Here is a 118,304-nt window from a genome sequence, read left to right as displayed (position 1 = left end):
AGTGGGACGCTTAGGGACAGCTCTTTTCTTCAGGTAACAGGTTTTCTAGAGAAAGAGCAGGTGAAAACAGAAAGCCAACTGTGACCTATCACTGGGGGCTCCTGAGAGGGGGGCTTCTATTCCCATGTTCCCCAGCGTCTCTTCCTGTCATCCTGCCCACATCCTGGGCCTGGATGGGAATCTGAGTCACCCCGGCCCCCTGGAGCCGTCCTGTGGTCCTGCTGTGGATGCTCATGTCTGGGCTGATGCCCATGGTCTCTCACCTCATAGGCACCCTTGCAACCCCCACCCAGCCCTCAGCTGCCCCTGCCCAGAGCAGGCCGGAGGGGCCAGAGAGAAGCATCGACAGCAGTTCCCTCCCGAAGCCCATGCCCCCAGGGAAGGAGGCTGACCACCATCGTCCTGAGTCCTGTGGCTGCAGCACCCCCAGAAATGTCCAATTCTTCTCAGAACAGCTGACCCAGGTTGGAATTTTAAAAACGACCAAATGAAAATCAAGTGGAGAAAAGAAGGAATAAGGAAATGAGAATATGCATGGGGTCTCACCCTAGAGCCCCTGTTGTGCATCTGGCTCCTCCCTCTCCCACCTTCCCCTCCGGGAGGGACAACCACTTCTCAAAGGCACCGAAGGTCTGTCCCCCTCCTGCTGCTTGTCTCTGGGGAGGCTAGCCTGTCTGGTCCTCAGGCGCGCAGCCCACTGCTGTGTTTTCAGGCAGTAACACAAGCCTATCTTTCCCACCTTCCTTGAGCTGGGCCCCCCATCTCCACCCACATTGGGGGTTCCCAGCAGAACACCTTCCGATGGCCCTCACAGTGCCAACCACACACCTTTCTATCTGAGAGCGTCATGGGCCCCAGCTCAATCCAAAGCCCCACTACTGGACCTCTCAGAGGCACCTTACCTGTCACCAGGGGGGAACCTCACCTGTCATCAGGGGGACCTCTCCTGTCATCACAGGTACATCATCCAGCTCCCCACCTGCCTGGCTCCACCACACACACGTGCAATTATCAGTGTGCACTGCTGGGAAACCAAGCCAGTCCACAGAAAGAATAAAACGTCTGTTTTAATTGGCCAGTAAAATACATCACAAATCATTAGTATCTTATAAACAGAACCATTAAGTTACAAATCCATGTTAAAAATTGCAGTCCGGTGCAGCCTAATAGCCGTGTGTCCCAAAGTTTATTTTTTACATCATATTCTCCGCCATTTTTGTGACAATTTATGTTACTATCTGCCATCTAGATTGAGTCTGAAGGACAGTACTTGCAAATAAGAACAGAGATGGGCACAAGGGCACATGGTCCTGTGTGTTTGAACAGTGCTTTCCAAAGCCGGTGCCTGCAGTTATGAGGACTGTCTGGGAAGAGTCAGCAAACAGCTCCCGTGGGGCGTCAGGAACCCCCCCACTCCAACAGAAAGCAGCCCTCGCTGCGCTTCTAAGGGCTTCATAGAAACACAGTGCAATACCACTCCCGGGGGCCAGGGGGCGTCTGCACAGCCGAGCGCCTTCCATTTCAAGTTCAGGATTTCTTCCCTTGCTCCGTTTTCTTTGGAGGACCTGTAACTAGCTTCCATGAGATGCAACACATTCCCTTTTTTGCCATGGCACCCTCCCCTTTAATGAGTCCAGGTTTGGATGTTCTGAGTTATTTCATATCAAAGAGCTAATTAAAAATGTTAAGAAAAACAGCCTGAAAATATCGCGCATTTCTATTTTTAAAATCTTCCCCAAACTTCCACAAGGGGTGGAAAATGTGGATTCTGCTTTTAAGCCCCACTGACTGCACAACAACACAACTTGTGCCTGAAGTGGGGCCTGGGTGGACACCCAGCTCAGCCTGTCAGCATCGAGGGGTGTCTGCAGGCTGTGGGCGCATCTCAGCAGACAGCAGGGTGAGGCTTTAACCTCCAGGAGAAAAGTCTAGAACTCCCTCCCTCCCCAGGAACTCTCTGCAGAAGAACCCTGTACCCCCCAAAATATCAAGAGCATCCTCAAATTGGGATCTCCATGCAGGTCTTCACATCCTCACCGTAAAACTGACCCTCTAGCCAGGAACACCACCAATATCAAAAGCTGAAACCAGGAAGCCACCTGCCCGTGGGCGTGGGGACAGCAGGCTCACAGGGAAAGAATAATGCTCTGAAAGCCCCGCTGTGCTGAAGCAGAGGCTCCCCGTGCAGGCGCTGCAGAGACCAGCAGAGGGAGCAGCACTCACAAGACAGAAGCACTCTCTCTGCAGTGGGCGAGGCGACGCTGGCACCTGGTCCAGAAAGGCCAGCTCAGGGCACCTGCCCACCGGCATGAATAAAGTGCATGGCAACCACAGAAATGGCCCTGGAGAGTCTCAGGAGTTCCATGAGCTTGACACTTGTCATCTATGCGAGCAGAGGAAGTGTGGGTCCCTTTGCTTCCTCGCTCTGCCTTCTTGTCTGTCTCCCTCCTTCGCAAAGACTGTGGCCTTCCTGGTGCAGCTCACAGCGCTGTGCTGGATGTCCTCCAGGCTTTAAATGGAATGGGTGGAGACCTCTGACTGCTGCCTGATGTAGCTTTGAAAACTCTTATCTCCAATGGGGTGTTCCCTGCAAAGGGGAGATGGGGGAGAGGAGAAAATGAGGAACAGCCCCTCCATTGCCAGTGCTCATCTGCGCTTCTTAAGAGTCTTTTTCTATGTATGTGATGTGATTCTTTGTAATAAATATGAAAATATAGACAAGCAAAGGAAGAAAGAATTAGCCCAAAGCTGCCTGTGGAGACACCCACTGTGACCCTGGACACAGTGAGTAGGTCATGTGCACACATGTGATCATGTGTATAGAGCATTTGCACAGACCTTGTGCATTGCACCCACACGTGTGGAAGCCCTGTGCTTGACGAGGGCACGGTGCCATCTGCTGAATGCCTGGTCCCCAGGGGTCACAGGCGCTCAGTCCTGTGAGCTGCCCGAGTGCTTACATAGCTGCTACCACAGGAAGTAGGACTGAGCTTCAGGTTTTCAACCTGATTTACCATGTTTAATCAGCAATGACATTTTTAGAAGGTCACCAAAGGCTCTCTCGACAGAGGGGTATTAAAGGGAATCTGGAATATGCTTTGACTCTTTATGGAGCCAGGACAGACTCTTCCAGGAGCAAAGACAAATCAATGTTACCTGAGAGGTTCTCGCTGGGTGCTTGGCACATGTGAGCAACCTGGTCAAAGTTTTCTCTCTCCCAGAGCCCCTTCACTTCCTTTCCCAGAGCAAACCCACACCCTACCAGGAAGGGAGGGAGGAGGAGGACTCCTTGTTATGCGGAGCTGCCCTGTCAGAGGCTGTGTGGGTGGTGGTCTCCGCCATTGTGGTCCATAGGAATACCCGTTGGACAGGGAAAGTCTGGCAGAGATGCTAACAAGGGTAGCCTCTAAGGACTGTTCTAGTACTTTGTGCAATTTAACCCAAGTTCCAGCAGTTCCTGAGGCTCTCTTACCCTCCATTCTTAGAGAGGCAGGAGGCAAGCAGCTTGGTTGAACTGCCTGTGGGCGCAAGGCCAGCAGGAGGTGGAAGGGACGTGGGCAGCCTGGCTGAGTCTGTAATCTATTTACCCCCACCCCTCCCTTACAAGACACAAATGGGGGCCAGTCCAGAGCTGGCCTCAAGAGAGAGGAAGAAAGTGCAGAACTTGCTGGGGGCAGGGATGCTGGCCCAGGAAAGCCTAATTTTGAAAGTGAATGAACTGGGGAGGCAGGAGAGCAAAGGGACAGCAGCAGAGTCAGGAAGCAGGAGGGGAAGAGGGAGGTGCTGCTCCCAGGTCACTGCCCAGAGCGCTCTGGAGAGTAAAATGAGGCCTGCTCTGAGGGACCCAGGAAGCCTGCGCAGCCCCCACACCGACACAGGTGGCTCTAGAGAAGGGCCAGCACCCTCCTCCCCAAGGCAGCTCCTTGCAGTCTCTTCCCCAGCTCCCCACACCCGTGCTGAGACTTCCCAAGCAACTGGGCACCATACTCACTGGCTCCCATACTTGGTCTTCTTGAACTTGTCCCTTTTATACTGGGCGTGCTCCTGCTCCAAGGTCCCGACCCTGGCGATGACCTGCTTCAGTGTCTTGTAGGTCTCTTGGGGGTCGTCGATGATGAACGTTGAGTATTCCTCTTGCTCAGGGCCGTCGTACACAGATCTGCTCCCACAGGCCTCTGCAGGGTTTGGGGACAGGGCGGTCAGTGCGAGGGGAAGACCCAGACAGGCAGCTTCCTGGATTCCTCAGAAGCAGCCTCCTTAGGAAAAGGCTGCCCATTCACAGGTAAATGCCCAGAAATAGAAGCCATTCCCACCAGTCTGACCACCCCTGAGCACTGGGAAAGCCAGTGGGACCAGAAAGCCAGGGCCTGGGACAGAGGTCTCTGAGGGTTCAATGCCCCAAATGCCAAGGCCCAAGGCCCCCTCTGACCAGCCCTGCTCCTGGGTGGCCTGTGCCCATCCACACACCACTGACTCCTGAAGCCAGAAACAGCAGACATCTGTCTGCTCCTGGACACTGGGCCAGGCTGGCTTGAGGGCCTGTGGGATCATACACGGTCAGCCTGGGGAGATGAGCTCCAGGACGTCACCTCTTGGCCCGTCTGTGCGAGCAGTTTCCTAAGACCTCCATCACCCCCACCTGCTCAGCAGGTAACTTTTTCATCCAGCACCTCACTCCTGCTGAAGGCCACGCTGCACGTAGCTGTTACTCATCCACAGGAAACATCCACATACCTAAACTGGAGCAGCCTCCTCTCCTGTCCCCAAACACCCGGTCCAGGCCCCTCCCATCTGTCCCCAGACACCTATGCTGGACCCTATGTTCCAGGGCCACAGAGAGACCAGGTGGGAAGACATGCGCTTTGCAGGGTGTCTGGCCTAGGTGAGCCAGCATCAGGAGGGCTCCTCGCCTCACTGTATTCTGTTCATTACCACAGAAAGCTCTGGTGTCCACTTTACTGTCTTTATGATTCTCAGGGGAAATCTCTCAATTCTAAGAAAAATCACAAGTCTGTGCAAAGAAAGACTGAAAAGATGTAAAATTTCAAAGAAAAAGGGAGTGTGACAGAAAGATAAGGGGGCCTAAACATGAAGAGGAGGGAGGAGCCCAGGAGTCCCCAGGGCACCGTGAGGGAGCTCAGTCTTTTCCCCTTTTACGTGAGGCAGAGGGTTAGGTCTCTGGAGCCAGAGTGTCTGCAAAGACACTGCCTGTAACTGCTCCACTTTGGGCAAGTTACTTAAGCTCCAGAGCCTCAGTTAACCCTTCTGGGAAGTGAGGACACTGGCCCCCCAAGTCTCCTGGCCCAGGTCTAGCAGAAGTATGAGCTGTGGTTGCTGCTGTCATAAAGATAGAGGGAGAAGACAGATGCAAAAAAACATCACAGCCACCATGGATGCATCAAGAGAGCTAAGACTTGAAGAAGCAAGTGTTTATGAAGCTTGTTAAAGAAACAGAAACAAACAGATATCTCTCATTGCCAGGACAGGTGTCTGCAGCTTTCTACAGCTTAGATGCAGAGGAGGATCCACTGAAGGCCCAGCAGGAGGGACGAACGACGGCAATGGTAATAAGGATGACACAGGCGGCCGAGACCCAGCCCCTCTCAGCGCTGGGCGCTGTGCTCATTGTTTCACGGAGTTTATTTCAGCCAATCCTCAGATTAACTCAATGGGTTGGTGGCATTGCTGCCCCATTTCACAGGAGAGGAAACGGGGCTTGCCTGGTGCATGACGTGCCAAAGCTGGCTCTGAATCGAAGCCTCTAAATCCTGGAAATATTCCATCCCAGGGCACCAAAGAGTGTGGTCTGTGAGGGTGAGAGCCGGGGAGTGACCTGGGAGAGGCCCAGGCCCTGGAGGAGATCCGAGGACTAAGGGTAGGCGAGTGGTTTTAACTGCTGAGACCCTGAAAAAAGAGGGTATCTGCATATATGCATAACCCGTGGACACAGACAATAGTGTGGTGAAGGCCTGGGGGGTGCAGGGGGGAGGAGATCAATGGGGGGGGAAAGAGGGACATCTGTAATATTTTCAACAATAAAGTTAATTTAATAAATAAATAATTTTTTTAAAAAAAGAAGTCCATAAGCCACATATCAGATGTAAAATTCTTGAATGGATCAGTAAACGGATTGTGAAATAAGTTCAGGGAGGCAAATATAAAACATCAACTAGAAGGGATCATGATAAGCACACTGCACTTTCTCTTTAAAATGGTTTATAAAACCAAGACTTAGGGAAATGCCAAGAGTATGTGCATGCTGATTTCAGCAAGGCAACTGATACCCTTTTATAAAGCAGCCCAGGAACCAGATGCAGTGCTAGATGATGGGACAGTTAACCGGGTGGTTTACACTGACCATCCACGGTCCCAAGTACAAAGTTGTCTCCCAAACAGATGCCTAACCTGTGGAAAGCTATAAAGGATACCACCACACGTAGAGCATGGAGGCTCAGAGGGGTTCACAGGCATATCGTGGAGATACTGCGTGTTCAGTTCTAGACCACTGCAATAAAGCGAATGTTGCAATAAAATGAGTCACACTAATTTTTTGGTTTCCCAGTGCATATAAAAGTTATGTTTCACTATACTGTTGTCTAATAAGCATGCAATACCATTATGTCTAGAAAAAGCAATGTACATACCTTAATTAAAATTATTTTATTACTAAAAAATGCTAACTATTATGTGTGCTTTCGGCACATGCTAATCTTTTGCTGGTGGAGGGCCTTCCCTGATGTTGATGAAACGTAGTCTCTGGGAGTTGCAATAAAGCGAAGCACAGTAAGATGAGTTCTGCCCATACTTTCCCAAGTCATCACTGCAGGAAGCTCCATGTGTCGCTAGGACCAGAGTCAGGTGTCCTCAAAGCTGCTGTGATTGATGTGACAGAGAAGGGACCCTATCCTGTCCTTACCTTGCATCTTCTCCAGTTTGCTCATGTACAAGTTGAACAGGGAGTAGATGCGTTCCGTCTCTCGGTCCCCATCGATGTCCAGCTGGATGTTTGCTGGGAGGCCACTGCCCGAACACAATGAGAAGAACAGAAAGCACAATGCTTTTAATCATGATATTGATTTTTTTAAGGATCACTAAAGACGTTGGAGTGATCCAACTTTGAACTTCTCCCCGATGGGGCTGGGGCATTTGTGTATGGTTTGTGAAATAATTCACGAGCACGGAAAAGTGACCATCCACAGTCTAGGAGGCCTGGAAGTCTCCCGGCACCCACAGACCTGCCAGGACAGCACCCACACAAGGCAGATTTATGTTGCTGTGAAAAGAAATGACCCAGAATAAAAAAAGCCCTGACAGATGCACGTGGGTCATGTGCCCTGACAGGTCAGTTGGCTGCCCCAGGTAGGGACAAGCCGGTCCCCTCTCCTTCCTTAGGCTATTGAGGGCTCCTGCTCCTGCCTGAGGTACAGCAACAGCCCCTCCCCCAGACACAGCATCTAGACTCTCTAGGGAGAGAGGATAAGGGATCGGTCACAGACTCCTGGGCGGGACCCAGCAGGGACTTATCCCCAGTCTTAGCTGCTTTGTCTATGAAGATACATTTCCTATTCCCGCCTCCAAGAGAGCTTTGGGGGGATTCGTCACATCCACAATCACAACAAACAGGAGTTGTCACTTTTCTCACAAGTCACATGGGGCCCAGGGACCGGCCAAGCTTGAGTCACCAGGCCTCCTTCCAGGATGATGGAGGTGAGCCTCTAATGACCTTCAGGAGGCCCAGCCAATGATGGGGCTGGAAAAGAAGGGCTGCCTCGGTTTCCAAAGGAGGGGAGGTGTCGATTGGAGAAATCAAAGGGGGTCGAATCAGGAAGATGGAATACTTCCACACTCTTCTTGGAAAAAACAAGACAGCAAAACCAGCCCCTAAGGGTATTCCCTCTGCATGGGGCCCCCTCTTTCATTGCCCACCCACTCCCCAAGGATGGCTCTGACCCCTAGTAGGGAAAGGAGAATCCATGAAGGCTCAGAGCTCCTGCCAGTCTACACAGTGTCTTCATGAGGATGAGCCGAGGGATGCCCTCGGGTGGAGGTTCCTGGACCATGTAGAGAACAGCCTGCGTGTGTACAGTTTGCCAGGTTGGTGGGGACTGAATTTTAGCCCCAACTTGACCCCTTGACCAAACTTCCCTGAAGGGTGCACAAACCGGATAACTGTGCTTGGCTACACTGGGCGGCTGGGAGGGTCCAGGAGGCTGGGAAGGCGCAGACCTACCCAGTGCAGGGGGAGCAGCCGGGGGCCGTGTCTGAGGAGGCCCTGCAGCACAGCCAGTGACCATTGAGGTAGGCGGAGGGGTGGTAGACAGTAAGGCGCTTCTTATTGCACTGGCTCACTTTGGTGAGGATGTCAATCCAGGCCTTGGCCTCCACACAGTTGTTGGCCTGGATGTACAGCGCTCGCTCAGGCTGGATAACCTGGAACATCTGAGGAGAGAGAATGGGCTCCAGGGACCGCCCCGCAGGAACCACAGGGGTCATTATCTTCAATGCCTACAAGCTCAGGGACTACAGTGGGTGCCAAGGGCTTTCTACTGGCACTGAACCTGAAAACAGAAGCCAAAGCCCTCCCCCTGGGGGACACAGGAGCAGCGGGAGCCATGGCAGACTAAGGAGGCCAATGTGACTCAGCTGGTGACCCATGGTCAGCCTGGCCAGGCACTTCCTTTCCTGGGGTGTCGGGGTCTCCATTCAAAAAGCAAGAGTAGCACTGCTTATCTCGCCCATGGGCCTCCTAAAGCGCATCAGTGGACTGGTTTCTTTGGATCCCTTATGTTTTAAGATGGAGTGGGCTTCCATGCAAGGTACGTCAGGGCTCACCCGGCCCACCCTCCTGCCCTCATCTCCAGATCTGCCTCCATCTGAAAGGCCTCTCCCTCCCCAACTAATCACCCTGAGGACTCTCCTTCCTTATTTCAGGCAGGTGTTACTACCTCCAGGAGGTTTCTTAGAGCCGCCACTGCCTTTCCTATTCATTACCCACTCAGCGAACATTCCTGAGTACCAGGTACTGTCCTAGGTCCTGCGGACACAGTGTGGGCATAGTTTCTTCCAGCCAGCAAGATAAAGTGAATGCCAAGCGCAGGGGGCTGAGGGTGCAGCCCAATGGGGGTCAGGTTAGTATAGAATGCTCAGAATAGACGATCCTCCAGCCCAGGTCAGAGCATGATGAAGAGTTAATTAGGCTGAGTGGGAAAAGCAGGAAGAACAGTGTCCCGGGCAGCAGCACAGCAGGTGCACAGGTCCTGGGGCAGCAGAGACAATAGGTGCAAAGGTTCTAGCACAACAGGCAGGGTTGGGTGCTCCCAGCAGGAGCAGGCCAGCTGCACACAGAAGGTGGGGTTTCCAGGGGAGGTGGGCAGACAGAGCTCTGGCAGGTTCTCACACTGGACTTGTCAGAGGGCATGAGGGGAGGCCAGGAGTCAGGATGTCAAAGAAAGATGACAGTGGCCTTTTCTAAGGGGTGGTGGTGTGCGCCAAGAGGAGAAAGGAGCAGGAGTCGATGATTCTGGGAGAGGGAGTTGTGAGTCCAAGTTGCTGAGTGAATAGTCAGGGCTCATTTGCAGAGACCCCCGTCCCAGGTGGCACAGACATGCTCGGAGATACGGGCCTCAGACTGCACGGATCTGTGTATGGCAGATCTGTGGAGGAGAGCTGCCGCTAGAAGGAGGCATTCTATCCTGACTATCCTCACAGGCTGGCACCTGAACAGGGCTCAGAACACAGCAAACCTTCAAAAACATCTCTCAAATGGGACAGGCCATGAGCTTAGTAGTTAGCTCCATGGGAAGCTGGCTCTGAGGAAGGCAACAGGAAAAAACAGGCTGATGAACAAATGATGCTAAAATTAGGGAATTATTCTAAACCTAAATTAGGGGCCTGAAGGAACAAAACAGCTCACAGCTGCTTCCAGGACATTTTCTACACTTGTGTCCTTCCGTGGATGTCTGGGAATGCCGCTGGCTGAGGGTGCAGCGTTTCCAGCCCCGCAATCTGGGTAGGGTGAGGCACAGACACGCTATAGGAAGCTGCCTGCAAAGGAGGAGGGCCTTCCAGCTCCTGGAGCAGGTGAGATGGTGTGAACATTCCTCAGGTCCAGGGAAAAACCTACATCTGCCATGGGGACTCTGCTTGCCCAATAAATGGCCTCAAATAGTTCTAGGGGGAAAGACAAGGAGCCAGAGCAGGCCCTGGATGGTGTGGCTCAGTTGGTTGGAGCGTTGTCCATACATCAAAAGGTTGTGGGTTTAATTCCTGGTCAGGGCACATACCCAGGTTGTGGGTTCAATCCCTGGTCAGGGCACTTATGGGAGACAACTGATTGATGTTTCTCTCTCACATCAATGTTTCTCTCTCTCTCTCCCTCTCCATTCTTCTCTCTCTAAAAACAATAAAAACATATCCTCTAGTGAGGATTAAAAGAAGAAAATAGGGCATGGAGAGCAGGAGCTGCTGTCTGCTGGCTGAGAGTCGAGGGTGAGGCCACTTCCTCCATCTGCCCAGCAGGCTGGGGAGCCAATCTCAGACCCAGACAGAGGTATAAGCACCTTGTAACTCTTCAGCCTTGGACCAGCCAAAACAGACTCACAGTGTCCCCCACAGGCCCAGTGTGGCCTTAGGCACCTACTGAATACTGGACCATTGAGTTGTGTCAATGAGTGGGAGGCAGGCAGACACAGGAGAGGGAAGAGACGAGTCGGGTTCCCTGTCAGCTTCCGAGAGGTGAAGCCTCACTTGAGGTCCTGTTCTATACACCAAGAACCTGGTGTCTGTCACTGAGCCTGATGAGTGAGGAAAGCCCCTGGATGTAGAGAGGCAGTGAGCAATGGGCCGAGATGCTATGTAGAAACAGGCCCTCCTCCCAGGGTAACAAGACTCCAGCCTCTGAATAAAATAGGGCCGTGGGAGTCCTTACAGTCCTAATAAATGAACCAGCCTCCTTGGGGGAGAAGAAAAAGCTATGCACAGTAGAGAGCCAATGCAAAGTAGCGAGGGAATGATGGAGTCAGAAAGTCATCGTGGATGGGGAAAAGTTAAGAAGGAACAGGACACAGACCCAGGCCAGTGTATCTTCTACGAGTCAATGACTAACTACGAGCCGGGCCTCCTGATAGGATGCACCAGGTGACACAGGGCCTCTGAGATTCCTGACAGAACACATGGCCCAAACATGCCCAGCAGAACAGCTGACACACCCAAACTGGGGGATGTCCACAAAAACTGGCTTGTATGCTTCAAAAATGCCAAGGTCACAAAACAGGTAAAGATTAAGGAGACGACAGAGAAATAAGGGACCGTGTGGCTCTGGATTGTGTGCCAGCCCAGGGAAAAAAACCAACAGCCATAAAGAATGTTATTGGGACAACTGCCAAAATTTAAATATGGACTGTGGATTAGTAGTACTATTGCATCAGTGTTGAGTGTCCTGACTTTGGTAACTGTAGGAGATTATATAAATGTCCTTGCTTTTAGGAACTACATGAAAATATTTACATGGTGCAGGGGAAAATATGTACATGGAGAGAGACAAGGAGACAGAATGAAGGACTGTGCTCAGCAAATGGGACAAAACCAGTGATTCCAGGTTAGGGGACATGGGAGGTCCTTGTTCTAGTCTCGTAATTTTTCTGTAAGTTCAAAACTAGATCAAAATAAAACGTTTCAAATACACTCCACACGGTCCCAGAACCTGCCCCTGGTATCCTTTAACAGAGGGCCCCTGGACCCCTGGAGCCACCAGGGAGGCCATCTTCCTGCAGGTCCTGCCTGCCCTGGCCCACAGGTAGGGAGAGCCAGGCTGTTCTGCTCCAAGGTCAGATGCAAAATCACACAGCGCCTTGTACACACCTAGCTCATGTGCCCCCGCCTCCCCCCCCCCCCCCCCCCCAGAGAGCAGAGGCAGGGGAGACGGGTGCTAGCGGGAGAGGAGAGAGATGGCGGGGAAGAGTGCCTAGAGATGGGGCACTCACGTTCTTCATCTTGAAGGACTCCTCCTCCAGCTTCTCCACTGCCAGAATGTTCTCGATGGGGATGCTGTAGAGGGGCGGGTCTCCTGTAGCACAGAGGGGTTAATGAGCAGCAGGCCCAGAGGCAGGTGCTGGGTTAGGAGGAGGGTTAGGGTCTCCCCACTTTAGGAGAGAAGGCTAAGAAACTGACATGCCACAGGCATGAGGGGCTGAGGGGCAATAGTCAGAGAAGGCCTGGGAATGGGTCCTTTGTGTCCACAAAACTGGGCCTCATGCTCTCCCTCGCAAGAACACCCAGTACCCACATCCATCATGACACTAAAGCCTCTCGTCACACTGTCTGTAGGAACCACGTACCTCCGTTTTTATGGGGAGAAGTTACTTTCTCAATATTCCACGCTCTAAATCTGACCATTTCAGATCCAGAAGAACACAGGCAAAGAGGACAAGACCATCACTGCCCTCCCTGTGGGACCCTGATTCCTGTCGGGGCCCTTCCCACTCCCCACCAGGCCACACTGTGGATGTCTCCCCTGCTCTGCTGTTTACAGAAACTGCTCACTCTGAGGCACACACCTTCTCTGCTCTTGGTTTCACTCCAGAAAAGCAGACCGTAACCCCAAATGGGGCTTAAACAAGGCTCTGGTCCCTCAGAATAAAGACATGAAAAGAAGGAAAAGGCAAATTTTTCTTGTTACCTTTGCTTTTCTGGTAGGTGAACTCATGATTTGTCAGGCGGAACCACCTTTTCTTAAAGTTCTTCATCCCAAAGCGTTTTCGTCCTTGTGCCCTCTTAATCATGAACCTGTTGGGAACAGGACACGTGGATGGGTGAACGTCCCACACGGCCCTCCCCATCCTGCAGCCCAAAGTCACATCTGCAAAATCAAAACAACTCACTACTTTGGAATCTGTGATACCCAATGCAGACTGTGGATTTTCAGTATCTTTTGATTTTATTTCCAAGTGATGGGATTAACAAATCAAAAGGCATGCCTCTACTTTAGAGAAGTTCAGCCCTGTGCTGGTGCTAACTTTAAATTACAAGCTGGTGATGACTGTGGGTTATTAGACATCCAACAGAGCAGCCACCCCTCCTACCTCCCACACTGAAAATACTGACAAGATGATCTTAAAGAGCAAGCGCTGGCAGCAGGCTCACGGGCACACAGGTGTGCTCTGGAAAGCAAAGAGCAGCAATGTGGAGCACCTGCTGTCTGCTTTAGTGTCTCCTGACAAAAGCTTCAGGAGAGAGGCTGATGGGGGGAAGGCAAGGCCTTGAACTCAGGTGCGAATGAGCCAACTGCGCATGAATGCCTGACTATCAGGGGCCATTCAGTACCCCATTCCCCTTTCCTCGCAGGGACGGGCATTTCTCCACTGTAAATTCAGCAGAGAAGAGGCACAGAGAAATGAATGTAAACAACACCACATTTAGACATGCCCTGCGTGCAGTCTTGGGGAGTTTGAGAGTGGTGGACTAAGGCCTCACTTCTTCCAGGCCTCAACAGCCCGAAAGGATCTGGGCTGCCTCTGACCTGGGAGACCACTGGCCCCAAGGGCAGAGACGCCCCACTTCATGGCTGAGACAGACTGGGAGCACCGCTACCTGCATTTTTCTCCACCTGCCCAGTGGCGCTCGCCAGCCTTACCCTTCCTTCAGCAGGATGGGCTGCTCCACGCTCTTGGGGTCTCTTCTCCCAGAGGACGAGATCAAGTCTAAGAACTGAAGTGGGAAAGAAACAAGGCTATTAAAAAGGGAAATGACATGCTTAAATACATTCATTCTTACATATAAATGATGCTACAGGATGCTTTGTGTCCCCTTCTGATGCCAGGAGAGAGAGAAGAATCTGGGAAGCAGGTGCCAGGGCAATGGGTTCTGCTTTGAGATTTCACAGGGGCTCTGTGCTGGTCTCCACTGTGGCTAAGAAGCTTCCAGCCCCCACCCCGACCTCCTGCTGGCTCCTCCAGGGAAGGTCTCATAGCACCCCCGGCTGGAAAAGCTGCCAGACTTCATGTAACACCTGGAGGTCTACCTGCCTTTTAACAGGTGACTCCAGAATGCATCTCTCATGGAATTTGAAGTGTCCCAGGCCCCCCTCCCTGGCCATCTTCATCTCCCTGTGGTTTTGCTGGGGTGGGGGCTCCCTGCTCAATTCGACTGTCCCACAGCCTGTCTGGATTCCTTCCATCAAACTGGTGGCTGCCCCCAGCTCCTCTCCCTTCCTTCCCTTCTAGGTTATGGTTTTTAATATTTCTGAACAATAAATATGTATAACTGCTTAGGATCCAGAAGAGTTTCCCCGTAAGCATGCTGTTCTTAACTCTGGATCTGGGGTCCTAGACTTCCGTGACTCTGAGGCACCAGGAGCAGACAGCTGGACTGGGCAGGACATGGGAGTTTGTGGAACAAAAGCAGGTGATATTCTATGAAGGTGTAATGCTCACTCACTTAGAGAAAAAATTTAGACATAAAAATAATGATGGCCTCCAAATATCAGGTTCCAAATAAGAATGGCATAGGAGACATTTATAGCAGCCCTGGAGTGAAGAGAGCACCCAGTGGGGCAAGGTGGTCACACGATGCTGAGAATGGACCAGGCTGTCTAAACTATTTCATATGGCAAATGGCAGATTTTATGTTATTCAAATTTAAACTCCTTTTTTTTTAAAAGCAACTCTGGACACAAAGCATCAAGTTTTGCTCAGTGGTTAGAGAGTTGACCCATGGACTGAAGGGTCCCGGGTTCGATTCCAGCCAAGAGCACGTACCTCTCCCCAGCCCCAGTCAGGGCACATGTGGTCAGGGAGCATGCGGGAGGCAACCAATCGATGTATCTCTCTCACATCGATGTCTCTCTCTCTCTCTCTCTCTCTGGGAAAAGCAATGGGAAAAATATACTCAAGTGAGAATAAAAACAAAACAAAAACAACTCTGTTTCTTAGAAACAACATATTAGGGTGGGGGGGTAGTCTATGTTCATTGATGTTGGTACTCACATTTTTTACAGCATCAGCATATTTCTGCTCATTGAAGAATTCGTAAAATGCAGCCATGTAGGATTCCTTAAAGCTGGCCTAGAATGAAGCAGGTCACTTAACGAAGGCCTACAGGTCTCCTGGCTCATGACCCAAACCTGGAAACTCTAGAGGCATGGCTATAGTGAGCCTCAGTTACAGCAACTAAACCAAGGGAAAGTGCTAGGATCCCTGGGGAGACAAGTGCTGCCCCAGAAGTTCAGCCCAGGTGCTTAAATCAGACCTGAAATCCCAGAAGCATGTGAAAACATTCACAGGCGATGAATTCTGCTAAGTAGTGTTTTTAAAAGTTAACTATGGGGTGGGGGGTCCTCGGTGAGTTCTTTGTTACAAATGGCTCAACACCCTTCCACATGTGGTCACTAACATCTGGGTTCCGGGTCCATGATGTTTACACTGAACCCAGACGTGGTCCCTGGGCTGTGGGGTATGGACAGGACTCGTGGCAAAGCATAGGAACTCAGGAAGGGCCTTCAAACAACCATTCCCAATGTCCCATCCCACTCAGCATTGTTTTTATATTTAGGTCACTTTGCTATTTCTGGATGTGAAAATGAGGTGGGTTTTGTGCAGAACCCTGACTCGGCAGGTGCCTGTTTATCTGAATTTCCAGTCAATAGAAGCTGGGATTGATGGATAAAAGAAAGCGATCAGTGCATGTCAGGCTGCCCGTCAGTCACCGCATACATTTTACCTCACTCTGACTCAGAGAAAGCCCAGCACTGGCCCCAAAGGGGGGATGCTTGTCTGCAGTGATAGGACCTGGTTCACTCGTGGCCCCACAAAGAGCACAATGAGGGGGGCTGGGAGGACTGTGGGTTGCTGCTTAACCCTCTCCAGACAGAAGAGGTGGCGACTCCAGCTGGCTCAGCCTCTGGCTCCAGCCCAGTAAGCACACCGCCTGCTCTCCACATCACTATCTACACAAGTTAGCTCCCCACATCCCCAAACTGCTTGTCATGAGGTGGGTCCTAGGAGCCATGGAGCCTGGGGTAGTCCCTTGGGGAGCCCTGGGCACCAAAATCCAGTCTGAAGTGAGCGACAATAAAGGGGAGACACAGGTTTGTCACCAAAAGGTGTACACTGAGCATGGAGCCCAGGGACAGAAAGAGGCGTGCTGCCTGCTCCGCATGGACAGGCCCCTGGTCATCAGGCAGCGACCGAGCCTGCCTAAGACATAAACGTCCTCAGATATTAAAGGCCAAGGTTGGTTGGTGGGGATGCCTGGCTGGTTCTGTTGCTCTTTATCCTAATAACTGCATTAAACACACATTCCTTTGTGTTTAAAAAAAAAAAAAAAGATTAAAATAAGTGACTTACAGACTTTGACTTGGATAAGCTGCCAAGAGTTTGAATTGTCTTTGAGATAAGTGTCAGCGTCCTAGACGTCTGTGGGTCCTGTCAGGCGCAAAAGAGAAAGGCGAGTTTCGTTTCAGTTTTATAGGAATGTTGTGACTGAGCCCAGAATTACACAGCCAACAAAATGAAAACATCACTTATAAGCTACACGGCATGCTCATGCTGTCTGTGAGTGAACAGTAAACACACGAACCCTGGATTCGGAATAGTTCACCCAGACCCTTCTACTCTGTGTGGTCTGGGAATCACTAAAAATCCAGGCCACCCCAGACCCAGACCCTGGCATTTCCACAAAGCTCTGGCTGGCTCCCCAAATGGCAACACGTGAAAAGAGCTGCTGGATGTCAGCCCTCCAGATCTGACAGGCAAAAGGAGCGTCTTGAACTTAGCGGCATCCCTGTCCAGTGACTGTCCCCAGTTCTGCGTCTCCCTCACCTTCATATGATTTGGAAGTTTAATTTAAAACCAAAAAAACCAGGAATGAGCCCATCACCCTCAAACCCCCTCACCCTGGGCTTTCCGCCAAGCACTGCCCGCACCTGGCACTTTCTCTGCTGATGCATCACTACCGTCAGCCCAGTGAAAGCTCAGCGCCTGGAGCATGTGGGTGCTCAATACATATTTGTTGACTGATTGAATAAATGACTAAATATACACAAGATGACAAATGCTCAATTTTTCCCATGGCGGGAGGGAGAACATAATAGCAGACAGCAGTTACAACCTGGTCACACCAACTACGTTTTAAAGGACACAACTTAGGAAAGTTGATAAACTTCCTAGTAGACAAAGAAGTTAAGGGCATGTGGCATTTTCACAACCCCATTACCGTGGAATGTTGTCCTCCCTCCCCCTACACCTGGGGAGGAGAGCCTGGCCTGAGCCCAACATCACCTGCTGGTGCAGGAGGGCTGGTTTCCCAGTTTACAAGGCTGATGCTCACTTACTGTGTGGTGAGGCGTGAGCTGGAAGAGGTTAGGGGACAGGATGGCAGGAGCGAAGAACCTCAGGAAAATGAAGCTGCTCACTGCTGTGTACCTCACATCCAGGTCATCTGTAGCCGAGACACAGAGAGAGCCAACTCAATGGGGCTTTCTGCAGATGACAGCAGTGGACCTGGGCAAGGAGCAGAGTCTGCTCCTTCTGAGGGTCTCCTAGAGGCAAGGTGCTGGCCTGCAGCTCTCTCCTGGACCCCACTGTCTCTCTAAGTCTCTCTACATCTCTCTCTATCTCTCTCCACCTCTCTCCCTCTCTCTGTCCCTCTCTCTTTGTCCCTCTCTCTTTCCCCCTCACTGTTACTAAAAGCTCAACACCATCTGGCAGTTGAGCTGTAACAGACACAACCTGCTCATCAGGCCCTAGTGGCCTTACAGGGAGATAGCTCATTATTAGGTGGTTTACTCACATCTGGGGTGGGAGGATATGGTTTGTTCATTAGTTATTTATTTCCATCTTATTCCAAAGAGGATCAGAGGCTTGGTGTGCTTGGTAACTGCTTGTCCCAGATACTAGATGCTTTTTGGTCCTAAAAGGAGCCCAAGCTCTCTGAAAGCAGGAAGTCCTAGCCCAGGCTCTGCTGCTGGAGGCTGAGCTGCCCCAGCAGGAGGAGGGAAGGGGCCAGGGCTCACTTTGGGGCCTTCTGTCTGGGCCACAGGGACTGCTCTGAGGGCTTGGGTGCTGAGGTTTCAGCAGTTCCCCAAGGCAGCAGGTCACACCTGGGCTGATTCATGGGTTCCCAGGGATGGATGAAGTGGGATGGTGCCTGCTGGACCAAGCAGGGGCCAGGCACCAAGTACCCCTCCCTCAGCCTTCTAAGACCTGGTCTGAGCTGGTGAGTGCCCTGCTTCCAGGTCCTCAGTTAACCTGATACTTCCAGCCAGGACTGGATGCCTTCACTTTCCCCATGGGAAGGTCTGCCATGGTAGCTCTGGGTACCTGCCCAAGGAATCAGCATAATTAAAAAGAGGGGGCTCATCCCTGGGACTCTTCTAGTCCCAGTTCCCCAAAGGACTCATCCTGTCTTTCTTGAAAATGCATCCAGGCAGAGTTAGATGACTGAGCACCAAGTGGCACCAAGCAGACTGTAGCAAGAAACTACTGGAGGACCAGGAAAGGTGGCTTCTCTGAGTGCAAAAGCTGAGACCCAGAGGAGTGAACTTTCTGTCCCAAATAAACCACTGCGAGGGAACTCGGCCCACTGCCTTCTGTCTGGAGCTGGAGCCCTAGCCACCCAGGGACGAATGTAGATGGGGATGAGGGAGCACTGCCCAGCAGACACAGCTGGAGAGGATGCTGAATGGGCACTGTGCGCTGACATCTGAGCCCTGGCCCAGCGGCCAAGTCAGAACTGTCTTTACAGGGCTCTGAAAAGCCCCTTCTTTGCTCTGAGGTGTCCGGCGCAGAGGAAGGGAACCACCCAGTGAGGGGTTATAGATATTTTCTGCTGGCATGAGAATATCCACAGAGGACTCACCCTGGAAGCGCTTGGCAGCTGCCTCTCGGAGGGAAAAGAAAATGTCACACATGACAGTAGGGCAGCTCACCCCCGACTTGGTGATGACATTAAAGATGCGGTCAACGTACTGCCGCAGGTTCTCCTGCAATGAAATATGGGTGAGATGCCCCAACAGTGCTCATTTGGACCCAACTCTCTCCCCAGGCTGCATGGGGCACCTTGGCCACTCTGGGAGGGAGGGAGTCCAGAGGCCAGGGACTGGCTCAGAGCAGCCGCAGGGAGCCGCGGCAGCAAAAGATGTAATTTTCATCGTGATTAAAAAACAACCTCTCTTAACTGAGTAGTTATAATAATTCATATAGTGCAAATAATTGGAGTTCTGGGGTGTGGAAAAAGCCACGTTGTGTCCCGCTCCTCCATGTCTGACCTCATTAACTAAACACAGAGGTCAAATTCACCGAAATGGAAGTTCCTGAAGGTGAGGGCCCTGTCTCTCTCTCTTTTTTTTTTTTTTTTAAAAGACATGACAAAGACATAGCATGATCTGGATGAAGAAATTGTTAAAAAGACTAAAACATTAGGGTGAAGTGTCAAAATTAGGGAGTTTTTGCTATTTTATTTATTTATTTACTTTAGTTTTTGCTATTTTAATAAACAGCTCTGGGAAGAGCCTGGGGTGGGCCAGGTTTGGGACCTGTGTTTGTTGAGAGGAGGGAAAAGATGGGCTGGGAAGACTGATAGGGCTGGTGAGGCCACCGTGATGCTGGGGGGGGGGGGGGGGGAAGGCCTCAGGTTATCCCAGGAAGGGAAGGAGCAGGAGCTGAGTGACAGGCCACGGAGAGATGCTAGTCAGCATGAAAGAAATCAAGAGCAAAGAAATATGGTGGCCAATCGTTGACCGGGACTGGTCACTTGACACAGTGAAAGTCAGCTTATGCACCTCAGGCTTCCGTGGGTGCACTCACAAAGCATACCCCACCCCACCATAACACAGGGTGTCCAAGGTGGCCATGTGCCAAAAATCCTCAAGACAGAGTGTTGATGAACAAGCCGGAACCCCTTACCATGTTGTTTTCAAGGTTTTCGCCATCTTTCAACTTCACAGGGTCAATTTCACAGGATTTGTGGCTCTGGCATATCTGGAAAGAGCATTTACAACAAGGAGTGAGTGGGACAGATCCCAGGAGCATAGGCGGGGTGGAGGTCAATAGGATCAGGCTCAGGGATGGACATTGTGAGGAAAAGAGCTGCCCACAGCTAGCCTTCCACGTGGCCATGAGGAGGAATGTCAGCTGAAGACACTGAGCAGCGTGTGAGCCCAAAGTCCTGTGAGGAATGGGACTTTCTTGAAGAAGGCTCTGCATTATCTCCCGTGGAATCAGGTGTCATAAAGCTTAACGATTTTACCTCACAGTGCTGTCAGGATTTTGCACCCAGGCCAAAACAGAATGCTATTTTAAATTTTCTCGCATTGCACAGGGCCTGTTTTTTATGAAACTGCTCTGGGGGAAATGCTGCCTGCCCAGGTGCCCCATTAAGGGGTCAGGCACGAAACGCTGAGTCATTTGGAAAGGAAGCATGTGGTTCCCTTGAATGTGTTTGGCAACTAGTGAAAAATAGGGGAGGGACTCCACAGCTGCAGGAGGCACTAGAGAAAACTTCAGGCGTAGCGAATTTGGGGAGAACCAAACCTGTGGGGAAAGAGGTGTCCCCTGAAGACCCAGTTTTTCTCTTGCATGGCCTTCCATCTTTAGAATAATGGCTTTTCTTAAGTATTTTTTTAATTTGAGAAAACAAGAAAGATTCTGAAATACACATGGAAGGTCCTTGTGATGAGGCTGGGGAACGAAGCTGACATTAAAGTGACAGCTCTTCATTCAGGTGAGTCCCGCTGCACTGCATTCCCTATGTGTCTGCTTGTCTTTCACATGGACATGTGGGCTCCTGAGGAAATCTTTCACACACTCCCCAGTAACACTGGGCCCTGGGGACCCTGACCCACCTCTTCTATGGTGGGCTTCAGGGTGACATGCAGATAGTGCATCCCTGCCAGCTTCATCGTCTCGTCAATGCACTTGGATGTCAACGAGTTTCCTCGGAAAATGGTGTTGGGGTCCCTGGAAAACAGCATCAGTATCAGGGGTGACTTCTGTCTCCTCAGTACAGCCAAGGTGGAGAAAGAAGCAGAACCTGTTCTTGAGTGCCTGTCCATCAGATGCAGACACACACTCACCCTGAGGAGTCCGCTCTCAGGGGTTTTAGGAGCATGAGACCAGGCCAGACATTTCACGGCAGAGTTCCTGACCTGGCCCTGCCTGTGTAACAAACCCACTGCACACAATGTGCCTTATTCAGAAAATAGTGCGATTCAGCACACCAAAGACATGTCCCCTGCCATCAACCCATTCGAAGGAACGGGAGCTGATGGTGCCTCCCTTCCTCAAGCTTGTTTTTTACAAATGAACGAATATTTTTAAGGACCAAACCTGGGGTCAGCACAGGAGATCTGGTAGGGAAGCAAACAGAATTGGCTGTGCTTTTTATAGCTTTTTCAACAAGGGTACACCTGGATATTTCTGAACCCAAGGAATCAGGGAGTGTAGAACTCATCTCCACGTGGAGGACGCAGTGGCCCAGTCCTCTTATGTGCTCTTAACATTGAAGAGTCTGTTCCTAAAACAGCCAATACTGCATTCACCCCTTCCTGCACATGCCCCTTGGGATTTCCAGGATAAAAGGTGCATTTTTAAAAACACTGAAAGAAAATCTGAACCTGTACGGTTTCGTTTCTCTGCCCCATCCCTGTGCTCTGATATGTTTTGAGGGAGACGTCTGCTGTCCAGGTCCCCCAACCTTCCCCAGCCCTGGCCCCAGCCCCAGCCCCAACCCATCACCAGGCCAGATCCCCTTGGGGAAATGTGAGGGTTCCCGGGCAGAGGTCACAGTGGCACTCACTGTGTCCTCCGGACCTCGGCGTTGGCAATGGCACTGATGAAGGGCACCACCCGGCCATAGTGCAGGAAAAGCCGCACCAGCGGGATGGCTGCCTCCTGCTTTTCTCTGCACACCTCGCCCAGGATGTGAGCTGTGGATGCTGAGACGGGCTGCAGAGAGACACAGCATGACCTAAGGGCAACTTCCAGACCCACCCATGACACCCCCTCATCCATCAAAGGGAGATTCAGATGTTCCTAGACACAAAGTAGGCCCAGAGGGGTCAGGCCGCAGGGGAAGTCAGCAACAGGGAGCAGGCAGCCCGGGTGCTGGGCCCCAGGTGGTCAGGGCCTGGGCAGAGGGGTGGGGGTGGCAGATCGTTGAGGGTGGCCAAGGGAACCAAGGAGGTAGAAAGTGGATTCAGGGGCTGGTCTGGACACGTTGGGGAGGCAGAGCTGGGAAGGGGGCACGGGAGGGTCCAGAGAGGGAGTGGGTCTGGGTAAAGGAGGGTCCAGCAGTGGCCTGCAGGAGAGAGGGGACAGGGGTGGGTGGAGGTCCCCAGGTGCACCAGGCACAAGAGTACCTCCACATCTGCAGACTTCAGCAGAAGGTCCCGGAGCGGGCTGTAGTAGTCGGAGGAGAAGACGTGGTCTTCTGTGTAAACCACATTCAACCGCAGGGACCCCAGGTCCCCTGGCTTCAGGCTCTTGCTGCCGTTGTCTCGGGGCTGCAGGAAGTACCTGGGCACAAGACACAGGACAAGGCAGTGTGAGGTGGCAGCACTTCCCAGGGGCTGGTCCTCCCATCAAGGGCTCTATGTCGATGTCTGAAGCAGGAGGGGGCTCCAGGGCGATTCTGTAGGACACCCCCCTGCAGGGTCCATGCACCGGGGTGTTCCCCAGAGGAAGTTTATTCTCGGGGCTGATTATACAGAGCCACAGACAGGAATCATGATGGGAAAGTGGGAAGGGTGGAAGGAAAGGAGAGGATGAGAAGGAGGGGAAGCGAGAGCAGTGGTTCAGGGAAGTTCTGTAGTAAAGTAACTATCTGCAAAGATTAACACTCGACAATGGTTAGCAATAAGTAGAGCAAAACCAAAAGGATTCTAAGAAACGTGTGGTAGAGCTTTCACCATTAGAGGGGACGGTGAGCTTGTGCTGGTGGGCTCAGCAGATCCCTGCGCACACAACCACTTCAGCAGTGTTTTCTCAGAGGCTACTCTCTTCTCTTCGGTCCTACCCAGTGCAGCGCCACTGCGGGGACCCTGACTGCTCTGAATTTACTGGCCAGGTAGTTAGAGATGCGATGTGGGTGGAGCTTCCACTGGGCTGCCAGGCAAATGCCATATCTTTGGTTACAAGGCCAGGGGATGCTCAGCTAAGCAATGCCTCCTGGCAGGAACCAAACTCAGCTGGGGGCTGTGCTGGAGTTGTCCTCGTGGAATTAAAGACAGGAACTCCACAGTCTCCTGGTGATAGGAAACGGCCACTGGGCACAACGCAAAATCTACCCACACAGTGAGTCTGCAGACGTGAGGGCCACGGTGTGCAGTGTGCGGTGTGATGTGTGGTATGTGACCCACACCTTCTCTCCATTCTGTGTGTCTGTTAAAGGAGATGCATGAAGTGAGAGAGCCCATGGCTGGAGTTTCTGCGGCTTCACTGTGATGATATGCATTGTGATACAATGTGATTTATGAACCAAACAAGAAATAAAACAAAGGCATGTTTTTATGCTAAAATGCAAAGTAGCCTAGAGAAAATGAGAAATGAAGGCATGGGAGGTAAAACCTCAGTCTTCTGGGATATGTGAGTGAGGGATGAGGCAGAGCTGGGACCCCTCCATTTAGATGTGCAGACTGAAATGGAGATTTTCCTGAAACTCACAGCACCTTGCACACCGTTCTCATCAGGTGACACTTCTGATGACAGGCAAAGGTTACAAATGCCTGCCACAGGGTAGAGCCTGGTACAGTGCTGCTCGGAGGTGTGGCAGCCATCTGCCCTCAGGGAGCAGGCCCAAAACCTATTCTCAAAGTTGTAAGGCTTTCATGCCCCTATCCTTTTATGTTAGGCTCTCAGCCACCACTTATGGTGTTAGCGTGATCACCTGCAATTTCTTACCTGAACCTGTCACCATGCCAGAGCTAGTTAGGGCCACAGCAAAACAAGAGTAGGTGGCCAGATAGGAAGCTGACTTGTGCCACTTCATTTGGGCTGTAAAGACGCAGCTTTGTGTCCTTTTGACTTGTTAACTCTGTCCCTCCACCCGCCAGCTCGAGGCCGGCAGGCCGGCACGCAGCCACCTTACCATGCTTCGTAGGAGCTTGACTGCCGCAGCACCTTCAGTGGAATCCTTAGTTCTCCCAGGAACTCGTCTCCAAATTTCAAGTTACTGGCATTCCAGAGATCAATTCTGAAAAACAATGATCAGCATATGGAGCCCCTTGAGGAGTGACTCAGGGAAGCGCAGAGGCTGACGCCAGCTTTCTTTCTCTCTCCCCAACAGGGTTGGTGCAAGATGGAGCCTTTGGTTCCACCGAGTCAGTGTCTGTGGAGATCTGCCCTGACTGAGGACATTTAAGATGTGAGGTCAGACAGGACCCGACTCGAATGCAGATGTGCAATTTCTGGGCTGTGGGGAAAGAGAGGAGGTAGAGGCAGAGCCCTCAGGCTGGTGTCGGGTGAGGGGCCTCCTGTCTATGGAACAGGAGGGACTGCTGTGCACTGCAGCCAGGAGTGTCCATTGCCTTTACCTAGGAGAGGCCCAAGAGTAGCGAGACCTATTGTCCCCTCAGGGTTGGGCCGTGTCTCAGACATAGCAGGAGCACCCAGCAGGGTGACCTCAGTCTGCAAGGCTCAGCACAGGGGAGTGAATAAGTGAAGTCTAGTTCTGCTTGGGCTGTTGCCAAGAATGGTGCCCACAGGGGACTGGCCAGGATGCCCCCTACCTTCCACCATATGAAAGTACAGCTGGAAAGAAAAACTGTGTGTCCAACTCCTCTTTCTCCACCTGCATTCAGAGCCCTACACCCAAGATCCCTACAACCCACCAGTGGGATTCACGACCTAGGGGGCCTGACACTCCCGACAGAGAAGGGGAGATGGTGGCTGCCAGCAGTAAGCAGAGTACAATTTACCACCATCTTTGTGAAAAGTTCACGCTTACCCTGCTAAAGAGTCTATCACTCACAAACCCTTTCTCCTGGGTGGAATTCTCTCTGTTCCCTCCAATTTGGAGACATGGTGACTGTACGTGTGTGACAGATGGAGGTAGACGACATTCCCTGGTACTAACTAGTGAACACTGTGTACACCCACAGCGAACAACTTAACCAGCAGTTATTCCATGAGCTGAAAAATCCTAAGACCAGGGGAAAATTCTAGAAGACTGCAGCAGTCCTTCTGTTTCCCCTGCAAGTCTGAGCAGGAGCAGTGGACTTCACAGCAGGTAATGGATGCTCCGCAGGAACACGCCTGGACATGAGCATGACCACTGTCATGTGAGACGACACTTGTAGAATAACAAGCAAGAGAATCTTTAATCTAAGCAACACCCTTCAGCAAAACATGAACGAGTCACCAAGCAGTCTTTTCTTTTTAAGAAGAGAAGCATTTAAAAACACTTTATGCTTGTATGCTTAGAAAAAGAAGTAGGACTTCACTCTTGAATTCGAAGCCCAGTCTTTCATAAACACTTCTTTATCTGAACAAGAAAGGGAACCTGCCTGCCTGAAGGCAGGTGGTGCACAGCCAAACCTCAAACAAGTCCTGCGGGCCTCCGGGGGGACCTTCTCGACTTGGAGTCATTCTGCCTCTGTGTCAGTACTTGGAAGTGGAAGATTTAAACTACATGGAAACACTTAAAACTGGGCTCAAACCAAAATCAGTGAGTGGAGGCCATAATCCCTCAGGATTTGAGCCCAGGAGAGAGACAAGGAAAGGGCCCCAGGGTCCCACACTTAGGAGAGGGAAGAGCCCTGGCAGGTTCCCCATACCCCAAAGGTCAGCTCCCACCTGGCCCAGAGACTCCCTACAGCTTGGTCATGACTCAGAGGCTGGGAAAGTCACTGCAGGTTCAAGGACACCAGAGTGCCCCCTAAATGAAGGCCTGTGGTATTTCTAGTCGCACCTCACATGCCTCAGAAAACCCTGGCCCTAAAGGAAAGTAGATTTTAAAATCACATCAAATCAGGAGCATTCCTACTCTTCTCCTGAACAGAGCTAGTCAGACCTAAGTGTGGTCACCCTAGCCCATGATGACAGGAAAGTACACCCAGCTTATGATTTGTCTCTCCCAGGGCACCTTGCGCTGGGACAGGCGCTGCAGGCAGGCAGGACTTCCTATAGCCAGAGCAGGCGGGAAGAAGGCCCCCGAGTGGATCCTAAAACTGATGCCGGTGAACTCATGCTGCAGACTTCTAGGGTGTCAAGTACAGACTCTACACACTGAAGGCTGTGTCACGAGGATCCCAAAGCAGCAGGGAACGGTGTGCTGGGCCAGGCGATGCCGCCTGGCAGACAGAGCCTCGCACACACTGAATAGCATAAAGCCTTTGAACTTTGGCCCTTAGAAGATACTGCAAAGTGAACTACGAAACCGAGTTTGGCCCTTGGGAAAGGAAGTGTCCTTTCGGCCACAACCACCCAAATATCTGGGATGATGATGACTGACTTCAACTTCTGACATCCTCGTGTTAAAATCACCGAGAACATTAAAATGCCTTTCTTTCCAATCCCCTATTTTTAGAAACGAAACAAAAAACGGACAGAAGAGGCAAGTTCAGAATGCAGCGGCCGAGCAGGAATCTCGGAACCCTGACTCTTGCTCACCGGATTTCAAGCTTGTCCACATCTTCCTCCTCAAAGTCAAAGTGGGACTTCCGGCTGTAGCTGCAGGGTCTCGTCACCTGGCGGTGCAGATGGAGGGACAGCGAGTTAGACTGAGCGCCTGCCCTGGGCTAACCAGCTCAGGGGAGGAGGCCGTGCCCCCACTCACTGTGGACACTGCTCCGCGTACCATGAACGAGCAGAGCCCAATTTCCGGGGGGCTGGGGGTTAGGGGCTATGCAGGGCACGTTCCACTAACTGCCACGTAACCCTCCCAGCACCTGTGAGCATCCTGCCAATTCCCTCCCTCCTCTGGACATCTTCCCCTGCTGACCAAACCCCCCCACCCCCCCCGACCTCCACTCCCTTGTGTCTCCAGTCTGCTCCTCCCCAGCTTTCCCACCTCTCGCCTCCAACTTGTTGGCAGCCTATCCTTATACTGCCCAAGCTCCGCTCCCACCAGCCACAGCTCCGTTGGCCCTGACCTCATCTGCCTTTGGCTAAAACTTCTGAAGACCTCCCAGGGGTCCCCACTTCTCTTCCTCGCCCAGCACATGGGGATCTTTCACAACCCGTGTTCCCTGCCCAGCTCACTACAGAGTCCATTCCTTACTCTGCACCAAGCCTGCAGGAGTCTCTGAAATGGAAGCACCTCCTCTAGGAAGCCCTCTGGCACCTCCTGCCTAGTATGGCTCACAGCACTATGATAAGGTGTCTGACTTCCAGTGGGATGGCCACAGAGGCTGGTCTGTTTTCTTCTCTCTTATCCCTGCCTGTCACCTAACATAACTATCGAGTGAATGAAAGTGACTCTTACAGAATTTTAAATAATTTCATTTAGGTATTTAAGGGTTCTTAGATAAGTCTGGCTTTTATCATGGAATAAAATGGCCTGGAGGCTACCTCCTTTTGAAACTCCTGTAGGAAGCTGTGTGCCAGCCCCAAGCTCACCACCGCCAGACCGCAGGATCTCCCTGCCAGGGGCTGTTTCCTGCTGAGGCTGAAAGGAGACAGGAGAACCTGACAAGAGGGAGTGTGCTGCTAAGCAGGGCTGAGCCCTTTGAGTCAAAGGACATAAACTCCAAACAAAAGCATATTCCAAAGGTCCTCTGGTCTGAGGCCGCAAGCAAGGCCAGCATCAGACGGGCCCAAACCAACAGCACTGAGAGCCCAGGTCAAGGCCGTCCCTGGGATCCCACAGGCTTCAGTCCTGACCACTACGTTCAATCATATCTGGGGGGGTGTTAAGTTAATCTAGTGCATTGAGACCCACAATTTTAGACATATACGACAGCAAACATACAGCACTCCTGTGAGTGAAAGCTGTGCAGAAGTGGATGTAGCTGTTGGAGCGAGTGTGTCACTAGATGAAGTCTATGCCTTACTGTGTGTTGTAGTAAAAGTTTGGAAAGCGCTGGTCTAAGCCAATAGAGGCAGCCTAGACACGGAAGGCTAGTGCCACTTTTAAGGCATATTTGCATTAAAGACTTTTCTATACTTTCTGTTCCAGACTTCATCCCTGCCTTTGGAGACACAGCATGAGTCTCTCTTGAGATTAGGGTGACCACATTGGCCTCCTGACTTACCTTGAGTCTCTTAAAAACCATTTTCTTCACCTGAACGTCCATCTGGGACAGAGAAGGGCTCTTTGTCTTCACCCTCAGGATCTGCCTCCACAGCCCTCCTCAAAGCCACCCCAACAAGGCTGGCCATTGGCCTTCACATAAGAAACGTGTGAGCTTCTAGATACCAGCCAGAAAAGGAGGCTCTCTGCCCATGAGCCCCTTGGTTCTAACTCACCTCTCCAACTTTGTTTTCTAAAATTCTTCATTTTCACCCCAACCTCACTCTACGCTCTAGAAACAGAGTTTCCTGCAGCCTCCCAATGCTCCATACATGCGCATGTCCCTCCCAGACTGCTCAGATGTCTCCACTCTGGGAGCTTCGCCCCACTTCCCGGGCAGCACTGCTAGTTCATCTGCTTTCTGTCCCCTGAAGCCACCGACTTAACAGTCACTGGACCAAGTGGGACAATCTGTCCACAGGTGCTCTCTCCTGCTAGGCAGCAGGCTTAGGAAGAGAGGAGTGAAGGCCTTAGTCATCCCTACCTACCCATGACCTGGTGCACAGTAAGCATTCAAGAAACCTCTATGGACGGAAAGAACGCCTGCCCTATACATTCCATAAGTGCCGTCTTATAACAGAACCAGCCATGTCTGCTTGTCGTTCTGGTCCGGTCTTCAGCCCTCAGGCCCCGTATTTTACTAATCTTGGCGGTTCACATTCTGAGAGGCAGCCAGGGGGATCTCTGTGTCCAAATGCACTTCCTCTTTGCTTCAAAACCCTCACTATTTCTGGTGAAACAAGCCTCCCTTCAGTGCTCAGGCGAGATTGGGTGGAACAGGCCAAAAAACAAAAAACCCAAACCAAACAAACAAAAAAACCCAAAGTCCTGATAATTTGGAAAGTATGAATTGGTCAATATGCAACTCAAAACTGAGTCATTCTGGAAGCAACAGGCAGCCTTTCTTTCTAGGGAGGAGAGGCTGCAGAGCAGGAGGGGAAATCTTCGGGGGGGGGGGGTCGATCACCCAGAGAACTCTCGGAAGGAAGCAAGTGACTGAGATCCTTCAGATCTAGACTTTTTGCCAAAGGATCTTGGTTGTAGGGTTTCAACTTAACATTGAAACCACTGAAATACCAACCTCAAAATAAAACACTTCGTCAAACTGAGGGTTGTTGGTCTTCTTTTTTACTTTCGTCTTCTTTGCTTCCGATCTGTAATCACGGGAGGAAGGGCCAGGATCAGAAATAACACTTTTGATGCCAAATCTCTCAGCCTTAAGACTGAGCTATCAAATGCACAAGTAATTTGCTGCCTTTATTTATCTTATAAATATTTCTGTTTGTCTCCAACCCCAGATGGTATGCAAATTAGGAACCTTTACTGAGCCAAAAATACTCAGCACGAAGAACATAAAGTCTTCCCTTTTTTACAAAGCCATTTTAGGGCAGTATAGAAAACAAAAGGAGGTAAGAATATACATTCTACCTTCAGCCCATCCTGTCTTCCTCTGACTGAAGAATACCCACCATCCTTCCAAATGACTACGACCCACCCTCTGAGCCCGAAGGCTGTGGGCAGGTGCAGGTGACAGCTACTTGCCTGTATGGTCCTGCTAGTGTCACAGTGGCATACGGGTCGCACTGCCCATTCACGATGGGGAGGCCTTGGCACTCGAGGATGCTGAGGAGAGAAGTGGGAAGGGTGGTCAGGAGCGGGAGATGAAGGGCCCACAGGATGCCTCTCATGGCTGCTCTGGGGTCCAAGAGAGCAGCTGTCTCAACAGCTCCAGCCAGGAGCCATGAGTTCTGGCTTGGTGTTGGTGGCCAACTGCCCAGAAGCTCCCATCCAATAAACAGTGATGGACACTCTGATTAGCAACTAGAACACATTTAGGGGGGTGGGAGAAAGTGCGTGCTACATTCGAGGTGAAGGAACCTGGGTGGAGAGAAAGTGTTTCTGGTGAGTTTCCACGAGCGATGTCACTGCCTTCACTTCCTAGGAGTCAGTGCTATTTAAGAGCTGTATTCGACTCATGTACTAACCTCTCCAATAACCTTACAAAGCTGTACTGTTGTTCAGTACATGTTAGAAGTACGAAAACTGAGGCCCTAGCCATCGAGAAGGCTTCCCGGTACCATCTGTGCCTAAACTCCATGTCACATGCGCCTCGTGGCAGCAGAAGGCTCCCCAATCTCAAGCTACACTCATGCCTGACCCCACCTGCAGGTCTAGGGCCAACTGTCCTGGCTCGGGGCTTTGTTTAAATTCTGGAACACAGTTAGTTACACTAGCTCCCTGCACATCTTGGTCACTAATCCCATCTTATCTGTCATGCCCAGGTCTGTTGCTGTCAACTGTTCCTTCCCAAGTGGCAGGTCACCTGCTCCTGCTTTGGCATGTCAGAGCAGATGTTGGATGTTGCTGGTGTCCTGATTCTGCTGTCGTCTGTATAGAACACAGCTACTGGGCCTTGCACTGGTCGGCGGATAAGAGACTCTTGCTGATCATGGCTGATCATGGCAATTTTGGTTTGAAGCTTTGTCCGGGAGGGGCCAGCAGCTTAGACAATAACTGCTGGGCCCACTACACAGGTGTGGCCCTCCTGGAATCTGTGCTGAGTGTCCCAAGTGATAACGGGGCTCTCCACCGGGCTGATGGGGATTCAAATAAGTCCCAGCCTCATGAAGGGAACCCCCTCACCTCATGCTCTGCCTGACCCTGGGACTCTTCACCTGGTACAGCCACACGGGCCTGTGGAGCACTGTGAAGTCCCTTTCTTTCCAGAACCTGTCCACAGCGGCCTCAGACCCCCTAACCCACCTCCTCACCCACCTCCAAGCTCTGCTTGGGACACCTCCCTGCCCCATGTCACCGACACACCTTAGGACAAAAGCTGGACACTATGGTTCACCTCATATGTTCCCTTATTTGGGGGTCATGAAGCTAAGCTGTGAGTTACCTCAGGTCTGAAATGGTTCATTCATACAGTGCAGCTCTCCGGTTGTTTACGGTGAGAGAGGGATCCAAGTCCCACTACTCTGGCATGGCCAGACGCCAAAGCCCTCATTCCCATGTTTGAACGTCAGTTGGTCTACATTTAGACACATAATCATTTCTCCTCAAATACCTGAGAGCTCCATTCCCTCCCTGCTGTTGGGAAGCTGGAAGGCAACCATGCTGTCTCGTTCCTTCCTAAGTCAAGTGAGCTGAACTGCTCTGTCCCTCTTGGGAAGGCTTCAGGTTCTAACATTTTACCAGAATATTTCTTTCTGGGCAAGGGGTTTGTTTCCTTCATTCCTCCTTCATGGTGCTTGTGGCCCTCAGAATTGGTGCTACCCCTGTGCACAGCATTTTCTGTAAATTTCTTCTTTTCATTTCTGTACCATTTTTCCTCTGGAACGCCTGTTAGATAAGGCTGAGCCTCATGGCTCGGTCCATTATTTCAATTAGCTTTATCTAATATTTTTCAACTCTTTCTCTTTTTACTCTACTTTCTGGAATACATCTGTGTTTCTCTCCCAGATTACTGACTTGGTCTCTGGTTATCTTCCTCCCTTCATTGACTCATCATTAAAAGGAAAATTCATTCACCCCTTAATTCATTGCTAAACAAATATTTATTCATCCATTAACTCGCCATTAAACAAATATTTGTTGCACTCTCATGTTTCAGGCACATTTCCAGAATGAGAGCGGAGCTGTGAGAAGACAAAAGCTCGTGTGTGAAGCTCGTGCCCTGTGAGGCTCAGGTTTGCTCGGCTGGCAGAGCAGCAAACAGTAAGACAGTAAACAGGTAACATGTAATTACTGTGTGTGGCAATGCAAGGGAGGAAATAAACCACATGTAACAATGAGAAGTGCAGTGTGGTGGTCGACACTGCAGGTGCTCGGGGGCCTCTGGGAGAAAGTGGCCCTTGGGCTGAGGTCTTAAGGACAAGGACTAGCCCATCACAAGTTAGGGGACAGAGGGTCCCCAAAGGGCAGCAGCTCTGAGACAGGAAGCCAGAGGCAGAGACAACAGCCTGTTCAGGAGATATGTGGGGAGGCCCACACTCCCACCCTGTGCATATGGTACACATTTAATGTGAACACATTTTTCTGACATTCAGTTGTTGATCAAGAAGTTTCAGACAGTAGGTATATCCCCATCTCAGATCCTCAGAAACAACGGGTTTTCATGGCCAGCAAAGCATCTAATGGGAAGCTACTCTTCTCACATTTTATGTCTCAGAGGAGCGCTGCCACGTGCAGGGTGGCAGCCATGTAGAGCGTGCTCAGCCTCCATGCAGATGTCACTTTCACTCCTTTTAAACACCAATTTGAGAGACACTCTATTCTCTGTCTCAGAACAAAGCCTGGCTCCTGACTGCAGTTACCCAAAGACATCTCGGAGAAAAAGGAAAATCAATACCCTGCCATCTGGCATGCAACATGCACAAACTGGAATAAAAATCGTGTGAGCCCCATCACACCCTCCTCCCGGTGGCAGGAGCAGCGGGTGTCACTTCATTAGCGCCCTAACGGCTTCAGCTGGGTTACAGCTCAGCTAGCTGCACAGTCCTGGGGCTGGGCTGGGGCGCTCTCCTGGGCTGCTTAGAGCACATACGCCAAAGCTCATTTCACTTGAAAAGGTACACACACATGGGGCATCTGCCCAGGCCTATTCTATGCAAAACAAACTTCACAAACCCTTAGGAATGTTATAGGTAAATAAAGGAAGAAACATACAATACTGTATTTACTGCACTGGGCATTCTTATGTCCTAGAAAGGACACTCTGAAACAAACCAAGTGAGCAAAACAGTCAGCTAATCTGGAGTCTAAAGTACCAGAAGTACAATATTTTATGTATATTTTAACATTCACAGGTTTCTATATTCAACCTGACCCTTAAAATAGTTATGCCTCACAGCTAGAGGAAGAGCTTGCAACTGTGAACTCGTTTCCATTTTCTTCCTTCCCTCGGTGTAGGTACGTGCTGGTGCCTGACTTCCTGCCCCAGCAGGAGAAACACAAGGTGCCTGCTGACCTGGCCTCGGTGCAGGCACCAGGGCTGCAGAGACGCCTTGGCTGTGTGGTGACAAAGCGCCACCCATGGTGACCAGCAGAGGGCCCACCTGCTGCCTGCCCAGACATGGCTTTGAAAGGCTTCCTGACCCTACAAATAGCCACAAATCAAGAGCCCATTCAGCTGTTTTTTCTTTCTGTAATTCCTTAATAATGGAAAATAAGATCTTTATTGGAGTTGAGATGTTGGAAGCCTGAAAGTAGGTAATTTCTCTGTTGGGTGCTCCTCAAAGTGGAGCTGCCTTGGGACTGTGCCGCCTTCTCTGGTGATCAGCTTCGCAGAGTCTGGCTGCCCAGCAGGGCCCACTGCTCCGGTCAGGAGGGGTGCCTTAGCGAGCATTTGCAAGGGTGTCAACAGGACCCTTCTCTGCTTATACAGCGACAGAGCTTGCAAGTGGGAAAACATAAGAAACCTCACTCAAAGTGGCAGGAACAGGATACTCAAAGAAAGACCATTTACAGGAACAAGAAAGGAAGGGCTGAGGAAGGAGGCAAGCAAAGCTTGATCTCAGCAGAGCAGAGCCAGAAACAGGCGCATGTTCGTCTTCCTCCCAGCCTCGGTCGGTCTTCCAGCACAAACAGCTGCTTCATTTCTCCCGTACGCACCAGTATGCAAAAAACTATTCATGAACAATCAGTTCATCTTCAATCCACATGATTTCTGCTCACCTGGTGTAGAACACATCTCCAGTCACACACATCAAACTTAACTCACTCCACAAATGGCTGCGGAACCTCCACTCTGTGCGCCTCTGCCTGGCCGACAGGCTCACATCCTCCCGGCTTTCCTCCAGTGAAATTAGATGTTACGTGTTATGAATGTAATGTGTTAGCACGTCTCCTCCTCTAGAACATATGCTCTAGAAGGCTGAGCGCAGTGGCTGGCACTTAGTAGGGGCTCATTGAATATTTTGAATGAATGATTAAAATATGTTGAGTTTATCTTTGTTGGAAATAACTAGAAAACCATGAGATAGGATCCCTGAGTCCCAGCTTCAAATCTAGTTGGAAAGACAAACCGCTCAGGAACAGGTAACTGTCCAAGGCAGGGACTGGTAGGTGCCAAGTCCATGTACAGACACTAAGAACATTCAGGACAGCAGGTCACCAAACCGCCTGGGCCTTGGTCAGGCATCCAGGTCAGCAGGCTGGGACGTAAGAGAGTGAAACGAGACAGAACGGTGAGTTATGACCAGGAAAAGCTGCAGTGTGGAAAAAAGGGTGCGATTTCTATGAGCACATCCAGAGGGCTCTCCCTCCGCAGATCCACAGGAAGGCTTGGCACTGGCCAGCCCAGGCGGAAAGCCTTCTGTTGCTGCTTATTTTGTAAACATTTCCCGTTTCTTAAGACTTTCTCCCTCCCTAGTCCAGGGAGGGAAGGAACTGGTGATGTTCTTCCTGCAGGGCAGCTGGGAAGGCCCTCAGATAATACCCATGATTGGGAGCAGGAAGAGGGAGTAAGGCACGAGCCTCCAGCCTCCAGGGGCTTTTGTAGGAAATGGGCAACCTCAGAAAAGAAATTTCATTCACAGGGCAACCCGCTGTTTGCTCTTCAGGCCAGTGGAGAAGGGTGGGCCTGGCAGCAGAGAGGAGTAAGCTGAAAGTGGGGTGAGGGAAGGCCTGCAAGGAGAACTCAGCCCAGCCAGAACAACCCCAGGGACCTCACAAGACACTGTGTGGGCCAGATGAGAGGTGAGGGGAGCCCAAAGAGGACTGTCTGCCTCAGTAGGAATCACCTGGTGGGTGGTAGTCCCCCAAAAGATGTGTCCATGTCTTAGTTCTAGAACCAGTGCATGGGACCTTATTTGGAAAAGCATCTTTGCAGATGTTCAAGTTAAGTATCTTGACATGAGGAGATCATCTGGGATTTAGGGTGGGTCCCACAGCCGACGATAAGTGTGCTTATATGAGGAAGATTTCACAGACACAGTGCTGTGTGAAGATGAAGACTAAGACTGGAGTGATGGGGCCACAAGCCCAGGAACGTGTCCAGCCCCAGAAGCTGGGAAGGGAAGGGAAGGGACCCTACCCTAGAACCTGCAGAGGGACCATGGCTCAGTGTAATTTTAGACTTCTGGCCTCCAGAACTATGAGAGAATAAATTTATGTTGTTTTAAGCCACCAAGATTGTAGCACTTTGCTAAGGCAGCCTCAGGAAACTAACACACCTGTGTTAGGGAAAGACACATCAGGGAGGCAAAGAACGCTTCTGAGCTATAAGCTCAGGCCCTGCTACATCTCTGTCACTTTCTAGTGAGTGAAGTGGGAATAAGTAACAGGGCTGCTGGGCAGAAGAGAGGGTGTGAGATGATTCTCAGACAAGGAGAGAAGACTATTTATTGGCATGAAATTGCTTTGCCCAGCTAGCTTCTCTTCAGTGGTCCATCATCCCAGCTCTTAATTTCTCCTAAGCCCATAACATACCACAGGGCTGGCCCAAGACCCTGCTAACCTTTGAGACACTGGGGCACAAGTGGGGGGCCCATATACATTACTGCTTGGGTTTCTTTCTACATCCTGGGAAAATGCCAGCATTGATTCTGTTACTCTCATCCTACGCAAGGAAGATGATATGCCGAGAGTGTACGCTTGGCATGTTCAGGGCCACACAACTAGGGAAGATTCTGCTAACCTTGGACATCAGGATTTTGGATCCAGTCACAGGTGGGTGCCCATTGTTTCCTGTTCCATCCTGATTCAGAGCTGTTTAAAGAAAGTCTTGGGAATGTAGAATGGACTTAGCGCTAAGAAAGAAAGTTATAAAATAAAAAAACTACAGTGGTGTTACTGAGAAATTTGTAGCTATAAAACACCCACATGAAAAAATTTAAAAAGATCTCAAATTGATAACCTAAACTTCCACCTTAAGGAATCAGATGAAGAACAAACTACACCCAACAAAGTCAGAAAAAAGGAAGTAGTCAAGATTAGAGCACAGATAATGAAACAGAGAATAGAAAAACAATAGAGAAAAATCAATGAAACCAAAAAGAGGGTCTTTGAAAAGATCAACAAACTTAAACAAGTTTTTAGCTAGATTCACCAAGAAAAAAGAAAAGGCTCAAATTATTAAAATCAGTAACAAAAGAGGGAGCATAACAAAACAAAAGTTTTAAAAGAAATTACAGAAGACTTAACTAAATGGAAAGAAACTGTGTTCAGGGGTTGGAAGACTTAGTATTATTAATTCCCCAAATTGATCTACAGGTTTGGTACAATTCCTATTAAATGCCAGCTGTTATTTTTGCAGAAATTAACATGCCGATCCTAAAATTCCACATGGAAATAAAAGAAGCTCAGAAGAGCCAAACAATCAAGGAAAGAAGGGACAAGTTGGAAGACTCACACTCACTTTGATTTCAAAAGTTACTACAAATCTAGAGTAATCAAGACTGTGTGGTACTAGCACAGGAATATAGGTCAATGGACTAGAACAGATTCCACACATAAGCTCACACATTTATAGCCAGTGTTTTCAACAAAATGCCAAGATAATTTGATGGGACAGAATGGTCTTATCAACTAAGGATCCTGAGACAACTGGATATTCAAGTACAAAATAGTGATAATGATAATAATAATGCTAACCCCTACCTCACACTATATATAAAAATTGCTTCCAAATGCATCAGAAGACCTAAAGTTAAGAGCTAACAATATAAAAATCTTAGAAAGAAAACATAAGTGTAAATCTCTATGATCTTGGATTAGGAAATGGTTTCTTAGATAAGTACCTAAAACATAGGCAACCAAAGAAAAAGTAAATAAACTGGATTTCATCAAAGTTTAAAACGTTTATATTATAAAGAATACTATAAAGAAAGTGAGACAACTAACAGAATACATATTTGCAAATTATATATATTTAACAAGAGTCCGGTATCTAGAATACATGAAAAACTCTTACAAATTAATAATAAAACCACTAATAACCCAATTAAAAATTCAGTAAAAGACTTGAATAGACATTTCTTCAGAGAAAATATAGAAATGACCAACAAAAACAAGAAAGGATGGTCAATATCATCAGTCATTACATGTGGGGAAATGTAAATCAAAACCACTTTACACCCACTAGGATGGCTGCAATAAAAACATCAGCCAGTAATAACAGTGTTAACAAGGATATGGAGAAATTAGAGCCCTCACATTCAGCTGGTGGGTGTAAAATAGGGCAGCCACTATGACAAGCAGTCTAGCAGTTTCTCAAAAAGTTAAACATAGAGTTACAATATCACCCAGCAATTCTACTCCTAGGTATATACCCAAGAGAAATGAAAACACAAGTTTTTATAAAACCTTGTACAAAAACGTTAGCAAGCATAATTCACAATAGCCAGAAAGTGGAAACAACTCAAATGCCCACCAATGGATGATAGATAAACAAAATATGGTATGCCCATAGGATGGAATATTATTCATCCTTTAAAGGAATGAAGTACAGACACATGATACAACCTGGATAAACCTTGAAGACATGCTAAGTGAAAGAAGCCAGTCACGTAGGACCATGTGTTATATAGTTCCATTGATCTGAAATGTCCAGAACAGACAAATCCATAGACAGAAAGTACGTTAATGGTGCCAGGGACTGGGGGAGGGGCTGCGGTGTGACTCCTCACAAGGATGAGGTTAGACGGTTGTTTGTGGTGATGGCTGTCTCGCCTTGTGAATACACTGTAATTATGCTCTTTAAAATACTGAATTTTATAGTATGTAAGGGGTATTTCTTAGTTTAAAAAAAAAACTACAGGAGGAGGTGAAGTGAGAAAAGAAAAGCCACTGGTCCCTCAGAAACTTCTAACTTCCTTGATTGGAAAAAATGAGCCCCTGTGGGACTCACTACCCTTTCTCCCTCTGTGGTAGACCCTTCTGCCCCAGGACTCTGAACAAAGTGTACTAGCGTGAGTACATATGCATACTAGTGCACTGGCATGTGTATGCTAGTGTCTACTAGTGTTTACTAGTTTGTGTGCTAGTTAGCATGTGAGCTAGTATGTATTAGCATATGTACTAGATGTATTAGTGTGTATACTAGCATGGGTACTAGCATGTGTACTAGTGTGTGCTAGTATGCATAGTAGGCATACTAGTTGTGTGTATTAGTGTGTGTATTAGTGTATACTAGTGTATATACTAAAGTGTGCTAGTGCATGTACTAATGGGTGTGACAGGCCCAATTCCCACATATGAAAAAGGCCCAAACCCTGCTCAGAATTCACAGAAAAGTGAGCAAGGAGAGGAAGCCTCATCTTGTTTCCTCTCTGGGCTCCTTCCTGCTCCGCTAGAGAGGATGGGCCTATAAAATGAGCTGGAACACATCTAGTACCCAGGTGTTTGCTGAGCACCTACAATGTGCCAGGCCCTGCCCCAAGTGTCGGGGTACAGCAATGAGTAAGAAAATTTACATTCTAGGCCCTAGGGGAAATGCATAAAATACAGCCTTCATCAACCACAAGCACACTGTAGTGCCCAGGGGCGCGGGGTGAGGACACGGAGGGCTGGCTGTGCTCTCTCTAGAAGGGGACAGCTCTTTGGGAACATCTGAGTAGAGATCTGAATTAAGGGGGATCTGGAGGAACGGTGTTCCAGGTAGAGGGTCACAGAAGCAAAGGCCAAGGCAGGGTGGGCTTGCCATGTCTGAGAACCCACAGGGAGGTCATGTCTGGGGCAGCATGGGAAAAGGGGGCCCTGACCCGATGCCATTAGTTCTTCCCCTCCTATGCACATGGGGAAGGAATCAAATGTTGATCTTCAGGGCTAATGAAAACAGTGGGAGACAGAACCCAGAACTTGGTGAGGCAGGTGGTGAACACCCTCCTGCCATTCAAACAGATATTTGAGCAGGAAAATTGTCAACAGAACCACGTTGGCACACAGATGTAAGAAAGCCCTTTCAGAACAAACGGAGTTCATTTCCTTGCATGAATTTGAACCCAGTTAGAACACTGGTGTTGGTTGTGCCCAGTCCTAAGGAGGCATGCTCCAGTTAGCAGTTGTCTGCAAGGATCCAAGATAACCCATGCAGCCTGAGGCCTATGGTTCCAGATCTGTCCCAGCAGCTGGAGGCCTTTCCTCCAGGAAACACTAGGATGCACAGAACCTTCCCAATTCCCACCCTTCCATCACCTCTAAATCAAAGCTCCTTAAAAAAAGCAAAACAAAAAAAGGGGCCATGTGCACAGCATGCTCCTGTGTTTCATAACAAAACCCCAACCCCTCCTCCTGAGTTCCAAGTCACCCGCCCCTGGGATCTCATGTGCCAGCAGTAGGCGTCTGGAAGTAGCTGCATGCCCACGTGTGGGCGGCTGCTGATGCTGGCAGGCCGTCCTGAGATAAGACACTTGTGTTTCTGGAAACCACAGCCTAATGTGCACCCTAATAAGACGCAGAGACCAATGGCTGCAGTTCCTGGTGCACCACACATGGACTCAGTGGAGGGTGGACACTTTCACCCTGCATCTCATCGTCATGGGCTGGATGGGGCCACTCTTGGGACAGAGCTCGGGGCCCACATCTGCCATGTCTGCCCTCCTCACTCCATTCTCTGCCCAGCCTGATCTTCTGTCTCCCCACCACCAACTCACACTTTCTGGTTCTATGTGAGGCTGGTGTCAAGCAGTCTTAAGTCCTTTTTGAACAAGGAATAACCGATAAATAAACAAGAAAATAGGCAACTCTCTCCTCATGTCTACAAAATCTGAGCACAGCAACTAATTTTTTCGAAGAATGTAAATAATTGAAGGCGTTAAGGATAAAACTCGCTGAACTCATTTCTCACATGCTCCCCAGTCCCCAAGTTTCAGATAACAGGGTGTTCTCACCTTCTACATGTTCTGCACGTCCTATACCCTGTCCTTCACTGTGTCCTATATGTGTTCCTACACCGTGTCCTTCACCATGCCCTACACTATGTCCCTACACTGTGTCCTCCCACACGTTCTACAGTGACGGCCCTGCAGCCTTGTGCACTGACCATCGGATGGTGACTGCAGGTTGGGCAGCCAAGACAGGGGCCTCTTGGACAGTAAAAAATGGGGGACACTCCTCACCACCTTCCTCCAGACCCTGCTGGTGGGCCCGAGAGAGTGGAATCTCGCTTCCTCATTCTTAACACCAGGGTGCAGCACCAATCTCTTTGCCTGAACACCTCACACAATAACTGGCTAGTCACCCCTAGGATGAGCATTTGCATTACTGAGTCCATTAAGAGTGTGCTGGGACCTCTACAAATAATGTCATCACGGGGACTGACCAAGTCAGGGAATTCTGATTTCTCTGTTTGAAAATCAACAGCTTGCCCCACTGCCAGGGATCAGAGTTACCATTCCAGGGCAGACTCGTGTCTTACCGTGTGGCCAGCTTGTGGCAGACGACGCCTGTGTCCGTGATGACCTCACTCAGCCTCAGCTCCAGGTGGACCTTGCCCTGAAAGGCACAAGGATAGAGGGTCATGCGGGCACAGAGTGTCTGTTCACAAAGAGTGGTTACATCGATCCCACGTGGAGTCCACCAAACCCCCACCGGCCCCTCTCAGATCCCAGGGAACAGGACGGGTGTGACTCCCCCAGAGGGTCATGTGGGCAGGACCAGGTACTGTCCTTTCAGCCCTTTTTCTCACCTGCAGGACAGAGTGGCCAAAGGGAGGGCAGGAGTAATGGTCAGTCGGGATGCCCAGCAATAAGTCCAGGACACAGGACCAGACCACCAGCACTGCATCTGTGTGATCGCGGGTCTGGGCCCTGCCCTCCTAGCTGACCTCACCCAGCCATGAGCAAACCCTTGGGGCCAGTAACTGAGGAAGGGGCCTCAGCACCATGCCAGCTCCGCATTTGGGGGTTGGACAATTGCCCAAAGTGACAGCAGCAATGCTTACAAAGCTAATCTCCTGTGGCTCCGTTTCACTGAGCACTGGCCAGGGTTTAGAGCTTTCAAAGTATCCCATAATTCTCAGCATATCCCAAGAGTTGGGCTTGGTCATCCTCTGCTAAGATGAGAACATCAAGGCTGACAGCAACCAGCCCTCTAAGCCAAACCCAGGACCAAAGCTCGTGGTACCGTCAGTGAGAACATATCATGGAGCAGTCTCCTGTGAAGTCTGGTTCCTCGCCTGCCTTCTCCAATGCACTGGGCGCCAACCCTTTCATGGGCCACGGCCATTAAGATTGACATGTCACTAATTCGTTTTAAATGGGCTTGTGAGAAGTGAAAGAATGCGTCTGGGGTGAGATGGAGCCCCCACTGCTGAAGCCCAGCTCGCCGTCCTGTTTCCTGTTTTTCCCAGAAGGGGACGGCAAGTCCACACCAGCAGCCCCCGTGACTGTGCAGGTTTCCTCTCGTAGGGCCAACACTTCCTTACCAAGGTGGCAGACACTGTCAGCCAGTTCATGTCGTTACCCCTTTCTGGAGATTTGGGAGAGCATGGCATGAGGTAAAACAAAACAATGAGAACACTATACCACTGCAAGGACTTCCCCCCCAGAAGTTAACTCGCGGATCTGCAGTTCACAAGTTCACAGCTGTTGTTACGCAGCGTCACTGACGGTTCGGGCCACACCTCACGTGGCGTGGGCATCACACCACCTCCAGCACAAACAACCCAGCCACAAATGCCGACGCCCAGGGGGACTGAGGGCCACACCTTACACCTCGGCCCAGGCAGGAAGTTCGGGTTTTCTAGGCTCGGGCCCCTGCACAGCTGGTGTCTGAGCTCAGAGCATTGGACACAGACACACCAGTCTGAGCATCAACCTGCTCAGTTCATACATCGAGTGGCGGGTGGGGGGGGAGGGAGGAAGGAGGCCTGACCTTGCCCTTTCCTTCCTGGAATTCCTTAAACCCTTAGAAAGATTTGCACTGAGTCCTGGTATGTGGACAGCTGTGGACACTGATTGTTTGGGAAATCCTTCAAATAGGATTGTCTGACACGAGTCAAATTCTCAGAAACGATCTGAATGTGGCTGCGGGGCTTTGCTGTGATAGCTCAATTGTGCTCTTTTCTGAATATATACTTTCATCACAAGTTTACTAAAATAAAACAGAGCACAGAACAGAGATCAGTGGCTGCTGGGCGTCCTTGGAAGAGGGAAGATTCACTGACAGCTCAGTGGGGGGCCTGCTCAGATGGACAGGTGGGGGACTGCCTCCCTCCCCATTCAACGCCGAAAAGGACACGAGGCATGGGAAGAAGGGAGCCCTTCCAGGTTCAGCGTACATTTTTGCAGCCGTGACTGGCTGTGCAGCAGACCAGATTTCAGGTCTATTCCTGCCAATCGCCTTATTCTGTTACCCAAGTAGGGTCAGGGAAGGCACAGAAGAGACTGATTCTTTCTAATAAAGTGATTTACCAGAGACCTTTAAAGACATCAATTCCAGAAGGAAGACATTTTTAAAAGCTTCCTTTTCCGCCCATTCTGCAACTCGTTGATCTCTCATTGACCCCAGTTTTGTGACTCTTTCAGACATGTGCCTTTTACTATGAATTATAGAGCAGATTGGCTCACAAAAACATATGCCATCCTCTAACCTTCTAAAGACCATAAATGTGACATTTCAAAATGAAACTGTGGCTGTAAGGAAAAGGTTGTAATTGCACCTTTAAAGGCCAGTTTGAATCTGGGGGGCCCTGCTCCCTTGGTGCTTTGACCACATCATGAGGAGGCCCACTAAGAACTAACTACCCTAAGTAAAGCCCTCAGCTCAGGGCCTGGAACTCAGTGGGCAACCAATCAACACTGCCCTCCCTCCTCTTCAGAGTAATAACGATAATGCATTTGCCATTCATAAGTCACAATTCCTAGGAAATGGCCCAGTTTGAGTCAGTATCCCACCTCACAGATGATGAGGCCCAGCCTCAGAAGGACAAGGGACTTGTCCACAGGCATGCAAAGGGTATCAGTTATGAAACAGTGCGAATATTCCACACAGCTGTACAATTAACACACACACCCATGTTTATAAGATCTGTGCTGACGGAGCAGTTTTGGATATTCATTGTGGTGGTGATTACCCGAATTTCCACATGTGGTAAACTGCACAGGATACACATGTACACACACGTGAGCATACACATGTGATAAGCAACACAGACTATACACATGTACTTGTGCACACACCAACATGCACACACACATACTGGTATACATGTGTACACATAAAACTGGTGAGACCTTAATGAGGCCTGTGTATAGTGGGGACGTCAGTGTCCCGGCTCTGATGCTACCATGGAGGGAAGTGGGGGGAAGGAACATGGGCGTCTCCACTATTTTTAGTCTTTAAGTATAAATAGGAGAGCACACAATTTGCTAACCATGCCCTGTGTACTTTCTTGTGACTTCCTGTGACTCTGTCACCATTTCAAAATTAAAAGTACCCCAAAAAAGGCAAGATAAAAAGAAAAGTTACACTTGCCAATAAAATCCAACTTCATTCTGGGGTAGCACAGTGGGAAGTAGGTGGCGAAGACTGCTCTAGGCTGCTTGCAGAGCCGTTCTGATTAAGGTGCCACCGGCTGTGTTACTTCAGAATAAAAGTGATGGGGAAATTGGTGAAAGTAGAAGCAGGAATAGTTGCAGTCACAGAGCGCCATTTTACAGCACATCACTTCTGGAGCCTTCTGTCTAAGGACGAGACTTCCAGTCTCCTGGGCAGGCATGGTTGGCTGTTGTATTCTGGATGTTATCGGTCATCTTTAGTGTCAGAACTCTGCTTTTCAACTGCAGGCAGAGTTACTAGCTCTGCAGGAATTACAGTGTCTTCTGGGTCAGAATTAAGTGTGAAGCACCCTCCTCAACCCTTCCCTCTGGCTATCTCTTCGTTAACGTTTGTGGATCCATCCCAATGGCCACAGGGCCTATGGGCCCCACGGCCTCAGCAGGTAGAAACCCTGAACCCCCTGCCTTCCCCCTCAGAGCTCGGCTGAGGCTGAGGTTCCAGGAGAAATCACGAGGACCTGAGGGCCAGCCAGGCCTGCAGATGCTGAGCAAGGAGCCCCTGAGTGGTGTGTGGCAGGCGCATGACATGTCAGGCACTGCCCATCTATTCGCAACACCCTGCATAACAGGATGAGGAGACTGAGGCTTGGAGAGGACCAAAGCTGGCAGGTTTCACTAGTGGATGGGGGCACTGAGCCAGGGCCGCCTGTGCCAGAGACCCTATGCTCGGTCACATACCCCTGCTACGCCTCGGTGTCTCACAGGACCCGCTGATGAAAACACTGGTGTGTCTCAGCGTCAGGGCCTCTGTGCTGCAGGTCATGGCTCCCAGTCTTGGAATTCTAGACACTGGCATGGAACAGGCTTGACTGGAAACCACACAAGCCAGGGTCACAGAGAAGAGAAGATGCAGCTACCCTCCTAACAGGTGTTCAGGTGTGCTCCTAGACACTTAGCACAGGGAGTGACCCTGAGTTCCAGGCAAGTCCAAGGGCAGCCTTATGGGGAAGGATTGGGACCCTGGATCCTCGCAGTCTCCCCTGCTAGGAGGAGAAACCCCCAGTCCTGGGGGTAACTCCTTCCACTGGACAGGGGAGTCAGTCCCAGTTAACACATTGCCCAGCAAGCCAGGGTGAGCCCAGGACCCTCAGACGATGGGAACCTCTTCAGAGTGGTCACTTCTTTTAGCTCTAGATCCTTCTTTGCTGAGTGCAGGGAGCTTGAAAACACATTCGGTGGCTTCCAACAAGCACAGCAACCTGCACTGTGAGGTTCCATGTGCAGGTCTCACCCTACAGCTTCATTTTTTCTTACCCATATTTTCTCTTCACCTTCAGTTATGTTATTGTTCTTTCACATTTTGTATTTTTAAAGCTGCTTCAACCACGCATGACAAAGTATGACAATACCAATTCGACAAACAAAATTAGCAAGCCTACACTACTGTAAATAGGACACAATTTGCTAAACTTTATTCCTTGTTAAGACCAAAACCCCGTATCTACTTCTTTGACCACAAGCAGAGTCTTCCAGTCCCAAAGACCTCCTGTGTTCCAAGGGCTCCGCCAAGGGTCTTACCTGAACTTCTGAGTCAGCGTCAACGTGCTGCAGCTGGAACCAGGTGTCCCTGTTATGGTACTTCTGCAAGTCTTCCTTCTGAATGGCCACCTTCCCTAAAACATACAATGCAGAGGAAAAGCAGTCACAGGAGGAAACAAATCTTCCAGACCCAACAAAGTTCATAAGCAGAAGTCATTCCATTTTTACTGCCAATTATTTCAAATGGTATAATCCAAAATAGATAACCGGGTAAAGTGATAACACCAGATTGTCTCCCTTCATGGAAGATCAGTGCATGCAACATTTCATCTTGAAGGTGCCCCTGTCCCAACCTATTAGTGGAACACATATCACATGTCATTTCCACAGGGATCACAGGTCTGCCTGCTCTCACAATGGGAGCGCAGCCTGGGTATGGACAGGGCCCACATTGTATGAGCACTTTTACTACTTGCATGTTAGCCAAGGTGGTTTTAGTGAGTTGGGGGCACTAGATGGGGGTTCTTTTCTAAAGATGAGAAGACAGCTCTGCAAGGCGTCTGCACAGTGAACTGCTCAGGACCAACATGATAAAGCTGGTCCAAGTGCCAGAGTGTGAAGGCGTCGGGAGAGTCAAGATTTGCTTCCACCGACACCTGCCTTCAATCCCCATCTATCCATCATTGTGCCATTCATTATTTCAGCATATTTACATGGTCTCATATTCTCAAAGGGAAGGTAACTGTGCCTCACACTCCCCATACTGCAAAGGAGACTTGGGAAGGACCCTGGACTCATTCAACCAGGGCTCCTTAGTTCAAGGCCAGCTAATTCCACACAGCCAGTATTTCTGACCACCTTGCAAAGTGGACACAGCACATAAGCATTCCAAGGGTCAATACTATTGTTCATGTCAACCTCACTGGTTCAGCTCTCACTGGGCAGCGCCATCTGGAGCCAAATCCTGCCCAGCCACATACTTCATAATGGTTTAAGCCACTGCATACAGTCAAAGTCGGCAGGTGAAAGAGCAAGAGAGGCAGATGCAGGAAACACGCAGAGTATGCAGGCTTCAGAAAGTATATTCCAGAGAGTTTCAGAGAGACCCAGATTACAGGCCACGTGGAACTGCCTCCAACAAGCATCAAGTTACAAGGGCAGAATGGCCCCCCAGGGCTCATCTCAAGCTTCTCCCCACACCTTGGTCTTCCCCTCCCATCACAAATTGCCTCAGTGGGCATCCCACTGAGGTTCTGACAGTGGGCCTTGCCACTTCTGGCCATTGCTCAACACACCCAAGTCACCAAGAAGACCAGCCCCCAAGAGGAGACTCCTTCCTCTCTGCTTGGCTCTTGTAAAACTCTTTTCCCCCAATGGGAATATGATTTTGAGTCTTGAAAAAAAAAAAAAAGCCACATGAAACAAAACATTTCTTGGAATTGAATTGGACAACATATTTCATTGAAAAAGAATTAAAAAATATTGAGACTCCATGATTAGTTCAGCTGGATAAGAGGATTACATTTGAAGTTTGAAATGTTAAGTAATTGCAATGCTTTTATGAGCTTTAACTGTCATAGGGAGGAGTCATGTATCTCATGCTTATATGAATCCTACAACTTACATATCATTACTCGTTACTTCTGGAAGTACTTAATGCAATATGAAGTAGGTAATACAGGGACATGGTACAAAATGTGAAACATTCAAAAGAATATAAAATACAGGCAAGTTTACATTCCTCTTTCCCTTGCTACAGTTTTGACTCGAGGGTTACCTCTGTCACTGGCTTCTAGTCTACCCTTCTAGAGCTCGGTCACATTCAAGAATATACAATGTGCACTTTTAAAATGTGTAATCGTGTTCCTAAATGCTGTTCTGAGAGAATACTCAATTCACAACCATAACATCAACTTAAATGTCTTAATCCGCAGAGCTGTCCCAATCTATCAGAGTGACATTAAAAGATCACTAAGCCACTCTGGGCCTTATTTTCTCACTTGGACAGAGTGGCACTGCCTGCCTTTTCATCACTAACACCCCCATGTATTATTTCCTTTGGTGGGCGCTGTACGTGTAGGGTCTGTTCAGAAGACAGAACACACCGGGTAGTTCAACAGAGGGCAAGCGACATGGGAAACCAGGTACAGAGGCATCAGAGGACGTGGGGAAGGTGATTCACCAGGGTGAAACCTGCAAGAAGGCCGACCAATCAGACTTAATGAGGGACAGCCCAACGCTTTCCTGAGACTGAATCAGCGGAAGAGAAGTTTGTTCTCATCTCTCCTGTTCAACCTGGTATCCTAGTCAGTGCATAAAGGCAAGAGAAAGAAACAAGGGCACATAGACTGGAAAGGAAGAAATAAAAGTATTCACAGAATTATAGGAACACCTACAAGACAAGCTAGTAGAATAGGTGTGTTTAGCAAGACTACAGAATACAAAGTTAATGCATAGAAATCAATTGTGTTTGTGCATAAAAGCAATGACAATGGAAATTGAAATTTTAAAGAACCAACAGTATCTTTCACAAAATGATGCTTTTATGGCTTGCAATTTTGGTGTACTACCTAAAAAATTATTTGTCTACTCCATCAAAAATGAAATATATAAGGATAAATAAATAAATGTGTGTGTGCATTGTCTGCAAAATGTGTATGCTGAAAAGACATCACAAACACTGATGAAAGAAATTAAAGAAGGCCCAAGTACATGGAAAGATATACCATGTTGAAGGATCTGAAGACTAAAATTTTGTTAAGATGTTAATGCTCCCCAAATTAACCTATAGATAAAAGCAACCTCAGTGATTTTGGAAATTAAGAAGCTGGTCAAACATCAGAAAAATGCAAATTAAAACCGCAATGAGATACCACCTCACATTTGTCAGAATGGCTATCATCAACAAATCAACAAACAAGTTTTGGCGAGGATCTGGAGAAAAGGGAATCCTTGTGCACTGTTGGTGGGAATGCAGATTAGTGAAATCATTATGGAAAACAGTGTGGAGGTTCTTCAAAGAATTAAAAATGGAATTGCCTTATGACCCAGAGATTCCACTTCTGGGAATATCTCCAAAGAAATCCAAAACAGTAATTTGGAAGAATATATGTACCCCTATATTCATTGAAGCATTATTTATAATAGCCAAGATATGGAAGTAATCCAGGTGCCCATCAGTAGACGAGTGGATAAAAAAAGCTATATTATATTTACACAATGAGATACTACTCAGCCATAAAAAAAGGAAATCTTACCTTTTGTTAAGACATGGATAGGCCTAAGAGAGTATTATGCTAAGTAAAATAAGCCAGTCAGAGAAAAACAAATACCACATGATTTCACTTATATGTGGAATCTAATGAACAAAATAAACAAAGAAACAAAACAGAAACAGACTTATAAAGAATAGACTGACAGCTGTCAGAAGGGAGGCCCTAAGAGCTGGGGGGCTGGGTGAAAAAGGTGAAGGAATTAAGCAGTAGAAAATGATAGTTGCAAAATAGCCACAGGAATGAAGATTGCAGCATGCAGAATATAGTCAATAATGTCGAGAAAACTGGGTGTAGGGCCAGGGGGCAGCAGGGGGACCACTCTGTAGAGTGCATAGTTTTTGGCCACTTTGCTGTACATCTGCAACTGGTGCGGAATGGTATTGCATGTGTTCTGTGGTTGAAAATTTTAAAAAGTGAAGCTAGTTAAAAAATGTAAATGACAGTTCAAAGGCCCTAGAATAGCAAAACAAGTTTGGAAAAGAACAAAGTTGGCCACATCCTCAGTGGATACAACCTTCCCTCCTGGACTTGAACCCGCAGAGGGGCACACGTGCGGCTGCACCAGGAAAACCTAAAGGTGAGTGTGGGCTCCTCCTGTGAGGCCAGTAGATCAGACACAGGAGACTGTGAGAAGCCAGTGACAGCGTACTCATTTCCGTGACACAAATTTATACCCTAGAGCTTGGCTTCTCATATTGGTAACAACATAATTACTAGTCATAACTTTAAATTATTCCTGGAGATTCAGACAGCCACTTATTTTTACAGCTGTAAAAACGATGGTGAAAACATCTAAGTCCAATTGCAACTGACACACCATAATTTTAAAGCCACCGAGAATGGCCAAGCCATGATTTTGCTGGTTATCTTCAAAAATAGCAGGTACCTTAAACAGAATGATTAATAAGCAACTTATTTGATTATTTTGAGGAGAAATGACCCCAGAACCAATGTGATCAGGTTCTCTGGTTAAAATGCACAAAAATACTTTAAAATTTCTTTTTCCTTAGGATTACCACTAAAAAAGTTCATGTTCCTCCAAGGATTAATTGAATTCCTCTCTAATACACTCCGAGCCCATCACTAAGATCAATACTATATCTCCATATTCACCTTCACCAGTCAGACCAGTGTGTCCAATGCAGCCACAGTGTCACTGGGTAAAATGTCAACTTCTAACCAGACGGCTTATGATTCTACACTTCTGCTCTTCCCTCTCCTTCTTCCTTCCATTCCTCCTTGAACAAACCTTGGCACACCCAGTAGGTGCTGGATAGAGATAAATCCAGGTCTTCCCTCAAGGAGCTCCAGGCCATAGGAAGTACAGTCCAACAAACATATGACAGGAAGCAAAACAAATCCTCCAGCAGGTGAAGCCATGGAGAACGCACACACTGAGGGGACACCTCGCTCAAGTACCATTTCTGGCTAACCGGGTTCTCAGGTGGGCAGCGGTAACCAGGTGGGCATGGGGGTGAGGAGAGGGTTCCAGAGGTGGGTGCCATTAGAGGAGGCAGTGTGAGTCAAGGCCAGGAGGCAGGGGCACCAGGAGGGAGACTGGAAGGAATCGGGAGGGCCTGAGCCCATGCCTGGGGTTGAGTTGGACAGGAAGGAGGAATCCCTTGGCAGGGTAATCACAAAGGGCTTGAATGTCAAGCTTAGGGTTTAGGAGTCATCCTGAGGGCAAAAGGAGCCCTGCAGGACCTGAGCAGTGGAGTCCCATGGTCAGATCTGAATTTCAGACCCATCACACCAACAGAGATCCATGAGGTATGGCTGCCATCAAGACTCAGAAAGTACATGCTGTCATCTCGCAAACCCTTCTTCATCAATTCCTTCAGAGTCAAGGATTTCGTTGGATGGTGATGGTGGTGGTGGTGAACGGTGAATGGCAGGTGATGAGTGGAGGGTGGTAGAGGACAGATGATGAATGATGGATGGTGGATGGTAGATGGTGGATGGTGATACCAAATTGCAACTCATGGGAGGGGATGGTAGTGGTAGGTCATGGGGGATGACATCTTGTTTTGATATGAATAAGTCATCCTTCTGCCATCACCATGCCCATCTTCTACCACCACCAATATCCACCATTTTCCAGGCCCATCTATGTCCCACCACCTACCACCCACCACCCACCTGGTCTTGTAAGCCCATAACCAGAAATCATCCTGGACTTCTCCCCCACCCACCCCCAATTAGGCTCCACATTCAATCAACTATTGCCTCTAAATACAGGCAATGAAGCATAATCCAAAATAAGGTCAAGAGCTCAGTAGCACACACCTGAGAACCTGCGTGCCAAGATCTGAACACCAGCTATATCACCTAAAATCCGTGTGACTTGTCTGTACCAGTTTTCTCATCTGAAAAATGCACCTACTTCATAGAGTTATGAAAATTAAATGAGTCAATATTTGTAAAGCACCTAGAACAATACCTGCACATAGTAAATGCTATGTAAGTATTTGTTATATAAATAAATGAGATGAATATGCACCAGATACTTCAATTTACATCTCCCTTCCTTTCCTACAACATGAATTCATGCCAGAAAGTTCCAGAATAAACAGGCAGCACTTTCTATTCTTCCTGAGCGAGAGTATGGAAGATGGAAGAAATGACAGAACAAAAAGGCAGCTCACTGACACCAGATGGCTCATTAAAGCCGGATGGTTGGGTTTAACCTCCTAGGATCAAACACTAATCTCTATCTACACCCATCCAAAATGTTTTTAGTATAAGCAACAGAGTTCACTTAAGTCTCAACACATGAATGCTTGATAAAACTTTCATAAAGTTGTATTATTCTTCAACTAAGCCACCCTAGACAATATAAAACAAGAGTCAACACATCCTACTCCTGTCCAAAGGCTCCTCACTGCCCCACCTGTTTCCTTCCTAAGTGCTAGGTTTGTACTGCCTTGGAAGCCTTATTCACCCAACTTCAATAGACCAAATAAGAGGCGTTGCAATGGCTCATGGAGATGACTCAAGGGTAGAAAATAAGCCACACACATGGACTAAATAAGGAATTCACACGTGAACCAAGGTCCTGAAAAGGAAAACAGTGAAGGAGAGAAGGAAATGATGGAGCGTGAGATCAGAAAGGGAGGAAGGGGGGGCGGCAGGGAAAGTGGGGGGGGCAGGGGAGGGTAGAGGAGGGGGTTCTAAGGCTCATCCCCTCTCTGCCCACCATGGAACAACTGGAGAGAGAGCAGCGGGATGCATTTGCCATGTTCTCCAGCCCCCCATTCCTGCTGTAGACACCATGGATCTGGTGATGCTGGTAGAAAAAGTGACTACTGCTCTTCACCCCTCTAGTCATTCTGAATCACTTAGGTTTAGGAATGTTTCACACAAAGTCCCAGAGAAAGCATAAATCTAAATGGTATCTAAGTGCTTGATTAAAATATGAAAGGTTTAGACAGGAATTCTGTGAAACCACCTGTCGCACATTAGGCAGGATGAAAATGAGATTCAGAGTGAGAGCAAGTTCTGGAGATGATGGGCAGAACCCATTGAAGAGTCTTTAGGGAGGGAGACGACTTCATGGGATGATTACTGCAGGTGTAGACACACCTTTCTCCTCCCAAGTCACTGGTACTCACTTCTCTACAAATATGACAGGAAATGCCTGACTTGCTAGCTCACCACCTGTCAGTTGTGCATCTTTGGGCAAGTGTCTTCTCTGAGCCTCAGTTTCTTCTTAATATAGCAAATGGAGGTGATACCTACTTCCTGGGGTTAATACAAAGGATTAATGGCATGCTTTTATGCCCATTAAGACACCGAGCACAGTGCCTGGTATATATAAGCATTCAATACATGTTAGTTTCCTTCTAACTGAAAATGCCACCCTGAGGAACTTAATAAAGATGTGGAACTCCGGGTTCAGCCCCTAGAACATTTAGGTCCACCAGCATGGGTGGGGGTCCAGATACCTGGATTTTAACATGCTCCCTAGTAGCAAAGGAGGAGCATGCTGCTTGAGGATAGATAGCATGTGAGCTTGTCACTGCGGGACTAGTCAGATTTCAGAAAACAGACATATTAAAAAGGCTTCTAGTATTAAGAGGGTGTGACAGGTAGACTGTGTAGGTGGAGGCCTGCACAGGTGCACAGGTGGGTTCCACACATGAGTGTGTTTATGTTGAGACAGCTAGAAAAGCCATTGAGAAGCCCAGAGAACAATTTGGTCAGATTATGAAAGGTCTTGAATGCATGCTAGGGAGTATGGACTTCCTTCTCCAGGCCAAATCATCTACTCTTTCAACAAATGTTTAGTGACTGCCTCCTAAGTCAAAGCCAGATGTTGGGGACAGACACGATGGAGTAATTTCTGGGCCCTCACCATGTTTTTCGTAAGTGCAATGGGATGCCAGTAGTCAGGAATAAATAGGGGGAGATGGTTACAGCTCACACGTAGAAAAGGCCACTCCTGTAGCCATGGAGTGAAGGGAGCAGCACAAGGGGCAAGCTCTGAGACCATGCAGGCTACAGTCCAAGCAAGTGAAGGTTCGGTGTAGGGTGACGTGGCTGCACCCTGCAGGAACTAAGTTCCAAGTCTTGGCAGGGCATCTAGGAGGGTGAGGAAGCAGCAGGTATGGGGTTTACCCGGCAATGAGGGACTTTTGGTGGCCACCATGAGTTCAGCAGGATGCATCTGAGATGCCTGGAGACAACCACAGGGGTCCTGCAGGGAAGCTGGACCTACAGGCTGAGATCTAAGGAGGCAGTGGAGAAACTGCCGGAAGCCTGGGAGTAAGAGCCGGAGGGGGTGAGGCTGGGAGGCCGAGGAAGAGCTGCAGGGGAGGCAGCCAACTGTCCTGAGTGCTGTTGGGCATCTGCTGCTGCCTGGACGGAAACATCCCTACTGGCTACATGGGCGACCTGCTCAAGTGGTCTGGGCAGTGAGTGGGAGCTGGTCAGAACCCCAAGCATGACCGAGAGGAAAGACAATGAACAGTCTGTGTGACTCAAGTGCACTTCAGATTCCAAGTGCTCTACCTGAGAGCCTCCCCTCCCAGGAAAGGCCAAGGCCACAGCACGGACACTACATGGTGCTTGGATTCCAGCAACTACAACTGTGCCCATGTTTGGCTTCTCTGTTCTATTTTGGGGCCACAGTAAACATGAATAGGGGCACAGGTGCACTCCTGAACTCAGGAAGCTTCTTTCCTAATCTGCACCTGTCCTCCACCTTCAGGTTGGGCCTCATTCTCTCCAGGAGTCCCCCCCTGAAATGCTAGTGCTTCTAAGAGCACCCCAATACCTCTTAGAGCCCATGTCCCTGAGAGCACTCCAATACCTCTGAGAGCACCCCAATACATTAGAGAGCCCCAGTGTCCCTGAGAGCACCCCAGTGTCTTCGAGCATACCCCAATACCTCTGAGAACATCTGCCAATACTTAGAGTACCCCAATATCTCAGAGAGCACTTCAATGCCCACGTGACCTTATGCTGTGAAGCCCCTCCACACGCTGCCAGGGCGGGACTCAGACGGCCTGACCAGGCCCTGGGGGATGCCACAGCCAGGCCAGCTGGCTGCCCAGGGCCACTTCCTGTCACTGCTCAGCACAGCCAAGCAGACCAGGCTAAAGGTGCTGCTTTGCCTCTGCTCTCAGGCAGGATGCCTGGAGGAGACACTCCACTTCTGCCAGAATGAGACCCCGTCCAGAGAGGCAGAGATAAAAAACAAAACATCTGTCAGTACCTACCTATGATTGAATCCCTCCGGAAAACGTCTCTATCGAAGATGTAAAATGACAGGTGACGAAAACTCCGAGGAATCTCACAGTAGAAGTCTTCTCCATAGAAGGGGCTGGACAAAGGAACAGAATGAGGGCCGTTAGGTTCTGTGAGGTAATGGCCTCGTCACTGCTCGTGGCGTGGGCATCGTGGTGGGGCCGCAGCCTAAGCACCGACCTCAGGCACACACGGGCAGCCCCATTTTTACACGCCACAAACATGCCGTTCTGGGTTTCACTTGTAAGACATGAAGTTGCAGTTTCCTAATCGTGGTAAATATGGACTCAAGGGTAAGCAGGCTGTAAAAATCTTCACAGACGTGCCCCCAGCCCCAAAGGCATGTCGCGTTAAATCAGCGATTTTCAACTCTCTCATCTCATGGCACACGTAAGCTAATTACTAAATTCTGTGGCACACCAAAAAATACATTTTTTGCCGATGTGAAAAAAAGGTATAATTTTGATTCAGTCGCACCAGACAACTCTGCTGTGTTGACTGTTCTCGGTTTTTTATTTGACAATCTAAGGGAAAAGAGGTCAGTGCCCTGACAAAATAGTCAGGTACTGCACATTTTAAAAAGTCTTGCAGCACAGTGGTTGAAAATCGCGGCGTTAAATGAATGAAGCTGCGGGTTTGGAGACAGCTCAGGGAAACCAGAGAGCTTGACACAGGTCGTGGCGTTAATAAAACAGTGTCTATTGTGCGTGTCCAGGTTTAGCACAAATGCTCCAGGACTGCTAACCATTTCGAGGGTCTGGGGTAGCAGGTGGCAGGCCTCACTCAGAGTTCCAGTTCTGGCAGGGTGACCGTCCGCACCTCTCGCCAGAGAGGAGCCTCACCCACTACATCCAACCCTCCACACAGACTCCGAGGCTCATTCACCCAAAGATGAAGACTCAAAATAAAATGTGAACTTCAATCGAGGGGCCAGAATCCCCGGCCAGCACAGGCTGAGGTTAGCAGACGCTGGTTCACGGAAGCCACAGTAAATGTGCACAGAACACGCACCCACCCAACCTGCATCCACTGGGTAGGAAATGGAGAGATTACTTCAGCACTCACACCAACAACTATCTTGGAATCTGGCCTGACTGCACTGTCATGCACGTTCATGGTTAAGGTCCAACATAGGACACATGTAATAGGTCAAGTAAAAACTAAAACAGTGTGAAAGAGGGATGTAGGCTCCTGACCAAGTATGAAAAGAGAGATGGAAAATAATTGATACCATGAGTTTCTCCTAGTGAAAGTTTATTGTGACACAGACATAAGAAAGAAAAGGAGGGAGGGTGGGATCAGCTGCCAACTAAGAGAGCTCCAGAGCCCTATTTTATCAATTTGAGACGATCCTCCCCTCCACCACTAATTTTATCATCTCTGAAATCAGAATGTATCCTGCAATCAATGTTAGAAAGGATTATTTCATAGGTTAATTAGCATTGCTTTTTCTTAATGCACATAAAATAATGGTACATCCCACAAATGACAAATGTCACAGATTATATAAAATACAGTACTTTTGGTGGCATGCCATGCCATTGTTTGAAGATCACTAGCTCTTCTTGAGTGTTCTAAAATGGATTATGGTGACAATGACACCATAACTCTGTAAATTTACTAAAAATTGCTCAATTGTACAATTTTAAAAATTCCTACAGCCCTGGCTGGATGGCTCCGTTGGTTGGACCATTGTCCTGTGCACCAGGGGGTTGTGGGTTCAATTCCCAGCCATGGCACATGCCTGGGTTTCGGGTTCGATCCCAGCAGGGGGGATGGACCAACTGATGTCTCCCTCTCTCTCTCTCTCTCTCAAATCAATGAGGAGTATCCTCAAGTGAGGATTTTTTAAAAAGTTGTTTTTTAATTCCTACAGCATGAAGAGGGCTTTTTATAGCCCTTTCCCCAGCTCCTCTCCTCCTTACAGCTCACCCTCAGAAAGGGAGCCAAAATAATTCCTGCATTCTGGGCACTGGACCCCACCTCCTGGGAGCCTGCGCTCCAGGGGGTGGCCAGCTTCACCTGGGTACCCATGACATCCCAGGTCCTGTTCTGAGCCCCAACAGGTAGCAAATATAGTTCACCCTTGAACAAGGCAGATTTTAAAATTCACATACAAGTGGAGCCCCACAGTTCAAACCCACGTTGTTCAAGGGTAAACTGTATTCAGCTCTCACAATACCTTCACAAGGAGGAGAAACTCAGTCACCAGGCAGTCTAGCTTGTGTATATTTACAAGCAAAGAAATAGTGGGGGCTTTGAATCCCACTATGGTCAGGAGAACAATGTTCCCTCAAAGGTGGCCAGGTTTAATCTCCAGGGCCTGTGACTCTGCTACCTCACATGGCAAAAAGGACTTTGCAGATGATATTAAGTGAAGGATTTTGAATTTGGAAGTTATCCTGGATTATCTAGGCAAGCCCAAAGGATCACAGGATCCTCATTAGACAGCAACAGAGCCAGAGGACACGTGATAACAGAGGTAGAGGCTTCAGTGATGAAGGGCCTCGAGACGGGGCTGGAAAAGGCCAGGAAATGTATTCTGCTCTAGGGCCACCAGAAGGAACCAGCCCAACGGACACCAACTTTAGTGATTTTTGGACTTGGAGTTTTATTCTCCTGGGACATTACACAGCAGCACACTAGGAAAGAGGGTTGGGGGACAGATGCTCTCTTGACAAAGAGGAGAGCATGGATGATGCTCAGAGGGGACTTCCAGACCTGGGCTGACACATGGGCTGACCGCTGCTACACCAAGGACACTAGAAGGGAGAGAAGGGGGAAAGGTGACAGGCCCCCACCCCACTTGGGAGCTGTAGGACCAAGGCGGCGAGACCAGGCAACACTCACCTCTTCCAGCTCAGATCCACACCTTGATAACAACACAATTTTCATTTGTATTTATCTGATTTCATCATTTAAAAAATGTGTCCAGAGACTAGGTTACTTAGAAAACCATTTCTTTGTAATGAAAAAATCTTCAGAGGGAGATTTAAAAATGCTTAATTGCTCTGAGTATTTCAGAGAAGTGGCCATCTAAAAACAAGAACTATCCTAACTTTCAATGAAAGCACATGTCTACAGACTCCCATCAAGTGACAGGTCCATTGAGTCACAAATGATCATTCGAAAATTCCATCTAAGCATATCCTCCCCTTTGGACTTTTTGCCTCGATGAGCCTTCCTGTGACTCAACATCTGCATTCGTGAGGCTCTGTGTGATGCTACCAGACCCCACAGGAGTGTGATGTGCTGGGTTAACCTCCAGTTCTACAACTCACTCCTTGTGTAAGATGCCAGCTCTCTCAGTTCCCAGTTATTCTACCCGTGACTAAGAGCCTAAAGCATCGTGAAGATCAAAGACATAATCTACAGGAACCGCCCCCCCCCCCCCCCCCCCCCGATGCCCTGGCGGAAAGAAACTCTGGAAAGTCAGTAGGTCAGTGTGAGTGTGTGTGAGTGTGTGTGGTATGCATGTGTGTGCATGTACACATGAATCGTGTGTGCATGTACACATGCAGGTGTGGGTGTGTGCATGTGCATGTGCAAGTGTGTGTGTGTGAGTGTGTGTGGGTGTGCCTGTGCACATAGAGATGCGTGGGGGAGGTACATGTGCACATGCATGTCTATGTACCTATGAGTGTGTGCATGTGTGTACACAAATATTCAAAGACACACACATGAAGGGTGTGACAGTGACTTAGATGGGGGATGGGTGCTGACCTGGAAGATCTTGGGGCCATTTATTGTGGAAGCTCCATCTGCAGGCACCATCTCCTTATCAACTATGCCTAATCCTTCCCCAAAATTTGGCATATGTATCCCAGGAAGACATTATTTTTCACAGTAAGCTGATTCATAATTAGACTTATGTGTAAATTTTTAGAATTTCTCCGTGGGTTTTTTTTTTACTCCTTTATGATCCGAATTTTGTTTGCTTTCAAAAGAATACTTCCTTTTATTTTAACTAAAAAGAAGAAATTGTTTTTTCTTTTTAAGAATGACAGTCTATCGAGGATTTTATGTTGTAAAATCAAAACTGAACCCACCAGAATGGCTAGAATCAAAAAGACAGAATAACAAGTGTTGGTGAGGATGTGGAGAAATTCGAACCCTCATACACTGCTGGTGGGAATATAAAATTGGTGCAGCCACTTTGGAAAACAATGGCAGTTCCTCAAATGATAATATGGAGTGATCATATGGCCCAACAACCCCATTCCTGGGAATATAACCCGGAGAAATGAAACCACATGTCCACACAAAAACTCACACATGCAAGTTAACAGCATAATTCACAACAGCCAAAAGTGGAAACAACCCAAATGTCCACCAACAGATGAATGGATAAACAAAGTGTGGTCCAACCATACAAAGGAATATTACCAGCCACATAAAGAAATCAACCCCTGACGCATGCTACAATGTGGATGAGCCTGGAAAACATTATGTTAAGTGAAAAAAGCCAGGCCCAAAAGGCCACATAGTATAGGATTCCATTTACATGAAATGCCCAGAATAGACAAATCTGTAAAGACAGAAAGCAGATTGGTGGTTGCCAGGGGCTGGGTAGCAGGGTGTTGGTGGGAAATGGGGACACTTCAAGGGAATGGGTTTCTTTTTAGGGAGATGAAAATGTTCTAAAATTGATTGTGGTGATGGCTGTACAACTCTAAATATACTGAAAACCATAGAATTGTACATTTTAAATGGGTAAATTACAAGGTATGTGAACTGTATCTCAATAAAGCTACTTAAGAAAAAACAACAAAATTTTTAAAATACATAAAGATGTCAGAAAGCAAAAAACAGAATTAACATTCTAGGGTATATCCTCCTAGAGTTGTTTTTTCTCTAAAGATATATGGATATAGAATAGAAATAAATATTAGATAGTGACACATTGTTAAAATAGAAGTGGGATTACATTATATATCCTGATATATAGTCAGCTTTTTCCTTTAATCATGCCATGGGCAGCTTTCCAAATAAGAATATAAAATGTTAGTGGCCACACAGTGTGGTCTGAATGACCCCCACTGCTCGATTCACCCATCCAACACTGACAGACAACTGGGTCCTCACCGACTTTTATCATTAGGAGCAGTACAGAATGAGACTCTAGCATAGAGTCTTTGCATAGCTGTCTGATTGTTCCCTTAGAATAAATTCCGCTTGTCAGAAGGGTATTCACTGCCCTAAGGCTTTGGTGCATAATGCCATATGGCCCTCCAGAAAGGGGGGGCTAATTTACCCCACACACCCACCAACACTGAGTCTCACCAATATTTACAAACTTTGCTAAACTGACAGCAGCAAAAAAAAAAAAAAATATCTACTGCTTTCATTTGAAAAGTTTAAATTATTGGTGAGGTTGAATATCTTTCATATGTGTATGAGCACTTTCTGTCTCATTTTCTGTTAAAATGCCTTTGGCCCATTTCCTATTAAATGCCCATTTTTTCATATTATTTCCAAGCTCAGACTATTAATCCACTGGGAACTTGTATATTTATGTTGCAAATTAAAAGACAAATAACTAAAGCACAACATATAAGGAATATCTTTTTAAACTAGAAACACCACAGATTTGTTAACATTATCTGTCATCAACAGCAAGGATGGGCATGTGATCCTGCCATTTCTGAAATGCGCTCCACCAGAAGCGCGAGGGGTTCCCTGCATTCAGGAGCTGATGTTGCACACAGCAAAAAGGCCATTCAGCCCCGATCATGGCATCTCCCAGGGACATCTCAGCCCTCCCAGCTTCAAGGAGGACTCACGTGGGGGTGTAAGTGGGGTGGGCCACGCCACTTACACAGTTAGTCTCCCCTCCCTCTAGCCCTGCAGACAGAGGGCAGAGGTGGGATGAAGCCCCACCCAACCCCAGATGCCAACCCCCCGAACCACCAAAGTGGTCATCTGGACTTCCCACCTCTCTTTGGTGAACAAGAAAGTTTGCACTCGTCTGTTCATGGGCAGCAGGGTTGGAGGTTTATTCCAAAAGAAAAAGGAAACTGTCAGATGACTGGGAGCAGGGTGAGTTCTCTCACCCCTACTCTCTCCATGTGCCTGGCAAAACAATATATTCTTTCTGGTGGACTCAAAGGGGCCACACAGCCTTGAGCTTCTCCTTCCCATTAGAGGCTTAACCTGGGGTATCTCTCCCCACAGGCCCAGCTTTGTCCCCAGCCCAAGGTCAGCACAGTCAGATGCATGATTAATGTCCCCGCACAGTCGGCTCCCACTTACAGCCGTAGGGCTCCAGAACCCTCTTTCCAAATAAAGAAAAAAACGCCGCCCAAAGGACTTGGCTTGCCTTAAATACCACTATCTGACAGAAGGAAATTAGCGCGTGCAGTGGCATCCGCCTCTGAGGCTGGCCAGAGTGACAAGCTCTTTCCCCCAGTAATTACGGAGAGGAGCTCAAATGAAGTTCCACAGACTCAAGCGAACTCTCCTGAGGAAAGAAGAAAAAACCTCCTGCAGAAAGCCAAGTTGATCTCTAAGGGAGTGCTCTGACAAGGGAAAACCTGCATTCCTCCTCCCGCAACCCAGATGTGCGGCCCAGAGGTTGAAATGGGGCTGCATTTGGGACCCACAGAGAAAACTCTCACTTCATGAGTCATTTCCCAGCATCTGTGAGGCTGGCACGCCCCATCCCACACCAAGGCTCCTTGTCACTGCAACAACGATGTTTGCTCATGAGAACACAGCCGTGAGCCTGGTTTTCTCCAGTTTCATGCTATTTCGCAAATGCCTGCGTCCATTTCCCAACATCTGGGGTCAGGGAGGAGAAGTGGGGGAGCTGCTGAGCTGCTCTACATTTTGGGGAGATGAAAAGGCTGCATGCTGAAGAATAGGGACTCCATGCTGAGTCTCTTTGTGAGAGGGCTATTCTTAAGACAGTCTTTGTGCCTCAAAGTCTGAACTATGGGTTCACCACAGAGAAGGCCACTGTCGAGGGCCAAGCATCCAGAAGCAGTGGATCGTGGATCCCAGGGGAAACCCAGGGCTCATGTTCCAGCCCAGCACAAACAGGAAGCCAAGTAAGCAGGGATAAATTTTCCCAAAAGGGCACCAGCCTATCTCTGAACAGCTCGGTGCTCAGCTAATAAAATGTGCATGTGGTTAAATCATTAACTAACAGCTGGATTAAAATGTCATTAAACCAAATGCTATATCCGAGGCACAAGAACTGGGCATGGAAAGGAAGTCATGTAGCTTGCACCCCGCACAGCCTGTCGGGGTACAACATCTGCAGCAGGCGGTGCTGTGCCTGGCCTGGGCTGGCCTGCTGATCAACTGTTCCAGAAAGGAACCTCCTGCTGCCACGGTTACCCTAACTGCCACAGACACTTAGAGGCAGGAGGAAAACCTTTTTGATTTCTGTGAAGTCCACCTCTTATGTCCTTTAAAACTGCTTTAAAACCCCTGTGCAGCACGGCACCTCGGCATCTGCGACCTTTCATTATAAAAGGTGTCTTTTTTTCCTGAGGTTCCCCAAAAGAAATTGCTACTTATTGAGAGGCAAGATGCTCAGCCTCTCACACTGAACTCTAACCCTCACCCCTATGCCACTGCCTGAGCTATTCACAGCAGCCTCCACGGGAAGGGGCAACTCCCAGGAGAAAAAGCCACTCTGTCACTGCAAAGGACAGGATGAAGAAATGCATGATGTGCTGTGCAGCATCTAGCAGATTTGAAGTGGGGACTGGATGTAGTTAACCCTCCCCCAGGGAAGGAGAGAATCTGAGGTCAGAGGACAGTTTTTGTCCAAATGCTGGGGCTGGACTGACCTGTGAGTTTTTGTCACCTGAGCTAATCACAGCCTGCACTTCAAGGACTCAGCACAAGCACTGGGACTGCAAGACACTTGCAGCGAAGTACTGAAGGGTCCATGGTGGCCGCTGCCAGATAACAGGGATACCGAGGACAGCTGGGGGCCCCAGCATTGCAGGCAGGGCCAGAGGAGCAGGAAGTCAGCACTGGGCAGGTACAGGAGCAGGGCTGGGAAATGCACTCGGGAAGCTGCTTATGCTCATGCTGAAGGGCCAAGATCCAAACTGGGCATCTATGCATCAGAACCAGAGCCCACCCACCAACCCCTCTGTGGGCGACATGCAGCCTGTATTTCCTTGCCTGACCCAGCTCTACGGTGTAGCTACGTGGCCCAGCTATGCATGGCTCACACCACTGCACGTGGCTCCCAAAATGCCAAGACCTACTGTCCACAGCAGTTCCTTTTCTCTCTCACTCCCCTTGTCTCCCAGATAGAAATCACATGTTCTTACCAACAAATTACAATCAGACCCATCTTTATTAAGGCCTGGTCATGCTTTTTACAGTGACTGAGACAACAATTCTTAGAAGCCTGAGTCACACACTGACCAGTTGTGACAGTAGTAACGTTTCAAACTCCAAAAGTAAGGCCCTGAGACAGAAAGAGTGTCAGGAAGGAGCCCAGGGGATGAGAGGGGTGGGCATCCTGTGGGGCAAGCTTTTAGGGTCTCCTACAAAAGGTTCTAACTTGCCCAGGAGAAACCCATTAACTCCAGCATCCTACAAGCCCAGAAACTGCCCAGCCTACAGCTCCCAAAAGGAGAAAGGAAGGGAGCCACCCTAACCCTCCAGTCAGAGAGGGCAGCTGGGGCAGGAGGGGTGTGGGGGCAAACCTGGCTCCTTCCCCACCCAAGCGCATCCAGCTATGAGCAGACCCTACGGGTACCGGCCACACCTGGCACCACACTGCTAATAAGCCCCAACTGGGCCTGGACCTGGGCCTCGGTGTGCAGTAGGCATCAGTGCTTGTGCAGTGAAAGCAAGCCTGCACTCGCCACCAGCTCAGCTTTCCTGGGAAGTTCTGAGAGAATCCTCACATTCTGACATGAGACAGGCTCCTGTGACTTAGGAAAAACTGAGGGAGACATTGAAGCTGGATGTCAGGCAGAGAATGCTCAGGACACTGCAGGCTTGCCCTGGACCCAGAGGGTCCCTTCAGGCCATCATAAACCCTTCCACTCTCTCTGAAAAGCAATGGAAAAATATCCTCCGGTGAGGGGGGGGAAAAAAAGATGCAAAAAAAAGAATACTGCGAATCTAAATCATTCCTAGACACAGAAATAACACAGAAGACTCCTTCACCACGCATTGCCCCAGATGCAAATACCCCTTCTCGGAAGACTGGGAGTAAAGGAACAGGAGAGAAGATGTGGCGGTAAAGAGAGGTTCTTACCGACCTCACCCAGCTCTGCCCCCGCTCCTGCACTGAAGCATGGCACTAAGTCTGCGACCCTGTGGTCCAGTGTGAAATGCATAATTCTGTGTAAGAGCGATGTTAACCAGCCCTCTGCCAGAAACTAGCAATAAAGGATAAAAATAAATGCTGTGACGAAAATACACAAGCTCTTCAGAAAATCTGATTTACATAAAGCTACCCAGGAAAATTCTTTTCACAAGACTCACCCATAAAAACAGCATCACAAAGATTATGGTGACCAAAAGTCAGGCCTTCCCGGGAAAACCCAGTGAGGATGTTGTTATCGAACTGGCATCCTGATTCTCTCAGTCATGTAAAGACACTTGAAAGGATGTGTCCCCCATCAGGTCAGGAGCACCCCCAGACTGTGTGGGGATGGATCCCTGCCTGGAGGACCCCTTGACTATGGGGGGAGGGATCCCTGCGGGGAGCACCCCAGGGCTGTGGGGGGAAGGATCCCTGCCTGGAGCACCCCAGGACTGTGGGAGGATGGATCCCTGCCTGGAGCACCCCAATATTGTAGGAGACATGTTTTCCCATCTGGAGCACCCCAGGACTGTGAGGGGCATGTTTCCTCACCTGGAGCACCTCAGGACTATGGGAGGGACATGTTTCCCCATCTGGAGCACCCCAGGACTTGTGAGGGCATGGCCCATCTGCTCCAACTGATGTGGAATGCCTGAACCAGAGCCTGCATTCATGTCAGAAAGACCTTTTTTTAAACTTTAACTTGAGAAATTATAGAGAAAAGTAAATGTTAGGAGAGAAAATGTTACCTGTATAATCTCTTAATTTCAAACTCAGTGTTTTCTAATTAACAAATTGGTTTTTAGTAAAAACATCTCAGAGCCATGGCTGGTGTGGCTCAGGTGGTTCAGCATCATCCCATGCACCAAAAGGTCACAGGTTCAATTCCCACTAGGGCACATGCCCAGGTTGGGGGCTTGATCCCCAGTAGGGGTCGTGCAGGAGGCAGCAGATCGATGTTTCTCTTCTCTCCCTTTTCCTTACTCTCCCTCTAAAAAAAAAAAAATCAATAAAAACATATTGTAGTCCTAGCTAGTTTGCTCAGTGGTTAGAGCATGGGCCCATGAACTGAAGGGTCCAGGGTCCACTTCTCATCAAGGGCAAGTACCTTGGTTACAGGCCTGGGCACATGCAAAAGGCAACCAATCGATATGTCTCTCTCACATTGATGTCTCTCTCTCTCTCTCTCCCCCAGTCCCCACCCCCCACCCTCTCTGAAAGGCAATGGAAAATATATCCTTGGGTGAGGATTTTTTTAAATCTCAGAAAATGAAGTCTGTCTCCCAAACCACATTCCTCTTGTCCTTTCAAATTCTAGCCCCAAATAGCTTCTCTCCTCCTAAAAACTGTGGAGCTGCTGAGGTCTTTCTTGATTTAGTCATATCTACCACACAAGAGTGCTCATTTCTGAGCAATTTGCATCTTTCAGTGTGAGCTAGATACTCTCATATCAAACCACACGCCCCTTCTAAATCAGAAGAGAGCACCATCCACTTGTAAACAGTCTTTCTCTTGGTAAGTTCTCAGCAAAAATGACAAGTTTGAATTCTATAATTATGCCCATGTCAATAAATGAAGCATTGAGTTAGTTTCTCCTCACTTTGCTCTAGAAAGTAGTCATTTTACTAATTTCTAATTTTATATAAAAAAAGTACATACAAACAAAAGAACAAAAATGCCCACCATAACCCACTACCCTGAGAAAATAATCACATTGACATTTACATTCATACATTCCAGACCATTTTTGGAGCAATCTCAATTTTTAAACAAAAAGGAATCTTACAATGAATACAGCCTTGTAAACTGCCTTTATCACTTAGCAGACATAACCAAACTCTGAGAAAGGTAAACACCATTCCAACCAGAACGTGAGGGGCTGTGAGGGCTCTGCCTTTGGGGAAAGACAAGCAGGGGCAGGGAGTGCCATGCCTTGGTGGCTCAGGCCAGGACCATGTGGTAGGCCCCTTCCCTTCCAGATGGCAACACAAATGGAAACAGGTGAGAGGAAGGAGGGAAGGGGCTTCGGGGCTGGACATCAGGTAGGGATCCAGGATGGGCTGTGGGTGGAGGTTCAGCACAGCCTCAATCAGTGCTGCCACTGGGGAGGGGGAGGGACCGATCGGGAACCTTGGGACAAGCACCTCACTGAGCCAGGAGCTGAGCTTTTAAAAAATATATACTTTGTGTTGATTTTCTGGGGAAAGGTAGGCAATATTATCCTCGCAAGAATCACTTACATGGATAAAAGGAAATGAAAACACTGATATTTTATGGAATATTCTTACAAATAATTGGCCTAACACAGCATTTAAGAGCTCTTATTTTTAACTCTTCATATAACATCAATATGCCTTTTTTACTAGATAAAACAGTGATATCTCCCATGATGTAACTTCCCCCTCCCCTGTTTTAGAAGCAGAAGGCGGCCCCTTCCAGGGGAGTCCTCGGATGCTCTAACAGATGCACTGTGCAGTTCGGGGAGGGCAGCTGCACGTCAGGCCCATTCCTACCAACCCAATTACATAGAGCCTTTTAGTTTAAACAAATATTTAGTAAACAAATAATGAGTTGCCTTTTAAATGATTAAAAAATGGCTCACTGTCAAATCAGGAAGATATTTCTCCTAGTAGGACAGAAACTTTGCCCCAAATCACTTTCCCAGAGAAGGGACAAAGCCAGGGAGAAAGGACACGTTCTCCCAAATGTGTCGCAGCCAATGAGTTCTTTCAAATCGGCAACAGGTGCTCTCTCTCAATCTCCACTCTCCCACGTCAAAAATAAAGAGGAAGGAAAGGAAGGAAGGAATGAGGGCACTTTTGCTAAGATATCCACTTGGTAATTGGTAGTGATGCTGTAGACCAGTTAGTTACTGCTGAGGGACACAGATAGCATGGGCGGAGCCTGGTGTGATTCCAGGAGCAAACTTCTGCTGGGGAAAAGACAAAAAGAAACGTGTGTTTTCCTTCTTCTCACACATTCCGTCTGCACTTAATGCTGAGTCAGAAGACAGACGATACTGAGCAGCAGCTGAGCTCGAGGTCGACCCTTTCCCCCAGAGGCTGTTGGAGGGCTCCTGCTAAAGCACTGCATCCCTCACTTGGACAGAGTGCAAGGCCCTGCCGGCTCTGACGAGCATCCTGCCAGGAAGCTAAGCCCTTAGGCTCTTCTGAGTTCAGAAATCAGATGTAGGGTTTTTGTTTTCTACAGTGGCTTTGCCAAACAAATGATCAAATCTCAAAGGTGATGCTGAGCCTGAGGGAGGCCTGCTGGGGAGCTGCAAGGAGAGGGAGCAGCTACTTTCTTGGAGGCAAAAACTAAACTGTGGGGTGTGGTGGGCTGACAACTTACTGCACTGGTGGCCTGGTCCAGACAGCATCGCCCAACCTTGTCTCTCAGGTCTGTCCATTTCATTCCACTCTTGCAGCAGCCGCCATCTGGTCTGCCTCTTGACTCTGCCCCTCTAATCAAGGCCACTCAAGAATATAAGTGAATCTTACTGCAATTGTCACATATGGCCTCTCCACCATCTCTCCCTTCACCTTTGGAATTCCCATGAGACATGTTTAAACATCATTCTATCTCTATGTCTCCTCTAAACCTCTCTTAAACTTTCCAATTCTTTGTGTCTCTGGGGTATAATTCAAATTTACCTTCTAGTTTACCAATTTTCCTTTCAGTTATGTCTAATCAGCTATTGAATTCATCCACTGAGTTTTTCATTGAGATTCTTATGTTCTTCATTTCTGGAAATTCTATTTTGTTCTTTTACAGATTGGCTCTGTCATTCTTTATTGTTTCTTTTCCTGCTCATGTTTTTAATTTTGTCTATTACTTTAAATTCATTAAAATTTGTTAGTTGACATTCTGCAAACTCTGTAGGTCTGATTCTACTGTCTGTTGTTTCTCTTGACAAATGAACACAATTTTTTATTTCCTTATGTTCTTTGTGTATTTTCTCCTCTGAGCTCATGTTTCTTGGAACTTTATATAGGAGAATTCGTTGGGATCTGGATTGAAAAAGATGACTGGATTTGCTTTTAACTGGCATATCACTGCCTCAATAGATATTACAAACTACTGATCCAGGACTAAGTTAATGTATATACATGGGATTGAGATTTTTCTACCACACATGTGGTATAGATTCAAGCTGCAAACTCATAAGAGAAGCAGTTTTTGGTTTCAAATGTTCAGCAACAAATGGCACCAGCAATTTTCCTTGCTAACTTCTTTTATAAAGAAGGTTCATTTATCTTCTCCCTTACACTATAGAGTTGAGCTTTGGGGCTACTATGTTGCAAAGCCCATCAGTGGAATAAGGTTTTTGCCTCAATACTAAATGGCCACATACACTCATATTTTTTAAACCATGGAATTATTTTGTGTGAGTTTGTCTCTTTCTTTGCTGTCAGTTTTAAATTTCTGTGAAAGCACCCCTCTCCCTATCTGGCATATTAAATAAGGCACTCAATAAATATTAATTAAGCTAATGAATAAATTAATAAACAAAAAATAACTAAGTATATTGAAACTATCTGTAAGCAAAGTGTGAATGGCCTGGGGTTAGAAGCTCTGATAAGTTGGTAGTATCACCTTAGTGCCTACGCTAGAGTTAACTGGCTTCTTATGGTAGCGTTTTCGGGGCTACCACCTGATTCTGGCTGTATCACAGCTGATTTCCCAGAAAGGACAGTATTACTGATTCATTTTTTTAATTTAGCTCTCATCCTCCATTTCCTGCTCCGTAAAAACATTTTCTGCTGCCACCAAAACCAGAAACCATGATTTCTATTTCTAAATTTGTCTGAAATATTTTGAAGACAATGGTCCCCATTCCTCAACCTTGCCTAAAAGAGAGATTCCCAAATCTATTCCCTTCCCAGAGACCCCATTCAGCAGGTCTGGGGAAAACCAAGCTTTACAGAGACTGAGAGACTGACAATAATCCTCCAAGTTTATGAACCATGGGCCTCTAACATCAACTAAACACAGAAAGGATTTTTCTTACATTAGGCGAACAGAAATAACCCTTGAAGGTTACAGTAACCTCATCATCTCCAGTGCCATCTTATCATCAACCCAAAGCCACACTTGACCCCTGACAAATTCCTCAGACTTTTCTTTATTTTTTCTTCAGGAAAGTATTTCAGAGAATCTGGAGTATGCATTAAAATAACACAACTGTAATAGCTTAGTCTCAGGAGGAGCCTTGCCAGTGTTGGTGGCAGTGGTGCAGATGGAGAATGAAATGTGTCTCCACGTTTCAGGGGCAGGAGATCCTTAGCAGTTTTCTAAAAATTAAATTCACTAAGTCATTGGAATGCTTTGTTTGTTCCCACTTAGAAGTAGCAACATGCAAGGATATAATTCATCTGCTAAAAATGTTCTCAAATTCAAAATAGCTGTTTGGACAGACCCACACAAACCATAATTCTAAACCCGAAGGTGGAGTCGCTGGCTGCACAGGGATTCTTCACCCCATCAACCACTTCATATAAACAGCATGCACAGGCCCCACTCTGGCTTTGGTGTGCTTCCCCCAGACTGCAAACCATTCACACACACTCACACACACTCCACGATTTGCTAACGCGTATGTAACAAGATGTTCTGCTGCCTCACTGTTAGCATTTCTGGTTTCTCTTCCCATCCCCTATAGGCCATCATTTCCTGTCCCCAGGGGTGTGGAAGTTGTTAGATATGCAAATCATGACCCCACCCCAGACATCCTGGGGCAGACATCTGTTTTTAATAAGCCCTCCAAGTGATTTTTAGGCAAGTTAACATTGAGAAGCACTAATGTTTTTATTATACAGCAAACATCTCGGCCTTAAGATCTGTTAGAATCTGCTCTTTCTTACCTGACCCATCTTCCTCACCTGGCCCCTGTCTTCCTCAAATTCTATCAACAAATGTTTCCTAGGTCTCCTACCTCAGTGAATAGTTACTTCCATGGCTATCTTGGGCATGCCTCTCTAGATAAATTTAAAGGAAGGTGGTAAAAAAAAAAAACAAAAAGCTTTCCAAATATTTACCCACTCAAATCTTTGATTTGTACTCTTCCGTTGCAGTATACACTTTCCAGTTCATTTCTAATAAGAATTGTCTCGGAGGCAAATAAACAGTTACATATGTGTGATGTGTTCCTTTATGCTGGCCAGTCCTGGCCATCACGAGATCATGAGCATCTGGGGAATATCAATTCACCACTGAGGATGGAAGCTCAGGCTATAACTGCCCTGTAAGCCAGAGCCCATGTGAACATTTCCTAATCCTCACTTAAACGAAACAACACAGAAGATGGCAAGATGCCATATGTGTTCAGGATATTTTTCATACAGAATAAAATTTGTAAGTATCAAATAAAGCAAGAGCAGACATTACCAGAGTGATTTCTCCACGATTTTGGTCCTGAAAACCTCCTCTTGGTCCAGGTTCACGGTGCAATAGCAATCTCGCATCTTGTTTGGCCCCGGGTAAGTGGGAAGATTTTTGGCTTCACCTAAAAAGCAAGTGTAAATACGTCATCAACATAGCATAGAATTATTTGGTCCCCTCGCTAATCACAGATACGTTTCCAGATAATGGATTTATTTCAGATCAAGGCACCTGCTTTTACTTCTACATTCGGTAGGTCTTTATAAGGTCTTGGTTTTCTTGCTACCGCTAGTCAAAATATTGACTAAAATACCATTTGCACTGTTAAAAATGCAAGGTACCCTACACATTAACCTCTAAAACAAATTGATAAAAGTAGGAATCCATCAGCCTAGGAATTAAAGATTCTTTGTTTTGTTTTACTCACATTAGTCCTTTTAGTTTTTTTAATATTTAAATTACAGTAAGATATATATAAGTTAAAATTAATCATCTTTAAGTGTACAGTTCAGTAGTGTTAGGTATATCCCCACTGTTGTGCAACCAATCTCTAGAACTTTTTCGTCTTGCAAAACAAAACTCTGTACCCACTAAACAACAATTCCCCATTTCCTCCTTCCCCCTCCTCCAGGCAACCACCCTTCTACTTTTTGTTTCTCTGAATCTGGCCACTCTAGAAACTTCATAGAAGTAGAATCACATAGTATCTGTCCTTCTGTCTCTGACTTATTTGACTAAGATTAATGTCCTCAAGGTTCATCCATGCTATGGCGTGTGTCAGAATCTCGTTCCTTTTCAAGGCTAAATCATATTCCATTGTATGTATAGGCCACATTTTGCTTAACCATTCGACCCCCAGGTCCCTTTTTATTTTGAATTTAATTTGATAAAATTAGATCAAAGTCGGGGCAATAATTAAGGAGAAGGACTCTTTTATTGATGAGAATAAACTATTAACTACAGCTGTTTAAAATGCAGAGTGATTAACCAGTTAGGAAAAAGTCAAGAAAGAGAGAGCTGCTCTAGGTTGATGTCTCCCTCCCACAAGCCCCTTCCTCACATGGAAGCCCTATAGCATCGAAGCGCATTTGAAGGAAAGGAAGAAAGCCAGCTTGCCCGGCCACAAAAATGTCCAACGATGTCACAACTGCCTGTTTGACCCTGGGTCTGACTAGAAATCATTATCAAAACCACAATCGCTAGCAACCTCTGCTAGAAGCTCAGAGCAAGCATGAAGGGCTTGTCCAAACAGGCCTGTTTACTGGTGAACAGGAATAAAAGAGAGGTGGCTTTCAACCTGGACGGCGGATGCCCAGGTGAAGTCCACTACATGGAAGAAATGCCTCAAACAAGCTGTCGCCTCCCAGAGTCTTCTTTGTCACCAAGTCATTTCAGTTCTAAAAATGCCAGGCCGTGCCCAGCTGGGAGTGGCTCAGTGGTTGAGCATCGACCTAGGATACAGGTGATCAGGGTTCGATCCCGGTCAGGGCACATGCCCGGGTTGTGGGCTGCAGCCGATCAATGACTCTCTCATCATTGCTGTTTCTATCTCTCTCTCTCCCTCTCCCTTCCTCTCTCTGAAATCAATAAAGATTTTTTTTTTTTTTAAATAAAAATGCCTGGCCGTGGGCATTCATGGGCACCAGACCCAGCACTAGATAGAGAAGTTAAGTCTGAGCTCCCAGCACCATGTCAACAACAGCTCAGGCATATGTTGATAACACCTGTTAATACCACTGAGGGCCAACCTACCTCATTCTTGTTAAAGCTGAAAACAACAACAACAGAAAGCAACAACAGAAACCAAACCAAAACTAGAGTAGAAATTCCTCTAACTCCATCCTCAGAGTTCAGTGCTGTTCCCTCAGCATCAAATCCACCCGGTACAGCCACACCTTCTTTTGCATAACCCAACAAAAACATACATTATAACTTGGGGAAATCAGCACATTTGAAAAGATGTCCGTTTGCACGCTGGCATGCCAGAACTTCCAAAGGGCAGAGATCAACTCAATTTGTTTGAAGCTTTTCTTTTTTAACTTTTCATTAATATTATTACTTGAGACCAAGTAGAGCAGCTAAAAGTTAGCAGAAGTCATTCAATAACTAAGTAGATGTTTTCTGTGCCAATAAATCTTATTTCTGATGCACCAAGGTGTTTTTTAGGATTTCCAACAGTACCAGTAGTAATCTGTGCATGTGGTCATTTCTCCGGGCCTCAGTTTCCCCAACTGTAAAAGAATGAGCTCTCCAAGGCCCCTCTAGCACTGAGACGCTTCTAAAAGGTTCCAGAAATTTTTCTTTCTCATCAAAAAACCATCGATGGCTATCAGTTGGCAAAGAATAAGAAATAACAAAAGTCTTCTTACAGCCAGTATTATCCTTAAAACATCTTAACATTACGCTTCCTTCCGGAATGTGTCATTTTTACATGAATTGAGCAAATGAAAACATGGCCAATCTGGTAAGAAGCATTTGAATCCAAGCTAAGCTTCAAGTAAGTTGTTAAATGTCAAAAGAAAGATTCTCTAAAGGCTTCTGGCAGATGTGAAAGGTCATATGTGCACATGCATATGCATGCAGAAGGAGTGATGAACTCATAGACAAGAAAGGGTGGACGTGGCTCCATGGGTATCTCGACAGGGAGGGGGAGAGGGAAGGTACCAGGAGGAGACACAGGTTTCCCGATGACTATTTCTTCCACTGAGGGGACCCGAATGGGCAGCCACAGGACACACACCAAGCCCGACATGGGGCCTGTCAGTCTTCCAGTTCTGTTTCTGGAACTGATCATTTTTGCAGTGTTCACAAATCTTCTGTTTTTAAAATATGTTTTTATTGATTTCAGAGAGAGGAAGGGAGAGGGAGAGACAGAAACATTAATGATGAGTCATTGATCGGCCCCTGCATGTCCCCTACTGGAGATCAAACCGAAAACTCAGGCATGTGCCCTGACTGGGAATCAAACCGTGACCTCCCAGTTCATAGGTCGATACTCAACCACTGAGCCACACTGGCCAGGCTGTTCATAACTCTTTAACCTCAAGCCAGCCTGACTTTACTGACTTTCCTGCCACCTGTCACCTTTATGATATGAATTAAGGCTTATCATATTTCCCTTTGAAAATTATTTTTTGCAACAAATGAGATATTTAGCTGCAAGTCCCTGTGTTTCTTAAAAGGAAAAAAAAAATACTTTATTGAAAGTCTAAGGGAGATGGTCATTGTGGAAAAAACAGAACCGGGATTTTGTTCCTGTTCATTCTCCAAAGAACCTCAGAACACAAGCAATAGTAGCTGACACTTCTCTTCACGGTGGGGACTGTCTGGATAAAAGAAAGAAGAGCCTTCTCTGAACAACAGAGGCTTAAAAATATGAAAATGCTGAATTATATTGTTCTGGTATGAATGCAGTCTCATCCACATTCCTCCCACCCTACAGGCTTCCAATCTGGACCGTTAGAGAAACATCCTGGTTGCTATGACAATGGCAACACCAGAAAGCCAGTTGGTCGACCTGTGCCAACATTAATAAACCACTCAGACCAGGAGGGTTGGGAGCAGCAGCCAGCACCCCGCCCTGGGCCATGTAATCTGCCCAGGGTCCTTACAGTTGAGGACCCCACCGAAAAGGGCCGAGAATGAGTTACCCCCAAGCCTCTGCTTGGAGACCTACAGCAGAGCGGGGGGGGGGGTGTCCCAGCTCTCAGGGGTTGTTTCACTTCAAGCATACTCAAAACAGATGTTTCTTCCATGTTGATCATTTATGCCAAAGGCTAGAGGTTGATTCCCTTCCTAACTACATATTATGGGTCTTTTTGTCTCTCTCAGAGAAAAAACTTTTTTTTCCTGGTAAGTAGAGATATTTATATAACAACGTAAAGCTGGCCCTGGTATACAGTAAGTGCTGACTTATTTGTTTCATGAATGAATGACTAAATGACAAGGTAAAAAAGAAATCAACTCTGGTTTCATTCTAAGTGAGCAAGCAATCATTTTCATGTGACTCCTCCTATTAACTACATCTCTAAAATTTACTGTTTACCCAACCAGAACTATCCATCTGTAGATTTGATAAAGACAGCAAATTTGGTATGTGACATAATCCCTGAACACCTAATTTACTAACAGAAGTAAAAGGCAGCACTTAAAAAAAACAGTAACATAAACAGTGCTGAAACAGCAAGCCCTGATTTCCAATGACAGGAATCAGGCAATGGGTAAGGAAAGCAAAGGTTAGGCTCTGAAACTGTCATCATCCCTGACCGGTGATAATTCCTGTGTACGCTCTCTGGAAACCAGCCAGAAAAACCCAAACCTGCAGCAGCTGGGTCTCCAGCTTGACCTGGGGAGAGGGCAGAGCCAGGTGTGAATGCCCATGCCTCACTAGAGGGGCCGTGGGAGGTCTCAGTGCCACCTCTAGGAAGCCCCCTGCCTGTCCTGAAGGCTGGCTTCCCTGGAGGGCACTCAGGAACAATGCCTTCTATGTCCAGAGAGGGGATGTCAGACACCAGGCACCCTGGAGTAAACAGCAACAGCTCAAACTCATGTCACCTCTAAGGGGGTCTGATCTTGTTTGCTGCCCTCCAGCACCCAGCATGGAGGCCAGTGTGCTCTCACCAAACCCGCAGAGGGGAAGGATGGAGGAAGGGATGAAGGAGGCATTGGGAGGGAAGGGTGAGGGGTCAGGTCAAGGGCTCTAACTGACAAAGCACCATTCTTCCAGCTGGAAGCCTGGGGCCAACACCAACAGAATCGCCTGGGAGCTGGAAGCTGGAAGCTGGAAGCATACTTCCCAGATGTGCTGGAATCTATCAGACTTCTGTGCAACTCTGGCACTTTGCTCTTTCCTACTTAAGTATGGTTTTCAACTCAACTACAGACCAACCTCACTAAATAATACATAAATAGGTCTGTGAGTCCAGTGCACTAGTCCCGTAAGAGCAAACCCCTCCCAGCCCAGAGGCCTCCATGTATGGAAGCAGACATGTGGAAGAAGGACCTCTCCTAATGCTCCCCATCTCTAGGCAGGCCTTCATTCATTCTGATTAGAACACAAACGGGTCTACAAATTCTGGTAGCCACTATAGCTTATTATAACAAAATAAAAGTCTAACTCCCCAAAGAGATTATTTTCATGATTAAAAATTCTATTTCCTTGAATATATTTTTGGCTGCCTTGCTATTTTAGCCCTTGATATTAAATAGAACAAAACTCCATAAAACCAGATGAGATTGGATTTCTAAATCAAGTTATAAACAGCCTCTTCTGCATACTGATTTAGAAGTCTGTAAAACTCCATGTTGAGCTGCCTGGATGCCCACAGGGCATCACCAACCACCATCACAAACACAGCAGACATCTGCTCTCACGAGGAGGACATACAGGAATAGTGAGTTACATACGTTTCGGATTTCCTCCAGTTTCCAAAAAGGATAGGTAACACGCTACAATATAAAAGACAAGTATACAATAAGGAAATTAAACTGGAAACTAAAAGTTTAAAATATTGTAAAAGGAAGGAAAATTACATCTATCCATCCCCAAAGTGTGTGACTTAGTGATCGATTGAGCGCTGAGTTTCCTAGTAGCTAAGGTACAAATGGAAATACAGTGAAACAGGTAATCCTCATAATTTGTTTGAAAATGAAACACACCAACCTTTCTACAGCAACCCCGTTGCTGGAAGCCTTACACAGGAGACATTAAATGATGGACTGGGCATGTAAAAGATGCAGAGACATGCTCCATGTGGCTACTTCTTGTTCTGTCCATCAGGAGAAGTGGGTGGATCACATGAATTACAAACCCCGTGAAAACAGTTCTCATCAGAGGAGGTGGGTGCTCACCAAGGAGGAGCCACTTTCCACTGCCCCATATGACTCAAAGCAAGATCCTCACACTCTGGACAAATTCCAACTGGCATTTCCACTCCTAACACCTCATCTCACAACCATGCCTGACCCCGTCTGCCCCGTGCCTCAGCTCCTCAGAGTGCTGGTCTTTCTGCCAAGGTGCAACTGCCCTAGAGGTTCCCATCTTCTCCCACAAGTGGGGTCACCTTGAGTAATGGGAACTTCTGACTAGGTGGACAGCACTGTGACAGGCTGCAAGTGGGAGAGAAGGTAAGGGGAGCAAAGATCTGTGGCAACTCTGTAACCACAAAATGTATGGCTGGCACCCATACACCTGGCTCCCTGGGACCCTGTGCAGGCCACACTCATGCAGCTTTAGAACTGTGGTCCCCTCCCTGAACACCCCAGCCTTGTGTACTCCCTGAAGCGTCTCCTCCTCCCTCCTCCACTCTCCCAGCTACATTCTGGGCCGTCCCAATTAATGTCACTTATGCTAATGTTCCTTGAAGAGCCATGTGCCAGGTCAGTCATTAAAATTTGGCGGAGCACCTCCAATGTCTCTCTGCTTTCATGGAATGACCATAATTGTGCTATGACGGGAATGGAGTTGGGGGATGAAAAGTAAAGGAAAGTGCATTTTAGGCTCCCAAATAAGAAACAAAAGCCTAAGACACTAAGAATGGCAGATGGAAAATCATCCACTTCTCCATTTTCAGATTAATCTTATATACAACAGCATGTCCCCAGAATTATTTAGATCTTCAGTTCTGAATTTAATTCAACCTATTTGGCACCAAAAACACACAAACATTTACTAACATTGCTCTTTCACATAAAATCTGGTATTTTCCCATTGGTAAAAAAAGCATGCTCTATTCTCTTGTGCTTTTCCAATTAGGCTAGAAATGAAAATAGTGTTCTTGATAATAACTCAATCCTGAAATAAAAACTGTAAAATTACGTCAAGAAAAGGAATAAAGAAACAACTAGTTTCCTTTTACTTTTTAAAATGTTGTGCTGTAGGGGCCGTTTTTATTCCTTGGAAACCAAAATTTAGTGTCTCTGTTTATAAAATATTTTTTCACCTAATGGTCTATTTTCTATCTATTGGCTATTAAGACCAGAAAAGAGCAAGAAGGCCGTCAACAATGCAGGCATTTATTGCTAAGGTGAGGATATTATGGAAACTTCTGGGCCCCTGGAAACTATAAGCACTCCCCGACAGGCCCTGGGCCCTGCCCAGAGCAAGACTCAAGGGCAGGGAGGCTATCTCCACATTGAGCATTGTGCACCTGGACAGTAAACAAGAGGTGCCAATAAGTGCAGATCACACAAAACAGAAAACGGGGTCTGCGGGGTGCCGCCAGGGCTACAGGGAACCTCAGACTGGGAATACTTTTCACTAGACACTTCCACCTGATACTGTGACCCAAAGAAGAAGCAGGAAAAGGGCAGAATGCCTGATGAACACCTGAGTGAATACCTTGGAAATCGCCCTGGAGAAGCAGTGGGCCAACACCTGGGCTACCACCTGGCGAGCACCTGGGAGTAGACACCAGTCCCACACGGCCACAGCCACAGCCACACCCACAGTGGTCATTTTCTCCGCTAGAGGTATTATTATACATTTGCTTGTGTGTGCATGTCTGTGTATCTGTGTATTTTGATTGCTTTTTTGACGGCTTTATTAAGACAGGATCAGCATACCATAATATTCACCCATTTGAAGTGTACAATTTAATGTTTTTTAATATACTCACAGAATTGTGCAACTATCACCACAATCAATGTTAGAACATTTTTGTCCCCGCCACAAGAAATCTATTTGCTCTCATGTCCCCTTTCCTCTTCCCCCAGGCCCTGGGAACTACTAATCTACTTTCTATCTCTAGATTTGCCTATTCCGGGTATTTCATACAAACAGAATCATAGAATATGTGATCTTCTGAGTCTGACCTCTTTCACTCAGCATGTTTTCTAGGCTCGCACACACTGTAGCATGTGTCAGGACTCGGTTCCTTTCACGGCTGGATAATATTCCATTGTGGGAATGTCGCATGGTCTGTTCATCCATTCTTCAGTTGATGGACATTTGGGTTGTTGCCAACTTTTGTCTACTGTGAAGAATGCTGCTATGGTATCTGTGTACGAGTGTTTGTGTAAGTATATGTTTTGAATTCTCTTGGTTATATATATATGAGAGTGGAACTGCTGGGTCACGTGGTGATTCTGTGTTTAACTGTTGGAGGAACATCCACAGTTTTCCATAGCGGCTGCCCCATTTCACATTCCCACCAGCAGTGTACGAAAGTTCCAATTTCTCCACACCCTCCCTGACACTCCTGTCCAGCTTTTCAATTACATTTTTACTTTGAGTCAGAGAAATACTGACTGCCATTTTTTCATGATGGCAAAATGGGGAGGAGGGGGTCTGTGGCAACAGTTTTATTAAGACTAAGTATTTTGGGCACATGGCCAGGCAGATCATGAAACCGTCTCTGAAAAGCACAGATGGAAGTTCCTTCTGCACAGCAGCAGGTCTAGAATGCCTCACTTTGGGTTTCATGTCCCATTTCTAACCAGATGGGTGACCTCCCCAGCCCCTAATCCCAGCACAAGAGATTCTGGGCTTACACTGCCCACGGTCGAGCACTGGCTTTGGAAACACAAAGAGAAAAACATGTCATGCAAGAAAGCCAGACTTGACGAGCAGGCATGCATGACTGCGAGGGCATCTCTGCTGGAAGCCCGGGCGCTAACCACACAAAAATGAAATCCATCTGCTTCCGCTCAGCTCACCAGAGCTGGCCCTGAGTCGTGGGTAAAGAAAAGCAAGCCAGTTCCCTTTTCTATAGAAAACTGCAGAGGTTCCAGAGGCCTGATCTACAACTCGTTCTGAGTTTTAAATTGTTATTTATACACATGTTGGGTTGTTGTTACTGTTCAGTAGTACCAGGAATGCCTGGGAGGAAATTTCCAGATGTGGGAGTTCGAGATTAAACATTAAGTCTCTCTGTAGCCCCATGCCCAGCCACAGACCCACTCTCTAGAAAGAGCCTTGTTTACTAATTTGTCTTAGTTCTTTGAGTAAGCAAGGTAAATTTAAATAACAGCCTCACTAATCGTTCTTGGTTTATTAATTTAAACTCACCTGTCAACTCCCTGTTACAAAAAACAAAGAACTGAAAGCTATATACATTTCCCACCCCACCTCCCAATTTTTGTTGTCAGACTATTTTTACATTGTCTTACCTAATTTCTTTATAAATTGATTCTAAATCTATTAACTTCACAAGATGTCATTTACAACACCAAGATTATGCAACTATTTGCTGTGACCAGGCCCCTGTCAGCAGGCCTTCTGAGCAGCGAGGTGCAATGTAGACACTTCTCCCCCCTAAAGCTTTCTGGCCTCTTTCATGTCCTACCCAGACACTACTGTCTCACACCCTGTCACCCTTTGCGTCATTCCTTTTTCATTTGGCCTGAGCACCTCCTTCAGTCACTTTGTTCTGCATAGGCTCCATTTATGTAGGATAAACAATAAACTGTTAGTCTCAGAATTTCTGGCACAAAGAATAATTTGTAATTTTCATACAGATTTATCATATTGCCAAACAGCTCTCCATAGTAGCAGTTTACATTCCCACCAGCATGTTTGAGAATGCCATTTTCCCATCCCCTTGCTAGTACCGAGTTATCAAAATTGTAGATCTTTGCTAATTTGATAGGTTAAAAATGGTGTGTGTGTGTGTGTGTGTGTGTGTTTTGCACTTCATTTATTACAAATAATTCTTTTTAATTTTATTCCATTTATTCGGGAGTTAAAGCCATGCCCAAGACACCTACACAGCTTTTCTGTCCTCTGTTCTCCATAAGACAAGGTCCCCACAAACCAGCCCTGGCAGAGGCTGGGCACACACCATTCCGATGGAATCCATGAAAACAGTTTAGGGAAACAGAAGTCATCTTTGCTGTCAAATTCTGATTTTTCCAACTATGTCTGGATCCACTACTTGTAATTCTAAAATATCCAGTGGTGCACAGCCTTGAGGGGCTGAGACCTTGGCTTGGCCAGATGCCCTGGCACCCTGTGAAGCCCAGATGCTGTGGGGCTCTCCCCACGCTCCGACGAGAGTCGCCCCAGGTGAAGGTGAAGACCAAAGGCTTCATCATCACCAGTTGAACGACTGGCTGTCACTGCTGCAGTGCAGGTTCCTGGCTTCTAACAGCAAAATATTCTTCACAGTTTGCATTAAGTGTTTTTTTGAAGTCAAGGAAGGAAGACACTCTGGGAAATACCGAGTTTGTGGAAAATCGTTATACGTACGGCTGCTGTAAGCCCCCTGACTGGTCTTGATGAGTAAAACAAGACGCCTGACCTAGCCAAAGAAAACAGCTCGCGATTGTGGTGGAAAGAGAATCTTCTCTTTCAAGATCCAAGTTTGTTTTTTGGAAACAATCAACATACAATTTCCCCCCTCTCCTTTCCACCCTGTATATTTTGGTACCACTTTTGCTTTTCTTTCTTTTCCCCACACCATTCTCTAAAAGAGTCCTGGCTTGAACTTGAGAAAGAAAATGACTTCAATGTGAACAAAAGATTAGAAAAACCGTTTTCTTCCTTACAAAATCAGAGCCTACCATTTATACATCTAGCGCAAAACACAGGTTCTGGAAAGAATTTTAAACGGACAGCATTTCTTTGTTCATTCACGTCTGACCTGAAAGGGAAACCACCTAAATAAATACTTTCAGACACACTGTGGAATATTCCAGGTCCATGACTAAAACAAGCCCTCACACGGCATTAGATGTCTTTCATCTATTATTCTGGGGCTAAAGGGGACTTCCTGACCAAAGCTTGAAATTTTCATATATAATTTATTATCTTTGCAGTTGGCTAAATACACAATAAACTCAATTCTCAAGCAGTTCTTATTTTGTAGTCAGGGCTGTCTCTGACTATTCCGGGGGGGGTGTCTCCCCAGAGTGAAGGCAGTAATGGCATGGCCGGCTTACTGCAGGGCTATATGCTCATACGACTTCACATGTAAGTAAGGGAGGGACCCAGTCACCATGACAGTGGCAAAGCCCAGGTGGAGGGGGCACTTGGAGCTGGAAGCAGGTACCAATGACCTCCGGAGCTCAGGACAGTGCCCTCCCCGCAGGCCACGATCACCAGGCTGGCCAACTCCTTTTCTCCAACAATCAACATAAGAAGCACTGTGATGTGAACAGAAAAAGGGGATGACTCTCACAGTGTGAGAATAAAGGTCTGAGGCAATCCAAAGACTGTAGAAGGTGGTTACCAACAGAAAAGGAGAAGATATGTGCAAATCACACATATGATGACTATTGTTGTATCCAAAATATATAGAGAGCTCCTAGAACTCAGTAAAAAGACCAACAACCCAATTCAAAAGGACTTGATAGACATTTGTCCAAACATACAGATTGCCAACAAGCATATGAAGAATACTGAACATCGTGTGTCATTAGGGAAAAGTAAGTCAAAAGCACAATGAGACACCGTTTCACACTATGAACACAGCTAGAATTTCTTTGCAAGGAAAATAGCAAGTGTTGGTGAGAATGTAGATAAAACGGGATGCCCGTGGGAATGTAAAACAGTACAGCTGCTGTGGAAAACCGTTTGGTGGTTTCACAAAGAGTTAAACAGAGTTACCACGTGACCCCGCAATTCTGCTCCTAGGTATATACTCAAAAGAACTAAAAACAGGCGTTAAAACAGAAACATGTACATGAATGCTCATAACAGCTTCACTGCCAGGAGCAAGCACTGAAGATGGAAGAAAACTGTCATATGGACAATTTCAGGAAGAGCAGAGGCCAGGTGGGTGTCTGTGTCCTGCACTAACCCAGGGACCAGCATGGCTGGGTTCAGGGGGCTGGAAGGATGCTCACAAGAGCCCGAGGCCCCAGCCCTGAATGAAAAATGCCCTTGGAGACTGCAGACTGGGCACAGAAAGGTATGGCAAGAGCTAGTTCTGGCTGGGGAGAAAAAGATCTCACAGAAAATGTGACCCCGCTGAGGGCGACAAGGGAGATGAAGGAAGGGTGGGGTGAGGTGGAAGCTGACTTAGATCCAGAAAAGACATGAAACCCCATGAAATGTTCCAGAATGCAGGCTTCCTCGTGACTGAGTCCAGCAAGGAGAGAGGCAGCTGGAAGGCTCACGGTTGGGCAGTGGCAGAACCTTTGGAGGGATTTAAAGAATGAAGCAATAAAAGCTTTAAAATTCTTTCTAGTGGGATGTTGGTTGTCCTCTTAGCCGTGACTTGCTCGGCACAGTGTCCTGACAGCAAGGAGGAAGCACCACTGAGATCCCAGACCCACCGGCACATTTGGATAAAGTGTACCGGGCATGACTCATGCCTCAGACCAGCATCCCGTGCGGGGCGGCCCCTCCCTCCCCTTGCAGCCTAAATAAGGCTGCTTCAAGCCTGGCATCAACTGCTGTGTCACACACACACACACACACACACACACACACACACACAGCAGCCCCTTGGCACTCCAGCACCTCACACAGGAAGTCAGAGTTCTCTTTCCTAAGCTCAAGAGCTGTTTGAAACTCCAAAATTATTTTTAATGTCACTGTTGGTCTAATTAGTCATGAAACACTGCCAAGTCTACAAGCAGGCTGCATCTGAAGAACCATGGGCCATTACAGATGAGACCTAAGCACGGGAGGTTTCTTTTTAACTTTGCCAAAATAAGGAAGAAACTAAAGGGCGAATAAAAGAACTTGCAGGAGACTAAACTCTGATTTCATCTCCCCACTCAGATCACCCTTTCAGGGAGGGAGCACATCGGCCAGTTCACACTTCTGTGTTCCCTGTCCTCCCCCTCCTCCTCCTCTCCAAGCCCCCTCCCCTGCTCTCCCTCCCCCTACTTACTCCTTTCCTCCTTCCCTTTTTCTCTCCCCTCCCCCCTCTTCCTCTCCAAGCCCCCTTCCCTCCAGTCTGTCCCTCCTCCCCTTCTCTCCTTCCCCCTCCCTTCCTTCTTCCCTTTTTTCTCTCTTCTCCCCCTCCCCTCTCTCCTCCTCTCCTCCTTCATCTCTTTTTGAGATGTGCCCAGCCACCTTATCTTTAAAAACAGAGAGCTGTCAAGAATTCCTACTTTCGAAGTGAGGGAACCATCACTGATCAGCGGCACCCGATTGCCAACAAGTTGCTGGCTTCGAAGACCTCACCGGGGGGCTCTGCTTTAGGCCCTCCCACACCGCCCATTTCACACATGGAGAACTGAGGCCCGAGGCAGTTAAATGACTGGCCCAGAGTCACTGGGTGGTAGAGGTAGAATCGGGTTTTGAACCCAGGGGGTCATCTGGGCTCCTCACCATAGTGGGGGCTGGCATCTTGGTCAGAAGTTGTGTGTGTTTCTAACATACAGGCCTATTCTGTCTTTCCTGCTCAGGTGTCATTCTGAGGCGAACCTGAGCCTCAGAGCGACCTTACTTCTTTATGGAAGCGGACTGCGATTCCTGGAGGCTTCCTGACGAGTGTCCGCTTCCTCTGAAAATGGCCTGCTTTCCAGCTGGTGGAGGTTCCCCTGAGGTAGAGGCCCAGGGACCCAGACATAGGGTGTCAGGGTCCTGGCAACAAGGAGGGGCCCGTAGCCCAAAATGGAATTGAGTGATAGTCCTGAATCCCGGCAGTAACACAGGGCATGGTATTACAGACCAGCCTGGCAGGGTGTAACTTCACACCTGGACACGGGTCTTCCAGAGTCCTGATCTAAACCATCCCTGCAGCACACACTCACTAGGGCTGAGGGCCAGACAGACCCCGGTGCTGGCCTGAGGGGCCACGCCCACATGCAGCATCCGGCACTGAGTCATGGAAACCTGATTAATGCTCACACCCTCCTGGACCTCACACCTGCAGCTCTTTCAGCACCAAACAGTGAGCTGACTCCTCTCCCCTCCAGGGAGCTACTGTCATCTTTGTGGTGGTATTTGGCAAAAAGAGAAGTGGCTATATCAGCTCTCTGATGTGACAATACTTACCACCTTGCTGATCGGTTATTTAAAGCCAGAATTCGCCCATGTGGTCCACTACTTTTGTCATGATCGGTCAGCAGTGTTTCAGGGTCCCTTGAGATGCTCTGAGGGATGTGTGCCTATTTGTCTGGCACCTATGGGACTCTGGGTCCAAGTGGATGCCCTTGGAGTGGCCGTGGCTGGTGCAGGGGTGTGTCCCGGAAGAACCCAGCATTCTCCTTTGGGGTAGTTCTTGTCCAATCAAAGCCCAAGGGTCTGAAAGGCTCAAAGGCACCAAAAAATGTGCCAAGAATCCCAGAAGCACGTTGCATGTATTCCAGAGACTTCCATTCTCCAAAGGGGCCTGCAGGCTAGCTCACGGCACATGGGAACAAGTCCTAGAGCGAGTTCCTGCCATGGAGGCAGGGTCCAGAATCTGGGCTAACTGCTGAATACAACCAAACTTTAAAATGGCCATGTGGTCCAAGATCACCTAACACACACCAGCAGAGAGCCTGTCCCCCAAGGTGCTGCTGGAATAAATAAGCCCAACACAGGCCACAAACCTCCACAGTAAGCCCTGTGCCTCTGGGTTTTCTTTTCTTTTTTTTGTTGATTTTTAGCGAGAGAGGAAGGGAGAGGGAAAGAGAGAGAGCAAAATACCAACTGGCTGCCTCCTGCATGCCCCCATCAGGGATCGAGCCCAAAACCTGGGCATGTGCCCTGGCCGGGGAATTGAACTGGCAAACTTTTGGTGCACAAGAAGATGCCCAATCAACTGAGCCACACTGGCCAGGGCTCTGGGTTGTTTTCACATGAACCTACAGCCATCGGAAACAGGGGGAAACAACCAACGGTACCCGCCCCCAGCCTAATCATGGTGTGAGTGTCTGGCCCTAATTCAGTGAACTCAGCCACAAAGATGGTCTCTAATCTGCTGTCCCCCATGGAGAACCACAAACCAAAGCCTGCTCTGGCCACTGGATTCTATCTAAAATTGAAGGAAACTGCAAATGTAAAACTTTGGCTTTTCCTTTCTTATTTATTACTGTAAAAGATTGTCCAAAAGAAAGATCAGATTCTAAGTGCAGAGACTGTCATGTGCTGGTTGGTTCTGGTGCAATTCATCTTCTTCCTCAGTCCTAATGTCACCAACACTATTAAATACAGATATGCATCCCAGTCACCAGCATCCTCACCAACTCAGTGGCCACTGCACTGATAAGCCCTTGCCTGTCCTGTACCCAAACCCCAGACCCCCATCCGCCCAATCCAGGGCAGGCAGCTCCCGCCCTGCAGACCTCATAGAGGGGCCTCCGAGCCCAAAGATGAAGAAAGACAGAAAGCTGGAGTGGGCTCTCCTGGTAGAAGGGGTGGGAGAGCGGCCCCCACTAGAGGTCCTAAGCCCCTGCCCCATGGGCTCCCAGCTGCATCCCCAGCAGGCCACACCTGTGGTATGCACTGTGGTCCCACCACCCCAGGCAGACTCACCTTTTGAGGTTGTATTACCAGCAAGTGGCAGGTTTATTTATAACATCAGCTGAGGCTCTCAGAGCGCAGAGAACAGGTGCTGGTGAGGCGGCACCTCCGACCTTTGGAAGCGGTGCCCAGGGCAATGGACTGTGGGGGGAAAGAGGCTCTGGAGCCCCTTGGACAAGAGTGGAGCAGACCCCAGCCGCCCCCAGCCTCCCATGTGGGGACAGACCCCTCCCCACCTGCCTCCCATGTCCCTGAAAGGACACCATCACATCAAGGGGGAAAGGCTGAGAAAACAGAAATCCACCTTCCACACCTTTACTGGCCTGCAGCCTGACGGTGTGGCACTTACATTTTGTTACCAGAGCCACATGTGTACAGGAGAAATGAAAGGAGCACCCACCGCCCCAGACTGCTCTGTCCTCTCCTGGTGCCTGGCTATGATTTCCAAAGCTGCCTTTTCTCAATCTTTTAAAAATACATTTTTTTAAACCATGAATAAATCAATATCTAGGTCTCCTAGGGAAATAATCCATAAAACAAAGACGAATGATCAATGTTTATTATAACAATATTTATGTTGACCAAAAAAGGGAAACAATTAAATGTTCAGTAATGGGAGGTTCTAACGGAGAGAGCGCCTTCAGCAACACTGGGCCGGGATATGGGGTCCAACTTGTGACACATTCTACAATATCATTTATCCTATTTCTGGGCACACAGTAGGTACATAATCCATAGTCCTTTTTAGAAATCTCTGTTTAAAATCAAGAGTTTTATAAAGAAACTTTATTTTTTAATCCAATTTTAAACGTTTTTCATTACAAAAGGAATATATATTCATTGTAACGAGTAACGCGCCATAAGTGCAGTATACAGAAAAAGTTAGTCATTTTTCCTTCCCTTCAAACAGCCCCACGCCTGTGTGAGATATAGCCTATGCTGACTATTTGCTACAGATACTTCCAGACCTTCCTGTGATCTTACAGTCATAGAGGGAATAAATGTATTGATATGTGGGAGAGGGGAGTCCTGAACTTATTTACTAAATTAGGATCATACTGTGTATGACTCTTCAACTAGCTTTTTTCTTTTTACCCTACAATAAATCTGTCACTAACTGTGGATTTATCTCGGTCCTGGAATATTGGAATGCCAGTGTTCCATAGGATGGCGGCACCCAGCTCCTGTCTGAAACTCAACGGGGAGGCACCAAGTTCAAGCTTGTGTTGCCCCTGGCAGCCCAGGGCACTCAGATTCCCCCGCACCTGGGCTACTTGACCTCTGGTGGGCACTAGAGCAGGTACTGGCAGGGGTGAGGGCGCACTCCAAGCGCCAACAGAAGCATCTGCACCCCCAGCCCTTGTTTACCTGCACTTTTTCCCGTTGCTTCAAAGCCCAGGTGCCTCTGGATGGTAGGTTTGTCCCCGTGTGTGAGTGCGCAGGGTCCACTATGAGCAGAACGTTCATGAATGTGTGTCACAGACATTTCCTTCAGGGATGCCATTTGCCATTTACTGGTTTTTTTTCCATACAGAGATTTTAAATTCTTATGTAATCGACTGTCATCTTTTCCTCTTCAGCTATTTAGTTAACTAATTACTTAGGAAGTTCTCCCCTGTTCCAGAAGTTATTTACAGTATTCTCCAAAATGTTCCTGATACTTTTGCTTTATTTTTTCACACTGTAACCTTTACCCTGCGTCAATTTGTTTTATATGGTGTGAGTTAGGATGTAATTTTTTCAAGACAGTCTATTAAGCCAACTCCGTTTATTACATATGGCACCTTTTCCCGGCTAACTGAAATGCTATCTCTTTAATAAATTAGGTTTCCGTATATATTTCGATATGCTTCTGTATTCTCTATTTTATGTTTTGTCTATTAGAAACCTAAGAATATCTTGCTTAACATTTTTAAAAGTTGACTACATATTAAAAGACAATATATACAGTAAACACCTATTTATTCTATCACTTTTGTTAGTTCCAAATTATGATCATATTTTCACCCTTTAACATATATACAAAGCAAGCACCAAGACTTTTTACCTTCTAAATAATGTTTTCAGGTTTGAAGTCTAGCTACAGCTAATAAACCAACATTGAAAAGTCCACATTTATTCTTTAATTTATTCCATTTAAATTTAAACTGTCCACACCCCTCTCAAAGTATAGCACTGCTGCTTGGCTAAAACACATAACTAGCCCTAGCCGGTTTGGCTCAGTGGTTAGAGTGCAGGGTCGTGGAGTGAAGGGTCCTGGGTTCGATTCCGACCAAGGGCACGTACCTCAGTTGCAGGCTTGATCCTGGGCACAGGAAGAGTGCGGGAAGCAACCAATCAATGTATCTCTCTCTCTCTTTCCCTCCCACCCTTCCACTCTCTCTGTAAAGCAAAGGAAAAAAATATCCTCAGGTGAGGATTAGAAAATAAATAAATAAAAAGAAGAACATATAACTAAAGAAAGTTCTCTAGCCAAACTTGGGCTTGCCCTCCTCCTGTCAGCTGTCTGGAGTTTGGGAGCTACCACTTTACCTATGAAAACTTGCTCACTTCAGTGTCATCTGGACTTTTCTCCACCACCAAGTGCTCCCTTTCCTTACCACTTCTATTTTTAGCTCCCACAATCTGAGCCGTTGGCTGGCCTAGACTGCCTGTTATTCAATCAAGGGCCAATTCACAATTTTCCATGAATTAAAATGAATTGGATTCATAGAAAATCCCCAATTCTAATTTCTACCATTATGTCTAAGGAATATAAAGCACTTTGCACCCCCAAGACCTTCTGGTGGCCCCTCCCCGCAAGAACCCTGATGAAGCAGGCAGGCCCTGGATGGCCAGAGACAAGTAGACCAGGAGGCGGAGAAATGGAGGTCAAGCCACACAGGGAGATGGGGACGAAGGCTGTGATATCCGAGGGCAAAGGGCGAGGGGGCAGGGAAGGTGGAGGCACAAGGGCAGAGGGAACGTTCCCGACATTTTACACAGTGGCCTGAATTAGAAACACAGGAAACAGCTAACCGTGTGTGTGTGTGCGCGCACGCGCGCGCAATAAAATGACTGCCGAGAACATCTAAATACACAAAAAAGGAGGAAAGATCACACATTGGTCTACGGCCCTAGCACAGCCCCTCGTGCCCTGTATGTTTTTCTGATACTTGTACACAGCGGTGATCAGTATATGTAACATTTGGTATCCTGCCTTCTTAAATTACAATTCCATGGGTTTAACTTTCCACCCTCATAACCTGTTCTTTCAACGTCAGGATCTCATGCCAGGACGAAGTGTGCAATGCTGTTTCTTTGCACATGCAAGGTTTGAGCCCCGCCAGGCCCAAGCTCCTTCCCTGCAGGGCTAGGGCTGCACCACGACCTGGATATCCACCGTGACCCGGGCAGGCAGGCATCCAAGCCTCCTTGGAGCTCCTCCAGGAGGTTCTTGAGGCAGCTCCGCTCCCAGTTGAAAGGGCATCCTGGCCCACCACCACCCACATCCCAGTCCTCCTGGGAAGCTCAAAGCCGCCAGGATCAGAGGGTGAGCAGGTCCCTGCAAAGGCAGAATGAACTGCTGGGCCATCTGAAAAGGGTTCAGATTACTGCTGAGCTTTCTAGAATGGAGCCAAGCAGAGTTTTCTCCAAACTAGAGGCTTATGCCAATGACCCAGCACCTAGCCAAACTGCCCTCCCCCACTGTTATCTCAGATCAGGTATGAGTCTCTGGCTAAGCCTCAGTTTCCTCATCAGTAAAATAGAGATAATACTGCTTATGAAATCCTTAGCATGGTTCCTGGCACACCACAGAGCAACAGTCAACAATGACTGTTCAGAGCCTTTTCATTCCCACCCAATCCCACCACCCCACACAAGAGTTTAAATCGTTGCTGTTAGGATCAGGGACCAAACACTGTCATCACTGTATAGCTTTCTTGGTGCTACAACACAAGAGAGAATGACACCTGCTGAGTATACATGATCAAAGCGACTTTAGAGATGTTGCTCCGTCGGAGATACGACCTAGCTCTGGGAGCTGGGATCCGCAGAGAGGTATGTCAATGATCTCCCCAAATCACAGCAATAGCTATTCAGCTTGAGTTTTTCCAAACTGTCACCAGAGAAAATCATGGTCTTTCCATGAAAATCTGGTTCCCCTAAATCATCACAGTGAATACTCAGTGTTTCACAGAGAGGTATATCAGACTAACAGAACTGGCAGCAAATGTCACCTGGTTCAATTTAGAGCAAGGGAGGAGGCCCCGGGGCGGCAATGGGCAAGGGGCTTCATGGTGGGTTAGGGCAAAGCCAGGCCCAGAGCCAAAGTGGTGTCCACACCCGTTTGCTTAAAACCTTCCCCAGGATCAAGATCCCAAGAGTTTCCCAAGGGAAACTTTTCTGAGAAACTGTCGATTCTTCAGGTCAGACAAGAGGCAGCACAGAGCCAGGCCTGACAAATGAGTTCTCAGAACCTCATCTCGGTCATGGGATGTTCATCTGGCTTTATTTCAGGCCAAACCTCTGGCAATGTGGTCGAAGAGCATAAACAGCACTGAGCATCATTTTCTTCATTCTCTTCACGTGTCTAACTCGGTCACAGTTTTGTACTCGGTTCTTCCCCATCTACACCAGACCCCCGTCCAGGCATGTGGGGCCCTGTTCACAGCCCTCTCATCCCCAACATCAGTTTTAAAGCTCAGCTCCAGTGTACACCCCAGTCATGTTTACATAATCCCAAACCAATGACAGCTCAAGAATATAAGGATAAAAACCACCAACATTTATGTGGCACATATCATAGGCACTTGACACCCACAATTCTGTTCAATCTTCTCCCAAGCAGATTAGCTATGCAAACACCAGGCTGAGGGGCTAAGTTGCTGTTCTCTTAAAGTACACAACTAGTCAATGTCAAAGCAGAAACTGAACCCAGGGTCCACTGACTGTAACTTGTCCTCTTAACATTGCACTAATGTCTTGCTCAATCACGTATGAAGCTGAGGCCAGATTCTCAAATCTCTAAACGGCGTCATCAGTCCCTTATGGCTCCGGCTTCCAAAGAAGAGACTGTGACAGGCTCCATGTACCGGGGAGAGATAGGTGCTCTTCAATAAGGGGGGTGTCTCTCGACCTTAAGCATAGGACTGACAGCTTTGGACCCACATAGTATGTTAGCACTCAGAGCACCCTTGCAGCAGGTAACCCCATAAATGTGCTCTGTGTCTTAGCCACTCATAGATGTAGTGACAGTCCAGTCTCTCCTGCAGAAAGGAAGTGTCTGGGGTTTGCCCATGCAAAAGGCACCTGGTGTAGAATTACAATTTTTCATATTCTAACATTGCTTTTCTGTATTCTCCAAATATCTTCTTCAGGAAAAATGTTTACTTTTATAAATACACACACACACACACAGAGCATCCTACAGACTCAAAGTCAACAGTTGCTGACTATCCTCAGAGGATGAGAGTGAAGGGTATTTGGGCCAGAGGCCCTTATAGCAGAAACATTGCATTCCCCACTGATCTTCTTCTTCTTCTCAATTTTGGCAGAGATTAGATTCCTTCACCCCACCCCCGAGCTGTGGGGAAGGGCACTGAAAGTTTGTGAGCGCCCCAGTCCAGACCCATGGAAGCAGGTCCTCAGTGATGGACCAGGCACTGGTGTTGTTTTAAAGCTCTGCAGGGGACTTTGATGTGCACCCAGCTTGAGGACCACTGACAGACTGGCCCACGGGCGCTTCTCCTCTGGGTTAGAGAGAGACAGAGGTGGGCACTGGCCCCCAGGGGTTTCTCTGCAGGGTTAAGGGGTACCACAACACATTTTGCACATGAGCACCCAACATGTCTGACTGTGAATCTCACTACAAGGCAGCCAGCCAGGCTATCAGGTCCAGAAGTACTAGCCTTTGCCCAGCACAGCCTGTGGTACATCCACTCAGTCACTTAGCCCCACATGCCCCTGAGGGGGCCTGGATAGGGCCTCACTGCACAGGGACAAGCTGACCCATGGTTGGTGCTTGTTTGGGGACAGTGAATCCACTCTAAAACACTGATCAGCCACTCAGGCTGATGGGAGAGATTCTGGCACCGAGACCCTGAGGGCGGGACTGTACCAACACTTCCATTGTGAGATCTTGCAAAGAGGTCAGGCTGACAGGCACCCTCATTCAGGGCTGCTCAAGGCAAAACAATTAAACCTGCCACACAGAACAGCAAACTGTTGAAGCCACAAACAAGCTCCAGACAAGATTCTAGGGGGCTGGTGTCTTCAGGAAAGAAGCATCACTGCCCATGCCCCATGCTCCCACACAGAGCCCAGCCTCTCCACATCACCCATGAAAAGGCTTGGTATTTTCAACTACATGTGTGACAGTCTTTCTTTCCAAAATAGCCTCTAACCACACAAGCTGATCAAAAAACCCTCAAATGTAATAACAGAGTATGTAAACCTCCATCCAAGGTCAGTAATTAGGGCTCTCCCTGACTGCTATTTGAGCAAAGCCAGTACTTCTAGGGGCGAGCCAAATCCTAAACTGTGGTTGGGGTAACAACACATGGCAGCAGTAATCCCAAACAGAACATGATCAACTTAAAATGTCCTCCATTTATGCTGTTGGTACAGATTGCACCCTCACCTTTAATTCCAAAGACTAGGAGGGGGAGTGGGGGTTTTAGTGGAAGAAACAAAAGCAGAGAAGCCCCTTTGTGTGGTTGGGTATGTGGCACCGTGTCCCACCCAGTCCTCTTAGCTCTGGGCCCCACATGCTCCACGGGCACCTAACACTGGGGAACTTTGGGCAGTTTGTATGGGAAATGCTGGTGTGTAATCAGACCAATTTGGTGACAGCAAATAGAGATAAGGGAACAAAACCCTCCATCTACTGCTAATGGGAGTTGGCATAGCGCCTGGAGAGGGTTCCCAGTAAGGGGCTCCTTCCCTGAGCTGCTGCAGCTGAGCTGGGCCAGCTCCTCACATCTCTCAAGGGAGCTGGACCTGGCAGCAGATGGAGAATTTTCGCCCAGGAAAGTCAGGGCCCCTGTCCCCAGAGCCAGAACACAGCACGTGATGAGGAGCACTTTCCACCGATGACGATGCAGGAAGCACTGCTGGATTCTCAGCTCAGCTGCAAGGGAACAGCATGCTTTAGCCCAGGGGCCCTCAGACTCCCACTGCACTGGGACCCCTAGAAACAAAGACTGCCAGGCCCTGCCCAGCGTTACTGCTTCTGAAGGTCTGGGGTGAGGCCCAAACATCTGCTCATCAAACAAGTTCCCAAGGATGCTGTTGGTGTGGGGTCCACATTTGAGAGCTTGGGTTGAGGGAAAGAATTCCATGAAGGGATGGTGGGCACACCAGTTCTTCCTGTGGCAGGTCCCCTGCTGTCCCATCTCCAGGTGGATAAAGCAGTCTCCTCTCCCAAAGGCAGCCCAGCCTCAGGCTCAGCTCTCAGAGCAAAGGGTTTCAAAGAGGAACCTCAGCAGGAAGGAGACCCTGCCCCTCAGAAGGGGAATGGGGTGGGGGGAGGGGAAACATGGGGGGAGGGGGGAAACGCAAAGGGACAGGAAGGGGGGTGGCTGGGCAATATAAGGCAGAGAGCTAGGGGCACAGACAGGGGGGTGCTGAGAGGGGAACTGGGCAGGGGGACACTAAGATCAGAGGTGAGAGCTAGGCTCTCCTGGAGGAGGTTGACCAGGAGCTGAGAGAGGGAGGCACTGGGAAACCTTTTCTGAATAGGGAAGGGGGGTGGGAGTGGTCCTGGGACAGCCCACATGAGCAACACTGGGTAATGACCCACAACAACCCAAGGGACCCTTTCCCTGCTCTTCTGCTATTCACTGTTACAGCGCATTCATGGACATCACCTCCTTCCTAGGACAGGCCCACACAGGGTACCTGCAGTTTCAGAGACCCACCCCCACCTCCAGGGCTGGGCCCCAGCCCACCAGGCACCCTAACCCAGCGGGCACCCTAGCCCAGCAGTCATGGCTTGGGTCTTCCCTGCACAGCCCCATGCATCCTCCCAGAGTTAGTGACAGCAACCTGACATGTCACTTTGAAAGACCCCGTGCATTACCTGTGATTGCAGACGGGTGATAACAAACAAAAGAAATTTCAAAGAAATAGATTTGAAATGTAACACAGATCCCTGCTAAGCTCATCGAGAATAACCAAGTTGCTTTTGACAAACGTCTAAAACAGAGAGAGATGCTGATAAGAAAACTAGGTTGGTGACCCTTGTTACCCAAATTTCATGATTGTGAAACATTTTATACTACAGATTTGTTAGCTTGCGCAATGTCCATTATTTTATTCCACAAACCCTTATCAAGCGCTTCAATGTAAGCAGACACTGTGCCTGGTGCTGGGGCCACCTGACCAGCACTCCCTGCCCTCCTCGAGCTGACGTTCGCTGCGATATTAGAAAGCCAAACCACAAATTTATCTGCACAGCTCAAAATGAGTTTCCTCTTGTCATGTGCTAACTTTCTATTCTGGATTTCCTGGAGTTTCCTTTATTAGACTTGAGTCCAAAACTATCTTGGAAAGGACTCTGGGTCGTCTCGGCCTTGCACATGTAAGGGGAGTGCGCGGGGAGGAGGATGGCAATGAGAAGACTCATCAACAATCGCTCCTGACCAGAAGGGGCCAGAGAAGCGGGCATTTCCTAGCTCTGGCAGTGTGTGAGGTCCAGCCGCAAAGCCTAGCTGTTCACTTGCTAAATGGGGCAAAATGGGCCAGGACCCTCATGCTACCTTTTAAAAAAAAAAAAACTCACCTTATTCTTGGCTGGTCTTTAAACTGCACAGGCCAAAAGGAGTGGAATATTATTATGTATTTAATTTTACTGATAAAAGCAATTTGGTTTTCTTCATCCTTCACTAACCTTTGTTTAATCTTTTCCATTAATAAAATTTGGGCAAGTTTTTAGTATAAACCTGAGAGTAAATTAAACATACTCCCTCCAAAACTTGTTTGGTATTAATTTCTCAGCAGCCCTATTTCCATGTGCAAGGCGAAGGCAGGCTCTCTAACTCACCAACGAAATTATCCAGAACTCCCCATCAATCCCCCGGATTAATAGTGTGATTCTACTGCTCAGATGACATTCTTGTGCAGAAAGCATCCCAGGCGCACAGCGACCATGGAGAGGTCGCTGTTGCAGGGGGCACAGGGCAAGGCTTAGCCACTTTTAAAAACCTCTGGCCCACTGAGGGTTTCCCTTGCTGCAGGATAATCTGCAACTTAAGCTTGCATCCAGCGACCAAATATTAACAGCCTTGTCCCACAATGAGAGATGTAACAGTTTCCTCTGGCATCTCTTGGGCATAGTTAGTACAAGACTATAGTGCCTCAGTGACCAGACACAGCATCCAAGAATAACAGCTGGGGGTTACAGCCATTATACCCCCACCCAGCACACAAAAGCAATGCTTGTGTTTTAGTGCCTAAGTTTGGGAGACGCCTGCAGTCAAGCTGGCCACATCATGGGGTCCCCTTGGAGGGACAACCTGATGAAACAAAGTGTGCAGCCAGGTGCCTCTGAGCCAGGTCTGCCCCCCATCACCCCATGTCCAGTGGGCCCTATTTTACCTGACTGTGGTTTGCAACTCTGAAGCACACACATATAAACATACAAAATAGCATCCTGCCCTGCCCTCCTGTTAATCTACAGGTCCCATCCCTAGCCTTCTCTTCCTTTCCAAGGAAAAGGCCACATTTCGAGGAAGCTAAGAAGCCTCTGTTGCAGGACAGACCGTTGTTATCTCCCTCTAAGAAAAGGGGAAACACTGACAATCAACAGTAGCTGGTCAAAGTACCCCTTCTCCAGAACTGTTCAAATGTGGGGAAACTACACCTACAAATAGATGAAACTTTAGAACAGGTAAAACACTGAGCTAATGTTTGATTTATTTCTAATGATAAAAGTTCTGCCCTTATTCAATGGGGGCCACTACATATAATTAAAATTAATTCTGCATATATAGTTTCTGTTATTTCTGAGAATTCGCTGATTTGGAAAGTACATTGTATGCAGTGTGTGTTTACATGTGTGTGCACACCTAGGTATCTGAAGAATAGGAAGATCAGCTTAGACCTGTCTCATTCTACCTTAGCACAAAGGAAAGCTCCCCTCCTCGTGACCTGAAAATTCCCCACTAATTATTATTCCCATACACACATGACTATGTCAGTAGTTTGTCTTGTTTATCATTTACTCTCTAATATCTTGGAAGGCAAGGCCACTGTTTTCTTTGCATCCTGTGAAATCCCCAGTTAATGGCTCTATGGGCCCATATGAAGCATTTGAGGATGGCATCCAACTACACGAAACACCCAGGGTGGCACATATCAGATCCCCCTGGGGCCGACTGCAGCTAATAATAGTCAGCCTTTGTGATTGGGAACTGCCACCTAAGCAACCCTTGAGTACTTTATAGCAGGAGGAGGACTTCTGAAAACTAACTTTTCCCCAAATAGCATTTGAGATTAATGTCTCAAGTCAAACTAAAAGTTTTTGTCATTGCCTTGTAGTGACCCCAAAAAGTCACCTAACTTAACACTGACTTCTGAATGCTACCCCATCCTGGCCCACCCCGAGTCCTAACACACAAAATCAACACATATTTACACACCCCACAATACTTCCCAGATTAGATGCATACAGAAGTTTCCTGAATTGTTCTGAAATGTTGTATTTGATAAACAGTGCCGTCGCCCCTCATGGTGACACTAAAGTCTGGACTAGGTTCTAAAGCAAGAGGCAGAGCTTTAGGGATCCATGTGCTCAGGTAACAATCCACCAGCCCATGATGGATGAGTGACCCAGCTCACTGTTACCTGGCTCTCTTTACTGACAATCAGCAGATATATCCTACTTTAAAAACAACAACATCCTCACTCTGGCCAATATGGCTCAATTGGTTGGGCGTCGTCCCACGTGCTGAAAGGTCACAGGTTCAATTCCCGGTCAGGGCACATGCCCGGGTTGCAGTTACCAATAGGAAAGCTGACCAGTGGAGAGGGTAATGCATGGAAGGGCATGGGTGGGTGACACCACTGCTCCAGTGTTCCGAGAGAAAAATAAGGAGAAACACAGAACTAAATTATTATCGATTACAGTGAATAGTGATCAGATGAAAAAGAAATACAAGACCAGTCTAATTCAAGGGACCAGGCACCCAGCCTGCTCCCTCCTCTTCCCTCCTGACCACTCCCCTCAGCTCCTGGACTAAAGAGTCTGCTTTTGGGAAGGGCACAAGGAAGAAAGAGAAAGGCTTCCCTGGAGAGAACCCGGAACAGACTTTAGGAAGCAAAATCAACAGAAAATCAAGATACTGAGCAAAAATGACAAGTGGTTTCTCTCTTTCCACGCAACCCTTTATTTCCAGTCAGGACATGCATAAACACATTCTTGGGTCCAAATGCTGAAACCCTTTCTCCAAATACTTGATGCAGAGCTAAGCAGAACAGGAAATGATGAACAGAGAAAGGAATGCCGCAGATTCCAGATGGATGGAGCCAGCTGGGGGGGCTCAGGAAGCTGCCAAGGTCTTCTGACCATCACCTCCTATGATTTCTTAGGGAGTCATCACCATGCACCTACAACTGCAAGGGGACAATCGAGACATCTGTAGACCACCCAGCTCAGAGGAAATCCCACCAGACAAGGCCATCCCCTTTCCAGGGAGGTGCTGGCCAGGGCTGCCAAGCTAGGAGCTCTCACAGAAGCAAGCTTGTCAGTCCCTGAGGCTTGCAGCAGTAAACCTGGTATGAGGCAAGAGCCAGTATACAAACCCCCTGTGACCCTGCCCCAAGTTAACAAGTGGAAGGAACTTATCAAAATCTACAGAATCGTCCAGGGATCACCTTCCCCTTACTGACACCAGACAGGGTCCCATTCCCTTGCAGGGAGCAGACTGCCATGAGGTGAGGTGGGTCACTGGTCACTTCTAACTGATGACAGCTCAAGTACCAGTGTTTGCAGTGGTTTCCTTTTCATGTTTTCCCGAAACGAATATCCCTCTCACTTAAATTCCAATATATTCTCCTGAGTGGCACAGCCCAGCCCAGGGTCCTCAGAGCTTATCAAAGACTGGAAACTCCCACCCAACTGCAGTCAACTGAGAGAACATGCCAGAAACAGATAGGGGAAACAAAGCTATCAGAAAACCCCCAGGTTGTGGGCCTAAAAAGTGAAAGTTTTCTGATACAAATACAAAATATTTAAAAAATCAAAAACAATTGCAGAAAAAGCTCTCAAGTCACAGGAAGTGGAAACGCAGGTGTCCCAGCAGCAAGGCCACCGGGCAGGCGGTGGGCCTCACCAAGCAGACTACCGTTGTCCCCAAACACACACCCACAGAACCCTGGGGATCAGGCTCACATGAGCCATGTGAACATCAGCAGCATCTCTGCAGCCTCTACCATGTCCGGAAGACTACAAAGATTAAGGCTTGCTAGAGAAACAGGATCCATTTTTAAACTCCATACAGCTTACTCTGGCACACAGGCCAGTTCCCTGGTGCCATGGATCTTGGCTACTGGGAAACAGTCCGCAGAAGCTGCTGTGAGCCTCCCTTACACCTCCATCTCACCACCACATTGGGCACACAGCACTGTGTACCTCTACCCCTGAAACAGGCCCCATGGCCTGTGTGTGTGTGTGTGTGTGTGTGTGTGTGTGTGTGTGTGTGTGTGTGTGTGTGTTTGTGTGTGTGTGTGTGCATGTGTGTGCCATGTGTTTGCATGTACATCTATTTGCCTGTGTGTGCACATGTGCCCATGGGTTTTTGCCCATATGTGTGCAAGTGTGCACATGTGCCTCTGTGTGTATGTCCAGAAGTTGGTCGGGGTTTACAGAGTGTGGTGTGTGTTTTCCATGTGAGCATCATGTAAGCAGAATTTACGGCCCTTTAAACTCACCTCTATAAAGTAGATAAAATACCCAATTGTTTGATCCTAAGTTAAAAACCATGTATGGCTGTTGGCCCCCCGGACAGACCAGCAGGGCCTCCTTAGAAAGCTGAGCTTGCCGGTCCCTAGCAATCTGGAATTCCCCAGCCCAGCCCCCATCCCAAAGGCCATGGGAAAACCAGGCCATCACAGCATCCTACGCAGACGTTTAACAAGAATCCAGCTTAGCCAAGTCCCCTGGGGTCTGCACTGATGGAGTTTCCGGAACCAGTTCTTATTCCTGGATCTCTGCTAATAGCTCTGTACCACAATCTGATCCCAGCCTTCCTTGGAAAGCCCCAATTTAGCTGGGCCAACATAAGCAGATGCCCAGAGGCTTGGGCGCCTAGGGTTGCCCTGCCCTCCTATACGCCCAAGTTTAACTGCCTATTCCACCCACCTCCCGCCTGCCCTCCCCTGCCAGAGAGCCCTCCATCTGAAGGTCTCAGAAGTTGCTCAGGAGTTTCAGGCAGCTCAAGACAGTCAGCTGGGAAGTGGGTCAGCAGACTGGAAGCCCCCAGCTGTCGTGGCCTCTCGACCACAGGTTCATGAGAAAGTGTTGCTCTGCTGAGTAAGTCCCATAAATGCTCATTTGAAGACTGAGAAGGAGAAGGCCTCGGGTGGGAAATCAGCTATCTCCTGTTTGAGGAAGTGATTTGATACACACCCAAGCAGACTGTTCCTTACAAACCACAGAAGCGCCTGAGCCTGGGTAATTACAAGTTTATCACAGGACAACTTAAGCAGTCACGAACTCTCTTGCTGTGTAACCTTGGGAGGCTCCCTACACAGAATCAATACAAGATTCGGACACCACAACGTCCTGCAGGAGCCGTCTCTGTTTCAATCAGCATGCCCATGGCTCCCTGTGCCATGCCTGATCTGGTGGATTGAAATGGACAGCATGCACAAAATCAAACAAACTAGCTGTTTTGGCAACTCCCAGGAATGGATTTAGAACCAAAAGGAGAAACCACAACAACTAAAAAGGAAATGAAGTCTTTTTTCTCAAAAGGGTAAACACACACACAAAAACAAAGCTAAAGAGAGGATTTAGGAGCACGTGTAGCATCCTCAATTATTTGATGGGCTTGGCTATGTAAGGATCACTGGAGGTTACTCTGTGTGGCTTTTTATGACAAGGAAGGAGAAACTCACCCTGCCTCAAGTGGCCTGCACACAGATCACACCTAATTGGACCCATGTGGCACCTTCCAAAACTATGAGTCCAAGAACAAGGCTCCAGAAAGAGATACATACACTAATAATTAGCACCCTCAACTTTGTTTGGTGTCCCCAAGAATCCAGAAGCCTGAGCCCACTCTCAGAATCCTGTCTGTCCCAGAGGCTGGCAAAGGGGGAAGACGGTTCTCGGGAACAGCCTGGTGACTTGGTCCTGGTCCTGGTGCACTCACAGCTGCTGAGCAGAAAGCACTGCTGCGTCCAGAGTGCAGGGGAGATCACCACCGCCCGACACCACAACTTTACCTTTGGATTTTATCCCATTAGCAATTGGGGGCCAAGATAGAACAATTCTTTACATTTGGGAAATTATTCAGCTAACAGGAACAGAAACAATGTGAAGAGGAAAACACAGGCAGAAGAGTCATTCCTTAGTTGACTCAGGAGTGAAAAGCACTGTGCTCTGTGTCTAGAAAAGGTTCTGATTTACTGCGTAACCCTGAGCGTGGCTCCCAGCCTCCCTCCAGCCCTCCTAGGAGCATGCTGACCTGTAACATGTTTCTCGTGTTGGGATGCAGCATTTACCAAACAAGCTCTTATACCAGGACGCTGAATGTCCCCAAAGTTGGGCTCAAACTTACTCAAAAACTACAACTAACAATGCCAAATTTCAGGAGAGGGAAAACTACGGGCCTGGGGAATCCAGCCCTGCATGCAGAAACACGCCTAGTTTTTTCAGACACTGAGAGAACAAGGAATCACTATCTTTGATCCCACGGTCATCTTGATGATCCATCATTTCCAGCAAGGATAAAAAAAGCACACTCAAACCGAAAGCTCCCCAGACACTCTGATCCCTGGGTAAGCTTGAGTGAGACCTAAAAACCCTCATGTGAGAACCATTTCCAGGGTTCCAGCCCATGGAGCAAGCTGGGAAGCCAAGAACTGGAAGACACTCATCTCATTATTTCTAAGGATGATCACGGGACTTACATTTATACCAAAGTTTGAATGCATTAACTGTTAATTTTGGAAGCTGCCTCGCACTTAAAGAAAAGCACCGGGTCATCTGCTGTGGATGACATGACTTTAAGTACCCTTTCACCCGAGTCAGTTTCCTGAGTACAGCAGCTGGCGCTCCAAACCCACTCGGCGTGTCAGAGCTAGTCCGAGGCCCCTCTCACGATCCAGCCCTTGGCCCTTCGCTCCAACAGCCTTTGCTGTGCTCCAGCTAGTTATTCGTTCATTTCTGGACTCTGACGGCAGTCCTGCTCCCATCTCTCCCACACTTTTTCTGCACAGAGCAAGCCTTCTACAATCCAGGTAAATCACTTTATCTTCTAGGCTTTGGTTCTTCTTCCGAACATCGTTCTTTCCATTTTTAAAGCTGTTGTTTTTTTAAAGTCTCTGTTTACCTACCTATATACAAAATTTTGCATCCATGCATAATAGTCATGTCCTCGCTTTTTCGAAACAGACCTTTAGTTCTTACTTGCATCCCTCTTCCTACAGAAGCATTTCATACTCCCCTCCACGGGGAGTCCAACTGATGGGCTTGTGCGGGTCTTTATTTCCATTACTGCACATGCCTATCTGGCTTTTATTACTCTTTAAAGGGATGATCTGAGATAGACTTTCTGTATTTTGCTTTTCTTTCTAGTCATACCCCATGGAACGTCCTGCACATTGTGTGGCCTGGCCTGGCTCTAATTCATTCTTCTCAAAGCTGCATAATATTCCACGCTGTGGAAGCACCATAATATAATCACCCTTCATTTAACCCTGACTGCGGTGCTGCTGCCATGAACGTTCCTATACATCTCTACCTACTGGTCAAAGTTAGAACATTCGGTCATGCTGTGAGCTCCTCCTCTCCTTTGCTGGGTATAGGCCCTCACCCCTGACATCAGGATGCAGAAAACTAGGCAACCAGTGAGGATGGCCCTCCACCAAGCGCCATAATCTCACATCTACACTCACCTTGGATACCCCAGTGGTGACCAGCACCTGCAGGACTTGACATTCAAGTCCCCAAGAGGCCTATCCGCGTGCCCCACTCTAGCCACTCAGAGGCCAAAGGCCCATCCACATACCTCACTGGCCGCTCCAGCCAACCATTGCTGTCCCCCAAAGCTGCCTCCATTGCCCAGCTCTGCAACACACAATGACTCCCTCCTTCTCCAAACTCCTCACAGCAAGTTCATGGCTGCTTTTCCCCTGATGCCTGACCTCGCCCACCTACAATCACACAAAGTGCTGCTGTCCCTATTTGTTTAGTAGGAACTCTAATTTGTTACAAGGTTAACATAACAAATGGCTTCAAATTGGAGCTTCAAATTGTACTAGTAACACCTATCAATAAAGATCGGAGCAGTGGAAGTGCCTTTGTTCACAGGAGCTCATTAAACTCCCCCAAAAAGGTCTTACTCTTCACTTTGACACAGAAACTGAGGCAGAGAGAACTTGGATTTGTCTGAAGTCGCAGGATCAGTGAGAAAACATAGCCGTGACTCAGTCTTGGGTCTCCAATTCCAAGTGTGGTCAGTTACACCCTCCACCTCTCCTCTGCTGGCTCCCCGGGGCTCCTGTCCACAGGGAGGCCTGAAAGCTCCTGGACACAGCAGCCTGGCCATTTTTGGGGTCACTGGGAGTGGGAAGTGCGCTCACAGCCTTCACTTAAATGTAACTTGCAAATTTCACATCTCAGGCCTTAGCAGCTACCACTTCTGGTTGCTCCCAGCAAATACGTCCATCTCCTTTCTAAGCATGTGCATGTCTTCTAACGAAGACATGATGCGCCAGTGTTCTTATTCCCAAGTATCTCCAGGAAGGTGTGTTTATACACTCAAATGCCTCATTAGCTTCAGAGAAGCAAATCTAAATGTTTCCTACCAAATGCTATGTTCCAGCCAAGTGATTCCGTCTATAGGGCTGTCTCGGGAGCCCATGTTTGGCTCACCTGCCTGATGCCTTTTCCTAACGTGCCTAGGGGCTGTATGGGTTGCCAATGGCCCTGCTCAAAGAACCATCTCTGGATTTCTGCATTCTGTTCAAGATCACATCTTCACAATTTCCTCTCCAACTCCTACCCTGGCACCCCCTGGTCAGTGTCTCAGGGCAACGAGGCAGAAATTCCCTGCAAAATCAGCACTTCTCTCCTTCCCAGCCCTTCACTATGTCCACCCCCACCACCATTCAAATCCAAGATCATGGACTAAGAGAAGTCAGATAGTATAAGTGGTGAGAACAAGAACATTGGCATAGCACCAAAGTGGATTCAAATCCCAGTTCTGCTCTTATAAGCTTGGTGAATTTGGGCAAGTTATTTAAGTTCTGTAAGTCCCCCTTCCTCGAGGTCAATGTCATAGAGTTGTGAGAATGTAAGTTACAGTGAGATAATACACACAAACTAAACACTTAAAGCCTATATCCCTCTCCACCCCACTCCCCTACACACACATATGCACAGCAAACCCACCCCCCCACCCCCCTTCTCAGGCAAAACCTGGAGCCACAGGCTGAAATCACCCTTGGCCCTGAGCCCAGCTACTCCCCAGGCACAGCCCAGTTCTGCACATTAGTCCTTAGGGGTTAAAAATAGCACAGCAGCTAGCTGATCTCGGTTAATAGAATATCCAGGTTAATTTTAGCATCAAAAGGCTCAAGAGAATATAAAATCCCTGATGCCAAGAACCACGTGTGGCCAGCAGGGTCTCTTTTTGCACTGTCAAACACACACACACACAAACACACACACACACACACTAATGTCACTGATATCACTCCCTTAAATTTACAAAATGTTTTCTCTAATTGAGAAAACAATTTCTCAGCCCTGTGAAGATACCACTACTAATAATAACTATTTTAACTTATTAAGCAGGACCACCACCTTATCTGATCCCTACAGGACCCTGTGATGATGACACTACTGTTTCCCATGGAGGAAATCGGTTTCAATTTCCCACTTTTAGTGGAGCAGACCTAGAACCCTGAGGCCCCAAGCCCTGTGGTTTGAGTCTTTTCACCATCTCCCCTCCTCACCAGACTAGAGAGGCACAGAATAGAGACCCTTACCACGATTCCCTGTTTTCCTCTCACTCAGCACACTGCCTGAGGGAACCCCTGCTACCGGTGGGACTGTGTTTGCTACTAGGTGGAGGGAGGGCAGCAGCTGGGGCAGGCCTGCAAGCAGAGCCCTGTTTTGCTGAATGGGAGGAACTGTCAGTTCCGATGTGCTTGTGCTGGACCCAGACTGCCATCGCCCTTCTTGGCAGACAAGCTTAACCTTAAAGAGAAGGAACACAAGAGCTTGCTCTGAGCCCTGTGAGCACAAGAGGAGCGGCTGCACTGGATCCGAGAAGGAAGAGACAGAATCAGAGGAAGGCCTGCAGCAAGGAACCAGCTCAGCCTCCAGCTCAGCCTCCCATGGGACACAAACGCCAGCACACCAAACAGACCCAAACTGCACCCTCAGACGGATGAGGAAAACCATTAAGAGAGCAGGAGGGCTTTCCTCACTCTGAACTGCAAGGCTAGGCTTATTTTTTTTTTTTTTGGCTTGAGAGAAATGCCTTTGTATAGTGCTCTTAATTGAACACACTTATCAAGATAAGATGACACTTAAAAATGAGTAGTAACTATTACGGAAAAGGAAAATATCACTGGGAAGTGAAGCTATCTCGCAATGCCTGAAGGAGCGGTGGGTCCCAAGAAACACTGTCCAACAGAAGTGCTCTCGTGGGTTCCTCCCCCAGACAGCACCAAGACATCTTCAAGCCGCTTCCCTTCCAGCGCTGAAGTCCTGACTCATGGAAAGTCAGAACACACTTCCTCAAAGCAGTCATCTCATAGGAAGTGTGTTCAGTGTACATGGCATAAGATGCTGGTGTAAAAACAACTCGTAGCTGGCACCAAAGATAGACGATGTTTAAGATTTTTAAGTGTCCTTAAGAGCTATCCAAAATAACACTGCAAGACTTAAGTGGGGAAAACAACGGGTTCAAGACAAGGACTCAAAATAGTTACAATAAAAACATCTCACTTTTATTTGGTACTTTCTTATGTATTATCTCATTTGCAAAAGGTGGAAAGAAAAAGAAAGGGGAAGAAGAAAAAGGAGATTTTTTTTCCATTTCCCCCAACTTTAGCCTCTAGATGAGACCAAGTACCATCACATTTGCCAAAACTACTGAAGAACTAAAGGCCAAAGCATCTACACCTAAGAAAAACACACCTCTTCCTTCATCCCCTCCCAAGTGTCCTGCCTTTTTTCTTAGCAACAGTAGTGGCACTGCTTACTGGTATAACTTTAGGGAGAATTTTTTGCTTTATCTTTTTTCTGGGAGCCAGGGGGGCGGGTGTTAATGTGAGCCTGAACAACACTGTCTTGTAAGCTCCCACCGGAAACAGGAGACAATAAGAGCCTGCATTTTGCAAATGGAAAAATGAGGCTATGAAAGGGGAGGACACTTGCCCTGGGTCATCTTGCGAGCCAAGAGCAGACACAGGGCATGCAGCCAGCTAGCCTGCAGACAAGGCTATGAGATGAATGGACAGCTCGGCCAGTGTCTCTCCGAAGAAGGCGAGGAGCGTGTGCATGTGACCGTGTGTGCGGAGTCTCATGCACATCTGCCTCTCCTACAAATCAACTCTAGTGTCCCTCATCATCATGCCTTCAAAGGCATTCAGGCAAGTCGGAGGCGACATTGGCCATGGACAGAGGAACTAGGGTAAAAAATCAGCACACCACCCACCTCGGGATCACTATCATTCTATTCTACTAACAGGCTTCCCCATAAGGTAAAGGAGACTATGCCCCAACCAGCCCACCCACAGTTCACCTTCAGAGTCTCCAGCCCAGCCCAGCCCAGGCTCTAACTCAGGGGCACAGCCTTGCCCATTTCTGTGCTCATAGGCAGGAGGGGGCCCTGGTTGTTCCGTGTGTAAGCGCTGTCTCCCTGCATGCCCCCAGCTACAAAGGTGAGACAGGGACGTTGCTCTCCGTAGCCCAGCATTGTAGGCAAAGACCCTCCTCAGGAAGAAGAGAAAACTGGGACTTCTCAGAGCTGGAACGATGTCCAAAGAGTTGGATGGCTGGTGTATGGGCCTTTCTACTCACTGCTATAGCTCCCAAACATTGGGAGGCTCCAAAGTCTCTAACAATACCCATTCCCCACATGGGGTTAGAGATAGCAGATGTTCCAGTCACTGCACGAATCCTCAGATGAGTTGGGTGTTTCTCTCACTTGCTTAAAGTGGAGCACACAAGAGGGACCACCTAACCAAGCAGCATCCTCTACCCCCTTCTTCTACACCAGACCCTTCTATGTTGGGGTCCAGAACCCTCCCACGAGCATGCACTTGACAAGCTAGTGGAGCTGCTCCCCTCCTGCTTCACCTACTGTGCCATCCTAGAAAGAAATCAATGCTCTCTGCTTAACAAACCACCATTCCAGAACCTTCCTTGAGTAGAGTCGGAGGCTGGCTGGCTATGCTGGGACTGGACCACATTGTCCCCAGACCCATTCCTGCCCACTGCACCCAGAACCCTGGCACACTCCCCCACAGCCACACCCCCACTCCAATGCACCCATCTTATCCCCTACATTAAGGAAGCACCTCCAGTCTTCCAGGGTCTGCCACACAACTCACTGGACCTAGGCATTGAGTGAGGGCTCTTGGCTGAGGGGACCCTAACAGAGGCACTTTCCCCTGCCTCCACTTCAGGTGGAGTTCAGTGTTGAATCTCTCAGTATGAGGGTGCAGCAGACTTCAACCAAGTAAACAAGAGAAACCCTCCCCAGGCTGACTCCTCAAGGCTAAAGTGCTGCCACATGCTATCTGCAGTGCTTCTGAGCCAAAAATCAACAGCGTCTCAGCAATGATCCATAAACCAAAATAAAGCAGACAGGAAACAACATGCTGGTTTGGGGTAGCTGAAATTCCTCAGGCAGCATCAAATGTCATCAACAACTGACACTTCAACAGTCACTAGGTGCCTGGCTCTGTTCCCTGCGGTGCTTCTTCACAAGGGGATAGATGGGAATGTGAAGCACTCCCAGGGACAAGGAGCTCAGCAGGGAAAAAGACCCTGGGGATGACCAAGCCCTCTCCAGCATGAACTGTCCTCTCACACAGCACATTTATGGCATTAACGTGTAACAGTAATTCCAGGCACCGATCTTGTTTTGGGGGGAAAAAACGTGCACATCACCCTCCCAAGATAAAACACAACTGGGGAAAAACCAAATCTCTCCAGATAAACCCAGGAAGTCCAGATATAGCCCACCAGCCCACTCCAAAATCTGCATTTCATTTCCCTTCCCCAGTTCTTAAGTCCAGTGAGAAAGGCAGAACCCTCCCTGGTGACACGGCCTGAATGGAAGGCCCTGGTGGCCAAAAGCTCCCTCCGCCAGTTCTCAATGGAAGGTGGGGGAGGGGTGCTCCAGCGGCTCCGGCCGGGAGCGAGCCCAGGGCAGAGCGGGCTCCACACGTTCACAGGCAGACATATGCACACACAACGCACATTCACTTCCACAGACGTGAGCACACACAGGCACCGGTCAGCAGCCCAGCCCGGCCCCAGACCCCTGGGGGAACATATGGAAGGGCTTACACGTTCACAGAAAAGGAAGTTTCTGGGTGCAGCCGCTGAGGAGATGCCGAACGCTGAAATGAGTGGATTTGTCACCTGAAATGCCAACATCCAGAGTCCCCACGCTCGCGCACGCATTTATGCACACGCGGGCACACACTCATGTACACACAATCGCGCACGCGGGCACACACTCCTAGCGGGGCCGGAACCCGCGTTCTGCAACGCACCACTCCCTCCGTACAGGCGACCCCAACCCCGGCGCTGCACCTCCAGGGACCTGGGGCCGCTCCAGAGCAGGCGAGGCGCGGGGCGCTGAGTTCCCCGAAGCCGCGGGGCCCGGCTCGGCCCAGGCACTGTCCTCTGGGAGAGGTGGGGCGGGAGCCGCGGCTGGCGGACCGGCCGTCCTCGGGGAGGTGGAGGGGGCGCAGCCAACGCCGGTACCCAGGAGGTGGGCAGGGGGCGCGGCCCGCGGGCCAGCAGTCCCTGGGGAAGTGCCGGGGGAACCTCGACCGGGGGGAGCGCTCATCTCCAGGAGCGGGTTGGGGACCTGGGGGCGCCCGCCGCGAGACCCGCGAAGACCCCGCTGCCCCCGCCGGCTCCTGGACGCTCACCGATCTTGATCTTCACGCTCTGGAACACCCGGAGCCCTTCTTCCTCCACCGCCATGCTGGTCGGATTTCGCGCGCCGAACCCCGCGGAGTAGCCGGAGCCGCAGCGGCCGCGCAGTCCCGGCTCTCTGCGCCCTACCCAGCGCCCGCCGGGTCGGGGGCGCCGCGGCCTCCCGGCTCCACCCACGCGCCCGCCCATTGGTCCTGCCCAGCTCCCCATTGGCCGAGGGCCCGCACAGGGGCGAGGACGTGAGGGCTCCGCCCACAGCGCGATCCTAACTGCCCATTGGCCGAGTCCTGGAGAGGGGCGGGGTCTGTCTCAGAGTGGGATCCCCAGGGTCCGGGGGGTGGGTGTCGGTGGGGAGACTGCAGGAATTGGGGAACTGAGGGCGAGGCTGGGAAGGGAGAGGCGGGGAGCGGCAGGAGGGGTGAGTGGTGGTGGTGGTGGCGAGGCAGTGCAGAGGGGACCAGGTGAGGGGGGCGCCGGGGGGAACTTGGGGGGGGGCGGCCGGCCCAGACGGGTGGGGTGGGGGGGACGCGGGGAAGACCGGGCGGGGGTTGGGGCGGGGAGCTGGGGGGACCTGGCCAAGAGCACTACTGTCTGCTCTGCAGGGTCCCTTCCTCACTTCTTTTACTTGTCTGTCTGACGGTCCCCTCCTGACTTCCTCTCCTCCTTCCTCCTCTCCTTTATCTTCATAGGGGTCTACACCACACACACACACACACACACACACACACCACACACACACACACACACACACACACACACACACACACACACACACCCCTGCTTATACCAAAATACAAGCTTAATGAAGATAGGGGTCTGTTCTTTTCAATCCTTTATCCTCACTTCCAAAAAACAAACAAACAAACAAACAAAAAGCATAAATATGTGTTTAAAGAATTCAGGACCATTCTTTACCCTAACTCCTTGAGCTTATTTCCAGGTCCTCAATGATCTGCTTGAGTGTATCCTCTCAAGACCTTCATAGATGGTGTATACTGGTAGTTGAACATAGAGGTTAGGAAAGTGGCTTCTCCTTGGTTCAAACCTCAGTGTTGCCACCTCTCACTCTGGGACCTCAGAAGGTTTCTGTAGTGAAGGCTGTGGTGTGCCATCCAGATTGCCCCAGTAAGACCTAGGCCAGGTTTCCCCCTTAAGACCTAGGCCAGGTTTCCCCCTTAAGGCCAAGGCCAGGTTTCCCCCCTTAAGGCCAAGGCCAGGTTTCCCCCTTAAAACCAGTGCTTTGCCTCCAGCAGGATAACTGAATAGCAGCCCCAGCTCCTGAGCCTCTCAGAGGATTGGCTGAGGCCTCTGTAGCAACAGCATTGTGGGTTAAGCAGCTCCTCGGCCCATCCTTCTTCCCTTGCAGGCTCCCGGGACTTCTTTTCTAAGAACACTCCTGATAAAATCTTGCACACAGATCTCTGCCTCAGAGTCTGTTTCCAGGGGAACCCAGCATAAGACAGTTGGGATCTGGAGTGTCTAGGAGCAGCCTCTGTGATGGGGTTTGAGAGCTGGATGCCCACTGCCGCATCGCTGGAGGCACAGCAGCCCTGCCATGCTATAGCAGTGGTGAGCTGGAATGGAAGCCTGTAGGAAACATGGGGGGGGGGGGGCGTCGCATGTATTGCAGAGGTTGGGAAAAGCAGTGATTATTTGGACTATGGAATAAGGTTGCCCTTGCTGAAGGCAAGGCAATGAAAAAATCACCAATTTAAAGAAAAGTGTGACAGAAACAGGGCTTTCTGTAAAGACACTCTCATCTCCTGCAACCAGAGAACCAAATAAGCTGTGGATCAGAGCCAAGACTTAATTATGAAGATAGCAGCGCTCGAGAGAAGGTTGAATGCTCAACCCAAGGAAGGTTGCTGTACAGAGGTCAGGACCCTGGTTAGGAAGAAGGGAGACCCTGAGGTTTGGGGGAGGAAACTTGGAATTAATGCACTCAGAAATCTTGAACCCCAGATTTCCTGAATCCTCTCGACCTGAAGAGGTGTCTCACTTCTCCCTGTTAAAGGCAAGTGCTCTCTGTGCTTGAAGATAATACAGAGACTTTTGCAAAGGAATACATACACCCCAGTGGTCTGCCTCCAGCTCACTCTTCCACAACGTTTGCATCACCTAGCTGGAAAAGTGCTGGGCCTGACAAGGGAGGAAGGCCCCATCTGCAAAGAAGCTTCAGGATCTTAGAAAGCTGTGCCAGAGGGAGCTGGGAGAGTAAAGAAAACCATATCCAGAGAAAGTTGGACTCAGGAGAGGAATAACATAAAGATAGATCAGGTTTATTGATATGGGATTATTCAACCATGACACAGAATTTGGCACCCTGGTAAGTACCATGTGGACGCTTGTAAAAAGTGATGTCCCACACTAAATGAAGTGGAAATGCCAAATGAGCACGGCAGACAGCAGCGGAAGGTATCCAAATCCTCTGAGATGTGGCACAGAAGAGTAAACATACTCTAAAATCAGGAAACCTAGGAAAGCCCAGAGGACACTCTGTTTACAAAAGTGATGGGGGATGTGCTGGTGAGAGCAGTGGCTGGCCTCTGCAGGCTGGGCTGAGGGTAGAGGTGCTGTTTCAGGGAGTATTGGGCTCCCTGATAGCAATGAAGATAATCAGATAGGGATATAATAGAGGTGACATTTAACCATCAGAAGCAAACAGCTGCAATTACTGTAGTGAGCAGAAAGACTGGAGTGGCAGCCTGGGCACCCTGAACTGCAAAAAGCTATAGAGCAGGTCAGCAGAACAGAGTCAGGGGCAGGACAAATAGCCAGCCAACAAGAATATTGCTCAATTTATACAATTAAAGGAAATCAATGATAGATATTAGGAGGCTGAAGAAAGTTGCCCCAATCTGTCACAAATGTCACAATCTGTTGCCCAGTTTCCAGACATGGGCCATTTCTCATCCCCAGAACCCACTGACTGGAGGAGAGGACCTGGCTCCAAGTATATATGGTAAGGATTCCCCTAGGACTTCTCCCAAAGGAGCCTGAGGCCATTTACTCAGGTGGGAAAGGGAAACACCTAGATATTTTGAGGGCTGTTGGGCTCAGGGTCTGAGCTGACATTGGTACCCAGAGACCTGAAGAATCCTTATGCCCTTATTAGAGTGGGACTTGTGAGGTCCAGAAATTAAATGAAGTTCTGGTCCTAGAGTGGCTCACAGTAGGATCACTGGATCCATTGACCCACCAAGTGATCATTTCCCTGTGCATTTAAGGTAAAATTGGTATGGACATATGCTACAGTTATCAGAATGCCCACATTGGTTTCTTGGTGTGGGGGTTAAGAGTCATTCCCGCAGGGAAGGCAAAGTGGGGTGCCAGGATGGAAAATAAAAAACAATAACACACCGTGGGGGACAGACAGAGATCAAGGCTGCCCTTAAAGACCTAAGAGGTCCTTTCACTCACCAGTCCCGCCTCTGATACCAGAGAGGTCCTAGAGGACGACAGTGGACCAACACAAGCTCAAACACACAGTAGCCCCAATTGCAGCTGCAAGGCCAGCTGTGGTGCCACTGCCAGGTCAAATCAGCACAGCTTCTGGTCCATGGTGTATGGCTGTGCAGCTGACAAATACACTCTTCTCCATCCTGGAAAAGAAAAGAGAATCTAAAGCAGTTTAATCACATGGCATAGACCTCAGCACACACAATCTTGCCCCATCAGGCTCTCCTGGCCACTGTTATAATATAGTCTAAAGAGACCTGGACCATCTGGGGAGTTTGCATAACATCAATTTGGATCACTAACTTGATGACATTTTAATCAGCTAGATGAGCCAGAAGTTGGCAGTTCATCGGAGGTTTTGATAAGACATGTGTGCTCTAAGATACAGGTGCTCAGAGAATAGGAAATAAATGTGTGAAGACCCAGGAGTTCCCCACATCAGTGGGGCAAGACGTTCATGAGCATGGGCTTCTCTTTCCCTCTAAGAAGCACAGAGACCTGTGCAGCATACTTCTGGGATTCCTTCCTGAACAAAACTCAACCTCCACAGAACTGTGCAAGCACCATGCCTTCTCAAATTTGCATTCTGCACAAAGGAATTGATCATTCGTTTTCTAAATTAGAATCTGTTTCCTTAGAGGTGTGATAATAAGAGGCAGGAAAATATTGAGAGATTAAGGGAAAAGGTGATCCCTTTATAGAAAGTACCTATAATCTCTTTTGTTTATAACTCAGTTACATTTTTCTCTCTTTGATAGAATCCTCTTCTGTACCCCCCAAAATATTTCTTGAGGAGTGTCAATCTACCAACAAGTGGATATTTATTTATTGCTAAGAAGGCATCATTAGATCATTATGAATATCGGATCATTCTACTTTCAAAGGATTTGAAGTGACATAAAATAAATGACCAGTATATAAAGAGTACAAAAAGAAGTATTGAAGAAATTATTGTATGAAACATCTATGGTAAAAACAGTAACTGCAATGAACATAGAGCTCAGCTTTGAGTTTCCTAGCAGTCAAGGTGAAAAGGGAAAGATGGAAATAGGGTATCTTACATACCCTATTATACATTATATTACATTATAATACATTACATTATAATATAATGCAATGCAAGAAATTTTTAGATGTTATTTATTATTAATGATATTCAAAACTTTAGGGAAGGATGTTTTCCATCTCAAATGACTAAATTTTGCTGATATGCTCACTACAGTGCCTGGCACATAGTAAGATCTCGACTGATATTTGTTGAGAGAATGTGGTAGGTTTTCCTGTTGATCATGAAAAAGTTGGGGAAATAATGCTAAATCATAATTTTCTGATAAAATTTACTCAGGCACTTAGGAGTCAAAGAATGTAGTTCCTTAGTTACCTAATAGGCTATGAGAGAAAGCATTTAGAGAATCCAGAGAAATGAGTAATAACAGGACTTTGAATAATATTTCTCAAATATTAGTTGTTTGGGCCACACAGGAAAGGAGCCAAAAAATGAATGTGTCTACACTAAAGTTCTTTTGGGATGCCTGAAGCCCAGATGTTCCCTACTGCTGGTAGGAAGGAGACCCAGCGCTCTGGGAACAAGTGAGCCCAGACTATCCGCTGCAGTAAGATCTTTCTAGAGTACAATAATCACTTTTTATATCATGTATGAGGGCCACACTGCCTACCCTCCTGGCAGATCAGGGAGGAACTGCGTGCCTAGAAATGTAAAGGAAGTGACATCACATCTGATTGGAAGCTGAGAAAAGCCACTGTGGTACTCTCCAGTGTCTTTCTTCTGCTGTGACAATTCAGAGGCCTCATTTTGAAACTCAGAGGTAAGACAGAAGCAGCCTAGACCCCTGAGTCACTACATAGAGTTATCTTGGAGAGCAGATGGGATCTGCAGCCATCTCTGTAAAAGTGAGAAATAAAATTCTGTTGTGTAAAGCCAAGAAGATCTGGGAATCATTGGCCCAGCCCAAGCCTAGCCTATCCTCATTAATAAAAAACATTAACAGTTTATATGCGATGCTATTTTGTTACTATCAATGCCCCTGTCAATTTGAGTTAATAGTAAAATATAAGTTCAGATATCTAATGAATTTACCTGTTGAATAGATTTGTGTAAGGCTTAATAGCTTATTATGAGGAACATTTCCTCAAAATGACTACTTGTTCTTATCATGATAGAGTTTAACTTGGTATTTTTGACCCTAATTAGCCGTATGTCAAGGTGATTTTTGAAGACACCCATGAAATCAGCAATTAACTAGATTTCAAATCTTGTCTTCTTAGCTATGACAGGAAGGTATGTATTTTTTTCCTTAAAATCTCCATCAAAATATCCCAGAAGAAGTTAAAAGGAGAAGAATATCCAATTCACACCATTTGGGAGGAGAATTTGCTATCAAGACTGTATTCTGACACCCTATTCTCAAAGCAGAATTCCAGCACAAGCCCTAGAAAACCCTGCAGCTGACCCACAGATGCTTCCTGTCCCACCGACCAGACACTATAGACCCAGCAGTAAATGGAGCAACAAGTCCCAAACTGCTCTTTAGCATTGTCACAACGAGGCAAAACAGATTTTATCAATGACCAGTAAGGGCTGTTCCTTTTATAAAACATTAGGCTGAGAAACCCAACATAATGGTAAAGAAACTTCAAGGGCAAAAATGCACTTGTGTGCCTGTGTACCCACCCTAACGCAAGGATTTTTATTTCTCTTTGTTTCCTTCAAGGTCTATACAATTTTACATAGTGGCCACACAATTTGTTTGAATCAGTGTTTACTCTGTTTAACGATTCATTTATTTAGTAAACCTTTACTGAGTGCCAAGTGTATGTTCAGAACCTACCAGGTCCTGTGGGAAATACCAGAGAAACACAGCACACTCCCCTAACCTCAGGACACTTAAATAACTGGAGAGCTTGCCTTCTCTACAGGCTCCCTCTGCCTGCAGTTCCTTCAGTTTGGAGTGGTATGGCAAAAAAAGATAAACAGAAGAGAAAATCCTAGAAGCAGGTGTGGCCTCTAAGGTATAGATACCACTGCATGAAAAACTGAAAGCCTATTTCTGACGATGTGGTGGCTCCAGGAGACTGAAGAGCCACCTGGGATGGCCCTCCCCCCTTCATGAAGTTTGGTCACCATTACTCCCAGTTTCAGAGATCATGGTAGCTGGCTGAGGGGGACGTCTGCCAGACTGTGCAGGGAGGCCGGGTGACCACAGAGAGGCAGAAAGGTAAAGCTGGGGCTCAGGAGCAAACACAGCATTTGTCCTTGCACATGAATGAATTTCATTTAACTTTGAGTATGCTAAATGGTTGCCTGGAACTGCTTTTATTCTATTTCTGGCCTGTGATGCACCACTTAAACTCCTTTCTACTCCTTCCAAATTGACTCCCCCAGACTATCTCTAAATGTCTTTGTCTGTGAAAAGGGGGAGAACAGTAGTGCCCTGACGGGCACAAGATTGGGGACCACAAGTTGGTATGTGGCCTATGGCACAGCAGTTAGACCAGTGTCGAGGAAATAAGAAAAGACAGTTCTCAGTAGGTTTCCCACCATCTCTCACTAGGGGCAAGGGCGGGGCTCTTTCCTCTCACCCTCCTGACACTGCAAGCCCTGCTGAGCAGCTGGCACATGCCAGCTCTCCTGAGACATAAGCACCAGGGCCTGGAGAAGTCAGTGGAGCACAGACACAAGCTCTGGCTCTGGGATCTCAGGATGTGGGTCCACCCTGGTCCCCTCACCAAGAAGTCAGCTGCCTCCAGGCTCCACCCGCTCCCAGGCAGAGGGAGGCCAATGGTGATCTGAGGTGATGCTAGGCCCATGTTTACTCCGAGATCCTTGTTCCCCTCTGTGGGAAGAAAATGTCCTTCAAAATATATTATGCACACAAAGCCACCCATGCTCACTGCAGCTTTATTTATGATAGCCAGAACCCAGGAACAACCTGCAACCTGCTTTTTGACAGGTCAGTGGTTCAGCTCTACTCAGCAACAAAAAGGGACAAACTACTGATAGACAACAAACTGGTGGGAATCAAGGCTGAGTGAGGGCTGCCTACTGTGCACACCGCACAACTCCATTTACACAACATTCTTGAAATGACAGGCTGCAGAGGTCAGGAAAGGAGGAGGAGGGGGCTGTGGCTATACCAAGGCAGCAGGAGGGACCCTGTGGGACAGAAATGGTCTATCCTGACAGTGGTGGTGGCCACCCAAGTCTACACGTGGAATGGAATGGCATGGATCTAGACACACACACACACAAAAGCACGTAACACTGGTGCAATATGGATAAAGTCAGTGGTTCGTATCAATGCAAGCTCCTGGCTGTGATCTTGTACCATGGTCACCACAGTCATGCAAGATGTCACCGCTGGAGGAAACTGGGTTGAAGGGTACACAAGATCTCTATATTTCTTATAATTGCTTGGAATGTACAATTATCTCCAAAGTTTTTAAAAACTTAAAAGACACTATGGTGTTAGATACCAACTCATTGACTATCTCCTGCTGTGCTTGCTACAGCCCCACATGGGCCCGCACCCTCTCCGGTGGGGAGACTGAAATCTGGTTACCCACAGGAAGGGCGTGACCTCATGTTTACTTACCTTGCCCTGCGAGGAACACGTCCCCTTGTTGTCATGAGAGGAAGGCTGAGACCAGAGGAAACCTCAAAGTCCTCACTTGCAAACACCCTGCCAACTCTGAACCTCAGGAGACCCAGCCACATCTGAAGACTTCGATTTGCTACTACAGCTTCAGGGAGCCCAAGGGCACACCTGACTCCTGCTGCATTCCTTACGGGCCTCCTTTTCCAGAATCTTCTCAACCTCTCTGGGCCTCATCTGATCTCCATTTCTCTCAGGAAGCGAGCAAGCTCTCAGTAGCCCAATCACTCTCTCTTTCTTTTAAAAATTTTTATTTATTGATTTTAGAGAGAGAGAGGAAGAAAGAAACATCGACCTGCCACCTCCACCCACGTATGCACTCATTGGCTGCTTCCTGCATGTGCCCTGACTGGAGATTGAACCCATAACCCTGCCACATCAGGACCACGTCCAACCAACTGAGCTACCCAGCTGGGGCCCAATCACTTCTTAACTCTGAGATGAGGGCTATATTAATGGGCGTTGAGGCTCTCCTGACAGTCACTCTCAAACTAACACTGGATAGAAAAGCAGCTGGAGCCCTAGCTGGTTTGGCTCAGGGGTGACAGTGTCAGTGTCAGCCCACAAACTGAAGGGTTCCAGGATCAATTCTGGCCAAGGGCACATATCTTGGTTGCAAGCTTGATCCCCCGCTCCGGTCGGGTGCATGCGGGAGGCAACCAATCGATGTGTCTCTCTCACATCGATGTTTCTCTCTCCGTACCCACCTTCCACTCTCTTTGAAAAACAATGGAAAAAATGTCTTCAGGTGAGGATGGAAGGAAGAAAGGGAGAAGGAATCAGCTGGAGGTCTTGATTCCAGAATTGTTCAAACTTATTAAAAGACCTACAGGACCCTCCATGACCTGATACAATCACACAAATTTTATGAAACAATACTTATTCAGACTAGATATAACATGTTCTAAAATTTTATTTTCTATTCTAGCTTCATGTAAACTAATCTGATTTATTTAACTTAAAAAAATCAATTTCAGGACCCTCCATTAGATAGTGAGCCACTGGTATGCTGGAGGTGCCAGCTCATGAGACCCAACTATTAAATTTTAAGGAATTTTGCCAGCTGATTGTTAAACAGAACCACTTTAAAAAGTTAAATTCTATAAGCTTACAAAGTTTATGGAATTATACAAACCCATGCTCTTGAGGCTATCCATGTCTATTACATGGTGGAAATACGGCATAATGACATGCCCTTTGCATCTCGTCCCAACTTGGAATATTTGCACCATGGAAATTGGTAAGCACCACACACTGCCGCCACTCCTTTTTCCCAGCTGATTGTTAAGCATTTACCAGGACATCTTTGGTTGTGACCCACAGTTTGAAATGCACTATCTTAGTCAATTCTCCTCACCAGTCCCATTCTACCTTTGTGTTTTATGTGAAGAGCCTGAAGGGAAGTTGTGGGAGAGCCCAGGATACAGGACTAGTTAGTGTTCAAGCTGGGAGAGATACCCTGTCTTCTGATTCTGATCCAATGCTGTCACCCTACAAAGATCTGCCTCTCAACTCTCACCCCACCCTGGAGGTAAGGACTTTTTGTACATAACTGGTCTGGAAGGCTCTAGGGTTAGAAGCAGAACCCCCTTTCCATCTAGGGCTGATCAGGTCCCTGCTCCAGGCACATCCACTCTGTGCATGTGTGTCCCAGGAACCAATGCCAGCTGGACATTGGTCTTCTTGGTCATGCAGCTGATATCAGCACAGGGTGGGGTGCTGGGCAAGAGAAGGCAGTTGTGGAGACCCAGCACCCAGCTCTGGGGACATGTGGGATCTTTGCTTTCTGTCTGTCTTGCTGATACATCCTCTCCTTCAGTGCGCTTCTTCATTTGCCCTTTCTAAACTTACTTATGACATGTTATTTAGGAGGCAGGAGAAGAGAAACTAGAGTGACTAAGAACATTAGCCTTTAGAACTGTTTCTGCAGGTTGCACCTAAATTAGAAAGTGTCCGATGGAGAAATTGTATGTAGTTTTGTTACCATCATAACCAGTTAGTTATTAATATTAATAATAGGAAGAAAGCAAAGAGAAGGCCAGACACTACAAGCATGGTCGTCTGGGCAGTTTCACCAGGAAGCTGCAGTTTCACACTCCCCACAGAAAACCACCAGTCCATTTCCTGCAGGTCACTGGGGGAAGGGATTCAACAAAGGGGAAGATGGATGCATGAGCAGGGAAGTTGGGGTGATGTAGGGAAAGTGCTTGTCTGTCAGTCTAACTTGGGAAAAAGATAATTTGCCAGAGGGGCGGAGCCAATGCAGGTGCATGAAATCCTGAAGACTTAATTGGTCAAGCTCCTAGTTGTAACCCGGAGACAGAGTTCTTGCTCTCTTGCTTGCTTGCGCTTCTGTTTCTCGCTTGCTCTGTGACATGAACTCGCTGTACGCCTCCATAGCCATGTGGCCTTAAACAGCCTCATGGCCAATGGCCGTGCAGACCTCACATGCAATGGACTGCAGCTGGGAATACAAGCTAAACTGGCCAGATGTTAGACTGAACTGTACTTTAATATGGAGACTCTGGACAGTGGCTTTAATACTAGCTCTGCTAAAGACGAAATGGGACTTTTTCCATGGTGAGATGGAGGGA

The 118,304-nt window shown here is 48.0% G+C and overlaps 1 protein-coding gene across 1 annotated transcript; it reads right to left on the bottom strand.

Annotated features, from left to right (window-relative positions):
* Window positions 1–1,049: 1,049 nt before the first annotated feature.
* Window positions 1,050–107,669, bottom strand: RASA3 (RAS p21 protein activator 3). The gene is made up of 24 exons (XM_016212886.2): window positions 107,572–107,669; window positions 69,900–70,017; window positions 54,199–54,302; window positions 45,243–45,337; window positions 40,583–40,659; window positions 29,764–29,844; window positions 29,303–29,375; window positions 26,601–26,677; window positions 24,079–24,183; window positions 22,352–22,508; window positions 21,790–21,938; window positions 20,837–20,951; window positions 19,899–19,973; window positions 18,853–18,976; window positions 17,327–17,433; window positions 16,341–16,418; window positions 14,982–15,059; window positions 13,631–13,704; window positions 12,677–12,783; window positions 11,982–12,064; window positions 8,231–8,439; window positions 6,917–7,020; window positions 3,992–4,175; window positions 1,050–2,587 (listed from the first exon to the last, which is right to left on the bottom strand). The coding sequence occupies exons 1-24, from the start codon at window positions 107,624–107,626 to the stop codon at window positions 2,512–2,514; spliced, it is 2,505 nt and encodes an 834-aa protein (XP_016068372.1). The 5' UTR covers window positions 107,627–107,669; the 3' UTR covers window positions 1,050–2,511.
* Window positions 107,670–118,304: the final 10,635 nt, after the last annotated feature.

The sequence above is a fragment of the Miniopterus natalensis genome, chromosome 2, assembly GCF_054644295.1.
Source record: "Miniopterus natalensis isolate mMinNat1 chromosome 2, mMinNat1.hap1, whole genome shotgun sequence".
NCBI classification, from domain to species: Eukaryota; Metazoa; Chordata; class Mammalia; order Chiroptera; family Miniopteridae; genus Miniopterus; species Miniopterus natalensis.
The sequence above is the reverse complement of the archived record's forward strand: the minus strand, read 5'-3'. Positions and strand labels throughout refer to the sequence as shown.

What these genes read in the sequence shown, in the direction of transcription:
- RASA3 (XM_016212886.2), bottom strand. Translation starts at nt 107,626, where the DNA reads ATGGCGGTGGAGGAAGAAGGGCTCCGGGTGTTCCAGAGCGTGAAGATC. An exon ending in TGAAGTCTGCAGATGTGGAG is followed by an intron (nt 21,939 to 22,351) that starts GTACTCTTGTGC and finishes GTCTCTCTGCAG; the next exon opens with CCCGTCTCAGCATCCACAGC. An exon ending in TGAAGCCCACCATAGAAGAG is followed by an intron (nt 19,974 to 20,836) that starts GTGGGTCAGGGT and finishes TGCTCTTTCCAG; the next exon opens with ATATGCCAGAGCCACAAATC.